This window comes from Oculina patagonica, chromosome 14 (genome assembly GCF_052425735.1).
Source record: "Oculina patagonica isolate OP01 chromosome 14, crgOcupat, whole genome shotgun sequence".
Taxonomy (NCBI): domain Eukaryota; kingdom Metazoa; phylum Cnidaria; class Anthozoa; order Scleractinia; family Oculinidae; genus Oculina; species Oculina patagonica.
In genome coordinates this window covers 11,579,726-11,691,998 of record NC_135771.1, presented here as the reverse complement: position 1 = coordinate 11,691,998, position 112,273 = coordinate 11,579,726, and the positions used below count along the sequence as shown (strand labels likewise).

General features: G+C 37.4%; 3 protein-coding genes across 7 annotated transcripts; all 3 read right to left on the bottom strand.

The window, feature by feature from the left end:
* Positions 1-8,543: 8,543 nt before the first annotated feature.
* Positions 8,544-60,586, bottom strand: LOC144637499 (3',5'-cyclic-AMP phosphodiesterase 4C-like). 5 transcript variants are annotated; one of them, XM_078496563.1, is made up of 22 exons: positions 60,558-60,586; positions 60,362-60,449; positions 41,152-41,321; positions 40,802-40,917; positions 25,887-26,075; positions 21,974-22,010; positions 21,421-21,485; positions 20,433-20,515; positions 20,088-20,125; positions 19,420-19,609; positions 18,711-18,843; positions 18,123-18,162; positions 17,645-17,743; positions 16,912-16,980; positions 16,234-16,329; positions 14,928-15,027; positions 13,054-13,208; positions 12,494-12,616; positions 12,002-12,106; positions 11,453-11,533; positions 10,486-10,726; positions 8,544-9,837 (listed from the first exon to the last, which is right to left on the bottom strand). In XM_078496563.1, exons 4-22 carry the CDS (start codon positions 40,885-40,887, stop codon positions 9,620-9,622), a joined length of 2,148 nt encoding a protein of 715 aa, XP_078352689.1. In that variant the 5' UTR covers positions 40,888-40,917; positions 41,152-41,321; positions 60,362-60,449; positions 60,558-60,586; the 3' UTR covers positions 8,544-9,619. The 5 variants fall into 5 exon arrangements, with proteins under 5 accessions (XP_078352689.1, XP_078352688.1, XP_078352690.1 ...); XM_078496562.1 differs by lacking the exons at positions 60,362-60,449; positions 60,558-60,586 and adding an exon at positions 52,176-52,329; XM_078496564.1 differs by lacking the exons at positions 60,362-60,449; positions 60,558-60,586 and adding an exon at positions 52,176-52,329 and having other exon boundaries at positions 20,433-20,512.
* Positions 60,587-70,027: 9,441 nt separating this feature from the next.
* LOC144637521 (DNA excision repair protein ERCC-6-like 2) lies at positions 70,028-94,892 on the bottom strand. The gene is given in 27 exon segments (XM_078496594.1): positions 70,028-71,084; positions 71,503-71,621; positions 72,271-72,419; positions 72,502-72,602; positions 75,826-76,637; positions 77,245-77,490; positions 77,948-78,047; positions 78,617-78,858; positions 79,881-80,063; positions 80,504-80,629; positions 83,359-83,507; positions 83,694-83,777; positions 84,799-84,897; positions 84,900-84,976; positions 85,269-85,381; positions 85,633-85,836; positions 86,699-86,791; positions 87,221-87,349; positions 87,633-87,736; positions 88,866-89,114; positions 90,243-90,293; positions 90,431-90,501; positions 91,334-91,409; positions 92,875-92,972; positions 93,585-93,708; positions 93,874-93,950; positions 94,374-94,892. Coding segments are annotated over 27 exon segments (4,893 nt in total). The 5' UTR covers positions 94,475-94,892; the 3' UTR covers positions 70,028-70,168.
* An 897-nt stretch (positions 94,893-95,789) lies between these two features.
* Positions 95,790-101,121, bottom strand: LOC144638442 (uncharacterized). The gene has a single exon (XM_078497640.1). The coding sequence runs from the start codon at positions 98,876-98,878 to the stop codon at positions 97,982-97,984; it is 897 nt and encodes a 298-aa protein (XP_078353766.1). The 5' UTR covers positions 98,879-101,121; the 3' UTR covers positions 95,790-97,981.
* Between the last annotated feature and the right edge of the window lie 11,152 nt (positions 101,122-112,273).

Sequence of the window (112,273 nt, the reverse complement as noted above, 5' to 3'; positions counted from 1 at the left end):
TAATCGAGGATATAAGATACCGGTTTTTATTTAATTAATCATGTATTATCTTCGATGTTAAAGAACCGTCACCGTGTAACCACTTCGATGTATTTCCCCGGTCAGTCGATCGAGTACAAAAAAGTGACCATTTACAGTACAGTGTATTGTTATTACAAAATTATATTAGATTTCAACCATTTTATTTCCGTCTAAGATATAAAGGAACAAATCAATGTCTCAATTTGTAGATTCATTTTTCCAAATGCACTTAGTATTTCCTGAATTTTGAAAAATAAATTCATCAATACAAACATTTGTTTTCTAGAAAAAATTGTTTTAATTTCCCAAGGACTTGTTAAGAAAACGGTTGTAAACATTAAAAGTTTATTTTAGTGACGTATTTGATTATAAGCCCCATTTAGCCTACATGTCGTTTGGGTCCAAACGTGTCGCAAACTTTAAGAGTTTAATTTTGCATTTTGCACCCCAAAGGTGTGACTGATGTAGTCGCAATCCTGACCGTTATTACAGTGGGTAGAAAAGGATAGTTTTTCATCCTTCACTAACTATTTCGGTCCATCAGGAAAAATTCTTAAATCACAACAAAATCGAACAATTTTTGTCACAGAGTTACCTTGAATTCGCTTACCAGAAATCCGGAAATTACACCAGGAGAAAGTTTGTTACCAAGAATGGTATGATCGGAATGTAAACAAAAATGGACGGTAGTTTTGACAAACGATAGCGCTCGAGAAAATTAGCTGTTAGTGAGGGATAAAATTAAATCGTCGCCGGTTAACCTTGCTATTACAATTATTCTTAAACCAACACAATAGTAAAGACACTTTCTTTTATTTATTTCGCTTTGAAAGAAATATATGTTACCAGCAAAAGAAGATATATTTTTGGCGCGCTTTGTTAACGCTGACACAAATGCCACTAAATTCAAACTTCACAGTATTTTACAGAAGAAAATACGAGTTCAAGTCCAGCATCTTTTCGCTTTTCACTCGAAGTAGTTCTATTATATTCAATGCCTTTTACGTGTAACTCGTTTTAATTTTATAGGAAACTTTATTGGTTCGTAAGTCTTGTAAAAGTTTGCTGTGTCTTGCTCGAGCTACCTCGCGGCGTATATCACAAAACCCTTGGTTAAGTTATGAATATTTCTTTCATCGAGGGACTCTTCTCATTTTTTTGTGTTCTCAACCGCACTCGATCACTGATTTTGTTTCATTATCATAACTTAAACAAAATTTTCGAATGTGAATAGTTCTTAGCACGTCCTATTTTTCACCAAGTTGGAGTGAAGCATCCAGTAAAATAATTCTTGCGCCACACTCGCACTTTATTCGATTCCTTCTTTAGTACTCCTTCGTTATATTCCTATAATCTTTCAGCAATGGGGTTTTGCTAACGAAGTTAGTCTTAGAGACGAAACTTTTTTCTCGAAATTTATTTGGTTGTTGCAATTAATTGGTGACAGGAATTTTTGTGTCGTCCATTTCCACGGTCTGTTATCATACTCAAATTGTCTCGCTTCTTTGCTGAGTTTAGTTTGTAATTTGATCAAAATCTAATTTATCCTGCAATATCAATACATTTTCATAAAACAGGTGCGGAGAATAACAAAAATAATCAACTAGATGAAACAGAGTGTTGGGTTATTTCACAACTCACCTGCCTTCAGGAAACATACGACAAAACTTCATATTTTTTTTCGAAGCTTAGACGAAAGTATGAATTAAAGAAGTAGTGATAGTAAATTTGCAATTATCGCTAATTCCTTGCAATTTTCCAAGCAAATGCCCAAATTAAAGAGTCATTGCATCTCTTTTTAATTACTTTGTAAACATGTTCAAATTTTCTATGACTTTAACACCTATGTTTGTTTTCTCTTTCAGTGTCTTTGATGAGGCTTGCTCAGTGATCAATGTGGATTCAAGTGAAGAAAGGATAAGACTAGAACTCTTAAAGCTCAAACTCGGGACATAACGATAATGCTAGAGGCCTAGGTAATATGTGTAATTAAGCCACCAGAAACAATCTTTTCGGCACGAAAACAGAGTTATTTCACAATTACCGTGAAACAAAATTAATTTTCAGGATTCACGCAACAAGAGAACAAACTTGAATAACCTGAGTCTAGCTCTCATCAAAATAAACGTGAGAAAGCAAATTAGAATGTGTTCAGTAGGATTTACATGTCTGGTACGTAGAAAAATCACTCTTGATTGCCTGTGATTTAAACTTTTGCAAATTTGAAAGGAAAACATTCGATTTTTTTTAGCTAGAGAGACCAATTTTTTAGTTTGATTCGAAGGTTAAGATCTAGGAGTTAAAGAACATTTCTCTAATTGCTTTTGCGAAAGTTTTAAAGCATCTATTGCTCAAAATTGATACGACGAACTCGTCAAGCTTTATACGGAACTTTTTTGAAGTTATTACATTAAATACAGATCGAATTATTGCTGTTGCAAAATGGCGTGATAGATTGTACAATCAAAACGTGAAAAAAAATCATGTCTCGATTGCACAGTTTATTGCGCCATTTTTTGAGGGCATTAATTCGCTTTCTAGTTACTTTTGATTTTTGATGATAGTCATTGAAACTGCAAATTTTGCTTGCCAAATACGAGTCATTAATTTTATGAAGAGCCAAATTGTTTATAGAACTTTACGCTCCATGTTTTCAAAACAAGCTTAGTCACTTCTCTCAGTCGAAATTTTTAACTTTAGCAAAAGTATTCCTCGAACTGTTTTTCACTTTTTTTGTCCTAGTTTTATTCGATTTATTTTAAATTTAGCTAGCAGTTGTCTGATTTCTACAATTAGTAATTTTAAGTGTTGTATAGTCATTTAAAGTTTTAATAGACGTTTGTAAATAACTTTACTTGTTATTGAAAATGTTGTAATTAGTTAATGACATTAATTAGCAAATAAACACTTTACAACTATTTGACTTGTTTCTTTTGTTTATTGTCTTTTCAAGTGTACATCAATAAAAAAAAATGCGCTTTTAAAAGGGCCTGGTAACTAGGAGAAATGTAGGCTATCTCTTTTACTCTATTTTGACTATGTAGGGTTGCCAAACAGAAAAAAAATTCTGCGAGTTTGAACAGAGCCTAGCTAGAAATCAAACATATACTTTGACTTTTGATGGGACAAATCCATTTGCACAGTGCAAGATTTTTCCCGCCAAAAGACTTAGTATATTTTTGACTTAAAAACCAGACACCATTCAAAAGCGCAGACGTTTTTTTCCAAGGACAATTTTCCCGCCAAAAGACTTAGTTTTTTTCAGCTTTTTCCTTAACCCTTTTAAAAGCGCAAAGTTTTCCCGCCAAAAGACTTAGTTTTTTTTTATCGACATTTTTCTTGGCCCTTTTTAAAGGGTAACTTTTTCCTGCCTTAAACTTCGGTTGTTTCGCGGTTCTGTCGCCTCCTGGCCACAGTCATTGTTTTTCTCCAGAAAGCTATAATGAGCCAAAAACTGAGATATTTTATTTCAATCAATGAATTTCCTGGCTCTTCAGGCGTCGTCTTTCGACCTGAAGGAAAAAAAAGCATCATTTCAGGTTAATGGTTATATCCTCGGCTACAACTAATCATCTGTACTTGCATCACATCACCTACGTAAAAGCTACAAGCTTATTTTAAAATGACTGAAAGTTCATGATCAGCCGGTCAAGATGACCAAACTCTTTAAAAAGCGAAGAAAGGCCAAAAAGATGACAAACGTAAAAACTAAACTTGGCACCCACTAAAACTAAAAACTTTGAGACAAATAAAAAAACTTTTAACGCTTCTATAGCCCTAAGTAAATCTTCCTCCCTCACCAAGCTGGAATTTGCAGTCGAAACAGTTTATAATTTTGATTCTTTTTGCATCTGAACCATTCCCTTCGGTTCCAGGATTAAAATATCAATTTCCCTAACTTGTTTCAATACATTACCCTTAATATAAGCTCTAAGAATTTAGCCAGGACCGTAACTAGCAAGAGGCAACTGCCTCGTCTAGATTTTAACCCAATATTAAAGACAAAATATGTTTTGTTAGGAAAATAATCCCGAGTTAAACAATGATTTTTCTCAAGAAATACCTTATGAAAAATGTCGAAGAAAAAGTTCCAGAGCTTCAAGATTTCAAAATTTTCTGGAGGGCAGTACCCCCCCCCCCCCCCCCCCCTTCCCCCTTGCATGATCTTCGTCTATGGAAAAGGTCTGGTGACGACCCTGCTAAACCTGCTGAAAAAGCAAAACAAAATCGGTCATCAAAAATATTCTTATTTTGCACTGTTTTTTGTGGTTTTTAGCAGTAATTAGTGATTTGAAATGAAGCTTAAAATAACTTATTCTATATCAAGGAATCAAGACAGTTTTGCCTATATACAGCCAAGATATGTAAAATGTGCAAGTTAGGAATTCCGGCATTGCAACGTACTTATCAACTTTCCATATGCAATGTTCATGTTGGCATCTACAAAAACGTTTCAATTGTTCTACACCCCAAAACGTTTCTTAGACTTACAAAGAATTCTATACAACCAGTTAATGATATAAGCTCGGAGCCACATCACCTTACAAAGAAGCTAGCCATCACAGGATAATTAACAATTATCCTGCGAAATCGCGCGAAATATCGCCTGATACTTAGCCGATGAGGCCGTAGGCCGAGTTGGCTAAAATCAGACGATATTCCGCAAGATTGAGCAGGATAATTGTTTTATTATTCAACAAATTGTCAACGAAACACATTCTGCAGAAAGAAAAACTGTAATTATGCAGCGCTTTGCAAGATATTTCGGACGAATCTTCGCAACCTACGTATATCGCAGGATATCTGTTATGTACGGATGACAGATATCGTTTACATTTTGACCATATATGGGCAGCGCGCGCATGTGTTGAATAATAATTTCAATTAATCGCTATTGTTGGAGCATTCCGAAGCGTTCGCAGAACTGACTTCCTCTACTGTGCTCCCGCAGCTATTGTCCACATTTCTCCGACAAACTGTAAAGCATTTCTGTAGCTAGCTCTTGCAACTTACAAATTGTTCAAAATTTCCAAATCTGCACGCATCAGGTTTGAAGCCCTTTCCCATATCAGCGACTCTTACAGCAAAACGTGTATTGAGCAAGGAAAAGTTCAACACCATGATGTCTGTCCATATTTTGATTCAAGTTGTTCTTTGTGATCTTCGCCAGTCTTAATCATCGTCGTTCAGGGAAGTGGTCATAATAAGTGTACTCGACGAGGACCCACCTTGTGTAGGGGTAGGGGGGTTATGCAAGATACCACCTGTCTGGTAAGCCAAATGGACAAATTTTATTGGCCTTAAAATTTGAGTTGAGACTTTCATATTAGGTGTGCATGAAGCTTGCCTTGCTGGAGAAATGGCACAAGGAGGTTTGAATCTTTTCTTAGTTTCTACTCCTGATAGAGTGGGGGCTATACAAACAAGACACCATTTTTTAAGGTGGGGAAAGGAGGGTACATGAAGAGATCACCTGTCTTTTGCAGAGTGGTGGGTCCTGTCTGAGTACAATAGTTTTGACCATATTGTCGGTTTCTTAATACTCCGTTGTTGTGTTGTTTTTCTCCGTTAGAAAACTACCGTTTTGAAGTTTCCTTCATTTTGAAGGAATCACAAAAATGACTTGGCCTAGCTTCTTTACTGCGAGGCTACAAAAAAGCCGACTGTCTAACTGACGTAAATGCCACAAGCGCTGATCACAAATAGCTGTTAAGGAAAAAATTAAAACATACCTCGCTCCTGAGTGGAACTTGGTTAGGAATTTGTAGAGGCAAGAAGCCACCTCAGACAACCCTCGCCTTCCAAGCGTCTCGTCCCATATCAGCATGTGCTCTTGGATCGCCAGGCAGTCATGTATTCCGAAGTTGTGGGTCCACAGCTGATGCTTATAAAACATATCATTATGCTCCAGGTTCGGGGTCACAAGATTCTGTTCGAAAAATAATAACAGCGTAATTGCGGATGCAATAAACAATTGTTTATTTTTTGGTCTCAGAGTAACTAATTAAGTTCAAAAGGCGACTTCTTCGTTTTGCACTGCGCTTCTGGAATACAATTAGGAAATTGGTAACAAATCATGATACCTTAAAATTTCACGATTCCGTTCCATATCGGCTGGTTATTCTTGCCCAAATAGTAATAATATATTCGCTGTATAAGAATAAAAAAAAAGAGGATTATAAATATTAAATAATACTAACAAGTAATTTATCATTCTCTGCATATGTTTGGCTCTAACTGAGCTTTCAAAATCCACACTGATTTTTAAAACTAATTTCTTCGGAATGCAGTTTGTTTAGTGATTTGGCAGCAAAGAACGATTTGAAATAAAGCTTAAAATAATTGATTATATCAAGAAATTACATTTAAGACGCTTTCGCCAAAACAACAAAAAATTATGCAAGTTAGGAAGTCCGGCATAACTGCTTATCAACTTTCCATACGCACGTTCCGCCTTGAACTTACAAAAAGCTGCACACGACCACTATAAACTACAATAAACTGATAAACTCTGAGATCCATTAGACCTATATTTTACCTTAGAAAGAAGCGAGCTTCTACAGGATAAATTCCATTGTTCGTTGTATTCGCAGGCTCCGAAGCGTTCGCAGAACTGGCTTTCTTTCTTTGCCTCTCCGTTGTTGACTCCATTTCTACGATAAACTACAAAGCATTTCTGTGGCTCCTGTAACTTACAAATTGTTCAGAATTTCCAATTCTGCGCGCAGTAGTTCGAAGCGCTTTCCCATGTCGGTGACTCTTGCTGCAAAACGTGGCTTGACGAAGGAAAAGTTTCACACGTGTGGGGACCTTGAATACATTAATTTTCGCATTTTAAAGATGGCGTTGATGCGATTGCGATTAATTTTGTATTTCTAAAAGGCGTTAATGCGATTGATCAAATGCAATTTTTTCTACTGCTAAAAAAATTCTGGATAACAAGCAATGTATGAAAAAAAAATTATGTCGCTCACTACTTTAAAACCTGTTTATTTGTTTGTATGTATGTTTGTTTGTTTGATTTTCTTTTGTAAAGGCACAATGAAAACGTCTGTTAATTGTGTTCGTTGCTGGCCAAAGGCGGAAATTACAATAAAGGTTTTGATAGAGATTTTTTCGTATATTTTTAAATGATTAATCCCGTACTTTCACTCGGCCGACAACACCGTCAAAGCGCTGAGAGGGGAGAGTAGAGCGAAAGGCTGAGGCAGGGGAGGGGTCAGTTGAGCCCACAATCTTTAGAAGTCAGTTGCCTTGCCAATAAGAGCAGGAGGAAAAGGGAAGGTGAGAAGTGGAATGCCTAAGGGATGGAACGGAAGGGAGAATAGAGGGGAGGGTTGGAAGGTTACGGCTGTTAGACATTTGTGTGAAGCGCGGACTTTTTTCTCATCGCTCTCAAGGAAGAAAGCTGCCAACTTCAACTTTTTTAAATATTAAATAATGTGATATACATTTCCCTCGTGTCATTCAAGCGTTTGAGTTTCAGTAATTAATAAAAGCAAATATTAAAAATTTATACATGCAACAGCCAACAATTGCAGGATCCACTGATGAAGACCATAACGTCATACCAGGACAACTTTAAAAACCTATATTTATAACATTTCTATCAGCACCTGAACAGGGAAGCTTATAAACATATTTATAAGAGTCCCAAGCCCTCAAGGACGTTTGCTAACCAACAGACTTTTCGGATAACGAGCTAAATAAATTGCCTCACCAAATGAGACACTTCATGTTTCGTGCTTCGTGTTAAATTTCATAATCACTAAAGCCCCATTTAGCGTTACGTTCCCAAAAAAATTTAGTCAATCACTAACAACCCGGTTCTAAGCTTCTTCAAGCTTCCAATTCAGTTTTGACTCCGCCTGTGAATAAAATACGGGTCACAAAATGGAAGAAAAACGCAACTTATGTTAAACAGAAATTGTTCTCGTCAAATGATCTCGGGTTCGTGTACCAAACCATTCCTCCCGGAATTCAACTCTATTTTATTTTTCTTTTGTTTTTGTAAACCAATGTGGCCGCTGGCCACGTGAGTGAAAACGCTCAACAATGACGGTCAGAGAACGCGTATGTCATTCGGTGACGTAATGAAATTTCTAGGCAAAATTTTTTTTCTGAAATGGTGACTTCCACGACTAAACCGGGTGTTTGCTCAAGGCCAGTGTTCCTCAACACTGGCCAGCCCCCACTCACTAATGGCTTCCTCTCATTTATCGAGTACGGTTCTACAACAAGCTACTGATAACTCCATAACAGCCGATATTTGGTTCGTCACGCAATACTTTCCATGCACAAAAGAAACGAGAGAGGAAGCGTTGCGTGACACCCACACAACGACTGCGAACGTGACTTCTCAAAATCACGCTAAATCCTAGCCTCTTACGCACACGTTCTTTTGGCTCGTCACGCAATCTTTCTTTCCAAACGTTCCTTGGGGAGGAAAGATTGCGTGACAAGCCAACAGAACGTCTGCAAAATAAGAGACTTGCTAAAACCAAAGAAGACAAAGCGCACAATATCGATGTATTTTTTTTATTATGAACTGAGACTGGCATTGCGTGATTCTATTTAATTTCTCCGATAAATTTTCACCATAATTAATGTAATCGACGTTCATAACACATTGTACACTTAATGATAATAACAATAATGATAATAATCTTTCGGGATTTTTTGTTTTCGGGCTTGCAATTTGGCGCAGAATACCTATTCACAATTTGTACAGCATTATAATACAATTTTAGATCGGTCTCACCCCGTGATTTATTTCCCTGGGGCTTATAGTCCTGTTGAAGGTCCGTGATACGGATAAATACAAAACCGATATTAACATTTGTTTTTCTCTGTACAAGTAAAATAAATACAATATTTAAGTTAAAATTTGAGCCGACGGTTTTCAGGCTGGCGAGGACCAGAAACTGGGCTAAAATTGTTTTAACACTGTCTTGAGACTTAAACAAGTACTTCACATATTCCAAGACACGTTCTTGAGAGTTGGGCAGAAATTGTTTCTCTTATCAAATGAATGAAAAAGCGAAAGGCGAGTCTCGTTTAGGCCCATTCTGTCCACCAACATCCAAAACAGCAGCCACCAAACTCCCTTACTCTCAGTAGATAAGTTCATCCTTTTCTAGTCGATTGAAGTCTTGTATCGCAAGTGAAGCCAAAAACAAGCTACAGGGCAGAAATCAAGAGGCAATTTAAAAACATCCTTTTACCGTTGCTTGCATGTACCATAAGGAAACTTCTTGTTAAAACTATTGGTAAAACTCTCGTTTGCAGTAAACAATCCTTTTTCTTCGCACGGAGAGTGAAACATAAAATCGTCCTAGCGGTGTAAAACTTCCAGTTTACCACGAGCAACAATGCGCGCTTAATTTAGTCCATTGTTACGCGCCCTCGATGTCTCCGACGTAAACTTGGAGTCCTCCATTCCAATTACTATTGTCATTTTTTGCCTTGGTCTTCCGATAAGCAATTAGTGGGTTTCGACCTCCTTGATACAAATTTTACAATGAAAATCTGTGTGAATTCCCCGCTAAATCACTCCAGATGGAAATTCTGCCTGTAGTTTCTCTCGTTTTAGATGATTCTAGTCCTTGTTAGCTTCTTGTTCGTCCTCGTTTTCGTCTTCGTCCTCTTCATCTTGTTCTGCCTGGTCTGTTTCTTCATCCCCGCCTTTTTCTTCTTCGTCGTCAAACTCGTCGTCTGCTTCACAGCTACGACTACTACTTGCGTATTTTGCAAAATCGCCAGACTTGATGGCCGCTACTTCTCTCAGTCTCTGCAATCTTTTCTCCATTTCATCATCTGTATGCGAGAGAGCAAACGTATCTCCGTTAGTAGGCAACTGAAATAAGTAAGAAGGAGAATTTAGAATCAATCGCTAATTGGCTTATTAAACACCGTGCAAAATGTCACAACCAATCATGGCAGAGATAGATTCCTTCTGAGCCAATCAAGGGATGAACGAAAACCGAACGTGGTTTGCCTTATGCAAGTTTTCCCGCGCTTGCCACCGGTTACCTGTTTTCCCGCGCTTGCCACCGGTTACCTGTTTTCCCGCGTTTGCCGCCGCCAGTTGCATATTGTCCCGCGCTTGCCACCTACTACATATTTTCCCGCCCTTGTGGGCTTATCACACGTTCCCCGCGCTTTCCGCCTGTGACATGTTTTCCCGCGCTTGACGCCGGCTACATGCTTTTGCACTTGAACTGAAGATTTCTTGGTTTTTAGCAGTTAAAAGATCTGTTCTTTTTCTCTTTTGAGTCACTGTTTCTAAAAACATGCATAGCTTAAGACCCCCCCCCTCTAGGTAAATGGAAGTGAAGGTCTCCGTAGGAATCAGTCACAAGCAATCGCGGGAAACTGCATCAGCTCCTGTATTCTCATTAAACGCACTCCTTTTTTCACTTATCCTGTTAGGAGAAACTCCACACCGATCACACACTCACTCACCTGACGTTTCAGGTTCGGACTGATCAATAGCTTCTTTTCTTGTACCCTGCCAACTGACGCGCTTCTCTCTGCCAGATGAGCTGTGTTCCCCAGGCTTCCTCTCCTGTTCGTGTTTCGGGACTTGCGCATTGTACCAGTATCTGTTGTCCTCGATTCGCTCTAAGATCTCAGTCGCGTCGGGATGCACCAAGTCGCCCCAGGTCTCCCAGAGCGGCTGGATAACGAAGTCGATAAACACAACCTGGCAAGGGAGGGGAGGAAAGAATCACGTTTTATCGCCTGGAAATTGATGGGCGAAGGCCTAACAGTCGACTTATGGTTGATAAAACATTCAAAGCTTTGGCATGGTTGCCACAGACATCAGTTTTCAAAGTTCCCTGACTTCTCCCTCTAAAAAATCAAATTCCCCTGACAAAATCACATAAAACGTCACAAAGTTGTGGCCCCCCCCCCCCCCTTTTGTATAATTTTTTTTTATTTTTTTTTTTTTTTTTTTTTTTAAAAAAAAAAAAGAAAAAAATTATATTTTTTTTTTTTTTTTTTTTTTTTTTTTTATTTTTTTTTAATAAAAAAAAAAAAATCCTCACTTTTCCCTCACCTTCAAAAAATTAATTTTTTCTTTACAATCCCCGCCAGGGGCACCCCTTTTTTCTTTACCCATAAAATCATTATTAATATTTTTATTCGTGGGTTTTGATGTTGTTTACTTGTTTGTTCGTTTGTTTACTTTTGTTGTTCTGTGCAATACACAAAATGGATTTTTCACTTTAATGAAGCATGAAAGAGACACAAAATAAACAGCTTACATTGTATTTATGCAACCTCAACAAAAAAACAACAGTATTGTAGATAAGTGAAATTAACCAAGTATATCCCAAATCGAGTCAACTTCAATGGTTAACATGAGCTAGTCTCATAAAGTATTATTGTCTAAATTGTCCATAGCGTATTCAAATAGTAAACATACCTGTGATTTTTCTATAGAGGCGTTATGTCTATCCATCATCGGGCTGATTTCCATCCCCTCGATGTCTCGTTCTCTGTCACCCTGATTGTTCATAACAAGACAGTTCACAAGTTTAATCTCTTTTGTGAGTAAAGTCTTCATTCAAACAGATTGAGTTAATGCTTGCCACACTTAAATGTTAACGGAACAGCTCAGCACTGAACTGACTTTCAGTGATGCAATACCAAAGGGGAAAGGCCAGAAGGGTAAAGGGCGAAAAGGGATGGTCAAGGCATGACAGAGCGCAGGGGTGAAAAGGAAAAGGTATGAATGAGGGAAGTTGAAAGTAAGAAGGAGTCAAAGGAGAAGGGGAAAGCCTTCCCCTCTGATTTCAGCAAATAAAACATCCTAAAGTAGCCCTTTACAGGCTTTCCAATAGAATAGTGACTAACTATTTTTATTTCAATTCAGTCACTACGCCTCTATTAGTGATAAAGATAATGGTTCATAGTTGAACATGATGAGTTCATAATCAGATAACAGTTTTGTAGCCTCCTTTATCAGACCCACCTGTCTAAAGAACTCCTCCATTAGTCTGTCGACCCATTTTCTGTACATAGGAAGAGGCTTGGCAGGATTACTAAGATCAGCACAGTGCACCAGACACTTGAGAACCTAATGGACAAATGAATGAAACACAACATAAATTAACAAATTTCTACAAAATATTCTGTAGGGTTCTGAGCCACCTTAATTTTAGGTTTACAAAAAATTGATGTAACTCGGTATGCTGTCTGCAGTTTTTTTTTAACAAATTGCAAAAAAGTTTCAAGACAAAATTATATTTCAAAAACAAAAACTTTACTAAGTAGTTCCACGTTACTAGCCTTAAAAGGTGAAAAATAGGGTCTTTGACCGCTGTTGAGGTAGTCATGGCAACGAATTTTGACGCCGCAGCTAAAAGTTTTTCCTTAACATAATTGGTGTTGCTGCAATAGAATGCTAAAGACGAGAAATTCCAAACCATTACCTTGTTAACTTAAATAGAAGAGCATTACTCACCTGCATTCTATCTGTACCATTATCTAAACACAATACTCCGCTCCCCGCTACTTTCTTGCTTTCTACCATGGTCTTGAGCGAAGCCAGTAGACTCATGTGTTTAGCATTATCAGTAGCGAGAACCTGACAAGAAAAAAAGGACGAAAGATCAAAATCAAGTCAGGGAGGCAGGTGAAGAGATCTAAGGAAACAATCAACTTAGCATTTTTTTTTTTTTTCACTCTCCGCCCCCAGCCCCCTTCGCGCCTCCCGTTAAAAGCTGGCGTCCAGTTCTGTCGCCGTTCTTTCCTCGAGCTCATCGATCGAAAAAATGCGTAAAATATAGGGCTGTAAACAGTCTACCATCAACATGGAGGTATTGTCTTGATGTAACAGTATCACCAAATTCTCACAACTGACATAAAAGTAAATGTAAGACAAATAAAAAGGAGAAACGATGTTTTAATCAGTGGACATACGAAAAATGTAAGTTGTAACGCAATAATAACGTAACGCAATAACGTAACGCGCATTCCAGGTGCTACATAACTCAGTTACGACCTCGCAACGCCCTAACTTACCATTTCAATAATTGTTCTCCGCACTGTCTGCCTTTCTTTTCTCGTGAGATTTTCAAGAATGTCACAATCTTCGTGCTGTAAAAGCTGAAACGCTACGGCCAAGTGATGGTTTTCAAGAACGGATTCATCATTATACATCAGCGCCATTTCAGAATCTGTTAACAAAGAAAAATCAGATTCCGTAAATCATATACATTTATTAAAGGGGCTGTGTCACGGCTAAGTTTTTTTTTTTTTTTGTTATTAATTTTTGCCACATATTCGCTATGAAACAAAATGTATACAAATAAATAAATTCTATGATTCTAAATGACAAAACTAAAGCTTCATTGCAGCCAAATGTGCCTCACGGGTGTTATAATTTAAAGTTACAAGCAGACAAGATAACCTTTGAAAACTGTTCCGCCGGACCATATTTCAAAAACCCACATCGCAATCCGTTTCAATCTTCGACACTTTTGGCCATCCGTACCTTCTTTTGCATTGAGTGTGTAATTTAAATATTCCTTCACTGTTTTGAGGGGTTATATTTAAACGAATTCGATGGGCATTTCCTGTGCCTAAGTTTGGCTAATAACCGTTACACGGTCCCTTTAAGCCCCCCTCCCTAACAAGACCCCTCTTTAGTAAGCTAACAGTTCACTGATAAAAGTAGGACTGTAGGACTTGTTTTAAGTACCTAACCATATCTTTTTGTTTAGAGAGTTTTACCATGTGATATTCTTGAATGCACCAAAAAAAATTCCAGACGCTGTATCCCTTTCAAATATAAACCCAAACGTTTTTAAAACGCAAGCTTCCATCCCAAAATAGCCTCTTCTCCCCTCCCCTCCCCCCCCCCCAAAAAAAAAAACCGTATATACGCCCTTCCAGAAAATAAGCCCACCTGAAAGGGCCGTTAAACGGAGATAAAAAAAAAAAAAAAACCCACCCATTCCCAAACCACAACGAACGCCGCCATCTTGAGCTATGTCACGGACAACACATCTTGAAAAAAATGGCAAATTTGTTCAAGTTTGTTCGTTCGTAATCCGTCTTAATCTTCGTCAGTCAAAATCCATCCTTGTTTATATACATTTCGCCGATAAAAGGTTAAAAATAAAAAAACTTAAGGGTGAAAGCTGTTAAAATTGATGCTAAACGTTTTCCGATCTGTTCGATCATCATCAGAGTGAACAAATCTGCATACGCTCATCGTTCTTATAGATTCAGATAACACCAGTTATGTAATACCTGTTCCCATTGGGAACAAGGTGAGGTCCAGTGATTGCACTTGTTTGTTTAGCTTTTCAGGGTGGTAGGCGTGCAAGTTTGTCGTTCGTAAGAGCTATGTCCGGAACAGATCTTGAAAAAACGGCAAATTTAGTATCAATTTTAACAGCTTTTACCTTAATCCGTCTTAATCTTCGTCAGTCAAAACCATCCTTGTTTATTTTCGCCTTTTTATTACTGCTTGGTTGCTCCTCTATGTTAGAAAACTATTATTTTAAGGATTCCTTCAATTTGAAAGTAATTACAAAAAAGACTGAAAATATCGAGACATCGCTCCTTTAAGCAAATATGAACCCAGGGTTTATTTTCGGAATTTTTAAGCCTCCTACGTACGCAGACGATCTTTTGGCTCGTCACGCAGATTGCGTGACGAGCCAAAAAACGTCAGTCTAGGAGGCTAGTAAAGAAAATAATGGTCCGTCCCTAAACAAACATAAACCCCTGGAGGGTTTATTTTCGGAATTTATAGCCTCCTGATCCTACGCAGGCGATCTTTTGGCCTGTCACGCAATCTCGTCTGCGAAGAAGGATCGTCACGCAATCTGCGTGACGAGTCAAAAGAACGTCAGTGTAGGAGGCTAGGAATTTTACGAGTTGCTTACTTGTTGCTACTAAGAAGTGATTGTTGACTCCCGGATGATCGACATCGTGTACAGCACTAGCCAAGATGGCGGCGAGGACTTCAAGATCAGTAAAGACAGACTGAAGATAAACGGAAAATAGTCAGCGGTGGTTGTGAATTAGATAAGCAGTGCTATCATTGACTATTCGCTAAAAGCGCCATCACTGATACTCGCTCGAGCTTGTTGTCATGTTCGTTAAAGTATATTCCAAAGGATGCGATCTGTTGTCTTCCCTTGCGCTTGCCTTAAAATGTTTTCTTTTCCTACAATGCGGGTTGGAAGTGTTGGGACACTTAGCACAATTCTTGGGAAATTGACTGCTAGACCCTCTTCCACCCAAGCAGTCTTGAGAAATGGCCATCCCACACACCAAGATCAGGGCATAAATGTTAGTCAACATTGCTTGGGGGGGAAGGGGAGGGGGGGGGGGGGGGGGTCAAAAGATGAACGACAAGCATTGAAAACAATTATTTTTTGTAAAGAGAATTATACCAAAAAAGATATTTTGTATAATTAAAAGATCGCTTTATCAAGTGTCCCAGTTACTTTTGACATGAGGCCTGTTTCAGGCATTCGATTAGTTGAGTAGCAGCGTCATTTCATTTCACTCGCCATTCTTTGCGATGTAACGGGCTTTTCTTTTCTCCGAGCAAGAAATATTATAGCCGTTTTATTAACTTTGCTTTCTAGGTCCACATTTAAAAAGTGGATCCCCGTTTTCTTAACGCGCGCGCGCTTCGCGCTTGGGCCATAAATCGACTAAAAAACTCTCTGTCCATATTAATAGGGACCTCGAATTCGATTAACAAAAGGTAATTTTTTTTTTTTTATGGGCCCACCCCCCAAAAGACCCCCCCCCAAAACCCCCCCCCAGAAAAAAAAAAAAAAAAAAAACCCCCCAAAAAACACCCCCCCCCCGAAAAAAAAAAAAGAAAAATTATAATATTATTAAAAAAAAAAATAAAAATAAAAATATAATAATAAAAAAAATCCCCCAAAAAAAAAATTTTTTTTTTATTTTAAAAAAAATTTTAAAAAAAAATTTTTTTATTTTTTATTTTTTTTTTTTAAAAAAAAATAAACACTTGGGAAAAAAGGTAAAAAATTAAAAAGCGCCCAGCCTCGAAAAAGCGCCCACCTCGAATAAGCGCCCACTCTTAATCGAATAAATACGGTATGTCATAGAAAAAGGCATAAACTAAAAACAAGAGAGCACGCTTTCCCAACATGTAGGCACGTTTGCGAGCTTCACGAAGTCACTACACTACACAAGATGTACACTTACTTCAAAAGCTTGCACTGAAAGGAGCGTGTGAGACGTTTGCGTCACGTCTGCGGCGTGCGTGCAGTTGTGGAAAGGGACATCTTTTAAATAGTGATTCTGTAAAATCAAAGAAAAGAACCAAGCGTTATTAACCCTGCAACACCAATGGATCCCATTGGGGGGCGAGTGGTTAGAGCGCCGGACTGAAATCTGGAGGTCCCGGGTTAAGTCCCGTTCTGACACTATCTGGTTTGTTCTCGGTCGTCCCGAGTTCAAATCCTCGTAATTATTAAATCCGGTCTGCCACCTGGCAGTTGGGATTTTTAACCATTTATGTTTATTTATTTATTGTTTTATTTATTTATTCCGCCCCACAAAAAAAAAAAAAAAAAAACTTACTTTTTACCTTTTACCCACCTTAATTATTAAATTCTCCACGGCAAACCATTTATGTTTATACATTATGTATAAATCTACCTAAGAACAATTTGCGTTCAGTCTAGACATTTTCGATCGCTGCTGAGGATAAAATTACAAAACTTAATTTTCTGTCTATATATCTCACTTCTGCTTATGTCGCATACGTGAAATCGTCTGATTAGATCCCCTGTTTTAATCCACTTCAATTACACGCTAAATCAATTCTAAGGCAGTTTTGTCACGCCAAGTCAACCTATACCTCTAGGTAACTTTTCTTACCTCGACTGATGTCATATAGTTTATAAACGTAGTGGGTTTTATCTTGAATATTTTTAATAAATCTCTGGCCTGCAACAAATCGAAGGTGAAACGAAGATTTTTAGTTGTGTACGATAAGTATTTATTTAATCTACTAAACAGTGTCTAAGGACAATACAGCTTAATTTTGCTAAGCTGCTTTCAGGATCTTAATCAATAATGATTTGAAACTGGGCTTCTTATGCAATCTCTCCTCGCAAGAACAGATTGTGTGACAACTAAAAGATAACCTTAGAAGTAAACTGGCATCTCTCTTCAAGAGACGCCTTGGAGATTCCCGCCATAAAATTCCTTACCGATGACGTAACTCTACAAAGATCCTGTGGTGTCTCTGATTCGCTGTTGTTCAGTTTTGAGAACTAAGCACTCACTCAGTAGGCTCCAAAAAGAATTTCTCAAGTTTCTTAGGGACTTCCATAATAAACATGGCCATAAAGGGTTGTAGGCCTCTAGGGCTCTGGACCCAAAAATGTCAGGCTCCAGGGCTTCATTCCCCTAATATCGCTGGCTCTGGCCGCCGCTCCCGCTATGTTGGGCTCTGCGCTCGGCGGCTCCAGGCTCCGCGGGCTCGCGCCCCCCTCTGGCACCCCTAATACAACTGACCACAGTGTTGACCAGTCACTGTGTCCTTATCTTTCACCTATGCGAATTCAAATCGTAAGAAAACTAACGATTCGTTTACGAATATCATTACCTGCAGGATTGTGTATGTTACAGCAAGCAAGGGATGCCCTTGTGTCAGATCATGTAATTTGAACACGTCAAATGTCCATTTGTTGATTTCTTCTAAAACCTGGAGAAAACAAGTACATCTAAATCAGAATTTGATGGCTGTAAATTTATCTACTGCAAACAAAGGGTTTGTACACTTCTTGGAATTCAAAATTTAGTGTTAGTCTCCAAGGACATAATAAAAAGCTGTGTCCTGGAAATTGAAAAATTCGGACTACCATAATTATTAAACAACACTCACTTTATAAACACAAGTTTTGAATACTAAAGCTATTTGACATGAAATGCGTAGTTTGCTTTGTAAACATTACTGCCTTTTCTTGCTTTCCATGTGCTTTCCAGTGTGCTCTGCAGACCCAGGTTTTTTAAAAATGAAATTCCATAACATTCCACGACTGACTTCCATGACATTAAATTTTTCAGGGCAAAGAAAAACTCACCTTTGCTAATTCACCTTCATTAGATACTTCAACCCCAAATCTATAAAAAGGAAAAAAGAGTAATATAAGGTTACAGTATACTCACAGCAAAAAATATAAAGTAACAATCAATCAATCAAGCAAGCAAGAAAACAATAGCAAAGTTAGAAAAGTTACATGTACAAATAGTAATGGGCCAGAAGAACACACAATACCTCAAAATTAACCAGATTTTGAGTTATTTTGTGGTGAAAAAAAAAAAACAATGTTAGACTTATACAGTTACCTTTGCTCTGAAAAGTGTTTACAGTCCCAAGTTTGCACTGGAGAAATCATGATCAAAACATGATTACTCTGAGTAAGACTAAAACTGCCACATGAGGTAGTTTCAATCTATGCCAGGAAAAAATAAGGCCTTTCCTTTCTAAGAGCATGAGAGGTGATTGGAACCTTGAGTTATGAGGTACATTTGTACCCGCAGGCTTTCAAGCACCTCCCAAGCATGAAAGGAAATGACAGTTACAGTGAAAGGGGTAATCTTATTTAATGATGATTATCCAACAGAAAATGATTGTTTTAATAATTTATCCAGTAATTACTGGTACATACCTTGGTACTGATCCACTAAAGCTGTGTAGTCTAGTTAGTTTTCGAACACCGTTTACCATGGACCGCGATCTTGCACGAATCCCTTCTCTTTTTTTGTTTGTACCTGGGACAGCATCAACCTCTAGCTGTTTGTCTACAGCAAAAAATAAATAAATAACTGTCAATGTCTAATTTTCTTTGCAATATCAATAGGGACCCTGTCAAGCAGATACAAGTGTATGATGGTATGATGGTAGGTAAGGGTAGGTTAAGTCTGAATTCAAGCCTAGTGGCCCATCAGGCTAGAGCTTAACTTGGTTTCAGCGGCATGAAGCGACTAGGAGTATTTCTACTCCCTTCCTGAATGAGATGCTAGTCCATCGCAGGGTTACCCCCCAGCAGTAAATTCGCCAGGTACCCATTTATACACCTAGGTGGAAAGAGCCACTGAGAGAGTAAAGTGTCTTGCCCAAGAACACAACACAGATGACCCCGGCCAGGGATCAAACCCGGGCCGCACGATCCGTAATCCAGCGCCCTAACCAGTAGGCCACTATGCCTCCCGAAAAGATGACAAAAAGAAAACTAACAGTAACTGTCAGATACTGTCTTGATAAAACACCGAATTCTCAGAACTAACATTAAAAGAACTGTAAGGTGATAGTAAGGAGAATTCACATTATTAACCCAACTTTAAAGAACACTTCTAAACATTAAGTCCTGCCGTTACCTGTAAAAGTGTTATATACCCAGGCAGACACTTGGTTTCCAGACTGGTTGCTTTCGGAAAAGTCTTTAAGTTCCCTATTTAATAATCTCTTAAACTTATTGGATGCCATTTCACTGACGGACGTGTGTGTCTGTAATGTTTCCAGTTGATACAACACCCAGTCCAGCTCATCAAGGGTATTGTTAGCCAACTAAAACAAACAGAAAACAAAGTCAATGACATATGGACATGAACAGAAAGACCTTTACTACGGAAGGAGTGTACACGTATCACTGTGTGTTCATATTTAGGCAGAGTGTGCATGTCAGTGTACACGTCTGCTGGGGGTGTCCATTTATGGGAAGTGGATGTGGATCAGTAGATGGATGTGAACTACCTGGCCTAACCAATTGATGAAACCGATAATCAATATCAATCAATAAAAATCGATCCCAATTAATTGATTGATATTGAAAATCAATGACCAATCGATGACAGGAAATTTTGTGACTTTTAGCATGATCAATCTTCATCAATTATCATCAATTTTTTATCGACTGTCATCCATTGTCATCGATTTTTATCGCTGTTTTTTTTTTTCCATTCTGTATGAATCTTATTATATCAACTGAATGTTTAAAATAGATACCAGTAATTCCCAAAATAAATTTTAATGTCTAGGAAGTTACCTTTTGATAGCCATCATCTCTTGGCAAGTGAAGAGAACCTTGAAAAGGAGAAAAAAAAATGATTTTTTTTGTTATTAAATAAAATGCATGAAAAATGCTGTACTGTGCTTACAATACTAGTAGCAATAAAATAATAATTTTTACATTGTGAACTTACAGTGATTTCAGAAAATTGAGGACCAAGATCACCTTTAATCTCCCTTAAAATTGTTGGAAGGTACTTTTTTGCTGCTCAAAAATTACCTTTAGGTCACTTTGACTTTCTTCGACGTCACCTTCATTACTTCATATTTTCTACACATTACAAGTGATTGAACAAAACAGATTTTTATGTTATTAACTTACCTGAAGACATTCCTGAGCCATTAAGCACATCTTGCGCTAAATTGTTGTTTCGCAAAATGTGCGATCCTACAGATCCTCTTCTTCTAAAATCAAGATAAAGTATAATTTTAATATCTAGAAAAATTAAATGTACAATGCCAGTCAAATGCATGTTGACAGTTACTTGAAAGGGGTATTGAATGGTCTTTGTGACATTTGCGGGGAGAAGAGCGTTTTTCTTTGCGAGCACGAGCATTGACAAAAGTTAGCCTTGTGAGCAACGAGCACTTTACAAAAAGCTACCTCCGTAAAAACCGAGCGTGCGAGCACTTGCAAAAATATGCGAGCATGAGCAAACGAGCACCCTCTAAAATTTTGCGAGCATTCCGAGCAGAAGCGTAATTTTGCGATAGACCATTCATGACCCCTACTTGAAACTTAAACATTTCTTCTTTTAGTTGATCCCCAATCATTATAACTCAAAACCTTGAATATCTAGTCTCGAGTCAAGTGCTTCTAGTTTACAGTCAAGTGATTCAAGTTTTGAGATTACAAAGTTGTTGTAACTTAAGTTATTAATACAGGGTACAGATTTTTTCGGCGAGCCTATCGTTTTGGCTATACAAATAAGATCATTTTGATATCTGATGTTATAAAGAATAGGGACAGTGATCTTTTCAACAGAATCACAAGTGACACTGGCCATGTATTATATGACTTGCTCCCAACCAAACGTAACAGAGCTCTTAGAGAAAGGGGCCATGACTTTGTACTCTCTAAAGTAAAAACGGAAAGATTCAAACAGGCTTTTGTAAATAGATGTCTTTTTTAATTTATTTCTTAAAATCTTTGTAATACATATAATAAGTTTTCTTTTTCTAGTTTAGCTTAATTTAGTTTGTTTTTATTGTAAAGCCACATGTGTGTTGTGACTGTTTTCTTAATAAAGACTTCTAACTTACTATACATGTGACTTTTAACTATTAGTTAGATTACAATAAAAACTTACTTTTCTTTTTTAGCATTGGTCAGTGACATAAAATTGTTTCTAACATTTCTCAAACTGGAGAGAATCTGGAACAAAAGGATATAAGATAGAGTAATAATTAGAATATAACTTTTTTATAAAACATATTTGTGTGAGGAAAAGCAACAGATACAGCAGATGCATTGTCAGAGCTCAAAAATCGAAGAGAAATTTAATTTCTCTCTATATATTAATATAGAGATCTGCAACACCATATACACACTTACAAATGCACAGTTTTTTTTTATTTCTGGATTTCTGCCTAACAGGTTGTGTGATTCAAAGGTGGTACACAGCACTTTTTATTGTGCTACACAGGAATATTTTGACTTTAAGTCTGTTGACAAAATTCTGGGTAGTAGATCGCACAATTCAATCGAAAGCTATTGAGCATTTTCATGTACATGTAGTGCACTTCGTTTTGCAGTATTTTACAAAATAAACTATCAAAAACAACCCTTCCCCACATAATTTAATGTTCCCAGTGATTACTACATGTATTTTAAAAAAAAATTAAGAAAAAGAAAATACAAACCTGTGCAAAAGGAGTAACTAACTCTTCTACTCGAGTTCTGCAATTCAAAAAATATTAGTTAATATATATATTTGGGCCTACACACAAAGATGATTTTTTTACATATATTTTATTTCAAAATCTATCATGATGAAATTGCCTCTAAAACCAGAACACAAAGGGACTTTTTTAAGCCATTGTCTTCCAAGCATGCTAATATTACTTCAAGTGTATTTCACAGATTTTTTTATTTGCTCGCCAAAAAAGCCTTAGATAAGGGAAGCCTCGAGCCAAGTGGCCCATACTGCCGGAGCTTATCCCGGTTTCTGTAGAATTAAGCAGCTAGGAGTATTTCTATTTCCCCCCTGAATGGGATGCTAGTCCATCACAGGGTGCCCCCCCCCCCCAGCATTATGTCACCAGTACCCATTTTTACACCTGCAATCATTGACAAAAGTGTTGACACATTGTCAATTTACGCCCTTTTTTATTGTTATATGGACCAATTTCATCCTTTTGCCCCACCTTTCCAACCCCCCTCCCCCCAATCAATGTTGTAGTTTGTTTCTAAGAGTCCTTTGCTACCATTTTACAACATTGGATGGGGGGAGGGGGGTATTTTAGCAGAGATTCATGAAATTTATAAACTAGTGGTAAATTTGTCATAAAAACCGCAGAGCGAAGTCAATGTGTCAACTACTTTTGTCAAAGATTGTCTGAGGTCTATTTGAGTGAAAAGAAAGAATACCCGTTACCTATCTTAGCTCTAACAGGATTATTTCTAGAAAGCACGCTAAATGTGTGGCGTTAGAGTAGTTTTGATTATTTGAAGTTAAAAATAATGTCTTCAGTTGAGAAAATAAAGACAAAACGGGTTCAGATCCCGTGCATGGTTCTTAGCGCGTGACTATCTAGGGTCGTATTATTTATTTTCTTGTTTAAAAGTGTTAAGCGGGGCCTCCGCAGTGATATTCCAGTTAACTATGTTCGTTTCATTGTTACAAAGCAGCCGGCTCATTTTAAGAAAAACCAGCAATACACGTTCTCTCTAGCGCGAAACCAAATTCCCGGGCGGTTGAGATTAATGTTTAACAAGATCTACGATATCGTGAGGCTAGAAAATACTCCCATTTGTCGCTGAAATTCCCTAAGAAAACCAGAGGTAAATGACTTTTTGTCAAAATTATCTCGCTAGAATGTTTCTTGGCCACACAATTCACGAAAATGTGTAAATTTGAACGATTAACCACGGTTAACCATCAGTCTAGAAAGGATTAGGAATGTTCTTTGTTTACTGATGGTTAACTGTGGTTAACCGTGAATTTTCAAAAGGTAGACACCTTTTGGGCTTGCTGAAGGCTGTTTATAGTAGAAAAAGAGACAATGAAGACTTTCGTATCTTAAGTTAGCTTTTCATGTTTAAAGAAATGCTTAAAACAAGCGTCAATAAAACATGAAGTAACAACAATTGGAGCTGTCACGCGCACTTGTCACGCTTCATCCAACTGCGTTGGATATGTCACAAGGTATATTACATTGCATAAGCGCATTGTTACTTTGACATAACAGTTATTCGCCTAACGGTGAAATTTCTTTCATTATTCCATAAAATGGCATTTGGAAATGAAATGGGCAGTAAACACGGGTTTTATATTTCTTTGCTCGTCTCGAACGATGATTTGCGTGCGTGACCTCCTCGCAGTTTAATGTCTTCAGACACCTCTATGCTATATGCCAAAGGCTAGGAAACGTGTCATTAGTTCAACATAATTTCCTTCTTTTTCAACCATTTTCACATCAGAAATAAGCAGGTAAATGCAGGAGTTTCTTCATCAATTACAGCAGCGGTAAACATTTTGCCTCAATTTATTCCATTTTTGACCCTTTGATTGCGTTATCGTCAAATTCGTTAATGACCTCTAATTAGAAACCAATTAATACAGCATCAATGCCGATTGGACAATTGAAAACAACAGATGGTAGAAATAAATTTATGTCATAACCGATTAATCATTACGCGCTGTTCTTAAAATATATTCCGTTTTCCACCTCAGACAATCATTGACAAAAGTGTTGACACATTGTCAATTTACACCCTTTTTTATTGTTATATGGACCAATTTCATCCTTTTGCCCCACCTTTCCAACCCCCCTCCCCCCAATCAATGTTGTAGTTTGTTTCTAAGAGTCCTTTGCTACCATTTTACAACATTGGATGGGGGAGGGGGGTATTTTAGCAGAGATTCATGAAATTTATAAACTAGTGGTAAATTTGTCATAAAAACCGCAGAGCGAAGTCAATGTGTCAACTACTTTTGTCAAAGATTGTGGGTGGAGAGAGGTACTATGAGAATAAAGTATCTTGCCCAAGAACACAACACAGTGGCTCCGGCCAGGGCTCGAACCTGGACCGCTCAATCCAGAGTCCGACGCACTAACCATTAGGCCACTGCACCTCCCACAAAAAAGCGTTGAAGAAAGGACAATTTTATTTTTTTTCTTCTGATGTCACATCAGTATCCCATTAAAATTCGATCAAGCAAATAAAAAAATAGCTGACAAATGTACTTGTTAACAGATAATTATAACTTTTTACAATAGGCAGTGTTGTCAAATCTTTTTATGTGTAATGTTGCACTTTGATAAGCCAATGGGGCAATGCTTTTATCAGTATCACTGGATGAATATATTCAAATAAAATCTCACCTCAACATACACAAATATACAAAAAAAAATTGACAAAAGGAATCCATGAGAAGTTGTAAAATAAATGCTTTGGAAACACTCATAAGATTTAGAGAACTAACACTACCAGCAGCAATGGACAGGGATTTTCTTTCTAACAAAGCTTTTGCATGTACCAAAATGATTGTTTGAGTACTGTGGTGACAGTTTTTAACTTTTCTTTGGGATGACTCTTTACACCAAATATTATAAGCGGTATTACATCAAATATTATTAATGACAATAACTAGTATCTTTATTTGGTTAATAAGTGGATTATAACAAGAAAGGTTAGAACACAACACAAATTAATGCCACCCTACAGTGTAAGGTTTTCTTGGGAAGAGCTGAATCTGGCGGCTCTAAGGAATGGAGGCATACATTTGTATGTGTTAGTACGAATGTTAATTTGTCAACCAAACCCTTCAATTATCTGATCAAAGTTATTAGTTTCTATAGAAACTGTTGTGCTGTATCGGCAGGCAAGTAAAACACTTTGTTGATTATCAACTTTAAGTTGATCAAGGTAAATAAACTGCTGTAGCAAATTTTGAGCATTAGCTTTTCATTGGATGAAGGGCAATGAAGGGCTAATGCTTGAAATGTAAGCCTATTAAAAATTTGCTATGGCAGTTTATTTACCTTTGTTGACTTCCAGTTAAAAAATCAGCTCAGCCCTAGATCCTCCAATTATCGGTTTTCTCTTTTTGACTGAGTAAAGCATTCTGGAAAGTCTACCCAGTGTTTTAACCCATCCCACCAAAAGCTCATAGGCTAAATCTGGTTGTCTTGACTGTTGGCTTTACAACAGTGTTTACATTTAACATTGTTTACTACTGTTTATAGCGGAGTGCATTAATCATTGCTTATTGGAATTAACTTCTAAAATTAAATCATACTGTAAGTAGGACTGTGTAAAATTTCGGCACTGATTTTCAGTTTACAGTCAACTCTTGCCTTGTGGACACCCCGCTATTGCGGATACTCGCTTTTATGGACAAAATCTAGATCCCCGCGAAAAAGGTTTGACTGGCAATGACTTCCCATTACTGACTCTCGCTATCTATAACAAAATTAAATGATGCCCCGAGTGTGTCCGCTTCAACGAGAGTTGGCTGTAACATGTTTATTAAGTTGGTGCAAAAGGAGTACATTTCACTCTGCTGTTTACGTTATTTTTTCACTGCTTCTAATATTTGATTTCACTCACCCTTCGCTGAAAGAATGATGCCTTGACGTAACACATTTGGATGCCAGCTCAAATTCGCTGTCTGATTTGTAAAGGAATGACTCTCGTCGCTGTGTGGGAACTGGAAGGGTGAGCCTGTCTCCATCAGATCGCTCAACTGAGTCTTCACCCTGGGAAGAATACTTTGTTCGCTCACGCTTCCTTGGAAAGCTGTCACACACAAAATAAAATCATGACCATTATTATTGTTATCAGACAGTAGTTGTCCACAGTCATGTACATCATTTAATATTAAGTAAATAACAATACAGTGAAATTCTGATTTCCATCAAGCTATCAAGCCAAATGGGAGCTCCTACACACTGTAGTTGGCTTGATAATTTAGTTACTAAGAAAGCTGCACTGGTATCGCACAGTGGTCCCTGGAAATAGTGCAAGTCTGTGTCAATCAAGCCGTTGCTAAGAAAGACGTCACCCAAAGTTTATCTCATGGACGCCTGAATTTTTTTTCACACATTCTTTTTGCAACTGCATAAGTTCTGTTCATAAAAGTGATGATCTTTCAAGTGCTAAATAATTAGCAAAATACATCTAGAAGTTCATGGTAATTTACTTGCACTAAATTAGCTGAGGATGAAATTTACATCCATGAAACTCCTTTCTATAACTACACTGTCAAGTTAAATCACATGGAAGTTTAGCATTTTTTACACAAAATTAATATAAACAGCCTTAGATAATTTCACTGCAAAGAAGTGCCTTGAACACAAAAAAAACACCCTGTACTAATGTTTAAATGAAAAATTACAGCTAGCTTTTGCCTGTTAAATAATCTTTGCTAGGAAAATTTTTTTCAAACCAGTTTAATTTTTATTTTTCATTGTCTCATATTCATTATCATAATCTGAAAGGAAAAGAAATAAAAAACAAACTGGTTTGAAAAATTTTAAACCAAAGATAAATTAAAACCACAACATATAGATGTATGCAGTATTTTCTTAGTAGTAACATTTTTTATCTCCAGCAATTTTATAAATCTTGTTACAAATAACTTCTATAGCATCCTGTTCTAATCAGGGTTTAACAAGACGAAAAATAAACACATTCTGCATTCCTGTTCAATTTTTTTCCTGGTCTTAACCTTTTACAAAATACCAAGGTTTCAATAATAATTAAAATAATTTTAGCTGGATTTTTTTAGGTAAAAGGCAAAATTAACAGACGTGTACAGTAACTTGACAGTTTACTGTTGATGCCTTACAATAGGTGGAGTTGTCTAGACTAACTTAATATACGTTTGTACATGAACATAGGTAAAGCTGTCAACGGTGGTAGAAATTAGCAAAAGCTCATCGATCATGTGGAAATATAACTTGATGCAATGGTCAGATGCAATAGTCAAATGCAAATGTTTCTAAAACAGGATGTGAAAATGATGTTAAGGTTATAAAACATTACATCAGATGTCAAACATAAGATCTAAATTTATACTGAGGCTAGAAATCACCAAACCGGGCAACAGAATCAAGAACGTTTTGACTAAAATTTACAACATAATATAAAACACAAATCTACCTATTTTTTTTCTGATAATAAGCATAGATTGCATGTGTGTAATAATTTTCAACAAAAGTGTAAATTTGATCATGATGTAATGATAGAAAGTCCGAGCATTTCTCAATACATGTACTGAATGATGCAATAGACTTGTCAGTTCATTTCTGAGCAATATAAAAAAAATAGTCAGATTAAATCTACAGTAAATTATTGCTTGTACTGTAGATAAAATGCTTTCAAGATTAAATCATCCTGGCTTTGTAACATGCAGTCTTCATCAACCACTATACAAATTTCAAATGGTTTAAATTCTCTGAGTAGAAAGGTGTACAAATCGAAAATAAAATTACTGCAAGCATATATTAAATTGATATCTCTCTTCCCAGCAAGCAGAGTTTTGCCAAAACATTTTCAGAATACTCACACAGCGTTCACATGAAATGCTTTTCATGTTTTGGTATTGAATTTCAGACAATAGGCATAACCTCTACAAAATATGTCACTAAAGGTCCTCTGAGTGTTCATTTTCAGCAAACATTACTGTAAATCTTGTAGCACACTGAATAACATTGAAATGAAAACACTAGCACTGTGAAAGGAAGATATGTTTAAACTGGACAGTGAGCTTTCATTAACAAGAATCTAAGCACAGCAACCATGAATCTGCTGGCAAAATGCAAATGATTAAAACAGAAAACACTGGTTGAAGGCCATTGTCAAAGCAGTAGCAATTATTTTTCACTGTGTTCAGTGAAGTGTAACAAATAACACAGATCAAAACATTGCTACAGCTAAAGGAAAAGCATAAAAAAAATTGCCAAGGATCTTAAGTAGAGAGCCATGCTAGAATTCACTACAAGTGAAAAGAGGATCTAAGGTTTTATATATATATATAGTTTACATAATTATGCATATGTACAACATGAAATCTCCATGTCAGAGGCCTATCTTCACCATCCACAAGGATATTAAACATATATATAAGGCAGTCTGTTTCACAACTTAAGATCTGAGTAGTACTCAAAAAGGTTTACATCTTGTGGTTAGCCTAGATAGCTTCATATGTCACAAGGCAGCACTCAGAACAGATTCAATTTAACTGTTATAATTACACATCAACCTATTTCTGAAAAAATACTACAAATGTTTTACACATAGAATACTTTGATTTGACGATAAAACCGCCAATCTTGTGATGAAATGTTTCAGTAAATCAACAGAGGAATCAGGCCTAGCGAAATTATAACTCCACTGACAGCCACACACGATTTCCCTACATTGTCAGCCATGTTTTGTAAGGGAATAACAATCTAAACACACACACACAATTCGTTGAGGTTTCAAGGAAAATTTCTGTGCATTGGTCACTCTATTTCTGACTGAACAGGCACTTATTACAGATAAAATAATCCTCTAAATACAAAATAATCAAAAATGAAAGCAATGGTGGTATAAAAGCGGAAAAAAACTGATAAATACCATGATGAGGACTGCTTCTTTGAACTCACAGTTCCCATGTTTCTGTATTCTAGTATTAGCATTTGACCAGGTGGTTAAAGCGAATTTCACATCCATTCTCCTTTCTACAAGATTTTCCATTGAACATTTTGCTTCCACACTGCCCTGCTACAATTCCAGAAGAGATTGAGTCGAGTTATAACCTAGAAAATTCATTCTTCACCTATTTTTTCTGCTTGAATATTTTGCTTTCAGGATGATATTTCAGGCAGAGCTAGAGAGGATTCCATATATGGTAATGGCCTATTGTTTTATGCCAGCTGTATTTGAAGTCCAAGCCTCAAGTCTTGCATAAATTAAGTCGAATTATTATTATTATTATAATGCAAAAAATGTTTAATGGGCTAGCTTCCATCCAGAATGGACAAAATTCATGCAAAGTCTTTTATTGAACACAAAATTCTTAACAATGCAAAATTTTATTGATCAACTGAAAAGGAAAATTTGCATGGAAAAATACAATTATATAATTTATCCACATAAAAACAAGGAAAATTTGCTTTTTTTCAGGCCTGTTTAGCAGGCAAGGCACACTAGTCCAAAATAAAATTCAAAAGGACACTAAAACAAGCCACTGCTTTAAACTCATTTGCTCCCGTTGGGCCGAGGAGCTATCAATCAAGTTGTAACGTACATAAACCAAACAAAACTGTATACATAATTTATAACTTTCTGTCTCATAGGAACTGGTGAGTTTTGACTGGAATGCAAAAGTGTTGCCCTGCTTTTTTTGTACTACACACAGAAGGAATATCTGGGCAAAAATTACTTGGCAAATTCAGAGCTTTCAGAAGCAAAAAATGTCAACTGAAGTTAACACAAAAACTAGATGTAATTATAAACAAAGAAACCTTATTCAACATCTTGTTATGCAGACTGCAAAGGGTGATATGTAAATTTGACGTCCAAAGAGGGTGAATTGTTTACATTCAACAAAGTGCAAATTACTGACGAACATTGAAGATTGTAAGGCCTTACAATTATCAATAGGCCAGCCAATTAACGATTATTAACACTTCTGAAAAAAAGAAAACCGTGCCCTTGTTTAGCTCATGTCTGTTTTCCGATTTGTTAGCCATTTCTATAGTCACAAATGTGTCCTTACTTATCCAATTAATCTTTTTCCACTTGAAAAATAAGCTATCAATATTTCCACATTTGCCAGTAAAAAGCCCCATTAATTAACAACTGGTAGATTGATGAAGACCGGTCTAATCACAAAAGCTATTGTTTAGCATGCAGTTTGAATCCCCACGGGGGTCATATACAGATAGCATTTACAATGACAAAAGAGAAAAATCACTAATCTTGTATTCAGTATAAAAGAAGCAATGTGTGTGCCAGTTTCAATAAAATTAACCACACTTAAAAACAAAGATGAATCCAACAGAACTTCAGCACGTTACTTTTTTAACATTTGACATAAATTCAACTTAAGCTGTCGAGTACCCAGTATTGGGTGTATTAGAAAAAAAGAATCTTGCTTAATACGTTTGTGTAATGATTTATTGTGCCATTAGCTCAACAGCTCTGTTATTAGAAACCTATTTAAAGTACATGTAATATCAACAAGTAGTTTGCAAGTGATTAACACAACACTAAATTCCCAATGAAAATAAGTTTGCAAATTATACCCACTATAGGTAGATAAGACAAAAATATATCACATACATTGTACACGTAGTTTTTTACTTCAGGTTTAGAACCATCAATAATTTTGTACATGTGAAGATGTCAGGAGTTATATATATATATTTTTTTTGGCAGTTCTGGTTAATGCCAACCAATAAATATATATTAACTCTTATTTACAGAAAATTTGTGACTATTAAAAGTTAAAGTACTTAAAAAAATTAATGTTACAAAGCAAAGAAATCCATATAAACCAATTAAAAAAGAAACACTCTTTAACTCCTCCCTTAAATAATTGCCTCATTGGAAGCATATAAAAAAATATGTCAAACAATAATGACATTATAGTAAAATTAATCTTCCACGCACCCCCTCCCACCAAACAAAAAAATAATAATAATAATAATGCCTTTTTGGTTGGGAGATTAATAATTTCTAATATTACCAATATTAGAACACTTTTCACAACCAGAAAGATACTTGGTCAAAATACTCTTTTTATGACATCTACAACCCCTACCCCCCCCCCCCACCCAAAAATCCCTATTGATCTACATGATTATACAGCTGGATATAGTACAAAATAATAATAATAAGTAACCTAATAATAATAAGAAGATTTATATAACACCATATCCATGGCTCATGGCGCTTTACAGTCAAAATATTATTAGAAAGTGAAATTAACTTAAGAAATTTACATCAGTGATAAAAGGAAATACTAACAAATAAAGTAGCTGAGCTGTAAAAATGGAAATAAAAACTAAGAACTCATTAAAATCTTAAAATGAAACACCAACTCATTGACTAGCTTAACTAATTAAGTAAGTGACTAACTAACTGAACTATCCTAATTTACTGTTTAACTGACTAACTAAAAGTCTAATTATAAAATTTGTTAAAGAGATATGTCTTTATAAAGTCTTAAAGTCTAATGCGGAGACCGCTCTCTTATAAAGTTCAGGAGTGAGTTCCATAGGCTAGGTGCAACAAATTGAAGAATAATACAAGTCGTTTCTAAGTAACCTACACAGTCACTTAATGAGAGAAATCTGGGAATACTATTTTCGGAAAATCAACTCATTCTAGGCTGTTAACGAAATGTCAACAGCTTAATAAAAATGTTACCGATAAACAACATGGAAAATCGATGGAAAAGAAAAGTAAGTTTGTTTTCTAACCACTTCAGCTGTGTGTTGATAAAAACTTGTTGCTCAATGGGAGTTTAACAAATAGGCAGCTTTGTGGAGGAATGGAGATTCCATGTCAGCTCAAGTTTTGCTGCTCAAAAGAGGTGCAAATAAATCCTTTGAAAGAACAACTGACACACAATTTGTGACTAATGAATTAACGGCTGCTTAAGGGGCCAGACATTTTTACCAAAAGCAAGTGATCGACAGCAGCAGGTTTCAATATGTTAAATATCATTTACTCAATGCTTTTAGTGCTTTTTCTGACCCCAGCCTAGGCAATTTACACCCCTCAAAAGCAATTGCCTCGTAGATTAGCTGCACCCACGATTTTGAGCCCAAAATTTCAGCAAAAAAGTGCGGCTTATACACGAGTCTTTACGGTAATAAGGATTAATTGTTAAGGTATCAGTTTAGTATACCCAAAATTGACCATTTCAAAGAAAAACAATATAATTTGGTATTTTCAGGTAGATCTCCCTTAGCGACATCCCTAATTAAGACCTTTCATTAAAAAAATTACATTGAAAAAGATTGATTCTAAACAATTTATTGTCATTGATAGCTGTCAACGGGTTATCGCAATTAAATAAACTAATAAACATTAAAAGTTATGTGACATGGGCACAGCGATACATGCTCTATTTGGACAACATTAATTTTTTTACTTTAACCCTTTAAGACCCAAGGCGACTGGTCTGTTTTCCTTAATCAATATATATTACCGGGTAACTGGATGTCCATGTATGATACACCATTTGATGTGAAATTACCAGTAACATTATTATTGATAACACCCCTGATGCACCTGATTAAACAAAATGACCCTACAGAGTTTATTGTCTTTCCTTAACTTTCATGCACTGCATAAAAACCAAAATCTGCATCTTGATGGGGCTTTTTTTAGGTTTAAAATATCTTTTAAAAGTGTAGTTTTAGTAGGGTTAAGTCTGCATTTGAGCCCAGTGGCCCATCAGGCTAGAGCTTATCCTGGATTCCACAGCATAAAGCGAACTAGGAGTATTCCTACTCCCCCCTGGACAGGATGCTAGTCCATAGCAGGGTTACCCCAGCATTAAATTTGCTGGTACTCATTTATACACCTGGGTGGAGAGAGGCACAATGAGAGTAAAGCGTCTTTCCCAAGAACACAACGCAGTGAACCAGCCAGGGCTCGAACTCGGATTGGGAGTCAGCGCATTAACCATTGGGCCACCATGCCTTCTTACATTGGGCCTCCCCTTCCTCCTTTTTTTTGGATTTCTTTTAAAAGTTATTTTTAGTAGTTTTACTATTATTATTCTTCTTCAGGCTGACAGGTGCATTTAAAATGGCAGATTGTCGTTATCTTTATGCATCTCTTTATGCATGGTTCACTTTTTGTGGAGTACCTTGGAGTGATTTTCTGAATTAAAGATTTCTAAAGCGATTCACAGGACTCAAAATAATGCCTGGTCAACGGACAATGTCTGGTGAAGACGACAATTTGTCCAAACAAAGTTTCAGTTTGCCGGCCAGTCATTTTGACCAGTCATGTACATGACCTTTAAAATGATAAGGAATGACCAGAAAAATAGGCATAGTATAAAACATGGACTGGACTCTGGACTTTGGACTCTGGACTCTGGACTCAAAAAAACCTGGACTTGCAATGAAAAAAAAAATTAAAAACAAAAGGAATTAAATTAAATTATCCACACGATGATTTATGTGAAATACAGACCTGTGTTAAGGCTGATAATATTAAAGGCTGATTTTTGTTCTATCAAAACTCTATTTCTTCTAGTCTCTCTCTTTCTGCAGCCGTTTATAGGGATGTTACACAACGCTCTGAACGCTCCCCAAGAGGGGGAGCGTTGTGTGACATCCCAAAAAATGCTGCAAAGGAGACTGCGTTTCTGTCAAAGTATGCGCAGTGGTGGATGGTTTGTTGTAACAGAAAGAATGAATTGCTATTGTGTCTTTTCTTTTCTCTTTTTGAAGTGCCTACTGCCTGTATCTCTTCAGATGCTGTGTAAAGTGGAGTCTGTTCTCGGCCCGATGGCTGTTACTACTCTCGTATGGGTGTCAATAACATATGTATAACTAATTATCAAAACAACAGGGCTCTGAAACGTTCAGAGAGAAATCACGAATCTGTCATCTTTAATCAGTTCGATATATAGGTACTAGGTGAACTGTCACGGTTGCTAGAAACTGGTGCATGCAGCGTTGTTATGTTTCATAATTTTAGCGACATTTTGAGCTGACACTCAAGGGTTGCGTGCTGGTAAATATTGTAATCATAGGCAAGCTTATTGTTAGGTTTTTATAGCAATTAAAAATTGACGCAAATGTCGATACAATGTATGCTTGAAAATATCTGTCTATTTTGCGAATACTTAAAGCCGTTTCATTTATCTCCCGTGACAATTCACCTAGTATATGTCAAACTGATTAAAGATATCAAATGCGTGATATTTCTCTGAATGTTTCAAACAGGTAATTACAAATAATTGACAAAGTTTTAGCCACCTTAGTGGCATCCCTGCCTTTGATAAATAGTTATACACATGTTAATGACACCCATACGAGAGAAATACAGGTAGGCATCGGGCCGAGGACAAACTATACATTAAAAACAGCATCTGAAGAGATACAGGCAGTCGGCACTTCAAAAAGAGAAAAAAAGGACAAAATAGCAATTCATTCTTTTTGTCACAACATACCATCCACCTTTTCAAAAAGGGGATGTCACGCAACGCTCCTCCCCGAATAGGGGGAGGGGGGGGGGGGGGCGTTGCGTGACATCCCTAAAAACGGCTGCAGAAATAGAGACTTGCAGAAAATGGAGCCTTGATAGAAAGAAATAAGCCTTTGTCGAAAAATACAATTAGGCCGAGGTATTTTTTTTTTGACAGAATAAAAATACGCTCTGTATCAGAACGCCCTGATTACACCACACCCCTAAAAAAAAATTAACTCTTTTCTAAACAGAGGACTCTCTTTGGCTAAACGCCATGCCAAACACCTCAAGCAAGGCAACAGGCATTACTGTCTTTTAAAACTGGTCTGTATTTAACTTAATCCGTGACTCTGTGGCTAATTTTTATCTTTATTCTTATTTTTTTTTTCGTTGTTTTTAATTGTTTTGTAGTGGAGTCAATAGTTTTTTTTTGAGTCCATATTTTTTGAGTCCAGGTTTTTTTGAGTCCAGAGTCCAGAGTCCAGAGTCCAGTCCAGAGTCCAGTCCATGTTTTATACTATGCCAGAAAAATAAACAACATTTTTTATAACAATTTATCTTTAAGCGTTAACTAAAATTCTAACAATTTTTTGACTGACTTGTCACTAACAAGGGCATCAAGAAATGGTCTTTAAAAAAAATATGGCCAAAACAGTGAGGAAATAGATGGGGGAGTTTATGCCATGCAAACAAAGATGACCTAACAAACAGCAGAAATGATTGGTAGTTTTAAAGTGTTATTTTCAATATTTTGACCCGTCAGAAACAACACGTGACTGAGCTAAAATCTGTTTGGCCAGGCAACATGACCGGAAACTGTCTGAAAATAATTTTGAGCCCTTGTTTCAGGAGGGGTTTCCAGTGGTCAAGGAATTAGAAAGAATTTGGTACTCAATTTCCTCTGAGTGTGTTTTTTTCCTAGTGAAACTGACAACTATTAGAAGCATTGACAAAGATTTACATACAACAACACAAAGTAAACTACTCAACACAGGAATGTGTTTTGAACAAGCAAAAAACAAACAATGAATCTTATACTAACAAAAGTACAGGCATTAATCAAAGTAAGAACCACTTGTGCACAGGCAAAGCAGCATGTAGTAACTTCACATATCATGTACAATTGGACAAAATGCATATCACAACACACTTTGTATGCAATATTACTGAAAATGAAAAAATAACATTGAAATTGTATACAGCCATATAATGCATTAATTTTTTTGTATCACTAGTCTCCATTAGTGATTTAAGAAATGTCTAAAAATAAACCATTGCACACAATGTACTTGTACATGTATGAGTACTTTTCTGAATTGAACAAAAGTTCAGCAAATTTCTCAAATTATGCCCCCAACATTGTTTTGTTCTGTTTTGTTCTGTTTTTTTCTTGTAAACATACAAATTAGATTCTTGACTTCTCACCCCAGCAACATTGTAAGACTACAAGAACTTTTTTGCCTTCATTATTGCACAAATACATGCAAGATACATGCTGCAGCAATTTACTGTACTTTTTATTTCTGGTTAATTCTAGAAGGCAAGATTTTATCATTTTAGTATAAATAATTGATTAAATGATGATCTATAGGCTAATAAAATCTTTTAATTAAGTGCCATGCATATAGCTACGATGGAATTCTATTTTAAGCAGATTATGATAAACACATTCTTGTTGGTTCAAGTGCAAAGGTGTGCGGGGGAGGGGAAATTAAAGGTGTGTATGCTTTATTTGCAGCTCTCAGAGCCTGTACCCTTTTCAATTTGTAACTATTAATTGATTATTCATGCCCTAACCCCTAAATTGCTACATGTAGTTTGACAATCTTATTCTAAAATTTGTGTAGCTAAGCAGAATTGCCACACACTTAACCAATATATATACACTATATCTTACTTAAATTTAAATGCTACATATACCTTTCCTCTGGGGTATACAAGTAGTATAAAATTTAAAGTTCTTTAGACTTCTTGAGGATCATAACAATAAACACAGCAAAACAACAACGACAAAAAACATAAATCCCAGCAGGTTTTTGCAAAAAAAGGGTACCCCAAAGATAATTATTTTTAGACCAAACCATGGATTGAACAAAAAGGAGGATGCTTAAAGATGATTTCCAGTCCGTACTGCGCAGACTCAGGGTTTGTTTTCATTTTTGTTTTGAATTCGTTGAAACGTTACACTTCGGTTATAGCGTACATGAAGTTTTTTTGTTCGCCATTACGGATCGTTTTGTTCAAGAATTCACGATAAGCTAAAACGTCCGTTTGAAATACCGTCGAGCTTCTTTTACTCGTTATTATTGTTTTGCAAGAATATCTGGCGTTAATAATGAAGAAAGAGGTAAGTTTTGTCCCGGAATTTTTATTTTGGCTAGTAAACATTCTTCTGTTTGTGAGACTCACAAACATTGCAGGCGGAGATTGCGCAGTACGGACTGGAAATCATCTTTAAGAGTTTTGTTTGTTCTTTTGTTTGTTTGTTTGTTGTTCATGATTGAAAATATTATTTTTGGCTTGAAAACTGACACAACTGTTCCCTGCCTCAAAAACCATGGCCTAATATTAATCCCCCAGGATAAACAGATGCCTACTACAACAAATTATGACCTAATGCATACCTCCAGAAGCTGGATGTGATTTGGCATGCAGTACATACAGTTTTCTAAATGAATACAATTTTTTTTATTTGCTGTAAACTGTGATTGTGTGACAGACATCTAAATAACAATCACAAACAAGAGTTTATTGATGTGGATAAACCATGAAACAAAATAAGATTAATTTCTAGAGCACCCCTTCCCCCCCCCCCCCCCCCCCGCATCATCTCTTCTCCTCCCCTCTCCCTAAACAAGTCCCTGGGAATATAGCCTAACCGAAAGATCTATTAACAACCACCTCTCTACATTGGACAGGATTTTTCATCCCAACCGTGCGCAAGTCAATCCATAAATAAACGCCAGTTAACTCTTCCCTAAAGTAGCCATTGTAGAAAGATACAACTGTAATTTAATTGTTCAGATATATCCACAAACAGAAGGCAGCATGCAACGAAAGTCTTGTTTGATAGCCCTGGGCTAGTGAATCACTTGTCCAATGGCAAGCTAGATTAATAAATTTACTAGTTGGCAGATGAAAAAGACTGTATATTGATAGACTGTGAGCAGTGAGTCTCTCTTAAATTTGCTTAAAAATCTGTGGAACGAACATTATAGTAGCAAGCAATCAAGCAAGAAGTTCAGGCGGTGAGCAGCAAAGCCACGAGCTGCCGTAGCACCGTTGCCAGACAGAGCGAAAAAGATCTCTTTTTCACCCGGTCTGGCACCCACACTACTTGTTAACCATGGTCAAACGTCTCAGGCAGGTTTTCTTTCCAATTCGCCGTTTTTTGTCCAAATTGAAGTGATTACGAGCAAGGATAGATAAAAATAGTTGCCGAGTGAAAGCATAATCCCATTCCCTCAGGTAAACCAGTGTTTTCACTTTTTAAATGTTTCGCATCCGAACCAAAGGTGCTTTGACAAATGGCGCCGACATAGTCCGCATATCGCTATTTTCAAACACGTAGAACTTTTTTAGTAAAGCTCCAAAAAACTTAGTAAACCCTTAGGATACCGGTTATGTATCGAACTTTGAAAATTAAAACCTTATCTTTGCAGTACTTTTCTTATTTTTTGCATATTTCTGTCGTTTGACCGCGGTGGACACTACTTGTGACTTCGCCATTCCAACTTTGTACTCAATTGCTCGCTACGTTTGCGTTAGTTCCACAGATTTTGAAGCAAAAAGAGACTGTTCGCAGTCTAGTATATTGATGAAGGCCTCCAGGCTAGCAAACAATGGCTACAACTTGCCCAATTAAAAGGGCAACCTAGAATCTTTTTTTTACTCAAAGCAGGGGGTTATGGTTATCATCTTAATTTGTCTAAAAATTTTAATAAACTTTTAATACCGGTATTATAAAAATATATATTTGCCTACATGAATAACTTTTCTCTGTCAACACAGGTATCTTATTTTTAGATGGCTTGATAATGCTACACACTTGGGGCTTCTCATTGATGTCCAACTGGCTATTTTATTAATACTTAAATGGCATGCAATTTGTCGTCCTCTCTATATAATTACGTTTATTATTAGTAACAGTGCAGTTAAGTGGATGACCCTAGCCATAATAAACAGAGTCATTTTGTGGCTATCTGTTCCTTCGCAGACTAGTTTACAGCCAACATACAGGCAATTTATGTATCTTAGTTGTCAAAAAGTACCACACATAATCAGCAGATAGCATCAAATAATCCAAATTGCAAACAATAGTATCTTATACCAAAAGCTGTGTCATCTATTAAAGACACCAAACTTGGCATGTTCTTTAAGCTTATTTACACCCTCAAGGAAAATCAATCGAAAAACCTTAAGCTACATGTGTACGTTTGCCTGCTGTCTCAGTATTATTAAACGAGCACTCAACTGTGCGTACACAGACATCTATTAGACATACATTTGCTACTTTTATATTACTCTCAGCTGGTCTATTTTGCTCTCCAATAATTATGTGAATTGGAACAGAATTATTAACTACATAGAAAGAAACAAAAGTAACAAATTTTATCTCTTTTTCTGATTATTTCTGAAAGGATTCTTGAACAAAACCCAGTGATCAACTATAAAAAGAAAGGTGTACAAATTTTCCTGATCCAATATTTTTAATTTTTAATTCTTAATGACAGGTTCAAGGAATAAATTTGTACAATTCTGTTGTCAATTTCATTGGTGGCTGGCTATACAACAGTGAAAAATATTAAATATCTTATTAAATTAGAAAAGAATAACAGTGATCTTCAGTTTTTGAGTTAAAAATTATGATCCCACTGAAAAAAATACACCAAATAAATTTATTCTATGCTTAAATTTCAGGTGTGAAATAAATAATGACAGTGTGAAAACAAGGACAATTCGCCTCGAATTGCCATTATATTCCGAAAATTATAATATCTGTGGTTCTAACACTCTACCTCCGTTAAAATTAATAAGCACCAGAAAAGTTATTGTCAAAAACATTTTTTCGCCACTAAATCCCAATCAACAATAAATATTTAAACTTATAATCAGCTCTGCTCCACAAAAGCGGAACTTCTAAAATGCAGAAAATCGCGGGAATCTAATTATAAATATTCAAAAATATATTCAAATACATGGCCACAAAACAAAACTTTTGCTGCTCCGAATCGAAGCCGACAAAAAGTAGTAAATCAATTCCAGACACTTTTAAAATAAAAATGGATTTAAACGATCGCTCTTAAATAAAACTTTGATCAAAATGAATGTTTATGCCCCAAGTTTGATTCGTCGGCTGCAGCAAAATTTTTAAGCACCGCATAAATTAAGTTTCTATCAAGCAGTCAAAAATTATTCTCCATTGATCCTCACGTGAAAATTATTGACTGTTTTGACTATAGAAATCATAAAATTGTTTTATAAGAAGATTTCAACAAAGAAAAAGCGTGCCCTATACAAAAACTCTATGCCAAACTGAAGTAGCTAACAGTTCTAAGACAAACCATGAATTGAGAAATCTTTGACAGTTTTTACACCTGTGCTTTAGAAAACAAGTCCTGTCAAATGCATCCAATGTATATAATGACATTTCGGGATCAAGATTTTCAAGCGAAAAAACCGCAACGCGAAATCTTGATATTGTCAGAAGCGAAAGAAAAAACACGATCAATTTCGTCCGTGACAAATTGATCTCGCTCTCGAAAATTCGCCGCCTTTGAAATATTTTGAGCACTCGTCTGATCAACAGACTATAAAATAGCCTTTAGACAACGGCTCGAGGTCTTCCTGCCATGACGATTGATGAAATGAGATGCATGCCCGCTCTCCATGGAGAAAACAACATAACCGCGCGTAATTTTAATTTCACCGCGGTGAGCGAAAGTTCTTGTTCGTCCTTCCCGTTCGTGCTAGGTAACTGAACAACAAACTCGCAGATAATACAGCATGCAAAAACATGAAAACTATCTTTGACACTGTGTAAACAAGCCCACAGTTTGTCCATAAAGCTTGAGGCAATTATCCGATACGGCTTTGTGTAAAACACAGTGTAAAAAAAAACAGCTGCGACGAGTCAGCTCAGTAGTCAGAGCAATTCCGCCAAAAATTCGCTAGTTTAAAATGCACGAGAGTCGCACAGCTTTTGTATAACAATTACAAAGCCAAAATTATCAGTTTCCGCCCATTCTGAAGCCCCTTGTATACAAGTGCGGGAGGTTTGGTCAGATTAAAACAAAAAAAATTTTCACGCGTACCTCTCGCCTTCTGTGACTTCTTCGCCATCGTCGGTTGTCAACGAGATTTTGAGAGAAGACCTCTGCGCTTTCCATGTTTCCGACATGCTTACGTTCCTTAAAATCGTCCAGTTTAGCTGCAACACAGAAGGAAGAAAGACTGTTTACCAAGAGTATCAAGGGCCCCGGGATATATTCAGCATATTCAATACGCTTCCAGCTGGTTGTGTACAAACGGTCGACAAAGATTCTGCTGTCAGTTTAGCGCGCGCTGTCAGTTTATGCCTCGGGCATAGAGCTGTCTTTTAGTATAAAGCGATCTATTAAACTATCTGCCCCACTTATCTACAATCAAACAACGCTTAACCTACCGGACTGTAGCTCTGTATGGGATAAAACTTCGTCCCGGCAGCAAAAGAAACGGATCCACGTTTTTTACTCCCAGGAGAAATGGAAGGTGATCGAAGACTTGATCGGACCTTCTTGTTAGCGTTCCATGATGACCCACACTGAATGAATCTCAAACAAATTCCCAACGCTCCTAGGAACAAAATGTGAATCGCATCGTATAAATCAAAATGCGTAAATAGCTGTTCCAATGAAAGCCTTGCTACAGACAGCCAGAAGAGGAAGAATTTGGCAATCATTATGGCCGAATTTCCGGAGCACTTTTGCAAAGTCCTTTCGCGCTCTCTTGCTCTCTCGACTAATTTAGACAGCGATTTGATGCACGCATGACATCACTTGAGGCCAGAGGTGGCATTATGCATTAACATATGAATGGAGGTTGGAACGTGGTTAAAAACACAAGACAGCCGGCGTGTTTGTTAATTTCATTTTCTTCGCCCATTTAGAAAGAAAAGAACCGCAGGAAAAAATTAAACCATCGACACCTAACCTCGGATATCTTTTGATCTTGATAACCGAAAAAGAAAGATAGTCGTCTCGCGATGGGTCAAGAACTCATCATTTTAATTTTCATCCACTTCTCAAATTTCCGTAACAATGTTCGATTATGTAAATTTCGCATTTAAAGTCGTGCCGTATTGGAGCTTATCTCAACAGCAAGTACTGCATTGAAAATAAAAGTAAATAAGTTGAACTGTTTGTGTTTAGAGTATCAAAATCGACAGAAATCGTTTCTTCATTGATGTACTTTTTGCGCACAGAGAAAAGTGATATTGTATGGAATTGTCGCCTACTTATGCATAGAGTTTATTACGCCGCAAACTATAAACAACACTCTTAACCATAATAATTTCTGCCATTCAGCGAGGATTACAGCATTAAACCCATTGTGATGAAAAACATAGACATTAGCCAAAATGTAAATAAAACGATATGCAAAAACATGAAAGTGCGGTCTCAAAAATGGCAATTATTTTGTAAAAATTCTCCGAGCATGCACGCGCGGTCCGCTAATTTTACAAAATTATTTTTTTCCACTCCATGAAAATAAATATGCTGTCGTGTTTTTCGCAATTGGCATTATTTTCATACTATCAAATTAAGAGATCTTTCTGTATTGAGCTAAAACCTTATCGATCTCTTTCCGGTTTCGCTATATTTCGTCAGTTCCGTCCGCTTACTTTCATTCATTTTTTTTCTCAACTCTTTTAATACCAGTATAACTTTTGGATTTTTTCGTTTTGCGTCATTGTTTATAATTTACTTGTGTTACTTAATCTATGTAAGTGAAAACGGCTTGTTCTGTTTGTTCCTTTTTTGTTTTGGTTTTGGTTTTGTTTGTTTGTTTTTTTTGTTTGTTTTTTTTTTTACTCTTACACTATAGTTTCAATATGATAAATTTATACGTGAATGAAGGTATATTAAGAAACGACTGCGAAACTATTTATACGAGGTATGCACTGCCGACTTCAACAAGTTTGAGAAACTGTCCGCGAATTAAAACGCAAAAATTAGTTAATAAAAAAAACGAGCTACTTGGCAATAAATGAAGATTTTCTTTCTCTCCTAAAATAATTAAACAGTGGTTTTAAATGTGTGTGTTGTCATTTCGCGAGGCAAGGAGACTTTTTTCCTCATATCTGCAGATAGTTGGAAAATAGTAACTAATGATTTTAAAAGTATTTTAAAAACCATTCGTGAGGCCTCTAAAATTGGACCTCACTCCATCTAGTGTGCCTGTTTCAACTGACCAAAATATGATATTAAAAGAATTTCAAAATTACAGGCTTCACTTATTTGGAAAGAACTTTACAACTGTAAAGGATTTTTCTCATCCGCTAAACTGAAGGATTGAGAGAAAGAACTCACCGGCCAGAATTTTTACTGCATTCAGCTCCGGGTCTCGATTCGATCGTGTTTGAGATCGTGTTTTAGTGACAACACAGCGAAAGGCGAAAACAAGCTAATTTGAAAATTAATGGCTTGATATTGCTTCAAGCGGTTCGTGTTAGCACGTACTTGGAAACACAAATGACAGTTTCGAAATAATTAGGTCAGATATCAAAGTTCAACGACCATCAAATCGCAATTGACGTTGCGCTATCTGAGGAATGCGACAGCGGGTCAAGTTGAATGCTTTGCTGAGAACCCTCTCAAAACCACAATTTCTCCGGGTCTTTGTTTTTTCCTCTCAGTCAAGCCAACAAGTTCTGCACTAAAGACTATTGGATGCATAACTCTTAATTCAAAACTGATTCCAAAACAGTTTTTCTTTAGTTAGCAAGTGTTGCATACAACGATCGGTTACAACAATTAGACTACGAGCCCAAATTTTCCATGAGCGAATAGTCAACGAGGCGCAGCCGAGGATAGTAGTCGTCTGTGGAATTTTTTTTTTAAAACAAGCGGGTCTACAGGCAAAAAAAAACACCAAATTCACTGCATTTAGTGGGTTTCTTGTCTGGTTTTGTTTTGTTTGTTAAAACTTCGGCTTTCAAGACTTTCATCCAAAAAGGTAAAAAATAATTCAAGATGCTCGTTTTTGAATGGACGCGCGGAAAAAAATTTAGTGGTGAACAATAAAAACGATAGGGTGTTTTTGCCTCCGAACTATATCGGTCTGATAGTTGCCCCTTAGAAATTTGATGTTCTTAAAACTAGCATATTTGCCCTCGAAGCTTCGCTTCTCGGGCTAATATTTGTTTTAAGAACGTCATATTTCCGCGGGGCAACTATCAGCCGATAGTTCCTCGACAGAAACACTCTACGTTTAAGGTGGCGAATCAGTTCTCTGCTTAAATGCGCGGACACCTTCTGCTTAAGACAGACACCTCCATAAGACGGACACTCTGAGTAGCAACGAAAAAAGTCCCATCTGTTTTTCAGTCATTTTCCACATTTGTAACCAAAAAATCCCTATAAGACTGCAGACACCTCTCTAACTGACGGAAAACAATCGGCAACACTTTGAAATCATTAACGGACACTTGAGAAGTGTCTTTTATCATGTTTTATTACGCGCGAAATACTTCCAGCCTTCGTATCGACCTAAAGCAAAGTTAGTCAGCGACCCAAGGATGCGTGTATACCAGAGCTTACTAACCAAAAACACGTCACCTTTCTGCCTCACGTGTATGGACACTAAAGAGGTACCGTTTTCTACTAACAGTTTTAAAGTTTGCGTAGAAGCTCTCAATTTTTAGCTTTTTAACAATGGCAAATATGGTCCATTTTATTATTTTGAAAAAGTCTTGTTGCAGTTAGCACAGGATTTTGCATTGATGCAAAGGTTTAAGCTATTATTATCACAGAATTACTGGTGTCGTGTTACCTTTAAAAAACGACTCTAAACTACAAGGCGGACACCTCTCTAAGACGGACTTTAGCTGTTTTAAAAAAAATAAAAAAAAAAAAAAAAAAAAAAAAAAACTTTCGGAGAGTTGAGAGAGTTGAACCCTTACTGTGTTAGTCCCTTAAATATAAAACAATGGGAGAACCAATCAAATTCGTGGATTTCCAGTAGAACACGGATGAGTTTCTACTAAAGTAGAATATGGTGTGTCTCTCGTGAGCAAATTGTGAACACTCCTGAGGTCACATTTGATTCCATGGTGTTTGTGAAAATAACGATGAGAAAGGAAAACGATCGCCATGATTAGGTAACAGAGAAATTTAGCAAGTAGCAAACTAAAACTGGCTAATACAACTGAAATCCAAGTCATTTAACTTCAAATACAGTTTATAGAAAGTAACCAAAAAAACCCAACGGACACCTCGGGACCGGCTGCCGTCCGTCCTTAGAGAGGTTTCCGCTCTGTAGAGAGTCGAGGTAACATGACACCAGTAATTTTGAAATAAAAACGTAAACCTTTGCACAATGCAACAAACCTTTGGTAACTGCAACAAGACTAAAATAATAAAAGAACCGTATTTGCTTTTTAAAGCAAAATTGAGACCTTCTACAAACTGTAATACTGTAAGTAGAGAACGACCTCTTTAGTGTCCATTTACGTAAGCAATGAAGCCGGTAATCCGTTAAAGCGTCATTGTTTGTGGTATACACGTATCCCCCTTAAAGTACTGACTAACTTTGCGAAGTTTGTAAGTATTTTCACTAAAGAAGCACGATAAAAAAAAACACTTCTCAAGCGTCGGTTTATGATTTTATTAAAGTGTCCGTTGTCCGTCTTAGAGAGGTGTCCGTCTTATGGTAACCTGAGATCATGCCCTCCCTCCCTACATCAGTATCACTTAGGGAGTTCTTTTTTCCCTCTCCCTTTCGAAAAAAAAAAGGAATGCCTGAGCGGAGGTTAGTCTTATAGGGAGTTTGGTTACAGTAAAATGACTTAAAAACGGCAGGGACCGTCACTTGGTGTCCGTCTTATGGAGGTGTCCGTTAAGAAAGAGTCTACTGTAATGTTTTCTCTTTCCATCTTAAACATTGTCCCGGCAGTATGAAAATTCCACTAAGAATTGCGTGAAGGGCATACAGTAACCAAATAGTTGGTCGCAGAAATATCGTTGAATCTTGAAATCTCATTCCAAAAATGAGAAGAACAGGGCCAAATTTGGGTAGCTGTACCGTTAAACCTTTTTTAAAACACACTATGTTGAAAATTGCACGAGTGGAAGAATTTTTCGAATCCGTAAAATTTTCTTTAAGAGAGTATACGTTTACGTGGCTAGGCAACAAAATTTGAATCCCAAGCATTTGAAAATGTCCCATGTACTTCCTGGTTATTCATTAGGACAATATATGGCGCTCAATTTCTGAATTGCACGGCGTGTCCGCCCCCGAAGGGCGCGCATTCATTGCGGGCAGTAATTTCAACGAGTGTCCACTATCCGCGACCGCCGGGCAATAGTCGGCGTGCAATGACGTTGCACAATTATCTGCCAATTCCTCCTCTCCTCTGGATGTCTGATCTTTAACCCAATCACGACGATTTATTTGTTTCTAAATCTGTTTTCGGCTCAACTTTTCTAAGCGCTAAAATGTTACTCATTCATTTCGGCCGGTTACTTATCGAACTTCCATCGCCATTTTGCTAGCAGCGTGTGGCGAAGTCTCCTGAAATGTTGCGCGCTATTTACAAATTTCAACCAAAACAACCACCTAGGTGTAGTCTGCAGCACAGGGAGCGAGAGCGAACGGCTAGCGCGAAACACGAGATGGGAGTCCGTGTCTACCAACTCGCGCTCTGCTTTCGGCCTTTTTAAATACCACGCTTATCAGTTGAGTATGCAACGAGGGAAGTTTCGCGCCCGAACTTTACTGTTAAAACTCTACTGTTGTCAGGGGCGACAGCGCTTGTTCCCATTAGACACATCTCGTGCAATTCAGCAGTTTGTTACACTTTTCAGGGATTCGCAGGAACAGGACTGCTCACGTCAATAGCACGAGACGTTTCCAATGGAAACTAGCTCTGTCGCCCCTGACAACAGCAGAGTGTTAATGGTAAAACTTGGGCACGAAACTTCCCTTGTTGCATACTCAACTGATAAGCGTTGTATCTTCGCTAAATCGTCTGTCTTGTAGACTACTACTTGCCTCGCTCGCGAATAATATATCAGCGGTTTTGCTTCGTGCTACAAATTGAGAAGAGTGTGATTTTATGAATTTTGCAGCCAAGACGAAACTTTGCGCAGCTACTGAGTAATTTTGACCTTCTGCGTGTAGCTTCTCGTTTCGGTATAGATTTTCATTTGCTTGTAAGGGTGACAGTGGGGAGAACGTGCTGCCTTTTTAATTACATCTGCAAATGGTTAGACGTTCTAGTCTTCTCGGATAAGGACGATAAACCGTAGGTCCCGTCTCCTGCTTCTTCAGTGTTATAGTTAGCAGGGGACGTTAAAGAACCCACACTCTCATCGTAAATAAGAGTAGGGCATGTAATTCCCGGTGTTGTGGTCTGTTCTATTCTATGGGTTGGGTGGTGGGGTGAGATCATACACATGGACGGATAGCGGCTGCCAAAGGCGTCTGATATGCTGATGTCCGGTCTCACTCCATAAATTCTAATTGTGAAGCGCATTGAGCTTTGTAAATGCGCTATATAAGCACCTATATCATTCATTCATTCATTCATTCATTCCACCTACGTCAAAAGTCTAAAAAAATGTTTCAGAAAATTTTGCAGAATGACTTAATTACTTTAAAAAGTCACTAACTGAAAAGCTATTGAAAAGCAAATATGCCCAAAGAGGGGGGAATTCCCCTATTATAATGAGGGCGGTGCTTGTCGTACGTTTTAAGGCGTAAAATATTGTGGATTGGTACAGCTTTAAGGGTCCTAAAACTTAAACTGATGACCGCTGCTAGTGCTGCTAGTATTGTTGCGGTACCTTTTAGAGGCCTTTTAGGTTATCGATCTGAAAAATGGCGGGCGAAACTACGCTTATCAGTTGAGTATGCAACGAGGGAGGTTTCCCGCTCAAGTTTTACCGTAAAACTCTGCTGTTATCAGGGGTGACAGAGCTAGTTTCCATTGGAAATGTCTAGTGCTATTGACGTCAGCAGTCCCTTCGCGAGAAAGTTGACTCACTGAAAAGTGCGACAGACTGCCGCTGACGCTAATAGCACAAGACGTTTCCAATTGCAATGGAAAAAAAATTGCAATGAAAACTAGCTCTGTCGCTCCTGACAACAGCAGAGTGTAAACGGTAAAACTTGGGCGGGAAACCTCCCTCGTTGCATACCCAACTGATAAGCGTAGTAACGCATTTGTTACTACCATCCAGCCATCAAATTGCCAATGCCAATAAATTTTTTATTTTAGAATTTGCACCTTTTAGGGGTGAAAATTAAATTGGGCCACACTTTTAGGGGTGTTTTCAGCGCAACAGTGTGGCTCATTGAGCGGAAATGGAAGGACAATTCTGACTTTTAAACTGCTAAATAAACAACAACTGTTAAGGTTTTGAATGACGTAAATATTATCAGTTTACTGGCGCTCTTTTTCCGCCCCGCGCGTCCCCAGTAAAACGCTCACTAATAGCTTGCTGCGTATACTATCTTGAACTGAATTTTATCTTGTCTGAATTTTTGCGCGCAAGTAAAACCAATCAGGCTACACGGGTTCGATCTCTAAACCGATTTCAATACTGATTGCCGATGAAGGTGAGTGGCCATCAGCATGGAAATTGTTGGGTCGAATAGTGCGCAACGAGGAAAAAAATTGCAAGGCTGATTTAACGGTTTGGTACTTATTTTGAATTTCAATATTTCGAAAGGCAGTACGTTGTCGTACGTTTTATATTTAGTTATAGCTGATGAGATCTTCTCCAGTGAGATGAGAGGATCTGGAACTTCTATTTTGTCACGGTGGTCCTTACAAATTCACGTTCGTTTTGCAACGAGGAAAGTCTGTTCACTTACAGTAGGTAACCGGAATTTTGCAGTGCATGTCAATAAATGCTGTATAAAACTTCAGATTTCAAGGCAGTTAATCTATGATCTTATGGCATCTGAGAAATAGAAAACCGGAAAACCCGATATTCGCTGCTGCAATGTTGCACGCAGAGACCTTGACCTTGCCCAATTATTTTTCATATCAGGGTCGACTACCCACATTATATGGTTCTTGGCATGAAGTGTCTTAAGCTCGGTAGACAAACGATCATTGTAGACAGCGATATATTGGTTGCGCGCAATCTTCAGATTCTATTTAGCCTGACGATTACCTTAAACTACATTAAGAAAACACAAAAAGCGTTAAAAAAGACAAGACGAAAAGCTCTCAACTGAACAAGATCAATCACAATTTGAATGAACGATGGGAATCCCAAATGTGATAAAAATTCGAAGGAAATATGAGCTGAGAAGTCAACGGCCATTTAAACCTTAGCATGACTTTTAAAATTAACAAGAAAAATCTATACCTTATCCCTTCAGTAACCCTGCTTTACGTTCTGCCTGTACCTACTAGGTAGGCATTCGCAATTCCTCACGAGTCCGCTATTCGGATGAAACTATTACTTCACAGCATGCGGTGGATAGCATCAGTTGGCGCAATAAAGGAAAAGTTTGACCTTAGATTCGATAAAATATGCGTTGTTATCTTTTGCTCTTCTTGCGTAATTGGCGCTTGGCAGATGACGTCATTAAAATTAAAACTTCTAGACTTCGCTTCCGACAAATTAAATTCTTTTCTACTTTTTCAGTAAGTCGAGACATCTGTAACCAATTTTTCTTTATGTAAATTTACAAGCGGATACATTGAACGTTCTAATAAAAATTTAGAGATGAGCGATTTGACTGATTTGAACAGTGACTCTCGGTCACTCTCAAATGCCAAAGAAACCAATTGTTTTGCACTTTTCCAAAAAGCTTGAAAGTGATCTTGAGAGCTCGAAAGTAAAAGCCGAGAGAGTTTCGAACCTCTACCTCATGAAAGACTGACTACCTCATGAAAGAAGCTCGAGTAAGGTATAGGAACTCGAAAGCAAATTGATTGCAAGGCTGGTACAACGGCAGGAGGGCAAGATTTATTGGCCAATATTTCAACTAGCAGAGCTAGTCTTCTTCAGGGCCAGTACTATAATATAAGGAAGCGCTGGTGTAATCCCTCGCCGCTATCGATCTGCCCGTGTGCCCTCGGAATCACACGCACACGCGGGCAGAGATCTGATTGGTTGTTGCTTGGTTATGACTTTTCGCGCGCAAGTAATGACCAATCACAGCGGGCGACGAGACTGAAGTCGGGCTTTTTTTCAGGCTGCCTTTACACGGACACAATTTCATTTACACCTGCATCTTTTGCGGTTTCGCCTTCCGTTCACACGGCGAGGATGAGATAATTAATGAAACCACATCTAGCAAATTAAAAGCGGAGCGCTTTCGAGACGTAAGGTACTAGTTAGTTTCATGTACCACGTAAGCGGAGTAACCGCATCTTTTTCAAAACGATTGGTGTTTTGCACAAAAGATGCTAAATGGGCAAATTGTGGAGTGAAGCATTCATGATCAATATCAAATTGGTATCTGGCCTCTTTTTTATTGATTCTTCTACGTTCGCCACTTTAATTGAAAAAAATTGGCGGCGCTTCAAATTATTATTGTTCCCAGATCCCTGCGTAAAACGGATAAATCTTTATCGTGTTAGAGTGTTTTTTTTACTAGTGTCATAAAACCAAAACCAAAGTAATCACTCTGGCCAATCACAAAGGACGCAAACAATCCAGTGAACCAATCAAAACTTGAGTCAAACACACACAGCCGGCGTGAAGCGCGGGAAAACGCGTGCGAGCGAGTCACGATTGATTTAAGTTTTACTTCTGATTGGTTGAGAGAGAGGCACGTGTTTTTTAAAACAATCACTAAGCGTAGTAGTGCAAAACCAAAGCAAATGCGAACTACTCTCGACACTCAAGTGAAAAAAAACTCCAGCGCGTTGCAATGTCATGTAACTGTCACGAACTGTGCTAATTTGAAGCCGTAAAACGCAGCCTCGGTCTGGCTTCGCGCGCAAATCTCATTTTGTTTCAGATTCACCGAATTTTCTTTATCCAGTGTTGAAAGTTTTGTTGCAACAATCTCATTTCAGTTTCATTCGGGAATCGTTGAATAAAAGCCAAATGCAAGCTTCATTGTTTGAGCCATCGATGCGCAGCTTGAATTCGGCTAAATATAAAATTCTTTTTCGCACTTCAGCAAAAAGGCCCCTTCTATAACAGCAACATCAACTTTAGCTTATATTTTTTAATAATCAATCTCGACAGATCCAAACGTTTTGGATTATCTTATTAAAGCGGCTTTACACGATTCTTGCGTATCAAACGTGTGAATAGACATGTTCATCTTTACAGGCTAAAACGCATGAAATAAATAATTTATTTCAATGGCCGGAACGAAATTCCATTTTTTCGATTAACTCAAGACCTTATGAACCGTAGACAATTACACTTTTTCAGTACTTTTTTTCGACCGATTTCTCTTTTTAATCCAGATTATAAGAAAGAGTTGAATTAACTAAATCGTGTCGTTGTGGTTGGTGTTGTTTTTTTAGAGATTATCTTTCAATTTGTAGTTTCTGAGGTACTGAGGTCAGAAGGCGTTTCTGAAGTTATAAATGACAAACAATCATTACATAAGCCTACGATTCCCGCCAAGATTAAGTGCTGAATTTTTTCTAAACACAAAAGGTTACAAGCATAATATAAAATAATTGCTGCGGAGGCGGGTTTTTCTAATTTGTCTAAATGTAGAACAGCAATGATAAAAGACAGCGAGAGACCATTGCGGTAGGGGTTCAAATTATTTCACCCTCAAACCAGCTGGAAATTTCATCCTTGACCGCAAAATAGAACTAAAGTACGAAAAAACTAAACATTTTTGTAAGCTTGTTAAATTCAAAGGGAGAGCCGCAAAATTTTTCCGCAAATTGTTTCGATTAGATTTGCTTTAAGGTTAGCTTAAAATAGCTCACAGATCTAAATTTTAGACGGAAAACCCATGAGAACCTTGAATAAATTATAAACTGATGCGAATGAACAGAAGACCCATTCATGATATTTTAATAGCAAGATGGTCTTTATAGGTTTTTATTCTTCTTTATTCCGCGTACATCCCACGCTAAAGAAACGCCAAGTTTTTAAAAGTCTACGCCAAGGTTCTCTTTTATTCTAACCTAAAATAAGTCATATGTACGCCAGTAAAAAAAACACCGACTACGATCGTAAGCCGGTGTCTACGCCAGTATGCCGAGCACTTTTGAAATCCACGCCGGTCGAAGATCTTTAGTGTAACCAACGTAAAATGTCAGTGTGCTGTGATAATATTTGGCATGGACAAATAAACGGCGGCAAGGAATGCAAAGTGATCAGAAAATAATAATCGAAATGATAAAGGCTGTATAGTAAATGCTTACCGTCTAAATAAAATGGATTCTTTTTCGTTTGGTGCAAACTATCATGTCCAGTCCTATTCGTACAGTAATAAATACTAGTAAGAAAGAAAGGTCTAAATAATCGAGATACTTCAACCAACCTTTTGCCGAACCGCATTTGCCTGATGTGCTTTCATAATCCAAACTCCAAACGGGCTTCTAAAGAAGTGAAACGACGAGAAAACGGCCAATTTCCGCCAACTCTTGCTCAGATTAGCTTAATTTTTGCGAGTAGTGTAGCGAAATAAACTTTGATTTGGGATGACAGCCGCTTGCTGACGTCATCAGCAGAAAGCGAATGGCGGGAAAAGGATAGCCGACGGTCGTTATGACGTAAACAGCGGTGAATCGGCTGATCTGTGTTTTATTGTTTATAGTACTGAGCAGGCTTAAAGTGTGTCTGTAAAAATAGCAAGACACGATATTCTCGAGTGCAGGTCATATCCCAACTAAAGCATATGACAATGTGGCCCGGCGCGTTTGCCGGTGTGCATCAATGCTTTTTTGTTCTTCTTAACCATCTAAAATGTCATTCACTACAAATCTTTGAATTTGATTGGGTAATGAAGTGCTCCACTTTTTTGGTATGTTTCTGGAAATCCCATCCATGTTGCGCAATCACTGTTCACCAGCGCTAAGGAGTGTTAAGAATTTTTCCTCTCAAAAAATCGAATTTGCGACATTTGACGATAACTACTACTAGCTCTTGTAAAGTGAAATGGAAAATCAGATATACGTTTATCAGCTTTGTAATTAATTGCCGAAAGAGTGAGGCAGAGATGATTTATTTTTTTAACAAGAATGTTTTGATTTTACCGTCGAAAACTAGACTACTGAGCCAGCGATTTTGCTGAAAACTTGGTCATGGTCCGCAACGTGCCACGGGAAAACAACAGAACTCCGTGGGTTTTGAACAGTTAGTGGGATGGGAACAGTTATAGAGCGGTTTTCACTTGAGTGTCGAAAGTAAATTGCGTTTGCTTTGGTTTTGCATTACTATGCTTAGTAATGGGACTCTGTAAGGTGCGGATACGGACGGCGGATGCGGACGGCGGATGGCGGACGGCGGACGGCGGACGACGGACGGCGGACGGCGGATGGCAAAAAAAAAAATTCAATAAATAAAATAAAATTCAAAAAAATAAAAAAATAAAAAATAATTAAAATTATTTTTTCTCAAAGGGTTCTTCTGATTGGTTCACAGCGCGGGCAAGGTTCTCCTATCTCTTCCCACAGGCCACGGTAACGCTTTCGTCAGTTTCATTTCGCGGCGAGACGAACGAACCCATGACAGTTTTGCTCTCCAAAATCGATGTAGTTGCTCACAAACCGATTTTTGAAAGGGAAAATAAGCAGTGGAATTGAAGGCCTTGAAGTTCTCCAAAAGGCGAGTATTCATTCTCCATATTGACAAAGTGAAGTTATAGTTTTATGACCGTGGTTTGTCAATCGTTGTTTGTGTATTCGCACTGATTTCACGCCATTGCGGTTAACTGCAAGTCGGCGCTTTACAGACTCGATTTATCCTTTCAAACGCCTTGCTTCTCTGCTACTTTTCTCCAAACTCGAATACTACTTATCGCCATTCAAGAAAATGAGATGCTTTATTTAAAAACAGTCAAATTAATTCTCGGAATATTGTGCCTTGTGCAGGCGACCGAAGTACATATAAAGCTTATTTCAGCTTCATTCAAGTTTCCCTTTGCAAACTATTTATCAAAACAAAATACTGTGGAAATCAACATTGACGTTTTTGACTCGTTAAATACAAATCCCAGCCTGCAAATAAATATATATACTACCATTTTCATTTTTGGAGCGACCGTGAAAGGCAAACTTTTTTTGCGTTTTCTCACGTGTAAAACATTCAAGTTTGTCTAGACAAACTGTCGCGTTTTACAAGTAAACCATTCAACGTGGGTGTCGGTAAAACGCCGACTCGGGTCGGGGCCGGGGCCGAGGTTGGGGTCAATTTTTTAATTTTTTTTTTTTAAATTGACTGATTCACTGAAAAATTCACAGAAAAAGATTGAACTTTATTTTTAAAACATTTATTTCTTTCATTCTGGCAGCAGCAGATGAAATTATATTAAAAACCAAGCGCTAAGCTGTGATAGCGAGCAGGGTGGCCGAGAACTGGCAAATACGCAAACGTCGCAAGAAAAAATTTCGAAGTAAATTAAGACCAAAAAATACAACGGTTCAACGAAAAGTTAACTAAAGCAGAAAGCTGAATTATTCTACGTTTCACATGCCAAAAATTAGCTCGTATGGTGGGGGCTTTTGGATAAAATACGAATTTAACTACATCCATGAATTTGGAGCCGTAAACAAACAACTTTTTCGGGAATGCAAATTCACCTACCTCCGCGTAAACTCGACGTGTGAGCTTTCTATATCGAATTGAACGATCAAACTCAAGATACTTAAAGCACATGAATCAGTCTATCGTTTGAAGGAAATACCTTTTTCTTTTGATTCAACTGGAGTGTGAAAAAACGCGTTAAACACAAAGTGGCCGAGAACTGGACCCGGCCGAGAACTGGGCCCCATACTGTACTGATATTCACCATTGTGAAATTGCACTTACTTTGACAAGTTAAAGTTATTTTTGTAAATGAAAAAGGTAACGTCATTGATGTCACGCAGTGTCTTTTTTAGCAAACTAGATGGTTTGCTGGTTTCTGACTATGAATGGGGGTGTGATCTTGCGGTATATTTTTTGAGCCTGACTCCGCCGTAAAACTTTTTTTTTATTTAGCAAGAACTGTGTCGATTTTCATTTCTGAACAATTGGTCGTCAAGTCGTTTGTCACAAAGAGTAGAATGTTTGTACAGCATGTTTTGGAATTATTTTAGATTTGGTTAGTAAGACGCTTCTGAAGACCTGAGCAAAACATTGGGAATGTACAGTATTAATAGGAACTTGAATGGAATTTTTCACAAGTTGGATAAAGGTATCAACTGAAAAAAATGGAATTCAAAATGAGAACTTGGATTTTGTTGTAATTAAATTTTATCGCGGATTGGATGCATAATATCACGGCTTTGAAAGTCTTCAAATAATTAGAAAGGTTCCTTTCTTCCTTTTGATCTTATTGTTATTTTCATGTATTGATTATTCGAAAGTGGTTTTCGTTGATACGAAAAAAAAACGGGTTTTCACTGAATTGCTTGAAGTATTTTTAGACGTGATAATATTGGCTTAATCAAATTACATTGTGCACGAAATATTTGTTATTCTTTTGTCTTGAAACTTTGAGGAAATTGAAATTTTTGTTTGACAGTAGTGTATGAAAGGCATTTTATAGAACTGAATAAAAAATAAGAAACATTGATAAAGGTTATTTCAAAGATTTATTTTGCCTGATTTTGAAGGGTTTCAGGAGTTTTAAAGAGTGCTGGTAAACGGCTGTATGTTGTTTGTGATTACGGATCTTATTTAGTTTCGAACGCTCTAATTTTTGAAAGGTTAAAACAGGTTAAAACCGGGCGGTTTCATGAGTTTTTTGGGTAGAAAGGTACGGTGGTGGTCAAAAAAAAATGTTTAGAAAGGAATGACTGTAGTAGCACGTAAGTCGGAGGTTTGCGTGAGTCACGGGGTATAGTATGCGTGAGCTGGATTTCCGGCGTCATAACGGCATGTTTTGTTTACTGAAAGATACACTCGACGTTTAGTTAGCTTAGTCGGCTTGGGAAACTATTTTAAAAATGAATGTTGTAATAGTTAATTAATAGTAATCTAGAATTAACCCACTCTCGATTGGAGTCTGTTCTGGATTCGCGCTACCTTTTCGCCGCGAAGGAATTTTGTAAAATTTCGCTAGTGGAAAGAGGGTACTGTAAGAACAGTATCAATAACTCAAAAGGAGGAACTTCTTTGTAGCTCTGAATTAAGACGTATGATAAAATTTTAGAATAAGAAACTTTCGATATATGGTTTTCATATTGTTTTTGTCAATTTCCTTTTGTGGCAGATTTTTTGAGAATCAGCTTTTCTTTCGTGTGATGACAAACACAGGACAGAACGAGAGGTGGATGAGAAAGATGCCGAAGATGAATAGGCACCGAAAAACGACAAGAACCGTCAAGGACTTATCTTTAGAGGGCGGGGAGTTTTGGCATACTGTATTTCGAGGACTGGACTGGACTAGTAAAACGCGGACTAGTAAAACGCGGACTTGTAAGACGCGGACTAGTATAACGCGGACTAGTAAAACGCGGACTTGTAAAACAAGGACTAGTAAAACGCGGACTCAGGTAAAACGCGGACTTGTAAAAGGCGGACTAGTAAAACGCGGACTAGTAAAACGCGGACTTGTAAAACGAGGACTAGTAAAACGCGGACTTGTAAGACGCGGACTTGTAAAACGAGGGCTTGTTAAGCACGGACTTGTAGAACGCGGACTTGTAAAACAAGCGCTTGTAAATCGGATAAAACTAAACGGTTTAGCGAGCGAAACAATTTGTGTTTGAAGCTCTTGTGTGTTTCTTCGACGGCATATTTCTAGCTTTTTTGAGCACTCTATGGTCTGTTTTAGCGTGGAGATGTTTTTGCAGTATAGCACATGTTCGTTCTGCAAACCCCTACTAAAACAACGGGATTGATGCTATGAGTTGTGTGCATATGTTTCTTTCTTTCCACTACTTGACGTCTGTTGAGTGCAGTCGTTTGTATTGCTCGCACGAGGTAGAACGGGGCCCGTCCAGAAATCAACAGTCAATCGTAAATAAAGGTGACGGGCCTACACGACTCCTACGTTCGTGACATTAGAATATTTGCCGTTAAATGTTTAAATTCGGTCTTTCGACCTTATTTGCTTCTGACTTCTTTCTGAGGGTACTGTTTTAATTTGGGGGCAGTATGTGGTAAATAAAGGTGACGGGCCTACACGACTCCTACGTTCGTGACATTAGAACATTTGCCGTTATATGTTCAAATTCGGTCTTTCGACCTTATTTGCTTCTGACTTCTTTCTGAGGTTACTGTTTTTTTGAGACATTATGTATTGAAGAGAGCCGTAAGATGATTGTGGCCAAGGAATTCGAAGTGTCTAGAGGCGTTTTACAAGTCCGCGTTTTACTAGTCCGCGTTTTACTAGTCCAGTCCAGTCTACAAGTTAAAGACACATCAAGACCACCCCACTGTGAATTGCCATAGCACAGACAAAATTATAGTCAATATCTTATGTGTTTTTAAGAGAATTACATAAGAACCAAGGCATGTCTTGTCTTGCCTTACATTACAATGCAATAATTTGGAAATACTAAGCTCGTAACAGTTTAAGACAGAATCCATCAGGAATTTGAGTAACATTAATTTTAGTTACGCAAAAATTGAGCACCAGAATAATTTAAATCCTTGTGTTCTTTCATACCTTGTTAAAGGCTTGACATGTGATAACACCAACATAACACCAACAAAAGTTCTTTATCAGTGGGGATTGAAGAAAAAAATGGAAACATCATCACACAGTTGACCCCCATGCAAAAACACTCCAGGATGTCACGGGACTGTTTGGTGTCCGTCTGCCAATTTCTAACTTCAAATTCCAATGTTAAATTCACATTAAATTTTCAATATTTCTTAGTTGTCTAAATTTTACTAATTCTTTTAAAAAAACTATCACCTGCCAAACATCCCCAAAAATCACTCAAAAAATGACAAAATACCGCAATACATAGATACATGGGATGAGTGAAGTTTCCTTGGATTCCTTGAAACACCAACAAGATATTTCCGTTTAAGGTGGCTGATAATGGGTTTCAGTATTTCCCAGTCCTTATACTTTGGTTCAGGACTAAAAGCCTTCATCAATTGCTATTACAGTAATGGTATGAAACAAATGTTCAATCATTCATCAACAAGTTGTGATCATTTTCTTGACAATAGTAGTTCCCCGGTAAACAGTTGTAGTACTGTCCCATCAAAGTGCAATGCCTGGAAAATACCGAAAAGCACACGACCTTCAGGTGAAACCGCACCTTACAGTATTACCAATACACTGCACTTTGCTAAGTCTTAAAACTTTACATTGTCTAGTCGTCTACTTCAATCGTTTATTTGTATTTTGTGAGATACATTTATAAATTGAAACCATCATGTCATTAAGTAATAATGCAATCTCGACAACGTTCTAGATATTATATTATGCACACTAATACAGCTCATGCAAGCCCTGTGACTTACACAAACACAGTCGGACTGAGTGCTACTTAAGTAACTGCTTCGTGGTTTCTGCTGTACTGAACCCTGCCTTTCAAGGCAAAGCGCCCGATTTTAAGCTTCTCAAGCTTCTCAATATTCTTGTTCAATAAGATCGATGATCTTAGGGTTTCTATCTTGCACTGAGTTTCACCGCTTCTCGGCATAGAACGGGCGTTTACTAAAAATGTCCAGAAACAATATTATTCTTGAATATAGAGCTTAACTCTTTTTTTAAACTGTGTCCTTGGGAATTTTCCAGTAGAAGTAGATTTCCGCTGTAATCGCCTTTGACGCTAGGATACTCGTGCTAGATAAATATTTAGCATTATCATTTTTAAAATAATTATCAACGATTTAGAATTTTCAACTGGAAATTGACTGACAAAACGGCTCGCCATAATATCTCCTTATTTAAATGAAGCCAAAAAAAGAGAGAAAAGGAAAAAAGGAAAAAAAAAAAAACAGCAGCAACAACAACAGCAACAACAGCAATAACCAACCTTAGTGCTAATGCAAAAACATCCAATTTTTCTTTGAACGTGAGGTCAAGCGATTTTAATAGATGCGAAGCGAGAAAGGGGGGTCTCGCCTTTTTAGAATCTCACCGCTTCGGATTTCGAATTCGCCTGGTGTTAATTGCTCTTTCTTGATGCTTTAACTTAGGCCGCTGCCGACGAAACATATGCACGCTGAACAAGAACGAACATACAAAAATTGCCACTGAGTAAAAGACATTTTAAGCCTCCTGTCTTCGCCATAGATCTCTTCGCAAGACAGCAACGCGTTTTTCTTTTGGATTAAAAAACTTAACTGAAAAACGGTTGAACTGAATTGCTCTATTTCTTATAAAAAATGTTTACTTTAAGCAAACCATTACGCAGGAAACAATGGAGTCCAGCGGAGGGAACATCTTTTGTGTAATTATTTCAAACCTACCGCACAAATAAAACGGTCATCTTTTCTTTGAATGTTATATGTAAATGCATGAACCTTCATCTTTCACGCTTCTGATATACACCAGCTGCGAGCATAATCGTCTTCCAGCGGCGACTTTACATTTTGCTGTCTCCAGTAGAGAAAAAATTAAGCATTTGCCACAAAAGGCACTATAGGCGAACTGTTTGTAAGCTAGAAAATTTGAATTAAATAAATATCAAGAAAAAAAGTGAACAGATTGTCTTCGCGCATAAGCTGTTCGCGAATGCTTCAATTTCACGAATTCTAGAGAGCGAGTATTAACAAGGATAAATGCAAAAAATTCTCATTTCATATATTATTTATATTACCGCTCCTTCATCGAAACACTTCTTTCCAATTTTCGTTTTTCTTTGAAAAAATAGGCCTAAGTTGTGTATTTGCCATTTCTTTGCTATAAACACAATACTGACTAGCGCGTAGAATGAGCGTTTGTTCAAGTTTGCACCGTGCAATCAATAAACTCAGGTCTAATTATGTGTTTGAATAAACAATTTTTGGCCGGATGGACGGAAAGGTTATTGTGAATAATAAAGGATTTTACGGGTTTTGGCAAAAGCCCCTAAATCATTATTCGATTATAATCCGCCGGCTAAAAATATTACATGGAAAAAAATCGTTGAAATGTATATAAATACACAGCTGGCGTGGAGTGGAGCCTTCGAAATAAAATTATCTGAAAGAGGGCGAATGATTTTAAACTAAAGAGTGATGATCTTATATATGATTTACATTCAAACGAAAAATATATATATATATATAATTTGTGTCATATTTTGTAAGGATTGTTGATCGTTCTTAGTTACTTGAAATCCCTGAATATGGAGAGCAAATATGGCGACGCGTGTGTTTAAAATTAAGATCAAAATTTGTGTAGCTAGATCAACCGAAAATTATATCGGCATCTTTCTGTACATTCGCGAATTAGCCATTACGACTTTCTCACTTTGCGAAAACTGGTCCATTTCGCTGCAAACGTCTCGGTAAAAATACATCTCGAGTCGGGGAACCTTCTGTCATATACTCGAATTTCTAACTATTTACTGCACTTGTTTGTGCTAAAATTTAAGCATGCATTTTTAAAACAACTTTAATTTCTCTCACCTTCAAATATTTAACCACGTAATGTGAATATTTTTTGACCACTTCCCCAGTATCCAAGCGAAAGATCTGATCAATGGTTTTTCAAGTCCTGTGGAAAAAAACAAGCCACAGAATTTTTTTAGCTCGCAAGAGTTACATGATTTATAAAGATAATGTCATTAGCGAAGTCATCGACCGCTGAAATCTATAGATTTACCAAAGCATTGAAGTAAAGGTGTTATTGGCCGAATTGGCTACACTTTCTGGCCTAGAAAACCGACTTAATTGTCTTTGAATGGAGTCAGATAGCCTCTCTTTATATCAACATGTTTGAGTTTCTTGTATCAGGTGAAAATACTAAGCCTGAATTAGCCAAATTTCGAAAATTAACTTTATAGTTCGTAACGAAGCCACAAACTTTTCGTCGGATGACTAAAAATTCCGCGATCGCAGCGCAGGAAGTGTTTGCAAAATTTCTTGGTCAAAATAACGGGTTTTCATTAATATTTATGAAATGACAGCGCAACATTATGCATGAAGTGATATATTTTTTTCAAGGAATAACGATGCTTTAGCAAATCTCACTTTATAAATGAGAAAATATTTTGTCGCTATATTTTATTTATGAATTCAGATGATCAGCAAAATATTATGAAACGTTCAAACTGAGTTCGAAAAAAGGTCCTGATAAGCTGCAAATCGATTGTCTTTAAAAATGAATTTGGAATGAAACTTTTAAATGTTTAGACAGTAATTTAAAATTTATATGCACAACATATGCTAACTTTGATCCAATTCAAACTTTAAGTTTGGATCGGAAACTGACATTGTACGTTATTTTTTCAGTGTTGTTTAACAAAATTCGTATAAGTCCGATGAAATTTATATTTGCGTGTAAATGTGGCTAAAATATCCCAAAGATTCGAACAAGGAAGTCTTAACACACGTCAAAAACTCCTACGGAATACTTAATTTATTTCAACAACCTTCAATCCAAAGAAAAATAAGCCGAGCACATGTGTTTGTAGCTTGAGCAAACGTTCTTGTAAAAACATGCAAATATATTTGACAGTTATCGCTTTAAAATCTTATTGACCGTCCGATATATGAATACCGATATTTATTACACGGCGTAAGACGAGGATTGCACTTCATAATTAAGACATGCAATTACTTAAAGACCTACTCCGCCCCTTAAAAGTCGAGTGAACGTTGAAAAGAATTAAGAGAAAGCAGCATTACAGTTGAATACACTTCAGTTTATAATAATAACAATATTTATTACATGACTTGCTGCTAAGAAGGCAAATAACTAAATTCAGCCAATCAGATTGGTTTATTGTGACGCAGTATTTTCTTTCATATGACGTCATCAGAAGTCTAAAATCTAACGTGTTAATTAATCCTACAAAAGTTTTCTTTTCACATATTCCTAGACATAAATAAAAACATTACATATAATTACCTTTTAACCTTAAACTTTTCGTATCGATTCAGTTTTAAGTTTCGGAGATAAGGGCCAGAAAGGATTTAAAATTTGTGATATCCCGGATGAATGTGTTTCTTAAAGGGACCCTCCACTTTTATGACAAGTTGAATTTTTTTGATTGTCTAATTTCAAATTTTTCAGGATAAGGTTGAAATATCATTGAGTCGAAATAATAAATGGAAAAAATATGGCCTTTAAATTTCCCGCGCGGCGCCATTTTGGATTTTATAGCATGTATAATGGTCTGATGGTTGCTCAGTTATTGTTTCACACTTTCAAACAATAGCGGCAACCATTGCACGTCATAAAATCCAGAATGGTGCAGAGCGGGACATTTAAAAGCGAGAATCTTTTCTCTTTTTCTGCTACTTTTGCAAGTAAATGTCATTTCTCCCTTGTCTCGTTAAATTTTGAATTTAGACATTATATTCCAAATAATTCAACATCACCTTGTCGAAAGAGTAGACGTTTCCTTAACTGTTTACAGAGAGGGTTAATTTTGCTCTTACATTTAAAATTTTCATTTCTATATATGACGTTCGCTGTATATAACGGAAATTATACATAGACAAAAACCTGCGAGAAAGAACCTGCATATTTCCAAGTTAACCTAAACAGATTCTTTCATAAATGATAATAAGCATAAATTTAGGCTTCCTAAGCAACATCCAAAAAATTAAGTTTCTGAAACTAATGTGTTAACGAACCAATCAAGTTATTGGCGACAATAAAGTGTATTTGGTGTAAGGACTGTATTAATAAGTCGGTACACTTTCGCATTGAAGTAATGGCAAAATGTTTCTGATAATGTATTCGATTGACTATATGCAAACTTGACACTTTAGTCTGGTTTCCAAAACATGATAAATGGGTTTCGGTGAATTTTCCAGAGTTTTATTCGATTAAATTTTGATTTGAATTCTCTTCACTCGTTTATAGCTGTTTTGAAAGTGAATGAAGCTTTGGCTATTCGTAGATTTTCTATAAATCTGGGTCATTAAGACATGTTTTCGAATAGGCCTTATGCGTGATAACGTCATATGCTCAAAATTCACCACCAAGCCTCGTTTACGCGAATTATTCTCAAAGTTCTGCCACCTTCATGCCGTTTTCACGTGGGTATTCTTTTCATCCTTGCTGCTAAGGGAAGTTTTCATTTCGAAAGCGAGGCTTGGTGGTGAAACAAGCCAGTCTGACGTAAACATGCATAAGGGCTATTAACTCTGCCTCGAAATTTCATGCAGTAAATTCGTCGTCGGTACCAAGAAAGACAAATAACAGAACAGAGCCCCTTGGGGGCTACCGTGTATTTTCTCATGTTATTTTAACTATTCCACAGCTAAATCTAAGTATGTTTAAATTATAGAATAGGTTTGAATCAAATCTACAGTTTAAATATAAAAACACCACCCACCCCTTTTGTATAAGAAGCAAGACGGCCCCAAATTATTAGCCGCGATTTTAAATGTAGATTTGTTTCCGTTTCAAAAGCAGAAGCAAAAACCACATCAGTTCATAAAACATTATAACAATATAAAGCTTCTTTACTGAAATTATATTTCTTGTACTTTAAAATTGAAAGTGAATTAATTTTTTTTGAAGATTTGCAGCCCATAATTCGTAATAAACCGAAGTGAGCTTATTTTTAAGTTGAAATCCGGTATGCAAAACGTTTTTTTAATAACGCCAAACAAATGTCTGAAAAATTGAATACTAGAGGTAGTATATCTTCGGCCTTAGGTGGGAAATGAATTAAAGAAAATACATTAAATGAAGGAATTACATTAAAAATCATTAAGGTTTTCTCGCAGAAGCTATGATTTGTTTTCTGTCGAAGCTAAATGTAAATTAAGTGATGAAATTTCTTTGAGGTGGTCTGATAGAATAACAAGAGAACAATATCTATTGAAAATCTACTCAAAATGTTTTCTTAGTAGAAATGTGAATAGCAACTTTATCTTACTTTTCACCGAGGGAAATTGCATGTGTAAGACAAATGAATCGAAAGTGCGAGGAAATGCTTTAAACGCGCCAAAGATTCTCAGTCAAAATACAACACTTTTCTCTACAGTCGTGAATGATTTAAACTCATATTTACACCAAGCTTTTTTTACATCAATTATTTTCGTTCCAAAAACAAAAACACCGAGAGCGATAGATAACAATGTCATCTAAATAGCAACGAAAATTTCAGGCGAGTCTGACAGGAAACCCGGAAAATCTTGCTGAAATAGTAAATCTTACAATCCACCGAAAGCTTTATAATTGCCACAAATCCTCTTAAGTCTTGAAAAATAACAAGGCAAAACGAAGCATTATTAACTTAAATTGTGTGTGGGAGGAGGATCATGCCAAATTTAATCTCACTTCTCTACTTGCCACAAATTACAATAACTTTAACCACAATAAATGGCATGTCACTGTAAACCCGATCCTTTTTTAACCCTGCTATTTGAATTTGCATAAATGTGTATGGGTAGGGAATACTTTTTCCCAGAAAACGCACGCAATTTTAGAAATTAAATTCCAGTCGAAATATTGAACATGCATTTAAACGCAGTTAGAAACAGCAGGTCGCATATAGGAAAATAACACACGCTGGGTTTAAAATAAAACACGCTGAAGCGATCAAAAGATAATATCTCCTTACAATGCCTTTACATTGTCAAGCAGAAAAGAAGGGAGAATTGAGAAAACCATCAGTCATTGTATGGGGTACTGCCTTGATGTGCCACAGAATTCTCACAACGGGCTTTGAAAGAACAATCCGCTGACAATGAACTATTTGATAGAAAGTAATTAAAAACAAAGCTGATAAAAAAAACAGGGGGGAGGTCTTATAATCCGGAAATGAAATGCATTGTACTCGCAGAGCTCTTTTAACTTATTACCATGCCTAGTTCCTGTACGGCTTTTTGTACCAGGCCTTCACGGTATTACTGACGTCACTTCTCATTTCGGTGACGTATAGTGACGTATCCGGGGTGCATTTCGCTAGGACCACGTGACCCGAAACGAGTTGACCGCGACGAAAATAGAGGCCTAGGAACTAGGTAAGTAATTACCGAGAATGTGATCTTTAGAAAGTGAGATGCTTGGAAAATAACGTGGAATTGAAGTGGACCTTTACGAAAGTAAAGGTAAAACATCTCTTCTACTCCATGCTAAGCAGATACAGCGAAATATTTTTTCCATAATCGAGAAATAACCGGAAGACGCAATTTTCAAGAAGGTAGGTAAAGTTCGCTGATACACTTACCTTCAAAACTTTGCAGTATAATGTCAATATTTGCACCTTTTTTTCTCAGAATTTCCTTCTCGTGTCAGTCATACACTGCATACAGAGGCTTAGGAGATCCGAATCACCCGAACATCGTAATAGTGCTTAATAGTTATTTTTGGCACGATATTTCTGGCAACTTTTTGCTTCCTGTTTAAACTTCTAGCCAATAAAACAAGCGATTACGTGCATTTTACTTGCTTGCTGTCAAACAGTCATTAAAATAATATACCCTGAAGACATCCCGTACAATGGAGTTGCTTTTCCCCATTTCTGGTATTCCACTAGTCCAGTCCAAATTTGGCAGTTCCTTCCCTTTTGCGAAAAACATGTTTATTTGCTTGCATTTTTCGTCTTCGCAACGTAGATCTCTAAATGCACGAACTCTTTACATTTCCTTAATTTGACATTTCGATTAAATATTTATCATTAAATTATTTCTTTTATTCTCTTGATTCAAATATGTAAGGAAGATGGACGAGTCGAAACCACGGCAACGGCACGCGCCATTTAGTCAACGGCACGCGCCATTTTTTGAACTGCAAATAGACCTGTGGTCATTTTGCAATACGTTCATAAAATGTGAAGCTTACAAGTATTGTTTTTTTGTTTTGTACGCCGGATAGCTGTCCGTTAAAAAAAGATCTTTTGATTCTTTTGACTTCCTCAGGAAACTTTACATACAAATGAATGGAATATTTAAACATGTTTTCGATACAATTTTTAACCGCAAAATACAAATGGATGAAAAATTTAAAACTTGGAAGTTGCGCACTTCGCGGCACATACATTAATATTTATAGACAATGAAAATTTCAGAAATCTTCCTTAACTGGCGAGAAACCTGTTTTTAACTGTGGGCTTATTAGCAAAATATATCTAACAAAAGATATCCATTTTAATAGCAATAACGAGAGATCAAATACTCGTAAATTTCAAAAGAAATAATAAATGTTCCATTTTAAACCTTTGTGAGATAAGTGCGGCATCGTGAATTACATTTATTTTCGGATTCAGTTCCTTTAATTCCATATCCTAGAAATAAAAGAGACGAAAGAAAAGCCAAAAGTGTTGATGAAATAAAACTTAACAGTAAGACGTAATTACAATGTCAAGCCAAGAAAGAAAACAATATTTTTCATCTCGTTTATTCTATTTGTAGCCACCTGCGGAACTATAATACGACGTACAATTTTAAAATGCAAATTGTATCAAACTGTCTACTACGCAATCATGTATTTTGAAAAAAAAAACCCGGAATGTTACAGAACGTGCAAAAAGACATTGTTTTTCGTGTCAGACATTGTTAAAATACGATAAATTAGATCGATTGTTCGTTCTTTGTTTTCTAAAGATCTTGACAAACAATTTGCCCATTAAATCCCACAGGTTCTGATATTTAGACGATTCCATTTGTTCAATTGAACACTTAAATACTAGGGAACCAAATAAAAATAAGATGATATATACTCTAATCTGACACCTATCCATCAAAGTCAACTTTCAGGCGTAAAAGACAAAATGGACGCAGTGAAAACCATTTCAGTGCACGTTAGAAAGCTTTTTTTTATTAAAAAAAATTGCAGCGCCTCGAAACAATTAATTCATTCGAACAACCGGCGGTAGGAAATATTACTGTATCTTTCAAGGCTTATCGGAAACAGTGACGTATTTTCCCAGCAATTATATATGAAAACAAAATCGAATATGGTCGTAGACTGTTGTAGACTGATAAATTGATGGTAATATTCAAAGCGACCATGCGAATCCCTCCATTGTTTGAACAATCCATTTTCACAATTTAGCAAGAGTTCTATCGCTCCCTTTATATTTAAAGGATGATACGCGTTTGCGTTTAGCAAGATATTTTGAAAATGATGTAATTCGAAGATAAACAGATCTTCGTTGAAAACAAAATCGCATAACGAATTAGTGGTCGGCAGAATAGTACCAAGTGATGTTTGCAAGTCTGGCGATAAATTTTATACAAAGAGTTCTGTTTTTATTCAAATCGCGGCTCGAAATGTCCTGAATGTGTTATGGCTACAGTATTTTCCTTTCGCGTCGGCCAGTTAAAACTTTCAAAAATTTGAAAGCTGCGAAATGAAATAAGAGAAATGTTGTTATTTACAATTTAGATCGCATATTCAGGACTCGAAATCGGCAAAATGTATTTCGCGTTTGTGTAAATTTATTATTTTCGCCTCGCCAAAATGTTTATTTTTTCAAGCCATACACATATGGTTCGGTCTAAATGCATATTTTATCAAAAATTTCATTTTATTTGTTACAAGTTGTACTCTGTTGCGGTGTAGTCTACAAATTTTACTTTCTAGTTCATTTCGAATAGTGTAAAAATTAAGCCACAAAATGGCATCCTTCTTTGGGAAACGTACGGCTTAAATTTTGACCTTACCTTATTTTTCGAAAGCACGCAGGTCTGAATTGGTCGAAGCCAAAATATAATTAATGTTTTCAGTCTGTCGCTCCTTAATCCACACGGGAAGGCCACACTCGAAGTAAATCCTTATTCACCAAAGGACTTGTGTTCTCAGAAGAAGAAAATCGACGGCTTGAAATTGCAACACCTAATGTATTCAATGTTTTGATGAGCGAACGCTTTCCGTTAGGTCAAGTCGTGAGCCACTTGCTGCCAGCCGCTCTGATAATATCATCAGTTAGGCATTGTTGTTTTGTTTTACTCCCTCAGGCAGTCAGCTGGCAACAACAAAAGAAATGACAGCGAATTTTTGAATTTAAAATTAAATTCCCAAGAAACGAAAGCGCTTGCAAATTCATTTGAGAAAACGCGTAACGGTGCCCGACGCGGACATGTCAAAATCTTATTTAATTTCATGCTGCTTTAGTCAAAATTAAATTCCTGTTTTATTTTACAGAATATCGAGTTTTAAACTTCTATAACGTAAAGACTTTGTAGCAATCGCTTTAATTATACCCGAGTTTTCTTTGCAAGGTATATATGTATTTTTTTCGTATATTTATTTACGCGTTTTTTTCTTCCAACGAAAATGTTAACAAAGTTCTTCAATTGATAATTTAACACCTCACTCTAAACAACAGCATGTTGTTTTCCCAGTCAAGTTAAACTCTCTGTTACCTAATGCGATTTTTTTATCAAAATAAATAAAATATATACATAATTTTAATATCGTAAACTGCGAAGAAAGTGAAAGCCCAATTACATCTTCCCATTTAATTTGACAGTTTTAGATTATGTTGCTAAGGGACAAATTTAAATGACGTCAAAGCTAAAGAGAATTTTCTTTTCGGACAAATGGCGTCTTTTTGTCGCTTGATTAAACGACCATAGAGGACGGCTAAAATTCAGCCTACTTTTGATGTTCATTTATTTGGACTTCTTAACGGTTAGCTTTGAAGCTGATAAAAGAATTAAGATTAAAGCACGCATTTGAGATAAACAAGATACGCTCTAAGATCCAATTCTCATGTTTATTCTAAGTAACAGAATCACTAACAAGAACTGTCCTGCAAGACTTTGCGAAATGATTGCGGACCACTAACTTTGTTGATAGCAATAAATAATGACTAAAACCTTTTAAAACAATCACGTATGGCTCCATAAACGTCGTGTAACGTCATCAACTTGAACCAACCGAACCAACCTCGTCCCCAGGGTCTTCTCGGCGACGAGTTTTCAAAATGGCGCCAGCCGCCATCTTGAAAGCGAAGTAGACCCTGGGAACGAGGTTAAACTTGAACCAATCTGTATTAGAGATAATTTGCTGGTGAACTATAATGATCGATGGGCAGCGCCTCCAAGGGCAAACCAATCAGATTTTCAGTTTGGTAATACAACTAAGGATCAACCAATGATTGACTAACTATAAACATTTAAATTCTTGCTATTCTCTAATTCTGAAATAAAAAAGATCTCACTATTTTCTCCTGTCATTCAAAATTTTTTTTAAAATACATATGCTTGAAGTATAAAATATCTATATAAATATATCTAACAATTAGTGTATTTCCGTTAAAACTGTTCAACTGATCAATCTTGTACAACGTTCACTGCAAAGTGTAAACAACTTTAAAATGTAATTTTAAAAATGCATATGCTTGAATCGAAGTATAAAATATCTATATAAATATATCTAGTGTATTTCCGTTAAAACTGTTCAATTGATCAACCTTGTATAGTGTTCATTACAAAGTTTAAAAAAGTGTAAAATGTGTCCCATTAAACGCGGTTTAGAAATTGTTTTGTGCCTAATAGATGCTTACTGAAGTATATTAACTTGAAAATTCTCATAAACGACCTCAAGAACCTTTTTAAAACTTCTTAGTAAAATTCAGATCTCCAGTTTATGGCAACTCTTAAAAGTTTAAACTTCGTGTAGCTAAAACTTCTTCATTTGGTGTAAATGCTAGCTCAGGGCGCTTTCCATTTTTCGGAACAGGGCGGCCGGTCGGGTGGTTTTGAATGTGAAATGGGCCTTTTGCCTGGATTTTTTTCCACATTCACCATAACAATGTATAATACCGCCGCCTGGTTAGCTCAGTTGGTAGAGCGCCGGACTGCTGTGCGGGAGGTCGTGGGTTCGAACCCCAGACCGGACCAACACTCAGGGTCTTAAAATAACTGAGGAGAATGTTCTGCCTTTGTAATTACATCTGCAAATGGTTAGACATTCTAATCTTCTCGGAAAAAGGACGATAAACCGTAGGTCCCGTCTCCTGTATCTTCAGTCTTCTAACAGGGGGCGTTAAAGAACCCACACACTATTCGAAAAGAGTAGGGCACGAAGCTCCCGGTGTTGTGGTCTGGCCTTTACAATTGTATCTTAAATTACAGTATGTGTAAAGCGCATTTGATCATATATATATGGAAAATGCGCTATATAAATGCATTATCATTATCATTATAATAATTATGCATTGACTGATTTGTCAGGATAAATCTAAAAAACAACGGAATTCTGTTCTCGAATATACTGGTCTGGCCGGCCAGTTCTGACAAATGGAAAGCGCCCTTAGTTTAAAGCCGATTTACTTCAGAACGCTAACAAAAGAACGTGACCTATATGAAGTCATCTAACACAGAAGTGGGATTCTTCTTTGGTTTTGAAGTTTCCTTCTCTTCCGTCTTGTCCACCCGTTCGCCTTCTTTTTGAGAATTGTTCCACTTGTCCATCCTTCTGCCACTGTCATTCATTTCTCTACCAGGTCTGGACGAATCACTCATCAAAAATTCATCCAAAATAGAAACCTCGGAAGTATTTTCAAGAGAAGAACTTTGAGTTTCGGCTATAAAATTCTCGTCAGTATTCGAGGTTGTTGATGCGCATTTAACGTCTGTTTGTTCCATTAGATTAGTTGCAGTTGAGCGGCTGGGTCCTGCCACAGCTAATCCACAGTTTCGTCTATGTACAGAATTGTTTTTCTTTTGGCTCATAGCTGAACCACTGTCACAATTCTCCCTCTGTTTGTCTTCCAATGCCGCCGCCGTTGCACGAGGCTCTTTACTTTGAGGAGTACTTTCGTCACCAAGCCGTTGAATTTTATGTCTTTGGAATTTTTCTTCACTACACGCTTCGCCACCATGTGACTTGACTTGTGATAACTTTGACTTTCGTTTCTGCAAATTTCTTTTGGATCTCTTGGATGTTCCATGGCTGAATTCCTTCCGCGCGCTTTCCACAGAACGCTTTTCGCCATGTTTCTCTTTCAGGTCTTCGACCGAAGATGTTTCAGTAAAACTGGACAAACCAGACAAAACCGGATTTTTGCCGACGTAGTAACGCTTTAACATCTCCCGCCTTTCGTTTTCGCTGGCGTCGACGATAGCTTTGGCAAGATCGACTTCCGAGCTAAATCCAAATACATCTGACATCTCCCGAAAATGCTGCCGACGGATTCCACGAGGAGTCGAGCCAATGAATATGGTGTTGTTCCCAATTCTCTCCATCGTAACGCCACCATCGGTTTTAGTTGACCTGTTAGGAAAGAGAAAAACGATTAAGCCAATAATTACTTAATTGTGCTACTTTCTTGAAGACACTTCTTTTTATAAAGAGAAAATAAGTAATATCCTAAAATCACTGTAAAGAAGATTCCCAGTGTGTCATCCCAAATGAGCATTAAATTCGCCGGCAGCCATTTTTTCACCTGGGTGGGGAGAGGCAGTGTGAGATCGAAGTGCCTTGCCTAAGAACACAATGCAACGTCCCCGGCCAGGGTTCGAATCCGAAGTCCAGCACACTAACCATTAGGCCACCGCGCCTCCCACACTTAATTAACGACAACCTTGTTAATAAGGACAGACTTTGGTGGCCCGTTTAACAGCATTTCACTGAAGCTTTGTTTCTGGTTTGTTAAATCTTTACTTCAACAATGACAAAAAAAAATCAGTACCTGCGGAGTGGTGGTTCATTAACACGACTGCTCCCAGCTTCCGGTTGCTCTGTGTGCCGAGGGACTTCCAGTTGTTTGTCGTGAGTACCCTCACCAAGGTCATCACTTTCATCGCTAGTCTGCAAAGAAAAAAAGAATAAACCAGTGAAACAAATACGTGCGACTGGAACTAAAAATACAAAATACAGCGAAACAGATTACTGGAGGTAAAGGACGTAACTGGCAACGAATCAATCACAATTCGAAGCAAGCACGAGCAACCAGTACCGAGCAAGGAAAGTAATGAAACTGGTGCCAAGCGCGGAAAAACACGTAACCTTTGCCAAGCGCGGGAAAACACGTATGTAACCGTTGCCAACCGCGGGAAAACATGTAACCGTTGCCAAACGCGGGAAAACACGTAACCTTTGCCAAGCGCGGGAAAACACGTATGTAACCGTTGCCAACCGCGGGAAAACATGTAACCGTTGCCAAGCGCGGGAAAACACGTAACCTTTGCCGAGCGCGGGAAAACACGTATGTAACCGTTGCCAACCGCGGGAAAACATGTAACCGGTACCATGCGAAGAAAACCATGTAACCACTGCTAAGCCGATGCCAAGCGCGAAAAAAGTGCCAAGCGGGAAAACATGTTGCCGGTGCCATGTATTCCTTTCCTCTGGTAGGTTACAGTATGTTGCACTTGTTTCTTCCAATTGAAAAGCTCACAAAACTCAAACCCAAACTGAACGCACAAGCAGTTCTAAATCAAATACAAACTTTAAATACCTCAAGGGCGGGGAAGCAGTTAGCAGGCTGCTGAGAAAATTGCCTGAGCTCAAACACATCTTGCAGAGCCTGTTTAGACATGTGATTCTCCGCTTCGCTTGGTCCAACAATGTGTCGATTGGCGTGTGTGTAATGAACTCCACAAGATTCTGCAAAAGGAAAAGACAAACTTAACAGTGATAAGAAGCTGTGAAAACTCCAAAATCGGTGATCAGTGACTTAACGACTCACCCAAGATTTCGTCAACTGTGTTTCCTTTTCTTGATCGTTTCGCTGCTGTTACAGCTTCTTTGCTATCAACGTCGATGTTTTGAGGTTTCTTTCCAGGAAATCTAAATAGATCAAATAACAAAGGTATGATATTGTTAGAAGAAATTAGGAGACAGATTACCGTATTTATTCGATTAAGCGCCCTGGGCGCTTTTTAAGGTCATTACCCTGTATTGCATTGCGAATCCTTACTGCGCAGAATTTTACGCGTAAGTAGCGCGCGCACTTAAACAAAATGGCGGCTTTGTTCTATGCGGCTTAGTCCGCAAGAGAAGTAAATTGTCACTTTCTCCTAAACGAGTCTGGTGACCTATCAATTTTTTCTCATATTTTGGGTGTAGTGATCAAATCCTTTCTGTAAAATGAAAACAGATAAATTCCTTGTCATTAAAGATGTGAATATTGTTCATCGTGGTGTGAGATAGGTAATGAACGTTTATTCGTTTGTCTCACGATAGAATCGCTTTGAGATGTTGATCGCGACGTTTCGACTGCAATACTGCTAGTTTTCATCAGGCGATGAGGTCGATTGTTTACGCGTCGCTATTTATGCACGTTGGTTTGCTGTGATTGGTGCATTTCGCAGTGTCAAAGAGGCTATCCAAAAAAGACTTTATTCTAATAACATCAACAGAGATAGCGGAATTGAAATTCCTGAAGCATGGATACCTACGATCAGAAAGCACAACAGCCGTTCAACTACAAAGCGGACCTCTGAGGGAACATCATCTGTTAGTCGGAATAGTAATGAGGATTGAAATGCACCAATCACAGCGAACCAACGTGCATAAATAGCGACGCGTAAACAATCGACCCCATCGCCTGATGAAGACTAGCAGTATTGCAGTCGAGCATCGCGATCAACATTTCAAAGCGATTCTATCGTGAGACAAACGAATAAACGTTCATTACCTAGATCAATTCCTATGTTTGAAAAATAAATTATCGCTAAAAAAGTGTAGTTTGCCAGTACTCGCAGAGAAATTATAAAGGAATTATATGGAATTTACATGGTCTTCCTGCTCCTAAACGAATCTGGTGACCCCTCTTTTTTATTTCAAACTTTAAATTCCCTTAAAGAAATAAACCGGTAGGCAAAGTTTGGTTAAAAAATTGTGTTCAGTTCTATTTCGGGTAATGACCTTAAATTTTTGGACCTCAAGAGTGGGCCCTTATTCGAGGTAGGCGCTCATTCGAGACTGGGCGCTTATTAATTTTTCACCATTTTTAGCAAGTAGTAAGTTTATTTTGCAACAAAACAATTAAAAATAACATGACGAAACAATGTACCAAAGCAGAATTTTAACTGTCCATTGAAAGTTTCTGTAAAATACTAAGAAAACTCGGTCTTCTGGTAGGTCTCTTAGCAGTACAATGAATTATAGAGATTCTTGGCCAGAGAAAGAAAAATAATCAATACTCCTCTTGTGTACTACAGTTTTTGGGGGTGGGGTGGGCGCTTATTCGAGGCTGGGCGCTTATTATCTTTCCTTACCTTTAGGGTGGGCGCTTATTCGAATAAATACGGCTGGATATTTCGCCCCCAAATTATGGAATAGCCTCCCAACACTGCCAGAACTTCAATATGCTATAAAACCTTTAGAAAGGCGTTAAATGCTGTAGATATTAGTCGTCATTTGTAATTTTTAATTAAATAATTGTATATATTCTATAACTTTTAGCTCATTTTTAATCAGAAATGCGTCGCACATATTTAAAGCTTTAAAGCTTTGAAGAATTTTATTCACTTTATTTTATTTTATTTTATTTTTATTTATTTTTTATTTTTTTATTTTTTATTTTCATTCTGGCTTACCTGTAAACTAGCTGGTGCGTTCCCGCAGATTTTGCTAACCATATCTGCGGTACGCATCGAAACCATAGCTAAGTGTAATGACCACATTAAACATTGTATTGTATTGTATTGTATTGTATTGTATTGTATTGTATTGTATTGTATTGTATTGTATAAAATTTACAGTGCCCAATACAAGAGGGTCGTTCTGGTTGAAAAGTAGAAAACAACCATTCCAACCATTTCATTCTCGCAAGGTCTCTCATGAATGGCTGGCTACAATCAACAGGAACAATGCCCCTTGCTCTCAAAACAATAGCAACTGCTACACTAGGGGACCAGCAGAATTCCAAGCTTACGAGAGCTGCTGCACTACTGTTCCAAGGAAAGGTTGTCCATAAAAATAAAGACATAAAATAGGTCAAGCATACCAAGCCAATCTCTACTGGTAAACTTGCAATCTGATTGGCTACAAAGACATTGTAGTCTCTCCATCGGCAATGCCAAGGAACAAACGTGCGGCCAAAATTAATTTACGCATTTGCTAGCCTTAATTGACCGCGCGTAGGGCGACTTCTTTCTACTAAGGTTAGGCATATGTTTACTTCCTAACGCATTTCTCGATATTAATCGATAGATTGCTGGTTTTCACTGTCACGCAATCAAAAAATATATTCGAAACCATTCAACTACAGAAGCTATGAATTTCAAATATTATAGACGATAAATAGATAAACAATTTCTCCAAGTTTCAGGTCTGTGCGGTGTACCGTTCGCGAGTTATTTGCCGAACCTTTCCACGCAAATTTATAAAGCTTAGTATGGAGATGTCATAACTGTGTCCTTCTGAGGGACACAAATATGGCCGCCGTGATGTCAGAGAAACCATCTGGAACTCAATTCTGTTTACAACAGCGGCAATCTTTGGCTCATGGGCTAGTACAGTTTCACATAAACATCACTTGTTATATCTGAAATGTTCAATCTGCTGAAAATGGAAAGGAAAGGCCTTTTTGCAAACAATACAGCTTTGTCACGGCATTCAGCTTGATGTCACATACGACGGAGAACTCAAATATTCAAAATGCTCTGTTTAAAAAACGAATGACACTATCGATCTGGAAATTTGCAAAAAGATGTAATTTAAGTTTATCTTACGGCTAATGACAACGACAATTTAGTAGGCCTAGTTAATTTTGATTTCATAATTTTATGACGTAACATGAAAACCAAGAATTAGTTGCAAAGAACCTCAGTCAATTGTGAGCCGATAGAATTCTCCAGCTAGCAGACTTCTATTGTTAAATTGCCTCATAGAACCCAAGATGGGGGGGGGGGGGGGGGGGATAAAAGAGAAATTGCTTAGCTCTACCTAATTCTTACCACCCTAAGTCCGTACACCATTCTGCACGGCAAAATATATTTTCTTTATTCTCTTCCCACGTAGTCAATATCTACTGACCAACAAATTAATACACTTTAAGACTTACCTTCGAAACCGGCTTCGTCCTTCCTCCAAGGCAGTTGTTCTTGCCTTTGAACATGGAATATTCACGGGCTTGCTTTTTTTGAAGCCTCGCTGCGATGGTTTTTGTATTGAGAACAAACCCTCGTCGCAATCTTCTTCTTCACTTGAAGAAGACTTTTCAGATGAATTCCTCAAGTCGTAGCTTTCATCTTCCTGTTCACAAGATGAATCTTCTTCCTCTGAATCTTCGGTGTTAACTTTGCCAGCTATTCTTGAATTAACCCCACCACTGAAACTCGAAGTAGGAGGAATTATATTACAACTTTCCTCCGTGAACGAACCAGGACATTTCATTAAGGAAGCACTGGCCTTTTCTTTGAGTCTTGTGAAGTTATTTGATAGCTTGTTGGATTTAAGGTCTTCATCATCGGAGCTAGGAGTTAGTTTGAATGAAACACACTTTCTCGCAGCGGATTTCATCGGGGATTCTAAGAACTCATCGTATAGGGAACATGATTTGAAACTAGATATTTCCTTTTCAATGGAATCATCGTCATCATCGCTCAAACACAACTCACTGTTGTCAAGCTCACACAAAATTTCCTCTTCATCTGTTATTCCTTTGCTTTCCATTCCTTCCCGCGCGCGATTTTCAATCACTGTACTCTCAAGCGATTTGTTCTTCATATCCAATTCAGAATGCTGCATCTTCTGCGACTCTGGTGCACTTTGGGCTCGTTTCCTTGCTTCATCGTCGCCAATAAGTTGTGACGCGATTTCTTCAAGGTTATAGGGGTCTTCCTCTAAGTTCGGATTTACGGTTCCATTGGTTACCTAGCAATGGAGTAATGTTTACACTTACACATTGATTATTTTCACCATTAAATGTAAGTTTCATAACTGGGGTCCGGGTATAACGCTGTACTTTTCGTGAGCTGAAATTAATACACAGGCTGGGTAGACCGAGATTAATTAAGTTCTCCTGTCAAGTTAAACGGCGAACTTAGTTCAGCGAAGTTGAAATTCAGCCGAGTTTTTTTTCACACGTCCAAGCGCGCGGAAAAATTGAACAGGTAAGCCATTGATACACATATGATCTGACATTAGTCCGTAACTTGTCAAGTCATTGAATTTCTTGCGATATTTCGTCAGCTGCTGCCTGTCTAGGTCAACACGCGTGAGATTTTCACTGCGCGCCGGTGACGCAACATGTTTTCGGGAACTCGCATAACATGTGCAACAAAGCTCTGTCTTTACGTTAATGTTTCAAGCTAAAATCGCATGTTACAAGGAAAAAGACGTAATGCCTATGAATACCACCTTGCTAGCAAAGCCTTTCTTTTTTCTTAACTCCACGAGAAATAAAGGCTTCTTTCTTCCTCCCTATTTGTCGGGGAGGTTAAAAAAGGCTCTGCTGGCGTTATAACATCACTGACTAGACCTTTACCTCGTCTTCTGCGCCATCTTCTTGTTTCTTTTCGTGTACAATCTCATATTTCGTCACTCTATATCCAGCCTCTAGTTTCTCTCTTCTCTTGACGATGTCTTTCGACAGGCTAGCACCTTCAGCGCGATAAGAGAAGAGATTCTCAAGACCAAACAGTTCACCCTTCCTGTCTTTTTCTCCTTCAACACCAGTGAAATAGCGTCTCTCGTTAGTCCCTCCAACGGCAATGTTAGCCAGTTGCTGCAACAAATCGCAATGAGTCAGTAATAACTTGTCTTATTTTACCTTTTCAAAGCACGTGCACGATCTCGCCAATCAAAGAAGAGGATTTATTCGCGGCCAATCGAGTAAAAAACAATCACCAACCTTTGGTTGGCTTACAAAACATTTTCTGCGCTTCCCATTGTCACTGGTTACATTTTTCCCGCGCTTGCCAGCGGGTTACAAGTTTTCCCGCGCTTGCCAGCGGGTTAGACGTTTTCCCGCGCTTGGCATCGGTTACTTGTTTTCCCGCGCTTGGTACCGGTTACAAGTTTTCGGGCGCTTGCCACCAATTTTATGTTTTCCCGCGCTTCCACCGGCTACTTGTTTCCCGCGCCTGCCACTGGTTACAAATTTTCCCGCGCCTGCTATCTGAAAAGATTTAAACGCGCGAAAATAGATGCTTGTTTTGTAAGGTTGTGTTTAGGAGGCTTACCTGCTTGTAAACCTGCCTCAGATACATCATTTCTTCGATTGTCCCTGACGATATCAAACGATACACTCTTACATCTCGTCTCTGTCCAATACGATAAGCTCTGAAAAAAGAAAAACAGAAAGACACCTCTGTTAAGATTTCTTTTTAAGTAAGACAAGTAATCTTTAACCTTTAGCCACAGGGGAAAGATTATAACTGGCAGTTTTTGGTGTTAGCAATAAATGACATGCTTCATTACAACTTTCAAACCTTATCTTTTCTAAGAATCACATCCAAAATTTGACGAGGCAGGGAGGGGGAACAAAATACAAAATACTCAAAACCCCATTGAAGGCCGGCGGGATTACTTAGGCCCCCCCCTACTTAAAATAATAATCACTTACATATAAATAATTGTTTTGTGTTTTTTTTATCCTCGATTTATTTCCATGACCATCGCTACCCCTTCCATCTTTAGGTGGCAAAATATTGTCAATTTACCTGTAGTCTAAAGCATTCAGGAACTTTTTTTTATCGAATTCAAGGACTTCTGGTAAAAATTTGAGGACTTTTTAAGTCTGTGGCGAATTTTCAAGGACTTTTCTAGGCCTGTGCGAATCAAGAAAGTGACTTGATATGTAAAATATATGAAGCTCTAAAACAAAACCACTACAGAATCATGCCACATACCTGTCCTGTGCTTGTAAATCGCTGGACGGATTCCAGCATGGCTCAAATATTATCACAACGTTAGCTCCAGTAAAATTCAGTCCCAGTCCTCCCGCCTTGGTGGAGACCAAACACAACGAGATACTGGGGTCGACATTGAACTCGTGCACCAAACGAGTTCTGTCTGCAGGCTTGGTGCTTCCGTCCAGACGACTGTATACCAACCCTTTGCTGATTACAAACTCCTCTAAGATGTTAAGAAGCTAGAAAAAGAAACAAAATTATCTATTAAAATTAATCCTGGTCCTGGCGATAATCCTTAAACGTTTTCTAAGGTTGGACTTGAAAGGATCGGTATCAACCTTCACAAATAAACTGAACGGGGACGGCTCTGACTCGTGAAAGTTTTTATTTCAAAATAAATTCAACGTTTTGGACTACAGTGAACGGTTTGTTTTGACTTGTCACGTATCGACAGACATGGTTCGAGTTATTGAGGGTAAAATTATATAGAAAATGACCTGAAGGGAAACGAAAATGGGTTCAAGTTAGCGGGAGATTCGAGTTATCCAGGGTTCGAGTTACCGAGGGTAAAATTACAGTAAAACAGGGGAAATCGATTTTGGTTTGAGTTAGCGCGAGGTTCGAGTTAGCGAAGGGTTCGAGCTGATCGGGAGCCGACTGTAGAAACATTTTTCGTTTTCTATGGAGTTAAGGCGGTGTTACAAGGGACAACTTGCAACAACGATTTTTTGCGCAACAATGTTGCGCGAAAAATCGAACACCGTGTACCATGATACATGGGGAAGATCTTTTCGAGCAACTTTTGACTCGGCAACACGTTGCGAGTTTTTGAACTTAAATAAAAAACTTGCAACGTGTTGCCAACATTGTTGCGCGAACAATCGTTGTTGCAAGTTGTCCCGTGTAACGCAACCTTTACACAAACACGAATGGAAGTTTGGAAGAAAAAGCCTTGATTTCCACAGCTTTTTCGTGTTCGCTTAAACCTCCACTCGTTTTCTCGATTGAAACACGGAGAAAATGTTTTCTATTTCTTTTAGGAACACTGCGAGAAAATAAAGGAAAATCACCCGGGACATCTAGATCACAAGAACTGCGAACAGCGTTCAAATTATTGCCTACTCCACTAAGCCACGCTTCTTTTTGAATCAGAAAAAATATAACAGCCTTAATAGCCCTTTTGAGTGAGGCACAAACAATTAAACTGCGTCAGTACAATTCCAAAACAAACCTACGAACACATGATTTACATTAAACGAACCTGAGTTGATCGTGAAAACAGAAGTAATTTGCTGTGTTCTTCTTTAAAAACTTTCAACAGCTTTTCCAGTACTTTCATCTTTCCACAGTACTTTGGATCAGATAGAAGTTCAAACGAAGACATTTCTGCACGACCTGAAAACTCGGGGTACCTGGCGAACACTCGCAAACACAGTTCTTTGGCCTGGAAATAAGAAACGAAATAACTAACTTGAACATTTTCGATTTCAATCTTGGAATGTAAATTCCCGTTTCCCGTTGTCATTCATTTATTTTAATGTTAGTTCACAGAATTTGGTGGTAAAACTAGAAAGTACCTCCCCCCTGGTTGATTATTTTTTTTCAGTAGCCTACAGCCTCTGCAGATCCGCTTACAAAAAAAATCGCTGAAATCACATTGATTTCAGCTTTCAATAGTATAAAATCAGAGGCGTTATTATTTTAATTTTCCCTGACTTTTCTTTCAAAATGTAAATTTTCCATGATTCAAAATAAAATTCCCTGAATTTCCCTGACCTTCAAGAATTTTATTTTTCCCTTGACCTGTTTCAAACAACTCTAACTTTTTTAATGATAAGTAAAAAAGCGCACAGTATGGAGAATGAGAAGATTGACATAACATACCTTTTCCTGTTGGTCCTTTGATTGTTTTACGGTAGGTGCCAATAACGCGGCGTGATTGGCTACTTTAAGCAACAGTTGAAAGAACCGCATGGTAACAGTCTTGATGTCTTCACCTTCGGAGCTGAGCTGTTTAAAAAACGAGATAAAGTGGTGTTAAGGACGTCTTAAAAGCTGTAACCTGCGATCAGGCTTTCATTTTTCGGTTGACCCCACCGCCGCGAGAAAAATAACGCCTGATCGCAGGTTATAAAAGCTGCAGCAAACGGCCAAACATGTTCATTTAACGTCACGTTCGAGAAACATGCTGATCGTTTAGCCGTCTGTTACTATTTTTAGCTCAACCAAACAATTTCAATCCAAAATTTTGTGTTACCATAAACAAATGTTTAATTTAGCCACCCAAGTGAATTGTTTCACAATGTACCTTGCAGCACGATGTTAGATAATAATCGCTTAAAATACTGGCCTCATGGCAAGAGTAAGTTTCCCCAAGACCATCCAAAAACCCAGGGTCGAGTGTGAATAAAAGTCATAAGAATCACACAACTTCGCTTTTTTCAGCAGAGGCCAGTCATTAAGTGTTTTGTAGTAACTCGCAACTGAAAAACGCGCAATAAATATTCGCTCTCGTATCAAGAAGCTCGACCTGTTCACGTGCAAGAACAAAGTTCAAGTTGTTGCTCCCCTAAGGCTTTATACAGTTTCTCGAGCAAGTTACAGTCTTGTAAAACTCCAAATAACTCGTAGGTTATTTCGAAACTCCAGATAACCCGAACCAAAAGTCGTTTCCCTTCCCTCAGTCGAATACTGCATTTTACCCCCAATCTCTCGAACTTCCGATTCCTAAAACCAATTTTCGTTTCCCTTGGAGGTTTGAGAAATCGGGATTCTACTGTATATTGTTTTATTATATAAACATCAGTGAAATACCAGGAATTATTTTTTTTCTCAGCGTGTGAGCGGGCAAGATGAACCAAATCCTGCAATCTGATTGGTTCCGGGAGCGGGCGGAATTTTCCGATCTTGACCGCGGTCAACGGTACGCGGGCCGCAGGGAATCAACGGAACGGGATTCAGTTCCGCGCGAAATCAGTGTGCAGCGAGACGAACGAACACATGAAAGTTTTGCTCTCCAAAATCGAAATAGCTGTTTACTCGAGTTTACCAACCGTTGTAAATTTGAAAGGACTAAAAAGCAGTGGAATTAAAGGCCTCAAAGTTCTTCAAAAGGCGAGTATTTATTTCTTTCTCAACAAAATCGAGTTGAAGTTTACCGTTCGTAGTTTGCCGTCGCGTTGTTTGTGCATTTTGCAATGATTTTCACGCCATTGCGGTAACCTTCACCGCGGTTTTTAGGCTCTATCTATGAGTTTAACTGCCTTGTTTATCTGTCAAGTTTTGCTAAAGCAGAACACTATTTGCCATCATTCAAGGAAATGAGATTCTTTGATTAAAAACGGACAAATTAATTATCACAATATTGTGCCGTACGTAGACACTACGCATTTCATTCAGTATGACACTGTTTATCAGAATAAAATTCTGCTGGGAAAAGTACAGAGATTATTAATTTGTTAAATACAAGTGTGAATAGATTAAAATACTGCTTTCCAGTCAAAGAGTATTTTTGAGTCAGAGAAATAGCCTTAACACCCTGTGAGCAAAAATTCTTTCAAGAGAATTTATCGAGAATTGTTTGGGAAGCTGACTGAAATCGATTTAAATGTGTTAAGTTTTGCGGCATATTTGTGCTTTATTTATGACTTCATTTGCTTTTCTTGATTCTCTGCAATGTAAATTAAATATGCTGAACCTTTTTGAGTACGGTTCATTTTAAGTAAAGCTATTTCATTCGCAATTAAATAGCAAACAGCATTCTTCATTCTTGCTCGTCGATCAAGTCGGACTCAAATCAAATCAAATCAAATCCGCGCGTAAAAACAAAGATTTTGCGACACATTTTTCCTTGGTTTCTTTTCCAAACAAATTTAAGTAGAAAAAAAATAAAAACGTTATTTGCCGGCCTAGGTCGGTCCGTATTGGGAAAAACTGTACCCTCGGTCTTGAGCACGGCCCTCGGCCTGCGGCCTCGGGCCGTACTCAAGACCTCGAGTACAGTTTTTCGGCCGGCAAATAACATATATATCTTTCGCGCGAAAAAATCATATCTTCACACGTGAAAATAACATGTTATTTTCACATGTGAAGATATATATTTCGAAACATTTTCTGACAAGTTTGCCCTGTTTCAATGCTGAATGAGCCAAAGTAAATCGATATTAAGTCGAAACATCTTCGGATCTTCCTCGGCAATCTTTGGATATCTTCCGAAATTTTCGGAAAAGTTCGGAAAATGTTCGGAATCATTCGTACGACCTTCGGACAGCATTTTGCAAATCTTCGGAAATTTTCGGTAAATGGTCGGCAATCTTCGGTAAATCAAAAAACATCGTAATTAGCTATAGTAGGTTTATATAATAAACAGAATATTACATGGTTGCTTGGAGATATGAAATTTATCTTCGAGTGTTCAAATCGATATCTCACGAGTGAGAGCAATCCTCTATATGCGTACTGTCACGTGGTACCGTACGTTTCGTCCAATCGATAAGCGAGTTTTAATAAATGAATCTTAGGGCGCTTTCCATTTATCAGAACTGGCCGACCAGACCAGTAAAATCGAGAAGAGAATTCTGTTGTTAGTCAGTTTTGTCCTGTCAAATCAGTCAATGCACAAATGTTATACATTGTTGTGGTGATTTGGGCTGAAAATCTCATTACAAAGGCCCATTTTACATACAAAAGTACCGGACCAGCCCGCCAGTTCTGACAAATGGAAAGCGCCCTTAGCTTACCGTGTAACAACACCTTCCCCTGTCCTCCCCACTGCCGCAATCACACGGGAAGTTCTTCTTTCGGATCATTTCCACATCCGGGTTCTGAAGAAGGGTCTGGTAAACATCTTCTTGAAATGGCGTCAAAGGACAAAACGCCACCAGCTCATCTGGAAAAACCAGTTAACAGGTTAATCCAAAACAAAAAAAAAAACCGGCATGACGAGGTTGGACACATGGTATAAGCAAACTGAAGCTAACGTTATTTTCAAGAACAATAAATGTCAATGCCATCAAAAACAGAAAATAACGCCTGAGAGTTCGTTAAAACCCAGTTGTACTATAGGATATCTTACCTTTCTTAGGCAACTGATCAGCTATCAGGTCTTTGGTCCTTCGAAGAAAACATCTCCCAATTTTACTTTGAAGATCTTTGGATTCTAAAAAAAAAGAGAAACAAAACAAGGTTGTTTACCGTGGTTTAGAAGCTTTCCAAAAATATTTTTGGAACTACTCGGAGTACCTCCAGAAGTATTCCTCTTTACCCCGTTAGAACCGCAGCAAGTTTTCATTGTCATTGTCATTGCACGAACACTTTTCGCGCGGTCGTTATTAACAACACAAGTGGTTTTCAAGCGTCACGTCTTTCGTTTGGTTAGCTGATTTTGCAAATTCCTTAGCTGGCCGTTTACGAGAATGAGATCTCGTAAGCGACCACATGCGGAAACGATAGAGGATGGTCTGATCTCCTACTAGAGCTGTTAGCATAAAGGTTTAAAATAAAATAAAAAATATGTATGTAATTGACCACTCCCCGAATGGGGCTTTTCAGGGCCAATGTAAATTAACTCTGAAACAAATATTGTAAATGAACGTAACATGATTAAGCATCCCAGCTGGCAGGAGGCAGACCAGTTGGCTATTTACAAGCGAAGCCGAGGAGTTGAATTCGGGGCTACCGAAAATAACACCAGCTAGTGGTCAGAACGGGACTTGAACCCGCGACTTCCGGATTTCAAGTCTGGCGCTCTAACCACTCGGCCACGCCTGCCTCAGTCTCAAAGTAAAACCCTTTCTCCAGCCGCAAATTATCTAGAACTTTTTATTCCAGTTATTTATCATGGAACATTATTAGGCTATGTCATATTACGGTATAATTTTTTAAAGTGTTTAACGAATACGAATCAGATCCTTGGAGAAGTCACTTACGTGGTCGCAAGCGCTTGTGGGAACGTTCGCTTTCGAGAGTTTTTAATTTCAGAGTTTGAGGGACAATTCAAACGGGGTTACACAAAGGCAGTCATAACTAGAGCTGGTCGTTTACGAGGGTGGTCTCGATTGTAATTGACCATCTTTTGGGGCCTAAAATAATGGCACCTGCTGCATGTACCATTCGCCGGGTAAACACATACTCTACAATCTCTACAATTTGTTTGCCAATGGGTCATTTCATTGACTTACTTTTCCTGCCCACAGCAAGTTCTCTCTTGGTTGCGTCATATGGCTGGCCTTTTCTGATTGGTTTACCAAACTCCTTTTCGAACTTTTTACACGATCCAGACTCCCTGGGTTTGCCCAGTCCAGTACACACCAGAATTCTGCCAATTTGTTCTGAAGTGGGGTCCCTGTGAGGCCATATCTAACACAGGAATAGGAAATATAAGAAAAACAAAAGTCATATTTGGTAGTCTGTAAATGGCACTATCGCGGAAAATTTTTATGAAGCCAGTCTTTCGAAACAGATGTGTTTACGTGAAGGAAGTGATAATCATTCGGAGGGAAGCAAAGGGGAGGAGCGCACACAACATGGAAATTCTGATATAGTTTACTGTCACGGTGGAAAGAAGAAAAATGCTTCGTTTCATATGGTTTCCATATGATCTTTAGCAAAAGTTCTAAATAGCGTGACTGAACATATATTGACCTTTTACCTTCGTTTCACTTTAAGAGCCTTGGCAGCAACAGTTATTTGAGCCTTGGGATCTTTGAGGCGATGAACCTCATCCATGATCACTGCCAGCCATTTGATTTGGTTCAAATCATCCTGAAGAAGACAAGAGGGCAAGAACAGTTTCACTATGGTTAGTTAAAGGAGTTAAGTCAAGGACGGTGTATTTTGTAGCTTGTCGTTTTTAATCGAAACCTTCCTTTTTTCCTCTTGGTTTGTTATACCTCTTTTTTGTTTTTCTAACTTTACAGTGAGCAATTATTTTGAAATTTCCTACGATTTGAAAGTACTTTTGAACACTTCCATAACTTGGTTAAATCCTTCAAGAAATATATTAACAAGCTTACCAAATGATTTCTCATAGTCTCGTAGGTGGTCACAGCTACATCCAGTCGCCCTCTAGAGGCCCGTTCCAGAGTAGCTTCACGGGCCTTGTCATGAAAGAGTCCCGTCTTAAAATGTCCCCACGTCTCCAGTTCGTCCCTCCAGTTGTACATCACAGAACCTGGACTGACAACCAGAAATGCACCCTTCTCATGGCTAAGCTTTCCCTGCGTGAAAAGAAGTAAAACCTGTTGAGGTCTTGGAAACTAGAGACCTCTTATGGATGTGCATGTAGTTACTTATTTAAAAGAAGATTTTGGATCAGTTTGGAAACGCAGCTTTCAACTACGAATTTCAATCAGCTATTAAAAACCGTGCAAAAGTACAGTTAACCCCTACGAATTAGCCGCACCCCAAATTGGAATCTAGAATTTGAAAAAGAAAATATTAGACCCATAAAGTTTGATGCTCCAGTAAAGTACCGATACACAAACACATTCGGCTTCGAAACAGTGACACTGCAGTCTGCAGTTGTGGTGAACTTTCAGACGAAGCATTTATTTTGACAGCGAAATCAAACCGCTATAACTTCTTTTTCTATTAAATAAACCTTACCTCCAACTAAATATGCTCTGTTGGTTCAATTTTTTCTCGGCGCCTTCAAAACGGTATACATGTAACATGAAAAGAAATGTTTTTCGACACGTACTTGACGTTGCTATAGTTTGCGGCTACGCACCGGGCAGGCATAATTTCCTAAATTTGGATAGATATCTCGCTCGATTCGCACTCGTCTAAGAGAAAATCAGTTGATACACACAACATACCGCGAATGCGGGGTCCCGAAACAACGTCACGCGATTGGCGCGATTTTTGAAAATTAAATAGGACAGAGAAAAAAAGGAATTTAATTAACCAAATCGATTTATTTTTTCGCAGAACAACTACATTTACCGAGATAATTCAACTTATTATTATTAAGCAGTAAAAACATTTGGGGTTAGGTGCACTTTAACAAGAATTGGTCATTGTTCAAGTAAACTAAGGTAGTTATAAATATTCTAGCACAATTTACAATTTGTAGCTTACCACTTTTTCTTTCCCCTTGCCATCCATAAATTTGGAAAATATGTCAGCCTTTGTTCCAGTTTTTCCCAAAACAGCAGCAATAAAAGAAATTACCTAGAACCGGCAGAGTTTTGTTAGTCCCACACAGAAACATTCTCTTGGCATGTCACGCGAGAAAAAAGAGAACATATTGCTTAAATAAACACTTTGTGACAAGTCGAAAAAACATTTTCAGATAAGGCCAACTTTCTGTGCAAATAACCACCCAGAGAGAAGTATTCTCGCAACAACAACGACTACCGACTAGAAAATACTAGCAAATGTATGACTCGCCAGAGCAAACCTGGCTTACGAGAGGGTTTATTGAGCTTGAGATTGTATTTGACCTCCACGGAAAAGCAAACGCCTTCCATATTAGGTCATTATAAGTTTTGATTGACGGAAGCCTGACAACAAATGCTCGTAGCAATCACATCAAATTAAATTTAACTTTGTCAACCTTAAGAAGTGAAAGTCTGATACAGACAACGAAATATTTCATACCTGGACTGTCTTACCCAGCCCCATGTCATCTCCGAGGATGGCGCCAGTATTTTCAGAGTAGTGTTGAAAAAGGAAGCGTATTCCATCCCGCTGATAGTCTCGCAGGTAGCGGTTGATGGTGGCTGGAACCTGAAGTGAATACCGTACAACTCTCAAATTACACGAGCCTTTTCAAAAGCTTATTTCGTTCAAACAGCTGTTTTGATGGGCTTATTGTCGAGGGATGGGGAAATTATACTGTTTTAAGAGCTTAATTTAGATCTTATTCCATCGGCTTATATAATTTGGGGAAAAAGGTTTGTGGAAGGAATTGCACTGCTGAAATTATTAGGGATCTTATTTTTGGTGGAGGGATGTTGACAAAAGATTGTTGAATCCATGTTCACTGTTAACATACAAGTCTTGTGCTGACCTGTATTACTGGATTAACCCCAAGTTTAGACAGAAGCAATGGAACTGAAGGATGCACAGCAGGTTCTGTGAAGGATGGCCTTTCCATGTCTTGGTCATCAAAACCTGCAAAGACGTTTCCATTTATAAGAAAGTGAACCACATAATTTTTTTTATGCGTGGAAATACAGTAAAATGCCACTATTTTGCCCTAGATTTCTCCAACTTCCTGATAACTCAAACCAAAAGTTATTTCCCTTGGCTTTGATTTCATGATTCGAACACTGCAATTTTACCCCCGATTCCACAAACCTTCTGATAACTCAAACCAAAAGTTATCTCCCTCAATCAAACATTGCAGATTTAGCCCTGATTTCACGAACCACCCCATAACTCGAACCAAAAATCCTTTTTTCTTGGACTTGCTACAATGAACACTACAAATTTTCCCCCCGATTTCTTAAACCAATTTTCGTTTCCCTTGGACATTCAAGAAATTGGGATTCCGCGGTGTACAGTATCTTTTTTCTAATCCAAAGTTTGCTTTTGGCACATTCCCACCAAAAACCAAGCTTTTTGCCTCAAAGTGAAAGGGAGTGTTAGTTTCCATCTTCAAATAACTTAGTTTTAGGTGGTTTGGTTGCAATATAATATCTTGGGAAAAGAGGGAGAAATAGTATGTGTAATGTTAAATGCATGTTTTACGGGAGAATCCCAGAAGTTAATAGGCTAAACTAGGATGCGATCTCTTAGAAAAGAAAACCCTTACTTTCAATGACACAGAACCACTGCTGTCAAGTTACTCTGACTCTCTTCAAGGTTGGCAGACATATAAGACTGTATTGACCAAGGGTGCTATTGGGAGGGGGGGGGGAAGGAAAACTTAATTTCTAACATAGTGTTTGATTTTGCTGGGCTATTTCTTGTAGCTATATTGGAATTTGGCCCCGCAGAGGAGTTTAGCGGCGTTTGCCCCCACAGACTTAAATCCTAGGTGCAGCCCCGCTGATGATTACATGTATGTCACAGATAAACTATTACCCTTTGTCAAAATATTGGCAACAGATGGAACTGGATGTGTGCGAATTACACAGCCAGTTCTAAGTAAGGTGTAATCCAAGAAATTTCTCAAACCCTTGATTTGCTTCACTCAGTCTAAAACTGAAATTTTAACACCAATTTCTTGAGCCAGTTTTTGTTTCCCTAGGAGGTTCAAAAACTCAGGATTCTACTGACTGTATTTTAAAACACTTACCATCTGCTATCATTTCATTTTCATCTAGCTCGTTTTCACCATCACTTTTCTTGTTTTTAGAATCATCAAAAGTTGTATTCTGTGGCCTTGTCGAGGTGTTTGGTGATTCAGGTGGATTTCCTTCGCATCTTGACATCTTGCACACCTCCTCTGCTTCCTCAATGATAGAAGAACTCTTTTTCTTGTTCTTGGTATTTCTGTCACTACGTTGCCTTTTGTTGCTGCACTGGATAAGAACATTTAATTTTCCTGTTGCAAGGACACAATAAGGAACAGGATTCAATTAACAGTGTACAGCCAAGATTAGGTTAATAATAATAATAATAATAATAATAATAATAATAATAATAATAATAATAATAATAATAATAATAATAATAATAATAATAATATTTTAGCAGGGAGCCCACGTCACAAAAAGGTGGTTTTCAGTGGGGCCCTGCATAAAATAAATAACATATATGATAAAAATGGTTAAATGTAAAAAGTTAAATTTTAAAAAATGAATATAAGAAATTAAAAAACTTATCAAATACTTCTAATATGTCTTTTAAAAGTTAGGAAGCGAGCAGTCTCTTTTTGCTTCAATACAGTTAAAACCCATGAGTAAGAATCTAATTTTTCCAGGTTAGGCTAAAAAGGTTCTTATATAAATGGTAGTTAACACAAATTTAGGCTATTCAGGTTATTAACAGGTTCTTTTTTTTCTAAATAAAATTGGTATTCAGCCTATTCCTTGCATAAAATTTGCATACCACACAAGTGTTTACGGTACATGTATGTAAAAATGAAGCACTAATCATTTAGAATACACAGTAATGCTTTGTCCAAACTTATTTCCCAAAAGTGAACATTTTTAATCAATTGTAGAAAAAAGAACCTGATTCCAAATTTGAGGCTAAATACAACTGTAGGTTCTTATGAAAATGGGGTCTTATTTGCAAATCGCCTAACAGGTTCTCAAATGTTAGGTTCTTACTTGCGGGTTTTTACTGTAATCGTGGGACAAACTGAAATCATGTTTGGCCCCATGGATTTTAGTTTAGAGCAAAAAAGAGACTGCTTCCAAGTACCTATTGCAATCCTACCATTTTGATTTTCTTAATTTGAAAAATGCAGAAAAAAAACGTAAACAAGTAAAAGAAACAGATTGAATGCTTTTCTTAAGCTTTTTGTAGCTTGTTGTATATTCTACAGATTTTATTTTGAGGGCTTTCCTGAAAATTGTCTGTGATGAGAACAGCTCTATCCTTAAAAATTATCACCATTATTACAATATTATTTTGAAAGTAATACTAAATCATTTTTAAAGGATCATGTACTAAGATTTCACTAACAAATGTTGAATTTGTTACTTCATACACCTATATCATTTACCTTTCTTTTTTGACTTTGATGACGACACTGAAACTTTTGTTTTGATGTGATCTAGTGGGGAAAGAAAACCTTGAATATACATAAAAGTTACTAGAGAGGAGAGCAAGAATACAAAATTTATCTGAAGGTTATTCATTTACATGCAATTAATACTGCCTTGAAAACTTTTTTTATACATTTTCTCTTACCATGTTTCTTCTCTGAATCCATCTCTTCTTGACCATTTAAACTGCTCACATCATATCCACCATATTTTAATCTGTATTTGACAAAAATATTCACAGACACTTAATTTCAAATTTTCTGTATTTTCCAGATATCCATCATAGGCTATCAGTCACCCAGTCCTTTTGTGAGATGCCTCCTACAATAATATTATTAACAGGTGTCAATAATATTTATTATTATATGACTAGTTCCGCGAGCGGTCAAGATGAAACGAATCCCGTGCTCTGATTGGCTACCCGAGCGGTCAAGATGGAGCCATCTTGGCCGGTCGGGATCGCCCGCTGTGTTCCCGCAAGCGAAAAAACTTTTCAGTTCCGTCGACGCTACTACAAGAAGCTTTTCCGTCGCAAACTTGAGCTATGAAACAATTTTCAGAAACAACACAAACATTTTCTGCCTGTTTCTAGCGAAAGAGAGTCCGATTACAAAGAAATAGGTCTTGAAGAGAACGAGAACAAACTAATTAAACAACAAATGCTAACGAGTTTCGTGAATTTTATTTGCCACAACAACCACCTATAAATACAAAAATTAAAACGCAAAGCGACTTGAAGCCATGATATCGTTTTTGTTCGGCGGAAAAGCAAGAGTAGTCAGTGACATACCTGAAGAATAAAGAATTCGGCAAACTTGGAACAAAACCCCTGTATAACGAACCTTTGATATAACAAACACACTTTCCCAGCCCATTAGCACTTTGTTATATCAGGGTTTCAATGTAACTTCAGTTGTAGAACCTCCAAAGGTACAACTACATACATTGTACCCTTCAGAGTGTTAAGATTGGCTGGCATATAAGTAAATCTAATTGAAATTTTTCACACTTAAATTCAAATTAAAAATAAAAAATACAATGCACCAACCTCATGCTTTCTTCTGCCTCATTCCCTTTCAGATGAGTGAAGAAGAAATCATCTTCTGTTGTTGAAGGTACAACATCTGAGTGAATTAAAAGATACAGTTTGTTTGTTGAGACACAACTGCAACAAAAAATAGATCGTTGGATGTGTAACAACTTATTGAAACTTAACCAGGACAAAACTGAACTAGTCGTCATTAGCTCCAAATTTCGACATTGCCCTGATCTTGAACATATTCGGGTTGGAGATGAGTACATTGCCCCTAAGTCTTCTGCACGCAACCTAGGAGTCATCATTGACAATTGCCTTTGTATGGAACAACATGCGAAAAAGATATGCAATGAGGCAAATTACCATCTCAGGAACATATCAAAGATTCGCAAATATCTCACTCAGGACTCTGCGGAAATTCTCATTCACGCTTTTTTTGGTTCCAAGCTCGACTATTGCAACTCAATTCTGTATGGTATTCCGAAAAAGTTAATTTGTAAATTACAGCGTGTTCAGAATACAGCTGTTCGCATTGTCACATTAACAAGAAAATATGATTCTATTACCCCAATAATGTTTAAGCTACACTGGCTACCCGTACAATTCCGTATTATTTTTAAACTACTGTTAATAGTCTACAAAGCACTCAACGACAAAACACCATCCTATGTTTCTAGTATGCTAAGTTTTAGAAAGTTCTCTCGGTCACTACGTTCCAGTGGCCAAGAACTGCTAACTGAGCCCATGGCTAAACTCAAGACCTACGGAGACCGGGCGTTCAGCACTGCTGCGCCAAGGCTGTGGAACAACCTGCCACTGAGCATCCGAAAATCGGCATCAGAAAACATTTTTAAGAAGAACCTAAACACTTATCTTTTTAAAGAAGCCTATGACATTTAATTTTTATTTCTTATACACGTTTACTTTAAGTCCAGTTAAATAATCATGATATTTTTAGTTTTTAAATTTTTAACTTCTAAAACTTCACTCTCTGCATGTATAGATATTTTAGCTCAATAGATTAATTTAGTTAGGTATTTTTATATTTTATTTTTATATTTTAGCATAGTGATTGTAAAGCGCTATGAAAGATTAGCTAAATAGCGCTATAGAAATGATGATGATGATGATTATTATTATTAGTGTTCACTGTACCTATTACATTGCACACACCATTATGATTCAATTTAGCACCCGGGAGCTTATTTTTTTTTGGAGCCCAAGGGAGGAGAACTTATTGGAGACAGGATGCTTGACATAAACATCGGAATGTGTGAGATGGCACTGTTTAAAGCAGTTGTTTGAAGCAGTTGTGCCCTCACATAAAAGTAACAGTTGTTTCGTCATGCAGGAATGTTGTGAGCAGACATGTATACAGTAAACTAAACAAATCAATTTTATTGAAATCAAATAATAATTACAGGTAGTATAAATTTCTTTCTGTTTTGTTGAGTTAGGACAGTTAAAAAACTTTTAAAACTGTCTTCACACAACAAAACACAATGAAATTAAAACAAGTACAATTTTAAGCAAGAAGCAAATAATTCCCTAACCAGTACCTGTATTCTTCCTTGTCATGTTATTTTGGTGCTCAGTTGTGGTCTTTCTCAGTGCAGTTACAGGAACTACCTCACTTCCTTCAGATTCATATCTACAATGCAATAAATTTAATTTCTCCAACCTTGTTTAATCTCCCAATAACGTGAACCAAAAGTCATTTCCCTTTGCTTCATTAAGTTAAACAGTGCCATCTTATGCCCAATTCCTCAAACTCATTTTCATTTCCTGGTGGTGGTTTAAGAAATCAGGATTTGACTGTACTATCTAAGGGCCCATTTACACAGGTGATTTTTGATGCGATTTTTGTTGCCCATTCCAATGCAACTTTTGTCGTGCTTGATCTCGCAATGAAAATTGCACGGAAATCGCAAGTGTAAACTGGCTGCGATTTTGTCCTCGCATTATTGCAGAGGTTTCAAACATGTTTGAAAACTCTGCAACATCGCGGCGACAAAATCGCCATTAGTTTACACTTACGATTTTCATGTTATGAGCTCGAGCGCAACAAAAGTTGCATTGGAAAGCGTGACATATTGCCTGTGTAAAGGGGCCTTAATCAACCAAGCACAAGGGCCATACCAGGAGAATATCGAGCCTACATGTAGGTCTTTGACAGTGCAGATCAACAGTCATTTCTTTGGATTAAAAATTTTCAGGAAGGCTATATTATAAAAGTGTATGTTTACCTAGCCTTTACCCTTACCCAATGAAAGTGACAACAGCTTCTCCATGCCCACTGGAGGTATCCTGGATAGAAACGATTACTGCCTCATAGTACTGGTTATCTCCACTGTATGGAGCAAGACAACTGTTCCCTTTGCGCCAAACTAGAAATAAAATTGAATTATACATCATCTTCATCTTCATCATCATCATCCCCTCTCCCACATCACCGTCAGTTCTAGTCATATGTCAACTACTGGCTGTTTACAAAAAGAAACAAAATAGCTTATCAATAATCATAAAATAAGTTTAAATAAATATATCTGTACCTGTTGATGACCCTTCAGCCCCTGAGTCTGAACATTTTTCTTCAACCCCTTTTCCTTTAGGCTTGAAATAATTTTGACTGTTATGATAAAGATAGAAGAATAGTGTATTCAGATTGTTATTAATGATCATAGTTCTTCAAGCTCAGTACATTTTCACTAAGTAATTTGTGGATCTTTGGAATGGTTACTGCATTTAATCCCCCCAATCCTTCCTATAGAAGGTGAAAGTCGTTGCTTCCCACGTACTGGGTTAACCTTCTCCTTGTACTGAATGCCAAAGAACTCCTTCAATTTTCACAATGGTCCCTGAAGAATGTATTTAGAATGTATTTTTTTTTTATGTTTTACATATATATTATGCACTGACCAATAATTGTTAAACAACCTTAAAACATCTTTACGATCTGAGGTTTAGCCTATGTACAGCCGTTTTTAATTTTTTTTTTTTTTTGAGGAGAGCGGGACGCGCTGTACACAGGTTTTACGTGAGGTAAGCTTACCATCTTAGTTTCGCGCCATTGTTTACATTTACATCGTCTGTTTTTGCTTCTTCTTCGTCTTCTGTCGAATCATCATCCGTAGTAGATCCATCGCAATCCATCTTCCCTAGCTTTTAACCGAAGTATCCTCTTGATATTTAAATTTCAAGGAGAGAATTTTAACATGGTGGACACAGTGGACTTTATGTCAGAAATATCTTTCGATCTCAGTCTCGGATCATTGTCAAACTCTGTAGGTTACAACATAAGGCATCCTTTCTTTAAACTGGCTCTTCATAAGAATTCGAAGCAGTCAGTTTAAAGCTGAAATAGTGGAAAGTTTGGAGTGTATTATATCAAAAGTTTCAGCGGCCATGTTGTTTTTCTCAGTTTTCGCGCGGTTTGACGCTGTCCAGTTAAAACACAGCGCATATCTATACCACAATGCCTTGGGCGACATAAAAATTCGAAGTCCCCGGAAAAGCGCCAATCAATGCATACATCCTCGGAGACCCAGGGGCAGTAAGTGGGGCGAAACGAAGGAATAAACCGGGCAGAAATCGTAGCGACGAAAGTTTCCAAGACACTTCGTGCCGTTCTTAAACTTTCGTCGCTACGATTTCTGCCATGTTTATGACGTTTATTCCTTCGTTTCGCCCCACTATTTTAAAGTTAAGGTTTATATGCAGCTTATGGATGGGAAATCTAAGTTTCCCAGCTTGAAATGTTCTTTCACCGTATTACTTCTATAACTAGTAATAATCATGGATTAGCGGAGTGCGTTCGAGACAATTTTCGTCGTCTTTACACGACTGACCTCCAAAGACACGAACACAAGCACGTCGAAGAACATGGACAACTTCGTTGTTTATGCCCATCCTTACTGCGCACGTAATTCATGTCGCAATAATTAAGCGCGCGCTGATGGTCGCCGTTGCGTTCACTTCGCTTGCAGCTTTTAAATGGCCGGTAACCCCCAATTTTATTACATTTCTGACATGGGTAACTCATAATCTCACAGCGGTGAAAGTTTTACAAAAAAAGTCAATGTGGGAAGATTTTCGGGCGGACGTACTAAACTTCAAAGCGACACACGAAATGACTCACTCGATTTCCACTTTTTTCGAGTTCGATGGCTGACTTAAACTCTACTTCCCTGGATGATATGCTTCCCATGACATTTTCGGTATTATTTTAACTTCGGGTACACGTTCCACGCATTAATTTTGTTTACACAAAAAATGCAAATTCGATGCCATTTTGATATGCATGAGATTGAGGCCCTCTGCATGAGGTCGAGGTCACTTGTAGCAGTCCAAAAAGTCTCAAACGGTTACGGCATCAGGTGATCGATACCCGCGGGACTGAACCATAGAACCCGCGGGACTGACGTCGGGCAAACGACGCGATTAGTATGCGTTCTCCTTCGTCGAACGCAAATATTTCCTACAAAAGTTTGCACACTTTCGAGTCAAATTCTAAGAAAGTTCGACGCGCCGAAAACCGGAGGTGACGTAATTTTTGTGTTTGACCGCTGTGTGACCCAACCTATACCACAATGCTTGAGAGGCATGGAGCCGAGGCCCCGAAAAAGTTTCTTTGAAAAGCGCCAATGATAAACGAACCAACATTAAAAACTGGGGAAGTGAATTGCATACTCTTGACAAGTTTTTCTACAATCTTATAGTTTTTCTATAATCGACCGTCATTTTTGAAGACCGGTATAATCTGTCAAGACGGATATGATGAACTTTGCAGTCTTGATGTAAATTCGAGACAGATAAACTCTACAAATTTCTCTCGTCTAAGGTGGTCTAAGGTCATGGGTTTGTGCTTAGGCGTGGTTGCAAAAGCGAAGCGCGCTAGTGACGTCACGACTCGGACAAGACTCAGACAAACAAACCGAAATGGCGGACAATTTTTTTTAAAGCACTTTCTAAAGCAGCCGGTTTTCCTAAAACACTTTCATAAAACGAAAACTTCGCCTAGATTCCTTCTATTTCTCTCAGAGCTAGCCCGCGTTCAAAGGGGAAGGAAACTGAAGGGGAGTTCGAGCGCGAAGCGCGAGAGGTGCGAGGAGAGAGCGCCTGGCGCTTCGATCTTGAACTCCCCTTCTCCTTTCCCTTTGGACGCCGGCCATGTGGCCATGCAGGCTATCTCAGAGCACACTGATGTTTCTGAGCCTTGTGGAGGTTATATTCATTGCATCCTATTTTTAGACCTCGCGCGCTTTTCTATTCCCCTGCATTTTATATGGTGATTTACCCCGGTGTAAGAAACTGTGAAATTTTTCTTTGTTTTGGAGCTATTGTTTTCCCGCTCTATATTGTTTTGAGGTTCTTTGTTGTCTTGGTCGTTCTTTGGATACGTCACTGGTGAGTTTCACAGGTTATTACAACGAGAATAAGCCTATCTTTGAAGTACTTTTTCTTTTTTGTCTGTCATTTGACCGCGGTGAAGCGTGCGAGCGCGTGCATTGTAAGTCCCTCTCTCCAAACTCCACACGCTTTTATCTTGAATACTATAGCCACGCGCTCGTTATAATACAAGAAAAAACAAAAGAAATGACGAAACAATTGGACTGTTTTCGGCTTTTAATTAACTCGCCTGCCACCTGCTTGTGTTTTATAGTGTAAAGACTGCATCGAGTCTTTCTTGTGTGTTCTGTTGTATTGTATTCAGTGCGTTTGGTTCTATGGTAAAATCTTCGTCGAGGGAAGTATTTACTTCACAAACGGCATTATTTAACGACGGTATTTAAAACGATCGCGTTGGTTTAGGCAAAATTTAAGTAAACATCTATTCTATGTTAATTCTTACTTCACGATGACAAAATTAAACGATTTAGAAGACTAGAAGTAGTTTGGAAAAACTATCTTACGCCCAAGATTGTCGCGAAAACCTGTTTCCATTGCATGTTGCAGTGTTCGTATTGAAAATAAACTCGAGACTCTCTCCACAGTGTATGTTTATTTACATGTGTTTATGTGCTCTATTTGGTTGAAAACAATAGAAAATACAATAGACCCCGTTAAGGCATCATACATCAAGCATATAATATATTAACAATGGTTGATGAACATTGCCTAAGGCTCATAGCAGAACTTACAACTCGCTTTTGATATTTCGCAATCATTAGTGCTAATGTTGGTTGATGTCCTTATATTTGTTTTTTTTTTCTTCACTGAAAACGCTATATTTACCGAGCAGCTATTGTTCTCGAGATAGCCATCAGATATTCCATTGTCGTAATTTTCCATTTAGTAAGTGCAAATACATGTTACAAATTGTGTTTCATGAACGTTCTATGCAAGGACTTAATCAAGCGCGCACGCATTTATTTTAAAATTATAGTTCTTAGTGAAAACGACATGGTATTTCAAGGATAAAGAATTTCGCCACAAAGTAGATCTATGAAAGCAGCGTTAAGTAATCCTCAATTAGCAACACGCAAAACAACCATGGGCGAAAGTCAGTTTTTGTAATTAAACTGAATAAAAATGTTCACAATGGTGTTGTTTTGAAAGGAAAAAAACAAAGAAACCCCGCTAACAAGAAATGTAAAATATAGTTTAAATGTCTCTTTTGATCAAGAGTTCGCTAGAAGTTTTCTTGTAGTTTCTGCATTTTTACCATCTGGTTCCGTAGAAGTATTGATTTGTAGGCGGGTTAACAAAAACGTAGGGCGACCCGTGAGAGAGTGAAAATTCTTCTTCGCCTGTTATGCCTTCAGGTGGACAACAATTGCACCTTGTAGTAGAGTAGGGTAGAATCTGTACCGTTTCTCTCTCGCCAGAGAATTGACTCGGCAAGTAGTGGCATTGAGGCTGAAATGGCGTCAAGTGAAAACCAGATGAATGGCAAGGCGGAATCCCGGTTCTTGATAAAGCCATGCGTTCATCACGGACGCGAAATTCCTCCTTGAATCTTCTACGATGCACATTTTCTTGCGCGCTTAAACTTTTGGTGGTTTCAGATCTTGGCGATAATGCAAAAGGTGAAGCCCTCGATTGCAAAGAGAACTCATCGAAATCGGTCGGCGCTTGTTCTTTGGCGGCAAAAATTTCGGAGGCGGCTCGACAAGTTTGATTTGCGTGTTCATTCTTTTCTTTCTTAATAGAAACTTCGGTTCCTTTCAAAACTTCATTTCCGTCCAACTGTTGCGCGGTGTCTCTCTCTTGCTCGTGTTCTTGCGGCGGAGAAAGAGACCGATGAAAACCACACGGAAAATGACCATGGTTAACCGTGGGGTTGTGCTTCAAGTATTTTTTCTTAGCGCGTCTCTTCGGCCGATACTTGTAATCTGGATGCTCGATCATGTGTAGCTCGTTCAGCAGCTTAGCTTGCGCGAAAAACTTCTGCTTTTCTTCCTCGCTAAGTTTCCTCCACTCCGAGCCAAGAATCTTGCTTATCTGTGAGTTGTGTAGTCTAGGATTTTCACGCGCTAATTCCCGCCTCTTACGGCTGGACCAAATCATGAACGCATTCATTGGACGTTTAACGTGGTTCTCGGTGGGACTTGACATAATAAGGCGATGGCGCTCTTCCAAGAAAATCTTCTTTTCACTCGGGTTTCTCACTGGCAAGGGCGATGGACTGATGTAACTTTCCACTCGACTTGCTCTTTAAATAACTTCTCCTTTCAAGTGTCTCGTTGAAGGAAAACTTCGTTAAATTACTTCTTTTCCTCGCGGTAGGAGGGCAATTTCTTATCTAAATTCGCTTCAATTAGCTTAGCATGTGACTTAAGCTCCCTGCCTGTCGAGCATTAGATAGATGCTTAGAAAACCACCTTCATATCACTGGCTATAAGAACATAAAGCCACGCTTTTATGCCGAGACATAAAACAAAAGCCTCTTTTGTGTTTAATTAATGTTTAATGTGAGTTCAAGTGGCGGGAGTTTGTGTAACAAACTTGTTCATTTTATGTCGGGGCAATTTTAGCTGTTTGTTTTATGTTTTCGCTGAGAACGCGTGCCAAAATCCTGTGAATTCTCTTTCTAAATAAACGAAATTTTTAGTTATATTTTAAAACAGGCCTCTTGTTCAATCGAACTACTAAACGTTCCAGTTCATAAAATCGTTAACTGCCCCACCTGGTTCGTTGTTTTTCTTTGCATGGTATCTCATCAACGGCAGACTATTGCATAATTAATGTAATCCAGCTTTAAGAAACAATACATCTCATTTTAGCGGTGGCGCTAAAGGCTCTTTAGAACACTACACAAAACAAATGAAGCCTTTATTGTGGGCGAGCACGGAAAAAGCACTTTCTTCTAACATTTGACTCAAGGAAACTCTTGTTTTTTTTTCTAGTGCGATCTTTTAAAACGCAGAAATTACCCAAAGAACCAAAACGTCAGATTTGAAACTATTTACACAACAAACACTCAACGGGTTTACTTTACAACAACAATAGACCTCATCAAAGGGGAATATATTTGGCTCAAATAAATTATTCATTCAGTATGTTTAGTTCATGGCTTTCTTCAGTAAAACAAACTTTTACATGACAATGGAAGATAAAAGCGAACTTTCAACCTCATTAAAATGAAAAGGGCTACCAAAAACGGTTCTATCAGACACGAGAACTATTCTGTTTTTGTTGATTATTTCCAACATTGTGATTAAACGTATATCGCAACTTTTTGTTTAATGTTTACAGGGGAAACTTCACTCTTATCTGCGAAACGCCGTGTTTATTTAAACGCAGGTGTTTTGGAAAGCGAAGGCTTGTGAAATAGTTTCTCTAATTTGCGATAATTAACTTTAACAGACCTACTTAGTGAACGAGATAGATAGAGCCTTAAACATTACTAGAACTGAGAATCGCTGCCACATAAAACAATGAAAAAAAAAAGAGAGAGTTAGAAAAGACTGTATTTGTGAGAAAAGCAGAAAAAGAATTTTCAAAGAATACTGATTCGTTTATTCGCCTCTGTATATTTTGCGACATTCTCCATTCAAGAACAAAAAAAGAAAAGAAAACTTTACGTTATCTATATAATAAATCGTCAGAATGTTTTTAAAATTTGAAACTAACCAAACAAAATGGAAATCTTCGGAACGAAATTCTACGTTCACGATTCGCGGCGGATTGCTTTTAATTTTGCCGAAATTTTTCTTATGGTTCTTTATTAAACGATAATTGACTGCCGAGAGGCTTTAACTTTTATAGCGTTTAGGCTTATGGGTTAAATTGTATTGAAAGTGCACCATTCAAATGAAAGCTATTGAGCAGTACTTACATGCGCTACTGTTTTAGCTATACAATGGGGGTCTATAAACTTTTCATGTCTGGGGAAAAAAATCGTAGCGTGTGGCCATTTAAGTGAAAGCTATTTAGTAGTATTTTCATGTGGAACTGTCTAGTATTATGATGTACAAGGTGTTTCCAAGTTTTAGGTTTATGATTGAAATTTTATTAAAAGTGTGACCATTCAAATGAAAGCTATTGAGCAGAACTTTCCTGGAGTGCGGTTTGTTTGCGCAATTATTCAGTCCCAGTGAAATTTTATATAAACTGTCGAATTTAGTCAAAATTTTACTCTGTTTCTCTTCAGGAGGTGATCAAGAGGTAATCATGATACTGAAAAGTTTTATATCAAACATTTAACAAACAGCTGACAGCAGTAATGTTCCAAGAAAGCCATTTAAAGTTCTCTTATTGACAGAAAACCCAGTAAAATGCTTTAACAGTTCAATAAATAAACATTAACTTGGCTTTCTTGTAAATTAACAAGCATATCTTTCTTGTATTAGCTTAAAATGCCTCTTAATTTAAAAATAAAAAACCCAATCAATTATTCCATATCAACTCCCTTTCTTATCCTTTTCTTTAACCTTCTGTTCATCATTGACTAGATAGTTCTTTAAAAAGGGTGTTGGTTTAATAATATTCCTAAATTATTGAGCTAATATAAGAAATATATGCTTGTTAATGTTCCAAAAATCCAGTTAAAGTTCTCTTATTGACAGGGAACCCAGTAAAATGCTTTAAAAATTCAGTAAATAAACATTAACTTGGCTTTTTTGTAAATAAACAAGCATATCTTTCTTTTATTAGCTCAATAATTTAAGAATATTATTAAACCAACACCCTTTGAAAGAACTATCTAGTCAATGATGAACAGAAGGTTAAGAAAAGATAAGAAAAAGGAGTTGATATGAAATAATTGATTGGGTTTTTTATTTTTAAATTAAAAGGTATTTTAAGAGTGATCCTTTTATGATGTTAATAGAGAGCACTATTTTCGCCAAGAAAAACCCCAGCGGGTTTAGGTGATATGTGATTATTAGCTTTTTCAGTTTATACTGAACGTTATCTTGTGCAACTTAGCTGGTTAAGACAAAAAATAATAATTATAATAAAAACGAAAAGACGTTTAGAATATTATGAGATCAAACACGCCGCAACAAAGAATCCTGGAGTTATTTTTTATGATCCCGGGAAGAAGTCTGGTTAGAAACCAAACTAATAAGAAATTTATTTAGTTTTTACGGTAGTGCTTCAACATATGCTCGCTTAATCCCTAAAATTTATTGTTTTTGCTTCAATTTTTTTTGTCTGAAAAACATGAAACCTAATCGTATATCGAGTAAATTAGCCGAGAAAAAGTTGAAGATGCATTTAAGTTGAACTTAAAGAAATCCACTAAAGATCTAAGAAGATCTTTTTTTATTATTTTTATACACTGATCAAATAGAAAAAGACAGAAAAATTTCAACGATATTGGAAAATTTGCCCTTTCGATTGCTAAAATACGTTGAAGTTATCTCGATTTCAACAGAAACGCAGGTTATGTCATGATCATAAAAAGATTCCAGAAAGACTCAATTATCTTGTCAGTTACAAAATTATCCTTCATATGACACTGTAATGAAACGTCTTTTAGTAGTAAAATTTAACTTCAAGATCTTAGTTTCGAACCCTTGAAGACCTTTGAATTTCGAATCGAATTTTCAAATTAAATGGGAGGTTGATTCTAAGGCTGCGTTCTCAGCATGCTTGTGTACAATTTCCATTATTAGATGTTAAATGGCGATTACTTCAAAAATGATCTTTATGGTCCTCAATGGGTTAGCCTCACTAAATTTTAGCCATCAAGCAACGAAATATGAACTGACTGGCTAGTTTAAAGGCAACTGAATAAACTCTCAACTGACTTATAAAGATACTCATTTTTGGTAACACTTTATTGACCTTATGGTGGTTGGCGCATAAACAAATGCCTTCTTATTTTTCTCTCAAACAATAAGACCACGAACCCGAAGTTTTCTGTGAGCGCGAACAGTCAACGAGGCGCAGCCGAGGGCTCGTAGTCTATTTTTTTCAGTAGAAATTCTAAAGGATTGCAGTCCAAAACTTGAAGCTACAATTCTATGTATTTTTAGAGCAAAAATCACGAAATTATTTTCCCTTTAAAGAGCAACGAGCGATTATGTTTTATTAGTGAATAAAATATAACGGAAGAACCAATCAGATTCGAGGATTTCCCAGAACATGTTTAGTCGCTACTAATATTTATTAAAGGAATGCTATAAGTGAAGTCATTAATTTTTTCAGCTCTTTATAAATTTTATTCAGTACCATCAAAGAATTTACTTTAGCTAAACCCTTCTAATTATTATGCCTCTTACATCTTTTGATGTTTGAAATTAAAATTTAACTTGTAAATATCAAAGGAGTTTGTCTGTTTGCTACACTTTTACTTACATTACCATAAACCCATAAGGGTTCAACCCTTATGGGTTTCTGACATTACTCAATAATGTATTTGTGGTTCTTTTAAAGGCTGGTTTTCGCTAGGCGTTACCACAAGCTTAAAGGAGTGATTTCACGGGGAGTTCGCAGATTTTTGCTCTAAACTGTTCTGAAATTAGTGGTAGGTAACTCAACTTATGAGAAACATCATTGAACATCTAAAGGAAGGTACAACCTTAACGGCTATAAATATGGATATTTTGAAGACGCGCGGAAACAACTTGAAAAGTTAAGCCTTAATTTTACAAGTTGCAATCCATTTCCATCCTAGCTATCCACAGCCAAACGCGCTCGTTAACAATTTTAGTGCTCTAATTTAGCAACTTTTAATAAAAATGAACTATTTTTTTTAGGCTTCATGTGATACAAGTATAAATTTCGGCTGTTTAAAAATCTGGTAAAATTTGTGACGAAGTCCCTTCAAGCACAAGCAAAAGCACAAGCGCAGAAGAAGAACGAACACACTCATTCTTCTTATGCTGTCCTCACTAGGAATAAGCATAAAGCATAAGAAGAACGAACAATTTTTTTTTACTTGTGCTTATGCTTTGTATTCCAAGTAAGGACAGCATATGAAGAATGGGTGTGTTGCTTCTTTTTATGCGCTTTTGTTTATACTTATGCTCCGTGAAAACTAGCCTCTATAGCCTCGCTCTCTTAATTCATGGGAGAAAAAAATGCGTAACCATAACTAGAGATAACCAACAAGCTTTAGCTATAAAATCGGCCTTTAACGATTAATTAAAGGCTCGCATTAGAGTAACTATATGCAACTTTTGCCACAAAATCCTACAAGCTTTGCAAATTTGACGTTTTTCAAATGAAAATATATTTCATTTAATAACCAACCCATTTCTCTCATATTGAAGTTTGTCATTTACTTTCCAAATTAAATATTTAATAAATTTACGCTAATTACGAGATCAAAGAGTGCCGTCGAAAAGAACGAGGGTGCAATTAAAAATTGAAAAATCATCACAAATTGAACCGTCTGTGAATTTGTTTGAATTTAATTGGCTTTCTCGATTACTGTAGGTTTCTTCGTTGCAATTTTCACTGGAGGATCCTTACAGGGACGAGTTTTCTTCTCGTTAATCAAGGATATAATGTTGAAACTTAAAAACATAAACGAGACCGTTGACAAGAATTAAGATAATTATCAACTAGGGAAAGTCGCTTTAATGTTTCTTCAGATTCTCTCAACTTATGCTAGAAAAAATGAATGATAATCAGTCAGAGAGAATTGAAAATTCGAACCGTTTTTAAAACAGAACAGTGATGTTTGAATTTCAAATAGGTAACCCACAATTTATTGGTCTGGATGTATATAAATGACTCTATATGCCAGACTGATTAATTACCTCAAACCATCTGTAATATAAGGAAGAGCTTTGAGTCACGTTTTTAAAAACATCTTGTGTTTGGATAGAAAGATAAATAATTAGTGTCATTATAAATAAAAAAGCAAACAAAAGAAAGTTCACTCTTATTATTATTTTCTACTTCCAATGCAAAATATACTGTTTTAGAAATTTTGCTTGTCAATTTTTATTATTGCTATTTTACTGTTTTTAATAATATTTTAAATTTTTTCATAATTTGTAAATTTTAAATTTTTATATTTTTGATCTTAGTTAGACAATATTGTAATTTGTAGTTATTCTTAATTATAGCTTAATCTATTTTTATACACTTCCAAGAAGTTTTTATTTATCTATTTTGTATTTTTATTTCGTGGCGCATCTGAAAACTAGCTTTTTAGCTAAGTGTGCGGACCACGCTAAATAAAGATTGTGATTGTGATTGTGATTGCTGTATTAAGAATAAACTCATTGTTTAAAATAGGTAAATACCTCTTTAGCCCCCTCTTTTTTAAGCCCATAGTAAGCACATAGTAAATGGTTTGAACCCAGGAGTATCAGTAGTTCGTATAGTGTGATCGTCCGGGTGAGAGTAGTTCTGAAAAGAACTGTTGTTGGTGACTGACGTTACGACAGGCTGAACGGAATCCATCTTTAGAGTCAAGTGAAAAGTTGTTGTCTTTCGATAATGTTATAAGTCTGGTCCGTTGAAGCTGACTGTTCAATTTTGCCGTGATATTTTTGGCTGTAAGACTCATGTAAAGTTTGTCAACAGTAACAGGCCAGTTTGGTCAAACTGTATAGATACCAACAGAGTTTCGAGTTTTCCAACCTCGTAACCAGGATATTTCAGGCATCGAAGTCCAAGATGGCAGCCAAGCTATCATCTTGGGCTTAAACGCGTAGTTTCTAAAGAAACTGTTGTACTGCATCAACGGGCAAGGTGCCTCGTTTTGTAAGTGCATACACGTTTTGCGCATCACGGGATAGTCCCGCGGAAATCCCCGAGTTTTTTAGGCTTTCTCGATGTAATTTATTCAGGGTTGTCCCTACATTTACGGTCTTTTACCGTACACAGCAAGCTTTCAGCAGTGCAAATTTCGTAATTCTTTTAGATAAAGCAATTAAAACTAAATCAAGTAAGCTTTCAGAGCTGGGTTTCCCGTGGGACTATTTTACGATGCGCAGAAAGTGTGTGCCATAACAAAACCAGGCACCCTAGGTTAAAAGCTGAGATTAATTCTCGATCAGTTGACTCGGTTCTATTAAAAGGAGGGCTGTACAGACGCTGGTGCCTAGATTTCTTGTAAGATTCCACGGCAGCTCCATTTATGAGGGTTGGCAGCTTTCTTTGATTCTTTTTTTGTTCCCAGCGAGGAAACAGGTAAAAAATTACAACACTGAAAGCAAGATTTTAAACTGACTCTGTGTGAGAACAAGATTCACGCAGTTTTCTGTATGCGTAAGCTTTTTTCAGTTTCTCTGGAGTATGTAACAAATATTTTTTCCTGCATGTGGTATCGAGTTAACCTGGTAATTTTTCAGAACAGTTTTTAGTTATAAGATAAGTTACTTTCTTCGAAAGCTGATTATTTTTTTCTGCTTATTTTTTAAGTTTGAAGAAGTTTTTAAGAGGAATTCTTTGTACATGGATCATCTTCATTGCTATTAATTGTAACCATGTTGAATAAGGCCCTTAGGGCCTGTTTTTGTCCCTGGTAGGAGGGTTACCCTCTCCCCGAGCCATCTTTTTCCGAACATTTATTTAAAAAAGTTGTCCCTGTTGACCGAGCCAAGACTTAGCCCTCTCGGTTCAAAAGGTTGGTTGGTGAGGTTTGTCTTAAAACACCTAATATGGTCTATTATGGCCTGTCTTAAAACACCTATTCTAAAATCAGGAACAACCAAGATCATTTTTTGGATAAATTTACCGTCGACTTCGATTTCAAATTTTCTGCTATTTTGGTTTGGCCGATTGTAGCGTTTGCGCATGCTACGTATGTGTCAACTTTTCCCTGGTAGGCGAAGCAAAAGTAAACAAACTGTTTATATGGAGAAAAAGTTGGCTCACTCCCCAGCGTCACCCTAACCTCAAAGCGAGTGACCCTTGCTTTGAAGGGTGAACGGTGACCCTTGGTGCAGGTAACTCGCTTTGATGGTAGGGCCACCGTAGAAGGCGAGCCAACTTTTTTTCCATGTAAACACTTCGGCTCTTTTGAATCACCTCACACTCACTCACTCATCCTCATCGAGCCCATGAGGACTCTTGAATCACCTACCAGGGACAAATCTAGACATTACAGAGCATGCGTGAAACCGGAAGGGCTAATTTTTGGCTCGGTCAGTAGGGACAACTTTTCTAATATAAACGCTCGGAAAAAGATAACTCGGGGGAGAGGGTAACCCTCTTACCAGGGACATCACTCCTCTATATAAACAGGTCTTTTAAACTTGACTGGTAATGCGTTTTGCTGAGCTTCGGAAGTCCACTTGTTCAAAGTAAAAACAGCACAACACGTCCGAATGCGGCCTAACTCAACTTTGTTTGAATTGAATTTTCACAAAAATAAGAACATTTACAGCAGTAAATACGTTTTCGGTTAATCATCGAGTGTCAAAAACAAATTAGATTAAACTTGAAACTCACAAATATGAAAAGGAAATTTGACTTCTGGTCTGTCCAAAAACAACTCGAGCCAGGCCTTTTTCGTGGTCCGCGCGCAGTTCCTCTGACGTAACCGTAGCCGTAACCTTCCTTATCCACCAAATAAAATACCCAAAATAAAGAACAAACAATAATGGAATGACGTTTGTTTATGATAGAAGAACTCAGATAAAAATTCTGTGTCCACAGATGGAAATTGAACCCACGACCTTCCGTACACTAGTTGGACGCTCTAACGACTAAGCTACTGAGAACTGACTAGTAGTGACCAGTGGTCATTTGTGGGCTATGTGACACGACTGCATCGCGCAATCACATTATGTCAATGAACATACACATTTAAGAACAAGAACACGAAAGAACTGTGAAGAAAGGGATGAGTACCGTATTTATTCGATTAAGCGCCCAACCTCGAATAAGCGCCCACCTCGAATAAGCGCCCACCCTGAAGGTAGGAAAAGTTTATAAGCGCCCAGCCTCGAATAAGCGCCCACCCCCACCCCCCACTTCCTTAAAAAAACTCTGAAGTGCACAAGAGGAGTATTGATTATTTTTGAAATTGCGACTGAAGTTGGCTTAGTACTACTTCTTCGAAGACCGAGTTTTCTTAGTATTTTACAAAAACTTTCAATGAACAGTTAAAGTTTTGCTTTGGTATGTCTCAACGCTTTATTATTATTCATTGTTTTGTTGCACAATAAACTTACTACTTGCTAAAAATGGTGAAAATTTAATAAGCGCCCAGCCTCGAATAAGCGCCCACCTCTAATAAGCGCCCACCCTCAGGGTCCAAAAATTTAATAAGCGCCCAGGGCGCTTAATCGAATAAATACGGTAGTTGGCAAGCAATTTCTTATAAATTGAACCGAAAAAAAGTTCATGACGTTCTTTGGCGTAGCACATGTAAAAGACTAGTTAAAATATAAAAAAATTGTAATGAAAAGTGCTAAAATATTTAAGTTCATTTCAGACATTTCGGGCCTAATCCATCCTCAGGGTAACAAACTTTATTTCCCTGAGTAAGGGCTAGGCCCGAACGTCTGGATGAACAAAACATTTTGGCACTTTTAGTTTAACTTTTTTTGATTTTAAAAGACCATGTTCACCCGTTTAGCTTTGCGGTATAGCGTGTTATTGTTTTGAAGTGACGATCTTGATTCAAAACAGTAAAAACGGCCGTAAAGCCAAACGGGTACATGAACATGGGCCTTTAACTAAGTAATTTCTTATACTTCTCAGTATGAGCTCTCATTTCTTGCTTAGTACTAATTACGAAAAAACAACAGGGCAGTTCAAGTTTGTTTAATAATATTACAGCACTTATCTTTTCTCGTTATTTTAAGAGAAGAGCCGGGCGACCTGCACCATTTGCAAGGTTTTTCACCATTGGCAAAACAATAGATGCCCAAATAACAGAAACAACGCCTCTAACCCTAATAACAATAAACGGGCAGGCCAAACAATAACGAGCGAAAATAGAACTTTTAATGTGCTGCAGGTTAACTGTTAGGGAACACAAACCGTGACAAAGGCTTTAAGGTGTCACATTCTCCTCACATTTAGATCGGCTAGAAGTATTTTTTCACGTGAATCATTAACCGTAATGATTCGATTCAGCGCCCATGGCGCTTATTTACCGTGTTGGCACCTCAAGAGTGGGCGCTTACTCCAGACAGGGCGCTTATTTAATTTTTTGAGAAACACACAAATGTTCAAAACAAAACTTGACGGTATCAATTGGAAATCCACTAATAGTGGCCTGGCCTTGCTAAAACACACTGTACTAGCCATAATATTTTCTAAAATTAGTGTGGCTATGGGCGGATAGCAGTGAAGTAGCCAAAAACTTTAAAACGTCGGCCCGGCGTTTTAAAGTTTGATAGTGTTAATTAGACAAAAATCTCATAAAACCATTGATTTCGCTTTTTCACATCTCCGAGAATAGATTTATGCCTTTCTTTTATTTTTCAAGGGTTATTTTGTTGATCAGTGAGTGTACCCTCACAGTTCTAGCATAGTTTATACAAAAACTTAAAAGACTTCAAGTGATACTGTCCCTTAAAATAAATTACATTATTATTCATTCAACATATTTCTTCGTTTCTGATTGGCTTCTCAATCCCCGGCTAATTCCAACTAACCGGCTAGCACCGACCAAATTTGGAAGACGCTTCTATTATTGGATGAATGACGTAAAAATTATTGGACGATTGACATCACGCAACAACGGCTTTGTACAGAGCTCAGCCGAAGGCGAAAATGGTCGCTAAATTTCAACATTGCAACAAAAAAATGGCCAAAATATTAGATGATAAAGATAGCAAAAACATCAAAAAAGCTTCGAAGGGAAGTCACTTGATTTTTAAAGCTTATCTTCAGGAGAGAAACATCAAAAAACCAGCGACGCCGGAGGAATTGGCCACTGTTAGCGAAAATTCTACGCCAAAGTTTGTAGCCATTTTAATTCATTTTTTGTTTTTTAGAGCTCTTGGAAATATTTTGAATGAATAATAAAACAATTATTGAATTCGGCTTTCGTATGATATGAAGAATTATGCAGATCTCGGAGGGTAATTCTTCATATCATATTTAGCCTCATCCAATAATTGCTTAATAACAAAAACTATAACAGTAACTAATTGTTGAAAGATTAGTCACTTTTAAAAGAATTGTTCAGTTTAGCAGTAAATATTTACATGTATGGTGAATGTTCATGAGTTTATCTTCTATTCGACGTCGATGACTTCAGAAGGGACAGTTATCCACAATAGGGTCCCTTTTTAGAATAGGGGCGCTTATCGACAAAAATACATTCGAACAGGGGCGCTTATTCGGAGTGGGCGCATATTGGAAGGTGGGCGCGAAATTGAATCATTATTCATTACGGTACCTTGTCATTTCTCTGCCAAGCGTTATACGTTATTTTACCAATGAACGCAGCAGTGAGACAGAGCTTCATCAACAGAAGAAGTCTTGAGCTATACTTGTTGACGTGAATTTTAAGAACAAGAAGAAGACCGCAGAAGGCGATCGAAAATTTAGAGTATCCTTTTATATTTTTAGATCTGTTTAAACCATTTTTATATTTTGAACAAATATAAGTTGTGCTTTTATTCTCATCATTCAAAACACGAATGCTGCGCAATGATGTTTAGTTCAAAATGGACTTTATGAAGGATTCATAATAACGCGTCTTCGACACTAGTAAATACGATAAATTTGAAAACGCATCATTTTTTATCCGTTTTTGCTAACCGTCCACACTAAAACGGTGTTTTCGGGCACCGAAAATGCAGCTTGAGCGGCCTGGAAGAAATAAAAGAGAAAAAATAGTTATCAATCCGTTCCTTTTATTAGAAAACTTTATTCCGAGGTTTCCCTCGATCTGAAGCCTACAAGTTGTTATAGCGCGCTGGACTCCGGATCGAGCGGTCCGGGTTCGAGTTCTGGCCAAGCCGTTGCATTGTGTTGTGTTCTTGGGGAAGACACTTTACTCTCACAGTTCCTCTCTCCACCCAGGTGTATAAATGGGTACCGGCGAATGTAATGCAGATGTAACTCTGCAATGGAATAGCATCCCATCCAGGGGACAGCAGAAATACTCCTAGTCGCTTAATGCTACAGAAACCGGGATAAGCTCTAGCGGTATGAGCAGGGTTTTTTATGTAAACACGAACGAAAGTTTGGCAGAACGAGGCCTTCTTCATGATCATCTTTTTTTGTCAATTTTGACATTAAAAAAGCAGTCTGAAGATTTCGCAGAGAAAACGTTCTCGACATTCCGAATTTTTTTTACCTATACTTCACTACAGATGTCGCTTCACAGGCTAGAAGAAATCAGGCCAGCCAACATCATGCATAAAAGTAAAAACAAAACATGAAAATAATTAAAATCACACTGAAACTCATAACAAGCAACACAGGGGCTTAGTTAGACTTTCTCAAAGTCCTTCGACGCGCGGCTTAGGTATGTCACGTACGAAGCGACTTCGTCACTCGCGGTCTGCGCGTCGCCTCTCGACGCTTTTTTAATAGAGGGCGACTTGGTGCAAGTCTAGGGCTTAGTACACGTGACAGCAAAGTAAACTTGTTTTCAGCAAGGGCCGATTTCCATATTATCGTTGACACTTGGATGAAATTGGACTGAATGGATTGACTTTGGTTAATGGTCAGTCAAAATTTGCTTACACATGGATCATTATTTTTTGCAATATTTCGCGATGTGGCACAATAAATGCTCTTTGAAAAGAGATGTGGGGTGCGCGGAGATACGAATGTTTCCGAACATTTTTCGAAAATTTCCGAACATTACCGATAATAAACGAACAATATTCTTGTCGCAAGGTCTGAAAAGACCTTGGTTGTTATGAACCGAAGATCACTGTAGATTTCCGATATTTTCCGAAAACTTCCGATGATACACCAACAAATTTGTGAAAGGGTCAAACATGATATCAAACATAATTTATCGTAATGTTACCTGTGTTCTATTACGGTTTTCTCAGGGCTGGAAATCCTTGAAAAACCGACCACAGTTTATATAATAAATATTTTTACCTTTTGCTTTCTCCGTTCGTTGTTGGACACAGTTGGACTGGGACATTTATTTCGATCTCTGTGATCTAAGCAATTAGGTTTTGTTAATTTGTTTCTTCTGGACTTGATTTTCTGTCATGGTTTCCTTTCTTTGGGTTGTCTTTTCAGGCTAAGGGCTCTATAGCTGACCGAAAACTGCCATGTAAATAATCCCTAGTTGCCCTAGAAACAAAGAACCCTTGTCGCTGACCAACACAAATAAAGGCTCAGAGAACTGTTCTCATATTCTTATATTTTGATTTTTGGCAAACCTATTCTTAGAAGTCATTTGGTAATCTCTCAAAATTTATTGGTTCAATTTAATTAATAGATCAACGAACAAGGGGGTAAAAGGAGCTGAATCCAAAAAGTCCATTATTTTTTTAAAAAAAGATGTGTACAGTTTTTAACTGTATTGTAAGATTGATTTTTTGCATTGTACATGTTTTTTTTTTTTTTCAAAATATGTCTACAGTTTCTAGCTATATTGTAAGATTGAACAAGTTTGTTTTATACCAGGCTGGGATCGCAAAATGAGGGAATCTTAAAACCATG

Coding starts and splice junctions, on each gene's coding strand:
- LOC144638442 (XM_078497640.1), bottom strand. CDS start 98,878: ATGTCAAGTCCCACCGAGAACCACGTTAAACGTCCAATGAATGCGTTC.
- LOC144637499 (XM_078496561.1), bottom strand. CDS start 41,427: ATGATTGCCAAATTCTTCCTCTTCTGGCTGTCTGTAGCAAGGCTTTCA. Junction 18,844..19,419: donor GGTATATAACACTTTTACAG/GTAACGGCAGGA, acceptor TTTTTGCTGTAG/ACAAACAGCTAGAGGTTGAT. Junction 18,163..18,710: donor TTTAGTGGATCAGTACCAAG/GTATGTACCAGT, acceptor TCCTTTTTATAG/ATTTGGGGTTGAAGTATCTA.